Consider the following 138,159-nt stretch of genomic DNA (forward strand, 5'->3'; position numbering starts at 1 on the left):
TACTGATCGTATTTTAGAAAGATTCCACCGCATACAGCTATATTTTACGTTTTAAGACTCACGCTGAATATTCCGAAAGTCTTGTTTTTGAGTTGGTGACGAGTCCTGACGTCACGTCACGGAAAGAACGCCCCTGACCGAGAAAGGACACACTGTAGCAGTCCTTTCATCACGTCAATGCATTTTGCGGTACTTTGTTTGGTCTGAAAACTTCATGTTGATCCGTGTTGATGGCGAATTTAGAAGGAAAACACATAAATAATGCGATGGTGAATCATTGTGTGTTGCACCGAACAACTATTTGACATTCGCTGACAAAAATTTGCCATTTCCACGGAGCTTTGTCGCCATCTTCTGCCTTTTTTGGTGCTACATTTCTCTCCAGATGCCTCAAAATGACACAGAATAAATTCTTTAATCGATTGCAAACAAACTATTTGAATCATATTCATAACTGGACGATTAACAAGAAAGAATCTTCTCCGAATCTGAAGCCACTGTTTTGATAATCGAGCAAGGCAAGGCGTCTTGGCGTGACACCACGCAGGACCTTCTGAAACTGACAAATTGAAACACTTCCTGTTTCAATTTGAAGTAGTTTTTAGACACTTTAAGTCATTTTTATTGGTGTTTTGCATTTGACTAAAAATACCAGCCTGCGCGTTTTGGGGATTTTAGATGGTATAAAATGTTTTACTGATGTCAGTTAGGAAACAAAAAAAGTGGTGTCGGTTGTCCTTTAAGGGTAATCAACAGGGAAATATGATGCAGAAATGTGTCAGGGCAATCGTTTCAAAAACCTGACCGTTATCTGACATTTTGAGTTGGATCTTATTCAAAGGTGACATGTTCTTCCTGATACGGTTGAAAAAACTTGGTGACACATTCAGTGGGGTTGTTTTAATGTCGCAATTTAGCAATCTAAGATTGGATCAGAGTATCCTTCAGCTATTTTTTCCCGTGCAAAAATCACTTGGGTACCTGATTTGGCATTGTGAGATTTGCTTTGATGTAGCTGGTTAAAACTAGCACATTGAGTGAAAGATACCAGACAGAAATCAAGAGCATTTTTAAAAATGTTTTTAAAAGATAATGTTTAAAGAACAGGATCAAAATGTCAGTCATCTTCATTTTCATATACCGGTATTTTAAATGATTTGGGTTCTTGCTCTGATTGAAAAAACAAATGTACAAATTGGACGGTTGATAGAAAGGAAGTGTTTTTTTTTTTTTTTTGTCTTTTGTGTTGTCTGTGTTTTTCTGATTTTTTTTAAAGTTTTGAATCCTTTCCAGAGTTTTTATATACAAAAAAAAGATGAATTGGGAGAGGGGAGTGTTGGTTTTGTAATGTTTCTCATGACGTGTGTAAAAAAAACCTATATTAAAAGACTTTTTTATTAAAATTATAATTCTGAAGAAAGATTGCAGGGTCCATTAGCTCTTTGCACTCACCTGTCAGGTGTTGGGTAACACGGTGACGGTTTCCTATCAGTGCGAAAGACACCCTAAAAAAATAAACAAATATATGGTTGTTCAATGTGCATCAGAAATGATAGGTTACTGGCCCTTATGACTGACTGAATTTTGCACCCCTTTACAGAAACATGATGGGTTTTCAATATTTTTGTTGAAAGTGCTAGATTATCAATGTTGAAACGCTATCCTGGAGTTCGAAATGAAGGTTTGGAAATGACTGGGAGTGTCATGACCCCAAATCTATAATGGTGACAAATCGCAAAAGGAATATTTGAGGGCACTCCAAAACTAGCTGAAGAAATTATATCAAATAGGGAGGGTGTCACCACAGGGAACAAGCCAAACTCACAGTACAACAAAACAGCAGCCCTAAGGAACAACAACCGACAGGCAAATAAAAAAACACATATGACGACTAAAAACTAGTTGATTTGTCACAAGGCCGCACGAAAACGTGACACAGCAGCTTTGTAAAAAAAAAAAATGAATCATAAAAGTTTCCATCCTAATGAGTCACTCAAACACAACACACATGTCGAATGATACCTCGCCAGGAAGTGATGCAACACATAGTTGACCATAGAGAGGATCAATTAAAGTCTAAATCATGAAAAAAAATGACAAATGGACTGCATCGAGGATGAAAATAAGGATTTTGAAAGCATTACAGAGGAATAAAAAGTCAAAAATAAAGAAGAAAGTAAACACTGTATTAAGGAGGGACAAGTAGATGCTGCACATTTGGAGTTGAGCTGCGAGCAGAAAGGGAAAATCAGCATGTGGGGGTGGATTTAAAAAAATAGCTTTGCAATCAAGTCGCTTTTAATTTACTTCAGCACTCTCATGTGGTAAATAAAATAACTTTTTCCAAGCCGGGCCACCATTTTCATCTATATCGGGAAACAATGACGAGGATGATGCTCCATGGGGTGACACTCCCTCCCCCTTCTCCAACCCACCCTTTTGGTATCATCCTCTGCACGCCTCTGGATGGTTCACTGGGGTCACGTTCAGCTCCATCGCTCAGGTGGGCAAAACTTGAAAATCACTTCAAGTTTAGTAGTCCATGGCCCAAAACCTACTGGGATCAGCTCCAACCATGCGGAACCTTGGATAACGTTAAAAAAAAATGAATCGATGGAAGCTTTTCAATTTTGAGCTCATTTTTCTTTTCAATCTCTTACAAGTATGAGTATGCATTTTTAAATGTCGCCTTCCAAAATGAGTTAAGGGGCTCTGGATCACAACCTAAAAACCAGTGGTGGACCGTCAAGGCCTGCAAAGCTTTTACTGCTAGCCTAAAAATATATCAGAATCACGGACTGATGTTAATTATATTTTGTCCATACATTCTTATTAAAATAATTCCACATTGTTTTTCAGCTTCTTTTCATTACTTTTCCCTTGTCGTGCTGCTTCCAGATGTGTGTTTTCATATTTAAGCCTTTAACCAATCACATTTCTGCCATCATTTGTTACAAAGGTCAGAAGTCTACCTGGACGCCTTCACAATCGGGCCCTGCAGCTTCACATGTGTCGATCAAACGGTTGCTCTAACCAATTAGATTTCGAGTTGGCAACCCAAAAGGGGGACCAACACCTGATTTGAAAGTGCTGGTCAACGTCAGAATTTTCAAAAACTTTGCTTGGCTAGTGACTAACCAATCATAGTTTTCAAAAACTGCTCTGATCACAAGCAGCGAATGATAAGAGCATACTGGCCAGAGCTAGCACACTGTATCTCTAGCTAGCTGCATAAGCAAATACATTTTTTTACATTTTTGTGTTGATTTAATAGCAGTAGAGTTGGTTGAAGACATCCATTTCAAGAAAAATAGACATCATTAATAAAGGTCGCTCAGTGATTTCCTGGCTAATGCTTGTCTTGTGGACTCATAGTATATCACACCACACTTTTTCCCAGTCTCGATAGATTCAGATGTAGCACTACTGAATGCTGAAGCGATGAAATCCACACCACTGCAAAAAAACAGACATTTGCTCAAAAGATATTCATATTTAAAACTTGAAAATGAGCAGAGAATCATTGACCAGTGCTTCCATGTACGTATTCAGCCATTAACACAACATAGTGCGTGTAACTTCCACCTCCTGTCGTTCTCCAGATCAGTTCAAGGGATCAGTCACCGCGGAAAAAGAGCCATTGTGGAGCCTTTTCTCCCACTGCGGACCTCACTGTATTTTCTGAGGGAGCTCTTGCTCACCAGTGGGGACAAATTAGCCACATCGGAGCACTGAGGCATCATGGGAAATTAATGATCTCCAGGAAGTGAGCTAATGAGTCCATGGGCGCACACGAAGATAGATAAAGCAACAGGAGGAGAATGAGTAGGAGGGGGTGGCTCATAAAATGTTATCCATCGATGGGCGATAGAGGTGCTGAAACACACACACACACACACACACACACACACACACACACACACAACAAAGTGGGAGAATTCAATAATTAGGGAAGACCACCAGTGGCCTTCACGTCCCGAGGTGCAGTGATTACTGTCCTTACACCATCCCCTGGGGGGGTGTGACAAGCAAGGAATCAACACTTATCTTACAAAAACACACACAACAAATGAGGTGAATACAGATAACAGGGGATGGGGAGGGGTATTTGGTGGGGGGAATCATCGGTGTGGGTCAATTGTGTTTGACCAGCTTGTGTGGTGGGTACCTGAGTGCAGCGTTTGCTAATCGAGGTGTATTTAGTTCGAGGAAGCAAGGGTGGGGAGAATTTTCCTATTAATGGCCACTTCACTTTTTGTGAAGTTCTCAAGAGAGCCAAGCGGAATTTATTCATTGGATTTTCTTTTTTTTTTAATGACTTTGACCTCTGAGGTTTTATTTGTTTGTAGGACTGCATATGGTGGGCCGGCTCAACTGCTGGAATGGGCAAAGTTGGGTAAAGTTCCACACCCCTAAGTGAAGGAGCAGGTGTTTTGGTACGTGTTTATTTATTTATTTATTTAAGACTAACTCATCCAGCACTGCCACAAACCATGTGTTACCATTACCAAGGAAGGCAAATTACAATTTTTTTTACAGACATTAGTGGTATGGATAACTGCAATCTATCCAATATTTATATACAATACAATACATGTTGATTTATAGAGCGCTTTAACAACAGCAGAAGCTGGAACAAAGCGCTTAACATGGACAACTATCTTAAAAGGAAAGTAAACAAGTCACACAAGATAGTAGGAACCACCAAGGAGTAAAACCACCATCAAGTCGGAATCACGCTCAGTCCAATGCCAAAGAGTACAAGTGTGCACCTTGAAGCAGTAATTCATGCTTTGTCACATCTCGGCTCAATTACTGTAATCCGCTTTACTTTAGAGTCAGCCAATCCTCCAAGAAGCGTCTCCAGCCGGTCCAGAATGCTGGTGCCCGCCTCTTGACTGATACTCGTAACAGGGAGCCCATAATTTCTACTCTGGCATCCCTTCACTGGGTCCCTTTACATTTTGGACTTCTTTTCAAGATATTATTTGTATTCAAATCTTTAAATGGCCTCGCTCCTCTTTGTCTCTCCGAGCTCATCCACCCCTACACACCTTCTCGGCGCCTCAGGACTGATGACCAGACATTATTAAATGTGCCAAAAACTAAACGGAGGCTCGCAGTGGATCGAGCCTTTTCCGTTGCTGCTCCCACTCTCTGGAATGGCCTCCCACCTCCAGATATGATAAACGCATTTTTTACAATGGGACAAATAAAAAGTATCAAACAAGAGGAATCCCTCATTCTGCAGACATGGGTCATTCAACCAAATTGGTGCTATTCGTATCCCAAGGCAATTATATGAAAATGCATGTTAATGATGCATCCTGTATACTGAGATGTCATATTACGTACAAGTTAGCATTCAATTATCATTAGCGTCATGGCTATAGTGCCTGTATTTTCTCATTTTAGGCTAAAAATCCACTAAGAGTTTTGGTACAAAAAGAGACATAGTAGACTATCAGATGTGTTACTATTTAAAAAAATAAAAAAGGAAAAATACATAGAAATATACAGATTTGTCCAGTATCGTCCATGTTGATAGGAATACTTTTTAATACAACAAGACATTTGGGCGAATTTAGAAAGCTGATTACATTGTTATTATCTTCTAATTATGTTTGTCCTTTTGATTATGCAATGATTAAAACTCAGAAACATTATTTGTTCCACTTGCTACTATGTGAATATGCCCGGGACAGAAACCATATTTCACAGTAATTAAAATTTAACATAGAGATGTACTATCTTTCCACTCCCATATAAATAACTTAACCCGATCTGCGTACTTCCACCTACGCAATATCAATTGTCTTCGCCCATCTCTCACCCCTGTCACCACTGCTATCCTTATTCATAGTCTTGTCACCTCCCGAATTGACTATTGCAATTCACTTCTCCTTGGTGTCCCTCAGAAACTTCTCCACCAACTTCAACTCATCCAGAATTCTTCAGCCCGGATCATTACCAGAACCTCATCCTTTCACCACATCACCCCCGTCCTCCAAGAGCTCCACTGGCTCCCCGGTCAAATATAGAATTAAAAAAAAAGAACTTTAAAATTCTTCTTTATACATTTAAAGCTATCCATAACCTCGCCCCCTATACCTATCTGACCTTCTAATTTCTATTCCCCCTCGTTCCCTCAGATCCTCTTCCTCCCTCCACCTCTGTGTGCCCCTCCTGCCCGTCTCAGCACGATGGGGGACAGAGCTTTCAGCTGCTCTGCCCCTAACTCTGGAACCGACATCCCCCGTACATTTGTAACATCGATTCTCTTCCCACCTTCAAATCCCATCTCAAAACCCACCTATTTAAAAATGCATTTTCTGTGTAGCTCTCTCTTGTTTCGATGTCTAATTTCTATTTTATTTATTGTATTCTATTTGTGATTGTGTTTTATTTATTATAGTACCTATGCTTGTCTGTGACTCTAAAGTGTCCTTGAGAGCTTTGAAAGGCGCTTAAAATAAAATTATTACTATTATTATTATGAGATTCATTCAAATGTTTTAGAGCAGGGGTGTCAAACTCATGTTTGTCACAGGCTACTTTATATATGGATTCCCTTGTAGGGCCGTGATGAATGAAACTACATAAAATCAAGAGCAATGTTTTATTTAAGTCACTCTTATGAGAGGTTTGGGAACAAAAAATGCTTACAACATATCCTCGATTTATTTCATCTCAAAATTTGATATTGTGGAACCGATTTGTGCAAGCACTGTGGAAGTTATCATCTTTGATTTGCTATCGAGGGCCACTTAAAACAATGTGGCGGGCCTAGAGTTTGACTCCTGTGCTGTCGAGCAAGCTTATTGTGTTAAGGGCTAGGCATCCAGCAAATGGCCAATGGCACTCAAAAAAATATGAACTTATGATAATGATGACTGAAATATTATTTTTACAACTATTGTTCACCTTCATGTTGTCTGCCAATGTGAAAGGCCTCATCCAGGAAACTCTGCCTCTGGCAAGGATGTATTCGTGATTTCTCTCTCCCTCTCTCCATTTCTGCATCCAATTGTTTTCTGACAGGTCATTTCCTATAAATTTGAATATGTTTGTTTTGAATAAAATTTCAGCAGAGCATACAGGGCCAAAACAGAATTCAAGCAAACATCGCATGGCAGTGAAATCGACCGATAGCGGCATCGTGGTTGGTATCAGTATTATTGACATTTGGACGAATCTGCCAGGTGTGGCCACTTTTATCAAATGTATGTGAACATTGTCATGGTTTGCAAGGTGGTAATGGTGGCTGTGGATCCCAAAAAGCAGGCAGGAGGGAGCAGAAGGTTGTCTTTAACAAATTATATTAAAATAAAGCCAGCAGGAACAAAATCTAAAACATCAAAATCATCTGAAAAGAAAAATACAAAGTATCAAAAGAAAACCAAGATTAAAAGTCCACCAAGGTGAAACAAACACAAGCACAGCATACGATGCATACAAAGCATACAATGACCCGACCACGAATGGTCGCGCCGGGAGTCCTTTTGACTGTCACTGATTGTAATGACCAGCACCTGCGAGGCTGCAGGTAGGGCTGACAGCGTTACCCGTTGGTCGCCAATCCGAACGTGGCAGGCTGCCACTGATCGGGACGACCAGCACCTGTGCAGGTGCAGGCGGGGCCGACAGCGCCACCGGTTGGTCGCTAACCAGATCATGACAGTACCCCCCCCTTCAAGGGACCGCTTCCAGAAGTCCCAACAGTCTCCCAAAAGGTCAAACTCGCCAGAAAACGATGGTGGAGACGGCAACCGTTGCCTCTCCAGAATATGATGGGCGGCGGCCTGATGGGAACGGGACTCAGCCTGACATGGACGAAGACGCGGCACGGCTCGTCGTGGACGTGTGTGCGACCCTCCTCGCACGATCATGTGACGACACATGGCGCGACATGGACGTTGCACAGCCAGGCGCAGAGTGGAAATGAGACCGGTCTATTGTACATGCGGGATCCGATGGTTGGTCGGGTCATTCTGTCACAGTTTGCAAGGTGGTGATGGTGGCTGTGGATCCCAAAAAGCAGGCAGCAGGGAGCAGGAGGTTGTGTTTGACAAATTGTATTAAAATAAAGTCAGCAGGAACAAAATCTAAAACATCAAAATAATCTGAACAGAAAAAATAGAAAGTATCAAAAGAAAACCAAGAGTAAAAGTCCGCCAAGCTGAAACAAACACATGCACAGCATACAATGCATACCCAATGCACAATGCATACAATTGCAAACTATGACTGAAAAAGCATACAATGCCTGAAAAATGACACTAAGAAAAATATGAACTTATGCTAATGATGACTGAAATATTATTTTCACAACTATTATTCACCTTCATGTTGTCTGCCAATGTGAAAGGCCTCTTCCAGGAAACGCTGCCTCTGGCAAGGATGTCTTCGTGATTTCTCTCTTCCTCTCTCCATTTCTGCAGCACATTGTTTTCCGACAGGTCATTTCCTACATATTTGAATATGTTTGTTTTGAATAAAATTTCAGCAGAGCATACAGGGGCAAAACAGAATTCAAGCAAACATCGCATGACAGTGAAATCGATCAATAGCGAGATCGTGGTTGGTATCAGTATTATTGATATTTGGATGAATCTGCCAGGTGTGGCCACAAATGTATGTGAACAAAATGTCAACATTGTCACGGTTTGCAAGGTGGTAATGGCGGTTGTGGATCCCAAAGAGCAGGCAGGAGGGAGCAGGAGGTTGTGTTTAACAAATTGTATTAAAATAAAGTCAGCAGGAACAAAATCTAAAACATCAAAATCATCTGAACAGAAAAAATACAAAGTATAAAAAGAAAACCAAGATTAAAAGTCCGCCAAGGTGAAACAAACACAAGCACAGCATACGATGCATACACAATGCATACAATTGCATACAATGACCCGGCCACGAATGGTCGCGCCGGGAGTCCTTTTGACTGCCACTGATTGTAACGACAGCACCTGCGAGACTACAGGGAGGGCTGACAGCGCTACCCGTTGGTCACCAATCCGAACTTGGCAGGCTGCCACTGATCGGTACGACCAGCACCTGTGCAGGTGGGGCCGACAGCGCCACCCGTTGGTCGCCAACCAGATCATGACAAACATGTCCCAAATGCTTGAGCAAACGTTACATGTTTGACTGGTTCCTGGTCAGTTGCAGAGCACACACATGGATAGTCAAACATTAAAAATACAATGCAATACATATTGAATAATTTTATACTGCATCGCAAAGAAAAGTTATGCGGAGAGGCTTAACAAACAGTTCTCCGCTAACGACTCTGCATCGGTGTGGAATGGCCTGAAAGCAATAACAAATTATCGTTTACCTTCCCCCCAAGCAGTGTACAACAATGGTATGGCTGATGAGTTAAATCCATACTTTTGCCGATTTCAAAAGGACACCACCATTTCCCCGGTCTGCCCACCATTACCAGAAACTACCGTATCTCCGTCCTCTGCCCTACAGATCCACGAACTGGACGTTAGACGGCTCTTCAAGCAGCAGAAGATCAAGAAAGCTGCAGGACCTGACAGAGTGTCCCCCTCCTGCCTGAGAGTCTGCGCTGACCAGCTGGCTCCGGTCTTCACACAAATCTTTAACAGATCCCTGGAGCAGTGTGAAGTCCCATCCTGCTTCAAACAGTCTACTATCGTCCCAGTTCCAAAGAATCCAGCACCCTTGGGATTGAACGACTATAGACCTGTCGCTCTGACGTCTGTGGTCATGAAGTCCTTTGAACGCCTCGTACTGAACCACCTAAAGAACATCACCGGACCTCTGCTAGATCCTCTTCAGTTTGCCTACCGGGCAAACAGGTCTGTGGAGGATGCAGTCAACATCGGACTGCACCACATCCTCGACCACCTTGACAACACAGGAACCTACGCAAGGATCCTGTTTGTGGACTACAGCTCTGCGTTCAATACCATCATCCCAGAACTCCTCATCCCCAAACTTCTCCAGCTTGGTGTGTCCCCCACGATCTGCCAGTGGACCCTCAGCTTCCTGACAGGACGGACACAACAGGTCAGACTGGGAAATATATCATCCACAACACGAACCACGAGCACTGGAGCCCCGCAGGGATGCGTCCTCTCTCCATTGCTCTTCTCTCTCTACACAAACGACTGCACCTCAACGCACCCAGCTGTCAAATTCATAAAGTTCGCAGACGACACCACGGTCATCGGTCTCATCAAAGACGGCGACGAGTCTGCGTACCGACAACAAGTGGAGCAGCTGGAGCTCTGGTGCAGCCGTCACAACCTGGAGCTGAACACGCTCAAGACAGTTGAGATGATCGTGGACTACAGGAAACATCCATCACCACAGCTACCCCTCACACTATCCAACTTCCTTGTGTCAACCGTTGAGACCTTCAAGTTTCTGGGAATCACAGTCTCCCAGGACATGAAGTGGGAGGTCAACACCAACTCTATTCTGAAAAAGGCCCAACAGAGAATGTACTTCCTGAGGCTGCTAAAGAAGCATGGCCTGCCACAGGAGGTGCTGCAACATTTCTACACGGCTGTCATCGAATCCATCCTGTGTTCTTCCATCACCGTTTGGTTCGGGGCCGCCACAAAAATGGACAAAATCCGACTTCAACGGACAGTTGGGACGGCGGAAAAAAATCATTGACACCGCCCTACCCACTCTCGAGGACTTGCACACTGCAAGAATCCGAACAAGGGCGCGGAAAATCCTACTGGACCCTCCGCACCCTGCCCACCACCTTTTCCAGCTACGCCCCTCAGGCAGGCGCTACCGATCCATGCGCACCAAATCCAGCAGACATTTAAACAGCTTCTTCCCCCAAGCCATTAACTCTTTGAACTCTTCAACAGTAGCCAAAATGGAACTGTATAGTGCCACTTAGCAGTTTTTTTGACGACGATACTAGTGCAGCGTGTTCTACCGGAAAGAAATTCCTTGTGTGTCCTACATACTTGGCAATAAAGATGATTCTGATTCTGCTTCTGATTTTATTTATATAAGACTTTCCCAGCATCTGCAGTTGTAACAAAGCGCTTGACAAAACAGAGAACATAAAATAACAAAATGTCAGTCAATGGTAGATGACATAAAGCACAGCCACACATTCCCTGGGTAGTAACTGATCCCATGCTACCCGAAATCAAGTCAGAAAATGTAGCATCCCGTATCGGTGACTTACATATTCCCAACTACCCGCACCCAGATATTTCTTAATATTTTCATTTTAGGGGGAAAGCAGAAAGGAGAAGTTTTTAGCATTTCTGTAAATTAACGTATGACAAGATTAAGGCCATTACCAACAATTTCACAATCAGTAATACGTACTGTACTTTTCATGATAAAATGATTTATTCTAGTTGAAGTAATTTAGAGATCACTGTACACTTTTAGAATACAGTTAAATAAAAAAGTAAAATAATTGTTGTCTATGTTAAGTGCTTCAGCTGTTGTTAAAGCGCCACATAATCATCATCATCATACATTTCATTTATAAGCGCCTTTCAAAACTCTCAATATAAATCAATATGTATTGTAATCTATGTAGTGTGTTATATTTTACAATGATTTACAAATAAAAACAAACAATTCAATGAGATAAATGAATACAAAGACATTTTCAATTCATCCTTTTTACATCAACCACTTCCAAATTAATTCAATGAATGCTACGGGACTTTTCTAGGTGCGCACACCTGGAACTGATAAACACCAAGGAAGAAGAACATGTTTAATCCTACTTCTTTGGCATTTTAAGGGTTACGTGTGATTTTGAGCTGGTAAAGTGGTAAGTTTAGATCTTAAACCGTGTGATTTATTTACCTGACAGTAACTTTAGCCACTGATAAGGAGAAGAGCAGAATGGCGTCCAACGTCTGCTGTCTGTCTACACCAGACGGCGCACGTCACGCACAATTGTGGCATTTCCCTGACCACACCCTTGTGTTCTGATTGGCCCAAAGTTTTCTCAACCCTGCCCCCGTCCAACCTTGCCGGCTCCACCCTCCACCCCCTCCCTCTCAATCACTTCTGAGCCAAAACCTCCTTCTGTTACATCCTCAAAATCTTCACCTTTTTATTTGTATTTTTTTTTTCTATTTAAAGAAGCAAGCTGGTGCGAAAATGACCATTTTGGATAAACTAGCAACAACTCCTCATTTTAGAGGCACGAAACTTCCGAGCATTCAGTGACTCCCTCAAGTCACCTTTCACAGAATGACGCACGTTCGCTATTAATTGGTCAAGTTGTTCGGTTTCGTCACCTGTTTTGTTTGTGATTTTTTTAAACACCTCTCAAGTGCAGCGTGGGTGACCCCAGCGAGACGTGTGCGTGATGGGCTCCCTCATTTGGACCCCGGCCAGCCTCCCTGTTTGGAAAAGCACTTTTTTACTTTTACACATCATCTCAGCCGTCGTGAGCAAAAGGCACGCAGTGTACTGGAACTCCACTAACACCAGGTAACTCCAAAGTCTGCTTCTTTTTATGTACAAGCTTTTTTTTATTCATATTGCAGTGATTTTTGCCCGTAAGCTGCAAATATCTGTCATCAGCCTCACAAATTTGGCTGGTCTGAGCTTGCCATGTTGCTCAACAACCTCCAGTAGAAGGAATCTCTGCCATGCAGCACACCTCTTACTCACCTCCTACCTGTGCAATGTTGTTCATTTTTAACCCGTCGACAAGAATTGAGTCATCCAGTATTATTTATTTATTCTGGTAGACGATTTTTCAGCCTTTGATGTTGTGCAGAAAATGGAGGTTAGTGACCCCTTGCATGTGTGTGGGGTCGTTGACTATTAGCAATACCAAACTTGGCTCACCTGTTGATCCAGGTGCATCTCACAATTGAAGAGTGCACACGGGGGAGGGGATGGCCCAGTGGACAACAGATGAGCATGCCGGTCTTACAGTGCAGAAGTGCAGAGTTTATATTCCGGCTCTTGCCTTCCTGTGTGGAGTTTATATGCTTTCCCGTGCCCACATGCGTTTTCTTCGGGTACTTGGGTTTCTTCCCACAGTCCAAAAACATGCATGATAGGCTTATTAAACACTCTAAATTGTCCTTAGGCATGAGTGTGAGTGCGGATGGTTTGTTGTTCTTCCTTTCGTGTCCTCCGATTGGCTCGCAACCAGTCCTGGGTGTACTCCGCCTACTGCCCGAAGACACCTGGGACAGGCTCCAGCACGCCCGCGACCATCGAAAGGATAAGCGGATGAGAAAAAAAGATGGCTGGATGGATGCAAGTGGGGGACCTGCATGTGGATGTATTGCTGTTGTCATGAAATTAACACTCAACCTTCATTGCATATGTAGAGCAGGTCAATTTGGCAGTCGCGGTTCAGATTAATGGTCCAAGTGGAGGCACATTTGCAAGGGAAAGTCTAATTTGTTTAGGTTTGTCATTAAAAATTCATGGGAAAAGAAATTGAACTGATGCCAATAGAAGTGCATTGACTCACTCTCCAGTTCATCATCAATATTATAATTTTATTAGTGTACACAATATACCCCCACAACTCGACCTAAAAAAATGCTAATCACCAGTCAATCAGTTGATAAATAAAAAAATCTAAACACCCTGTCACAATGATGTTGAACTGTAAAAATGAGAACAAGAAACACATTTTCAAACACATTTTCCGACATGTGCAAGAGATCAGAATCAGAAAGCCTTTAATAGTCTCATAATATGAACATTTGCAATGTACAGCAGCAAAATTGAAAGTGGGGTGGTCAAAAGATATAAAAAAAATATTCTATGCACAAAGAAAAAGTCAGGAAACTGAAATGTACAACTGCACAAGAACTGGACATAGTGTAAAGTATAAAATGCAGTATAAAAAGCATATTTGATATACTATAACTGTATTGACTCAACATAAGGCGGCTGTGCAGATATTGTTTTAGTGAGTTTTAATTTGTGGTCATTATTTTGGAGTGAACTCCTGGTCACAAAAAGAATAGAATACCTAAAGTGAAGCTTAATGGTTGCATGGTTTTTATTTTTATTTTATTTTTTAATTCTTGTCAATGTTAAGGGGGGAATTTTATGAATGGTGTCAAATAAAATAGGGTTGTCAGATATCAGCCAGAATGTAAACTAAAGTCAGGAAAATCCTACTAGAACATCTGAAAGGTATTGGAGGGCATTTAAATGATGGCAGGTGTGTGCTGACTTCACTTTAGTATGAAATTTGAATGATTGTATCATTATATCATGATGGGTGTACACACTTGTGCAACATGAGCTGCTTATTTTGACTTCTCTGAGAAATTATTAACATTTAATTTTCAATCATGTTTAAAAGGTTATGGGTCTATATAGTGATGGGTAAAAGGGATATCTTTACATTTTTTTTCTAATTGCAAAAATATAAGTCAGTGTTGCTTTTGTAAATTTGCTTCTGGTTTATACGAGCCATCTCTGGCAATCCAAATAAATTCTGAAAACAGAGGTCTGCTATGTTTTGATTGAAGGTGTACAAACATTTCGAGCATGTGAATTGCTTTTGGAGTTCAGTCTAATTGGCAGCAATGTGGCACTGCGAGACTGGAGGACCTCTTTTGTACCCATGTGATTCAGACATGAATGGTCAGAGGTTGTTTTTTTTTGGCACGCACAAAATCACAGTGCCATCATGTAAAAGGCCAACAACCGTCCCGTAGTTTTGGTGGCTCATTCCCAGTGACCCTGCTCTTTCTTCGCTCCCAGGGTTAAAAGCAGGGGTTCACCAGCTCTTTTTTTTCTTCCCTCTTCATTATCGTCCTATTTAACCCCACAACCCTCTCTCCAACACCAACCCTCTTCACTCAACTCCTATACGCCATTTTCATCCTTCACAGCTCACTCCTGGCCACTGATGGATGGATGAGCTGTGATTAGTTGAGCTTCAATCACCCCCCCCCCCCCACTTCCAATTTTCAATAACTTCCAACCAAGATGAGGAAGAGTCCGGGTCCACTTCATCATAAATCTCAGTGAACCATAGAGGGAACATGAGGACGCGAACCAACCCTGCTTTTTTTCAAACATCTCTATATTGACTGCTATTGAATGTAAACTCATAAAAATTCAAGCAGCATCTTAAAAAGAAGTCCAATGTGCCTCGACCATTTCATAAGTTGACAAATAATGACGTCCTCAATCGCAATGAAAATCAATAAACAAATAAATAAATACATAACTAGATAAATAGATACATGTGTAAAGGTGTAAATAAAAAATCAATAAATAGATATATGTGTCTTCTTCTTTCCTTTCGGCTTTTCCCTTTGAGGGGTCGCCACAGCGAATCAGTGTCCTCCATCTTCAGAGGTTCGATTCACATGTTTGTTTTTGGCCAGGCTTTTACGTCGGATGCCCTTCCTGGCGCAACCCTCTGTATTTATCCGGGCATGGGACCGGCACAAGAAGACACTGGCTTGTGTCCCATTATGGCTACAGAACAAGCAACTCTATGAACTTAATAAAGATGAAGATACTCAGTAAAAGGCTCCCAAACACAAAATGGTCATCGGCACAGCAACATTCAAAAAGCAAAACTACATGAATAAATAAATAAATAAATAAATAAATAAATAAATAGATGAATGAATGCATGAATAAATAAATGGATGAATGACAGAATGAATGAATCACAAAAATAAATATATAGATGAATGACGAAGTATTAAAAAGATAAATAAATAAACAATACATTAATGAATGAATGCATGAATGAATAAATAAAGAAACAAACACATACATAGATGAATGAATAAATACATGAATGAATAGATAAATAAGTGAATTTTATAAATGAATGAATAAATAAAAATATAGATGAATTAACAAATACATACATGAATTCATAAAGGAATAACTAGCTAAATGTAAATGTGTAAATAAATAAATGAATACATAAATATATAAATGAATACATGGATTAATAAACAAAAACAGATTAATAAATTCTTTCAACAACAAACTAGTGGAAAATTGACCAAGTGCGCCTTTGGTGATTACTGCCAAGTACTAATTCCGCATCATCAACAAAATTCATAATGATTAACGAAGCAAATTTCCCAATGCCCTTTTATCATACACAACATGATTTTTAAAAGCCATTGCCTGTAATTTAGTCAGCTATGACCTTGCTATGCTTGAGCTCATTTTGTGTGTGTGTTTAATTAATTATTTGGAAACATTAATAAAATGTTATTTCAGTTGTAAAATTGCATTGCGGAGTTGATGCAAAGTAATTAGTTCACCGCAGAGTGCATTTTAGTGAGGGAATATGCATTCTATAAAGTAGAATAGCGATGCCCTCAGGCAACAATTTAAAAAGAAGATGCTTTACACACTTAATGTTGAAGGCGGTGTTGTAGCACAGGAGCCACTGCAGTCTCTTTAAATACATGATGGAAAACTTTGGCCGTCACTGTCTGGATTTATAGTTTTAATGAAGCACAGGCAGCCAAGCTGGGAGATGCTTTAAAGTGATGCATGTTTGAGGCGTCCCACGCTCACCCATCCCCTCCTGATTGAAATATTGAATCTGGGAAACAGTGAGACTCAGCGTCGGCCTCTCCTTTTTTTTTTTTTACGATTTAATGAACGAGGTTTACGAGCGTGGTCGATTTTATCGCCGCTTTTTCTCTCGCGTTGATTGTTCCTTTATTAGAAGAGAGATTATTTTCCAACTTCCTGGAGCAGTTAAAGGTTAGTTTAATATTATAAGCCCAGTGTTATGGAAGTGGTCTGTAGCGGTTTGTATTTTTGGTTCAAGCGAGGTGAAGCAATTCGGCTCCCCCCTACGACTAACCTTCGTGTCACCTGAACTCCGTACTTGTCTTCAAATCCCCTCCTGCCCAAGTCCTGCTCGTAAAGCTTCGGATCAGCAGCTTCCTAATTGGAGACAAAAGCGCTTTTCCAATGGGGGATAGTACCAAAGCCTTGCACCTCAATTTCTTCCTCCCTCGTCTCCCGTCTTAATAGCAAACTTCGGCCCGTTGTCGGAGGAGGCTGCTCCCGGTTCTTTATTGAAAGCTCACCTCATTAGCCTTCCGGTGTCTAATTAAATGTGTAAACGCATGCATCATTTCCCTTTCTGTGTGAGTGAGGGGCTTTAAATACCTAAGTAGATCACATCCGGTACGCACGGGCAAAAGACGGTCGTGCCGCCGTCGCATATTATCAGGGGAGATGGTTGACCTTTCGTCGAGATTTATAGACTTGAAGTACACCTGCTCGGTCTAATGTGATCCGATGATGATTGATGGAGACTGTCGAATGGATTCATTTTACAATAGGATCACGTGGAAAGCAGGTTGCATCGGTCTCTGTTGCATTTAAAGGACAACCGACGCATCTGAACAAGTTGTGTCCATAATTTGTAAAATCGCTTCAAATGACTTCTACTGAGCGTGTGTATATATATATATATATAAAACCACTGAACATGTCGAGTTGGTGTCAAGTTTTTGTATCCACTTTACATTTTTCTTTACTCCAGGGTCTACCTGTGAGCTCATCCTTCAGATGTGTGTGTGTGTGTCTGCGTGCGTGTGCATGCAAATGAGTCTTTTTCGACGATTGCATCACAGGCTTTGAGTGTGAGTGTAAATGTCTTTATTCCCCTGCTGGTAAATGATTAACACGGAACCTGGATGAACTATAATCGAGATTCCTACAGTGAGGTAATTACTATACTCCCAGTCTTCCGCGACACGGCCCCTCCACACATGCGCAGTCCCAGTTCTTCTTTCTCTCTCGCTCTCTCATACAGAGTTGCATCCACGCTTTATTATGCACGATCCCTGAAATACATTTCAGCCAGTGTGATGGCGCAGCTTTTCTGTCTTTGGTAAATGTGCTTGGTGTGTTAGCGGTTGGCGCACTCAATGTGTTATCTGTGCTGGCACACTGTGGGTGGTTTAGCTTTGGGGGAAAACAAAGAGCAGATCTGATTGTCGTGGTTTGTGTTGCATTGTGTTGTTCTGCAAATTGAGGCCACCTCTGCATGTGGCCCGCCGGACGAGAGATGGGAGTGTGATTATGGCTTGAAAAGATGGAAAGGCTATTGTTATTGTTGTTTGGCTTACCTCTGACAATGAAGCTTGTCGTATTATGTTGTAATTACATTTGAGCCCATATATTGTGGTCCGTACAATTATTATTATAATACATTTCATTTAAAAAAGCGGCTTTCAAAACTCTTAAGGTCATTTTTTAGTCACGGGATGAGTTTTTCTATGGGTGAGCAGCGGCAGCCACACGCGCCAGTGTTCACTCAACACAGAAGTAACTCAAATACAGTGATACCTCAGCTTACGAACTTAATTGGTTCCCAGAAAGTGTGTGTGAGGTGAAAAGTGTGTCTTTCAAACATTAATTTCCCATAGGAAACCATTAAAATTAGTTAGTAAAATCTGTTTCCGGGTCCCCATAAAACATAATTTTCTAAATAAGCCTTAAAACTACACAAAATGCACTTTATTTTATGTATAATTAATGTGATATTGTTTTGTAATTAAAGAAATAAAGTGTACTATATTATAAAGTCATTTTATTTACCTTTGTGAGGGTCGTTGATGTAGTTGCCTCTTGATGATATCCAAGTGAAGTTGTGCTTTTCCTGCGATAATACCCACACACTGTCCAGTGCTAGGTGCTTTTCGTTAATCCAAATCAATAGGAGTTTTTGAACCTCTTCGATTGCCTGAGACCGTTGCTTAGACAACACAGAAACACTCTTAGCCCCACGTAGCAATGGTCGACTTAGCATACTGATACTGGGACGCTAAATTACACAAATGCACACCTTGTTCGTGTTTCTCGATTATCTCCTCGACCCTAATTTTTTTTTGTGTCCTCTTCGGCTGAACACGAGCCGGTGGTGGGGTCTTTTTTAGGTCCCATAATAGCAAATGTATCCTTGATAACAAACCACATACGCCACATAGGCACTTGGAGAAAGAGGGTGTGGAAAACTAGTCCGCCACGGTGGCGCTGTTCGTCCGTGTGGTCTGGTGTTCTTCCGCCGAAAACTAGTCCGCCAGCCATTGTGGCGCTCCGTGTGTTTCCCGAAAACTCGTTCGCATGCCAAGATTATATTCTCGTGGATTTAATGTTCGTAAGGCGAAATGTTCCTAAACTAAAGCGTTTGTAAGCCGACGTATCACTATAGATAGAAATCTCGGTAGCTAATAGTCAATCGATAGACAGCTAGGTAGCTAGCTCGATAGCCATATCACTAATAGATAGCCAGCTCGCCAGTCAGATAGCTAATAGATAGCAAAGCTAGATAGCCAGCTAGTCATAGAGGTGACCCAGCTAGTGGCTGCCATCAGAACGTCCAATCTGGACTTGGAAGTCCTTGATTTAAGAATACATGCTGAGTTTATTAAATCCCTCGTCCTGGAAAAAAAAGAGGATGTCTGGTCACCCCACAGTCGAGGTTGGTCTTGATCTTTGGCCTTGGAAGAGGTTAAGCTCTCGACCAAGGAGTCTTCAGGCTTGTTGTCACAGGGTGTGATTGTGATACTGGAGTGTGTGAAAATAAACAAACCTTTGTTTTGTGCCATTGTTGCATGGCTTGAATCGACATCAACAAACGGCTGTGCCAGCATCACACCTATTTGGGTCATTGTCTTGTTTCAGCTCGTTAAGGTGTGACTAAAGAATTAAGAGAAGGGAGAGTCTTGGCAAGGTTTTGATGCTTTTGGATTGCAGGTTGCGTAATGACATCTTCCCCTGCCAATTTTTTACGCTCCCACTCCATCTTCCGTTTTCCCATTCTCCTCAAGCAAATTATTACATTTGGCCGTAAAGCAGCATTGAGATTTGTATTTCATTGAATACATAATTACTGCAATTGAAGCAGAAAAACACGACTTGTATAATAGGGAAGATTGGGTGCCCGTCAAAATAGATCATAGTCACTGTCAAGCTTGCCGAAAGCAAAATCAAAAACACATTCCAAGTTATATCGGGCATTCATGAGACATGTAAAATTACTAGTTATTCTGATTCTTTTTTTCCACATAGATCAAACTGGAGTTCCGGAAAAGCATCTCTTAATTCAAGGCTAATGAAGCACTCTTGTCCGATTGTGTTTTGTTCTTTCTGTTGGTGTCAATGACGCTAACTCGGAAAGCTGACACAAATAATCTCACAGATAAATGTTGATCCAGCCAATTTAACATTTACAGTGATACCTTGGTTTACGAACCCCTTATGAATTTTTCGGTTTACGAATGTTAAATTTATGAAAATTTAACCTTGGCATTCGGATTATTTTTCGGGAAACACACGCAGCGCCACAATGAGTGATGTGTCGTTCGTGAACGAGCCCGTTCTCCAAACAAGAAAATGGCAGCCGACTTGTCTTTGTCCTCTATTCCCCGCCCCCAGTCTTCAGTTAAAGCCACGTGATTGGTCAAGAACGCAGCAGTGAGGGGGGGTTTAAACATTAAATAGATAGGCAGACGACAGAGAGAGAGAGAAAATTGGTGAAAAACAGTGAAATTCAGACTCGTTTCAACTTTGATAGTTCAAAGACAGTGTAGACTGCAAGGTTAAAATATCCCATCAATCAGGCTCCACAAATAACCCGCACAAGCCATCTGTACACTTGATGCAAAAAGCTATCAACCCAGCTAAGAAGGCTATGTTCCTCATCAAGTGTTTAATGCTGATGAAACCGGGCACTCCATTCCATCAAGCCATCAACGACCCTCACAAAGGTAAATAAAACGACTTTATTATAAAGTACAGTTTATTTCTTTAATTACAGTCCTTATTGAATGTGACTCTCCTTCCAAACAGCAATTCCCCACCTCCGACCTCCTCCAACCCCATTCCATCAAGCCATCAACGACTATCACAAATGTAAATACAATGAATGTATTATACAGTACAGTGTATTTCTTTCATTACAATACAATAGTACATTTATTATACATAAAATAAGGTATATTTTGTGTAGTTTTACGGCTTATTTAGTAGAAAATCATGTTTTATGGGGATCTGGTAACGGATTATTCTCAGTTTAATGGTTTCCGGGAAATTAATTTTTGGGATACACACTTTTCGCCCTACACACTCTGTCTGGGAACCAATTAAGTTTGTAAGCCAAGGTGTCACTGTATTTGCTCATCCAATTGGAGTGAAGCTGAAGAAGTGACGACGGCCCGGCGGCAGCACAACAGGTCAAAGGCAATGAAAGGAAGCTGAAAGACAATATTGGAATTATTTAATAACAATTAATGGGAAAAAAATATAATTCACATTAGTCTGTGATTCAGATATTTTTAGGCCAGCAGAGAAGGCCTCACAGTCCTTGACGGCCCACCACTGGTATCCAGTGACACCTACTCACAATGAATGGAATCGATTGATCAAGTGTCTCGACGCAAGTCAATCACAAAACTATATTTTATTGACTTGGAGCAACACTCTAATGGTATTTTGAAAACTTTGGTTACTGGAATATTCTGTTTTAATATAGTTTTAACTTTGTAGGCCACTCTTCCTGGGTGAGCATAACGTAATCTTATTTCCAGTTCAGGCTCTACTTAATAATTGACGAGCTTTCTTCTCTCCAAAGTTCGAATCCTTACATTTGTATTGTTCATTTTCCCCTTTAACACTGTTCAAGCCAAATATCTGCAAAAAGTGGACGCAATTACTGAAGCACTTTTAATTCTGGAGTTAAATATGGTCACCATGTCATCAGAACTGTAGCTTATTCACCACCACCAAAATGCTGCTGACTGACTTCGAAGTGAGTCCGCAACATGTTCAGGCAGCAGCGGTAGCCATCTGCAATTCCTTGCTAGCTAGCTGGCGGAGCGTAGGTCATGCTAACCTGGATCGCAAACCACCGGCTGCCAACGGTGCGTGACATGTGCGATGCTGCCCAGCGGAGCTTTTTGGCAGTTGATTCTCAGTGTTTGCTTACTAATTTAATCATTCACTATGGTCCAAAATGCCTATTTTTGCTTGACAAAGTGTAATGTGAATATTTGGAGCCTTGAAATGTAATGCACAATTGGCAACAAGCGGTAAAATTACTGTTGAGGGGCTCTACACTTGTTTACTATTTTTAGAGGTGCAGCATGACGTCAGCAAGTGGATATTAATTTACATTCATGCTATGATAAATTATTTTGAGACATGCTCTGTAAATCCAGTCCCAGTTTGCACCTTGAGTGGCTATTTGGTCTAAAATGGCCACCCCACTGTTTGTGTGCGACAGGGCGGTCGTTAGGGGGGGTTGTGATTGAGTTCTGTTTGTGAACATTCATTCATTGCGCACACAATGAGCTGCCATTGTTAGATGGGTGACACCAGACGCATATTCCTTTCCGGCTAACGTGAGCGCAATTAGGATTTGGCGCGCGAATACGGAAACCCAATCAAGTGCAGCTCAGATGTAACATGGCACTGTTTTGAGCCCTTGTGTGTGTGTGTGGATGTGTGTGTGTTCTTTTTCACCCCTTTTTTTCTCTCTGTCATACTTGCGCCTCGTTGGCTAAGCTCAGAGGGCCTGTGGAAAAGCGACCCAGGACTTTCCCGAGACAAAAATTAAATTAGTATCGACCCAGGTGCGGCACAAAAGCATATCGTTGAACAGAAAGTTTTTTATCACACGGAGACTTGTTTGTCATCATGCTTGTGTCAGTGCTCTGTTGGAGAAAAATAAATACATAAATACATACATACATAAATAAACCGCTAGCTAGCTAGCTAGATAGCTAGCTTGCATAAACCATATTGTTGTTTTTGCAGTTACACTTAAGACTAAACATCACATTACACAATCAAATGTGGCTTTCTCCTATTTGGAAGTAAAATCTCAAGTACAAAATACAACAATTAGTTTACTCGTGAAATTATATTTTCCTGTGACTGCTTCTGTTACCTGAAATAGTCATAACATTCTGAGTTTGTGGATATTTGCATTTTTTGCATACACCGATCATTTTTTTCAGATGAATTTGCACACTACAATACAATGATAGTTAATGGACCCCCCCCCCCCAAAATGACAAAAAAAAAAAAAACACTTTTATGGTGTCAAATCTTGCATATTTAGATATGAGCATATCTTGTTAATTACTTTTATTTTTTGTTCTTTTTACTTCAAGATGGCTCCACGAGAGTGACTGCCTTTCCAGCAGCTCCTGTATTTTGTTTTTCTACTTCTTTCTTTCATTTCCCTTTCTACTTCTTTCTTTCCTTGCTTCTTCCCTTCATAACTTTGCTGCTGTGAAATGTAAATTTCTCCACTACGAGACTAATAAAGGTAAAGCCAATCCAATATTTGTTTCGTTTTGCTGATGGTGTTTGTGTACTTATTTATTTATGTATTTATTTATTTATTCATCCATCCATCCCTCCATTTATTTATTTATTTATTTATTTAAAGTACACGTCTTCGAAATATATGCAAGTGTTGCATGTTTGACACACAGCAAACACTCCCAGGTGCACTCAATAATGTGTGTTCCATTTATAAGTCATGAACACTATTATCTCCAGATCAATCACACAATCAATATTATCTAATACAAACATGGGTCATGTGATCTTACCAGGAAACAATTTGCAAATGTTCTTATCTACTCGGAGCAGTGACACTCTGCTCTACATTCCATTCCAATGCAAACCCACACCCGGCCCGCACGTACGGGTACTCACAGGTGGGGGAGACCTCTACGAGCGAGTAAAAACATCCACGTGGCGGAGAAGGATGGCAAATGCGATAAGGAGAGGACGATAGGGAAGAAGTCAACAAATTTCATGTGCCCAAATGAGCTCGAGAGGGGCTCTTGGGGGCGGCGATGAGGTGAGAGCCAAAGAGGCAAGAAAGGATGTCAGCCGCCATTATTTTCACTGTCAGCAACGGGTGTAGGGAGGAGACCCCTCCTACCTCCCCTCCTGCAAAACACACACACGCACACATGCGCATACACACACTACTAATAATAAAAATACATTTTATTCCTAAGCGCCTTTCAAAACTCTCAAGGACACTTTACAGTCACGGGATAAGATTTCTTTTTTTTTTTTTTCTGCGGGTGAGCAGGGGCGGCCATACGCGCCAGCGTTCACTCAACACTCAAGTAACACAAACTCACGGCATTAATGTGAATGTGGATATAGATTTTTAGAAAATGTACAATACAATACAATCCATCTTAATTTACATTTACATTACATTACATTGAAATTGAGGGCTTACACAACAGCTGCAGCTGTGACAAAGTGTTTCACCCTCCCCACCCCATTTCAAATTGCTGCTGTAGACTGCAAATTTCCCCATTGTGGGACGAATAAAGGTATTCTGATTCTGAAGTCAACACAAAGTGAAATAAACACGACATGAACATAAAAACATGAACAGTTATGCTATCTTAATGACTTTCCCCATGTACCCTGTTTGAGTACAAGACAAACACTTTATTATATGTAGCAGCTCTAGATGAAGGTGGAGAGGATGAAAGCCTCCTATTCACCAGTTGATCAGAGACGTCATTTTGGAATGTGCACGTCTGCTACAAGCTAGGTTTTAAGCTAAGTTACTAAAATGCGCTTAGCCAATGGCGCCATTGTCCTGGCTAGACATACTTAATCTGACAATGGAGGGAAGTCGGGGTGCATGTGACACCACATGGTGCTTGTGTACCGATATTTTTCGATGAGAGTATAATTGATTTTTGAAAGGGCTTCTAGACGAGCAAAGCGTTGAATCAGATATGTTTGGAACTGGGCAACGGACATGATAAAACTGGATTGGAGCTCAGGCAACCCAATGATGTTTTTGGTTGCAGTCTTGTGGTGCGTTCTCTTTTGTCGTATTTTCCAAATGATTAGAACGATTAAAAAAATTAATGAATCAGGCAGTTAATTATTCTGCTTATCTAAACCAAGGGTCACCAATGTGTGGCATGCAGGCATCATGTAGCCCCGAATGATATGGCCCACAGCCTAACCGTATACGATTGCATAATCATGCCAATCTTCAAAGTATGAAGTCTAAACTTCATGCGGCATGACATTTTTAACTTGAACTGTGCTTCATTGTGATTAAAAAAAATGCATTTCCACTCATGTTGTATAATCACGGATGATATACAAAAAAAAATATTGCTCTGTGAATATCTCATCCTGAAATGTCCTGCAGTCTAAATGGCTATACGAAGAAACTTATCAGACATATACAGTAAGAATACTTACTCATATGGAATTCTGTCAAAAAGAAACTTGTTAATCTGGAAGAAAAATCATGTGTATTATTTTTTTACCACTAAATAAGAATAATAATAACAATGATAATAACAATAATCTTTTCCTTTCGGCTTTTCCCATCAGGGGTCGCCACAGCAAAGCCGTGTCCTCCAACTAATAATAATAATAATAATAATAATAATGATAATAATAATGATATTATTATTATTATTATTATTATTATTATTATTATTATTATTATTATTAATAATAATAGTAATAATAATAAAAACCTATTTGCCTTGCCTTTGAAATCGTGTATTGTTTAGTGTAGGGTAGCAGTTGTATTAGGTTGTTCTCGTCCATCACAAGTTCTGTAATCATGCCATCTAAACATAAGAGAGTCATTATGAGTGTAGAAGAAAGAGTGAAGTGAATTAAACTGAGCAAAGAAGACTATGAATTCAAGAAATGCTCGCAGTCCGTATTTGTGAATAATTTTTCCATGTATGTCTTTTTGTTTTTCACCTTTCGATAACGTTCCAACCAATGTGAGCATGCGCTTGTTGTCCGAGCAAAGTGCACCATTTATAATTGACAATGTTTTGAGCACCGGCTGTATTTTTAAAAAGGGAAAATAACCATGTGCCAACTCTGCGGCAAAAGAACTCATGAATCTCATTGATCCTCTATTCAATTGAAAATGGACTCCTTGTAAGCCGGGTGCTTCCGAAACTACAAAAGCATACTGTCTAGTGTGTGTGTGTTTTGTCCTTAAAATATATCCAGCAACAAGGAAAACAAGACTCCTCACAAGTCACCTCTTGTTACGGTTAAAGCAAGATTCCTGACCATGATTTTCTAGGTCCTTTTTTTTCTTCTTCTGAGTAGATTTCTATTAGCGAAAAAAATGCATACACACAGGCATAGTGAGCCTTCTGTGCTAATCTTAATTTTGGGTCATCATGGTTCATTACTTAAAGAAGCAGCCAGTCATCTTTAATCACATAATCCAGCCTTAGCGCTACGTGGGGCTGTGTCTGCATGGCTCCCCTTGACCCTCATCGCTTCTTTCCTCAATGCTTTGACGCCCCCACCCCTCTTCCCCCCCTCCAGTCCACTATTGTGTCGCAAACCTCCATCAGTGTTGGAAATGCATTGGCCTTTTATCGATGCTCAGGGGCCGCAGAGAATAACATATTGCTAGTGCAAGAAAATGTAGCATTTAACCTCAAAATATGAGCTCCAATACCATTTTGGCAGCAATGCCGGCTTGTAATGAGGTGAATGGCATATCTATTGTTGCCATGGTGATAGTGGATCATCTATTTTTCCAGGTCCCACCTGCCGGGACCCCTCATTTTGACCAGCTGAGACCATGTTTAGCTGTGAAAATGCAATGTTTTGCCATCATTTCAAAGCCGCTAAGGTCATGGTTAGCCATTTTTTTCCAGGAATGTTGTTGGTTTGATGGATATATGTACCTATTTTTATTCAACCAACATTCTCATTTAAGTTTGACATGAAGACAGTAGTATTTTTAAATGATTGTTTTTTTTTGTCGTTTGTGTTTTTTTTTTTTTACTTCTGTCTGTTTCCTTTTTGAAATTTTCAAGTCACTATGGTATGGAACATATTTTTTTGTGCGGTTGAACAGCGGCAACCATTTGCGCCAGCATTCACTCTACCCGGAAGTAACACAGGAGCAAAGTTATGAAAGGAAGAGGAAAGGAAAGAAAGAAGTAGAAAAACAATCATATGTAATCATATTTAACATGTGTATAGACACATGGCACAAGGTCATAAATAAGAAATTAATAAACAATATACAAAAAATAACAATAATAAACCAAAAAATACAGGGGTTTGCTCTATGTGTATTCACTCTGTTTTTATTATCATCATTATTATTATTATTTTTTTATATTGACAGCGGACGACAAAAAAAGTATTCTGAATTTCATGACCTAACCCTTTGTAATCATTTGCAAAAATTGGGAGATGTATGTCACAGAGGTTTTTGTTCATGGACTTATTTTGGTAGCTAATCAGGTGTTCCATCCATCCCATTTGGATAAGTGTTTTCAATGACAACACTGTATTTTTACTGAAAGCATATATACCGGTATTTTTTGTTTTCATGTAAATACATAGAGGGGGCATTTTAAAAATTAATTAATGAATGAATTTGTTGTAATCATTTTCCATTTCTTTGTGACTGCTTTATTTCTTGTATATGATCGTTGTCCATGTTGAGCGCTTTGTTACAGCTTCAGCTGTTGTTAATAATAATAATAATAATAATAATAATAATAATAATAATAATAATAATAATAATAATACATTTCATTTATAAGCGCCTTTCAAAACTCTCAAGGTCACTTCACTCCACCCGGAAATAACTCAAATAGATAGAAAGCGAGCTTGCTCGCTAATAGGTAGCCAATTGATAGCCAGCTAGCTAGCTGTATAGCTAATAGATAGCTAGTTAGAATGTCACCAACTCAAAAACAAGACTTCCGGAATATGCAGCGCGAGTCTTAAAACGTAAAATATAGCTATATGCGGTGGAATCTTTGTAAAATACGCTCAATAGAAGTCATTTGAAGACATTTCACAAATTATGTACACAACTTGTCCGGGGACGTCGGTTGTCCTTTAAAACATAATAACACAGTGAGTCAATCAATTTTTAAAATATGGTCATTACAGTGAAACCTCGGTTTATGACCCCTTTGGCTGATTAACTGTTCGGTTTACGAACGTTACATTTATGAACATTTTACCTTGGCATACGAACTTTTTTTCGGGATACACACGGAGCTGCCACAATGAGTGACGTGTCGTTCGCGAACGAGCCCGTTCTCCTAACAAGAAAATGGTGGCCACTGTTTTTGTCCTCTCTTCCCCGCCCCCAGTCTTCGGTTACGGTTACGTGATTGGTCAAGAACCCAGCAGTGGGGAGGGGCGGTTAGACATTAAAGAGACGGGCAGACAGAGAGAGAGAGTGAGAAAACACACACACACACACGAAAGGGAGATGGCAGAGCTTGAAACAAAAAAAAAAGTCTGAGTGTGAGAATAGTGAGAAAATGGATAGAAAACCCATCAATCAGGCCCCACAAATAACCCGCACAAGTCATCCGTGCACTTGATGCAAAAAGCTATCAACCCAGCTAGTGTAGTTTTAAGGCTTAGAAAATTAGAAAGTACAAAATTATGTTTTATCGGGATCTGGGAACGGATTATTCTCATTTTAATGGTTCCCTGTGGGAAATTAATTTTTGGGATACACACTTTTCACCTTACACACTCTGTCTGGGAGACAATTAAGTTCGTAAGCCAAGGTCCCACTGTACTCTAAATCATCTAACATATTGCCAAGAAAGCCTTTGGTTCCTATATAGCAGGGGTCGGGAACCTTTTTGACTAAGAGAGCCATAAAAGTAAAATATTTAGAAATGTTTTTCAGCGAGAGCCACACGCGCGCGCGCGCGCACATACAAACGCTCGCGTACGCGCGCGCACATACAAACGCACGCGCGGACACTTTTCAACAAAATATCAGAATGCATTATTTAAAATAACTTTGTGATAGTACCCACCGTTAACATGGATGGTTTTTCGTTCCTCGTGTTTGGTAAAATTCCAGGAAAACGATCGGAATGAAATTCAATTTGCCGGTCCAGAGGCGAAGTTACTGCTAGTTAGCCTGCACACTGCTCATAAGCTTCCACACTTGCTATCTGCAATCGACTTCTCACAGAAGTATGTCGATGCTAACGTTAACATGGGGCTTGTTAAAATGTCACTGACATTCGACTGTTTCATTGCAAATTAGAATCAGAACATTTTCTCTCCTCGCCGTCTTGCTGGAGCTCAAACACGTTGAAAATATTTCAAAAGGAACAGGCCGAGATTCCCCCGTGCACGACCGCATTCGGTGATCGAAAAGCCGGCTTGAAGACTTCCGCAGACGCCCGCCGCACACACACCGGTGCATTCACGCTGAAGTGCACTCATTGGGCTCATTTAAAGGGCCGTTTACCTGTTTCAACATGACGGCCACTATCATCCAATCAACATGGCGCTTTCGGCCATTCTAGGTCAGTGTCATCCAATCAAAATTGCGTTTTCTGCCAACTGCAGCGCCAACGGGAAATGAACGGCGAAAAAAAAATGACGAAATGAAAAAGTAAATACATATTTTAGTTTTATCGGCGAGCCATATGCAATCATCAAAAGAGCCATATATGGCTCGCGAGCCATAGGTTCCCGACCCTGCTGTATAGCATCAACTCGACTATCGGTGTGACACGGGGACGGGCTGGGCAGCTGTGCGTGACTAGAACAGGACGAAGCTGCGCCCCTCCAGGGGGCAATGCGAGCGACCTTCCGCACCCGGAATGTGCAGTCCGCTATGACGCCTAAGAGTTGTGACGAGAAAGACGGAGACGCCAAAAGAAGCGTGCAACGGCTGCGATGGATGGAGGGGGAATGGAGGGCGAAGGGCCGGCCGCTTTGGGCTCTTGGGATTCCAGCGCAGTGACCGTGAAAGTGCTTAGATAAACACGGAGACTGAGGAGGAGTTTGGGGGACTGGGGGGGAGGTGGTGGTAGTAAAGTGGAAGAGGCAATGGAGAGAAGCGAGAAGGTAAAGGGAACGTCGTTGAAAGGGACGGACCAAATTAACACCGCTGTAATGCAATGCAACATTAATAAATACATTTTGGTTATTTTATAGACATCACAATGCATAAAAAACATGATCGTAACTCTACAACTTAGTTTTTTTGCAAAAAACAAAATAACTTATTTTTCTTCCGATACAGATAAAAATGACCATTGAAGGATGGCACAAAAGTGCGTACCAAGAAACCAAAATTAACTCATTCACTGCCATTCCTGAATTTATTCGGGAATCGAAAATATGATGTGGGACGCAATTCTCAAATCTGTTCGGGTTTTGGTTTTTCTCGCGGTGGGGTGAAAAAAAGTGCTGGTCAGACCTCTGGCAATGTTTTTCCCTTCCACAACGGGGCAGCATTTACCTTTTGTACAGCCGCCCCCATTTCAAGCTCAGATAACTATGTCGTCCTAAAACTCAATATTCTGTCGGCCCTGGAATTTGAGTGAAAATGGCAAAAGCCCTGACACTGGAGTAGACACATTTTTGCACATCGTTTGGCAGTGAATGAGTTAAGAGCAAGAACGAACTAGTATTTTAAAAAAAAAGGTTGTTTAATTGGTTGGTTGGTTGGCCAGTTAGCTGGTTGGCCAGCTCAGTGGTTTAGTTAGTTGGTTGGCTAGCTGGTTAGTCAGTTTACCTACAGTATCTGGTTGGTTGATTTGGTAGGTTTGTTGGTTGGCTGGTTAGTTGGTTATTTTGGAGAATATCAGGTCAATTCACGTTGTAGTCCAGCACCCAGTGAACTTTGTGAACGTGTCCTCTTAATTATTTTTATTATACTGCACCAACATGTGCAGTAACAACATGTGGAGCAAAAAATAAATATACAGTATGTGGCAAAAACTGACAGATTTGACCGTCATGAAGTTCAGTTTCGTCCGAATGTAACTTTGTGATGCATTTTTTAATTCAGCAAAAAGAAAAGCTGCACCCCATTGAAGTTGTATCTGAACCAAACAACAAGGCTGACTTTTTATTCAGTACAGATGGGAAGCAGTGCTTATCAAGCTAAATATGAACAGCTTTTGTTGTCACATTTTGGGTTGTGACCAACCGGTGGCATTGTCGGGCCCAGCCTGCAGCTGTACAGTTGTTGGTCGTTTTAATCAATGGCAATTAAAAGGACTACCATTCAGTGTCATTGTTTGTTTCACCCTGTCAGGTTTGTTTCATCTTTTCATGTTTTACTCATGGTTTTGTTTGCTACTTTGGACTTTTCTTTTCAGATGATTTTGTTGTTTGAGATTTTGTTCCTGCTGACTTTAATACAATTTGTCAATTACACCCTGCTTCTCCCTCCTGCCTGCTTTTTTGGGTTTCACCGCCATTTTGCAAAATGTGACATTTGTATTCCTTATTTTCCCCACTTTTTTTGCAATACAATAAAATATTTGTTTGATTTGCAATAAAATATACCTTTCTATATCGAGCGAAAAGCTGTTGGTTGCTTCCCCAATTCAATTGAATGTCACATTTGGAAATTCCACACTTGTTTTGGTGCAAATAACTCAAACATAATGCAGAGGATAGAATATTATTGGATCGCATTTTGTGGACTATTTTGGATAGAAAGTCATCTGGTGAAAGTGGAAAGTGTCCAAGCTTTATTTTATTGACTAATGCTCTCTCTCTTTCTCTCTCTCTCTCTCTCTCTCTCTCTCTCTCTCTCTCTCTCTCTCTCTCTCTCTCTCTCTCTCTCTCTCTCTCTCTCTCTCTCTCTCTCTCTCTCTCTCTCTCTCTCTCTCTCTCTCTCTCTCTCTCTCTCTCTCTCTCTGTCTCACGTTCTCTCTATCTTCTTCTTGGCTGACTCTAAATAATTGAGAGTAGTTGCACCTCTATTAGGGTGCATTTCCATGACATGTCTGGACTGACCGCTGCTGATTCTAAATGAGAATCACTCCACCAAAGTCAAATCATGTATTTTTCACTTATCGTCTGATACTGATTCCGGTCAAGGCCTCAAAAAAGGTTGTTCCAGCGCAGTGTGACCGCGCCAATGACAACTTTTAGCCCTATACGCATCTGCTGCTCATCCAGGGTGTTTGCCGCTTTTGCATCTTGAATGCGGAATTCGAGGAATTTGAGTCAATGCTGCGTGGAAACGTGTTTGAGCAGAGAACTGCTGTTTGGTCTTGCACTCCTTGTCTAAGCCACACGTACTCTACATTGATTCCCCGATGTTGTGTTGATGTTTGTTGAGTTTCTACATTTAATTAAATGTGATCAATTCATTCCTTGTTTGCTTGGTTTTTTTTTTTGGTACTTTTGACATGAGCTGTATTTTTGCCTTTTTTTAAGCCAAAATAATACAGCCTCTCTCTGTCTCGACTTGTTAATTTTTTACCACAAAAAGGTGATGGGAGGGGAAGAATGTTTTGCTTTTAAGATTTCCTGCTTTAACCTTCAAACCCGCAGATAAAAACAAATAAAACTACAGTGCGAGAATGTTAGTGTCTGTTATCTGACATGTGACCTACTCAGGGCTATTTTCAAAGACGAGTGAGATTTATCGTCCTTTTGCCATTTTTCCATTGGCTAAAGTCTTTCCACTCAAGTGTGTATGTTTAGTATTGTACTAAGCAATCGAAAATACAAAAGGTTAAAAATGCAATATTGTCTGGTTCTCGCCGTGTGACAGTTTTGACATAACATATTTTCCTTTTTTAAGTCCAAAAATGAACTCAAATCCTGGCCCACAGTGAGAACTCTTTAAATACAGTTAGTGATATTTAAATGCAAAGTAAAGAAATAAAAAGAGATGGCTAAAATGTGTTCAGTTCAAGAACAACATTTTCCAAAACATATCGTATTTTACATAGTATAAGGTGCACCCAAAAGCCTTGATTTTCTTCAAAAGATTACCTTGTGCCTTATATGCCGGTGCGCCTTATGTGTGAAGTAATAAAAATAGATCGTCTACATTTGTCATGAGTTTGTATTATTTTTAATAGCCATATTATTTTTTGTAGTTGTTTGTATTATCGAGCCCCTCTGATTAAAAAATAAAAATAAATAACAGAATCTCCAAAGCATACACCATATTTTACAGTGTATAAGGAGCACCCAAAAGCCTTGATTTTCATAAACAGATGACCCGCACCTGCCGCAGATGGGCCTTATATATGAAGTAATATTAAGCCATGACAGGTCTCGCAACTACTGTCGGCAGCCACAACTCTATTTCCCCCTTTAGAAGTAGTGAGTAATCTCAGGCTCTACTTTAGCGCCTTAAAATGTCGTGTGCGATCGAGTTCTGTTCCGACCAAACGGTCGTAAGTCAAAATGGTCGTAAATCGAAATACAGTAAAGTCTCGTTATATCGATATCGGTTATATCGATAGTACCGCTTATTCCGATACTATTTCTATGAACGCAAGGTGAAAATTACATGCGCGCAGGGTCGGATATATCGATAGTCCGGTTATATCGATATTTTTTTGGACTCCCGAGAATATCGATATAACGAGACTTTACTGTACATTCAAAATATGTAGAGACTCGTAGGCTAAATGACTGGCAACCCCCCCCCCCCCCCCCCAGCCCACTGCCATCACACGATCGATTGCTGTGAGATAGTGAGATTCTGGCTGGCTGTCCAAAATTGTAGGTGGTCGTAAGTCGAGCCAGTCGTAAGTCATATGTTACCTGCATTTATATATTATATTTGGAAAACTTTTTTCATTCATTGAAGGTGCACCTTATACTCCGGTGCACCTTATACACCGGAAAATATGGTATGTTACTTGTCATTGATTTAAGAGAATTAAGGCTGGTGTTTCTACTAAGTCCATTTTGTCTGGACTTGTCTGCGACAGCATCATGTGCAAGCATCAAACATTTGTGGCGAAGCTACTTATTGCTTATCGACTTATTAGTTTGAGCTTTGGCCATTCTCTTGGTGGGTTGTGGGAAGGCGAAGGAAAAAGATGGAGAATGAGTAAGGCTTGGTTGTTGTCATGGTAACACCAAATCTGACCTTATTTAACCTCCACTCCTGACAAACTCTTGCCTCTACGCCTCTCCAATATTTTCCCGCTTTCTGTCAAACTTTGTTTGTTTGTTGCTTGGATTGGAAGCGAAATAAAGCAGCAGTTATTGCTGGCGGGGGTTACCCGGGCAGCACGTCTCACAATGCCATGGTCAAACTGTGGAAATGGAAACCATTGAAAGACTGCCGGCCTTGTCTTGAGACCATTTACATCACAGAGTGGGTCAAATCGTCTTTGGGGAAGGGGGAAAAATGCCTGAAAAACTGAGATTGAACACACACACACACACACACACACACACACACACACACACACACACACACACTCTCACACACAGATTCAGGGAAAAGTGGTTCTTGTGGTTAGTGGACACCTGCGGACGTATCAAAATGCTCCTGGTGGGCTGGTTTTGATACTGATGGCAAGCCGGAAGATGATATTTTTCCCACCATTGATATGCTGCTGAGTCGCCGAAAATGGACAACGGGCAGAAAATGAGATCTTCTTTTGGATTTGAAATGGCAGCAGCGAGCGCGTGGCAACCACATTTGACAAATGGCCTTGTGGTTTAGATTTGGGGTAGAAAGTCGCTTGTGAGACATGATTCTCAAGATGGTTTCTGTCCCAAAGTTAGGCCTCAGCAATTTCATTCTTTTTTTATATATAATTATAATTTGTTCTTTATTTGAGGCTAAGGACGAGTAAGAGTCTCTACCGGAATATTTGGGTGAAACACTGCATCCTTGACTGGTCATCAGCCAGTCGCAGGGGGCGTGTGAACATCACAACTGACAGCCACGGTGGTGTGTTGCTTTTGTAAACCAAAACACTCCACAATAAATAAATGAATGAACGAATAAATGAATGAACTAATGAATAAATGAATAGATAAATACATACATAAATGAATACGTAAATAAATGAATAAATACATAAATAAATAAATACATAAATAAATAAATATGTGAATAAATAAGGACATAGATAAATAATTGAATAAATTAATCCATAACGAATGAATAAATGAACACATGAACAAACAAACAAGCAAATGAATAGATAGATGATAGTTAAATACATACATAAATATGTAAATAAATAAATAGATACATGTAAATAAATATGTAAATAAGTGAATAAATAATTTAATAAATGATTACATAAATAATTGAATACATAATTACAAAAATAGATAAATACATAAATAAATAAATAAATAGATAACTAAGTAAATATGTGAATAAATAAATACAAACATAAATAGATACATAGATAAATAAATAATTGAATAAATAAACAAAGAAAGAGATAAATATGTAAATAAGTGGGTAAATAAATAAATGAATAAATAAATAGATAAATTTATTAATTCCAGGCATGGCAAATTGCACTTTCGAGGTCCGTCTCTTTTGTCTATAAAGGGGAGAACCCCTTGTCAAAAAGTTGGAAAATATGATCACATCTGAAATGTCACAAGGGTCCAATTTTTAAATTCTGCTACATAATCGATCAATACAGGTAAATATCAAAGTGGTTTATCACGGGTTGGGGAGGGGCACAAAATCTGACAGATGAGCTAGGTAAAGAATTACTTTGTATCGTCAATATAAAATAAGAAATGAGTCCATAAAATGTTTATTATTATAATTTTATGTATGTTGATCTTTTGCAATGTTTAAATGTTCTCGTGATTGCCACATATTATGAAATAAATGACCTAAATAAAATCCATTTAATTCATCAATTAAAAAATAACTCATTCACAGTTATAAAAAGTTATGTGTCTGAAATTATGTGATCTTGAAATGATCACGGCTGTCCAAAATACAATGCAATGCATCTATATTGGTTTATATAGCGCTTTAACAACAGCTGAAGCTGGAACAAAGTGCTAACATACGTGTCCTTGAGAGTTTTGAAAGGCGCTTAGAAATGAAATGTATTATTATTATTATTAACATGAAAAAATGTTGCCCCCTCGTGGAAGGGAAAAGGCTTTATCGGCACCCCAAGCAAGAAAAACCAAAACCCGAATAAATTTGTGAATGGCAGTGAATGAATTAAATGTTAAGTTGATTTGATGGAAGAACAAACGAGGCCAAAAGTAGCCATTTTTTATGTCATTTTTTGTAATTATTTTCTTGGGTGCTGTTTGTTGTCGCTTTACCAACTGTGGCCTTCAACTTGGAGTTTCGCACTCGTTGCACTTTCCCAGTCGGATGACTGGCATTTCCGACGTTTTGGTTTCCAGGAATGCTGTATCAATACATTTCCTGTCAAACATGGTGGAAGCGTGTCGGGATTTAAAAAGAAAAACCAGGAAACGGTTTGTTCTTTCCTGCACGCCGTGAATGTGTCATTGCCTCACTGAGTGAAGCTAAGAATCTTATGAAGGCATATGTGTACGTTTGGGGGGGAGTGCGATGTGCAGCAAGAGATTTTCCGTAGGCGGTTGGACGGCAGGGGGTCCCCAGATGGTCCGAGGTTGGTGGGACTGGGGGGGTTGAGTTCCTTGTTTGTGCGCGTGGAAAGGCGTAAGCACCAGGTTAGACACAACACTGGTGTTTTGGCTCGGCGAAGGCTCAGTGTGTGTGCAGGGGTCGGCGGGGGGAGGGGGGGTGGAATGGGGCGGGGTTGACCTGATTCTACTCCATTTACATGTCGATTGTACAGTCAAGGAAAAATGAGCAGCAGACTTATCGGCCTCCGCAACAGTTATTCGGATGAAGGAAATCCTGTTGAGCGTAATGTTGGGTCATTGAGTCTGCATTGGATACAGGATGGGAATGTTTTTTGCCCCCCTCACCCCGATCTGAAAACAACAGAGTACTACACTAAAATTAGTTTGAAAACTGACATTTTTGGGGTTGCTTGAACAACCCAACCCAAATCGATTTGACATGACGTCCAAAGACCAGCATTTTTTTGTGGCTATAGCATTTCTGCCCAGTTTAGGGGAAGTGTGCATTGTTTTTGATGTGTGTCATTGCGTTTAAAAAAAATCTGGTTTGATGCTGAGTTGCTCTTGAAAGCACAATCGGATCGCGCAATGTGAAATAGTAGCCTGGTTGCAAGCGTTACCACCTGCTTAATCCCTTCTCCTTTATTTGTTTTGATCCTCCTGCCGATGAACGGGGACGGCTCGCTTCAGTGTCAGGGTTGCGAAAATGATCTGATTGTTAGTTTTGATGTGTGACCTTCTCTGGAGAGAATTCCTGAGTTAATTAACTCTTAATTTGATTGTCCCCCCCAAAAAAATGCTGTTGCTGCTCATGTTGTAATTTGAATACAATGAATAAGATTACATTTCAGTTGAAATTGTCTGGTTTTTTTTCCGAAGTTCCCAAGGTCATTTCACATCTCACTAATGAAGGTTTTAGATGTGGAAGAATTGAAAACAGGAGGGAGCCATTCATATCCGACCGCGTTGTTACCAATCAGTCTTAATTCATTTGTTGCCAGACGATGTGCAAAAATGTGTCCAACTCCAGTGCCAGGGTTTTTGTCATTGTCACTTGAATTTCAGGACCCACAGAATATTGAGTTTTAGGACTACATAAACATTCAATACAACATTACAAACCTTGGATTGTCGTCTTTCATCAGCAAAAAAAGAGTTATATGGATCGGGAGTTATCTGAGCTTGAAAAGGGGCGGCTGTACAAAATGCAATACAATTCATCCATATTGATTTCTATCATGCTTTAATAAGAGCTGAAGCTGGAACAAAGCGCTAACATGGACAAAAGATAAATGTTGCCCCCTTGTGGAAGGGAAAAAACATTGCCAGAGGTCTGACCAGCGCTTTAATTCCCAAATAAATTTGGGAATCGCAGCAAATGAGTTAAGGTGATTCGGGTAAGGGATGAGTGATAACTCGATTCTATTTGATCACTTAGGATTGTGTCCATTTTATTGTTGATGAAGCACTTTGTAGCACAATTTAGTCAAAATGATTGTGTGTCGGTTGTTTTCTGTCGAAAGAAGTAATCAGCCATGAACGACGGGGGGAGGCGGGGCAGTGGAGAGAGGGAGAGTTGTGGATGTTCTAAAAAATTAGTAATGAAGTCATTGCCCTGCTAAAAAGAAAAAACAACAATTGTGGGCCTTGAACTAAACAATGCTGTCAAAATGCTACTCGCGAGATGGGAAACGCAGGCTAAATAATGATGCATTCCACAATTGTACAATATCACGATTAGAATGTTGTTAAATTACAACCCAATCAAAATACAGTAATTATTTCCCATTTTGTGTTGCATGAAGTGGAAAAGTTGTGTAGTTATTTGATATGCAACTTTCACTTTGTTTTATGTTTAGTTTGACGCTGACTTTCAACTGGGAGTGGCACGAAACCTTAAAGCCTTTTTTCTCCATCTCCCCTATTTATTTGGTCAGTTGTTATTATCTGTAAAACTGCAGTTTCCCGTGAATCAGAATCAGAATCATCTTTGTGAAGTATGTAGAGCACACAAGGAATTTGTCTCCAGTAGAACATGCTGCACTAGTATCATCATAAAAAAAATAGCAACGCTGTTTAAATGTCTACTGGATCTAGTGTGCATGGATCGGTAGCACCTGCCTGAGGGGTGTCGCTGGAAAATGTGGTGGGCAGGGTGCGGAGGGTCGGATGTTCCGTGCCCTTGTTAGGATTCTCGCAGTATGCAAGTCCTCGAGAGTGGGTAGGGTGGTGATAATGATTTTTTTATGCCGTACTAACTATCCATTGAAATGCTCTAGTTCATCGAAATTTTTACTCTTTGTCGTTATCTCACATCCTAAGATAGTAACTGTCATCCACCGCAGCATACTCCAGTTAAGTGATGCCTCAGCCGAGGCGCAGTGACCACAGCGGGTGAGTTAACAGTAGAGTTCGTCGGCCTCTCCCCCTTCGGCTTTGCTTGACCACGACGCAACTGTCGGCGCCACTGAGTCTTCCTCGCCTCCCAACACCCGCGCACACACTTTAACTTTAGCACGTATGCATGAAAAGCGTTCTCTGGCTCTGTGGATTTTGCAAGTTTCTCAACGTGGAAATTTTTAGCCCATGTGATGATGGCGTTCGGCTGGTGTTCAGCATCAGGATGCATTTTGACTATCTGTTCTGTATTCCTGACTCCATGTTATGGGATTGTTGCTACTTTTAATTATTCTCTCATATTAAACGATCAAAGGTTTCCGCCACGGTGGAACCTCTGCACATCATTAGAACTGGTACATGCACAGTCCGTATTGCTACGCGCAGTAACATTGACACACATTTCAGGGCTTATCTATGATGCTCCTGTTGGTCTTTTGCTAAGAACCAAGCACAGGGAAGTTTGTTGCAGTGTGGGAGTGTGACCAAATCCTTAATGCTCACCCTGGTGGACAAGCAAAGAATCTTCAATCAAGGACTTGCACACTGCAAGAATCAAGACAAGAGCACGGAAAGTCCTTCTGGGCCCTCCGCATCCTGATCACCACCTTTTCCAGCTACTCCCCAATAAAGATGATTTTGATTGTGATGAATCTTAAATGCATGTTTTGGGATTTTTGGAGGGGAAACCCAAAGTTATGCATGGACACATATCAGTGAAGTCCATCCAGCAAGGCTGCAATCGCGGTAGGGACCAGAAAACTCAGAACGACAAGGCAAAACATTTACCTTACGAGGCCTATTCTGCCCCTAGTAATTGCATAAAAATGCAGCACAGTGCCCCTAATGGTGGAAATAGCACTCAAAAAGTTGTGGAGTAGCCATTTTAAAATATAACAGGGGAGAGTTGTGATCACATCCACGTCCATTCTCTTTCGTTTGACTTGTTCTGGCACAATCTGTAAGTACATTTACACCATTATACATTTTACTGTTTGTTGTGCAAGTTATTTATAATTTATTTTATAGTTATTTGATGTTGTGATATATTTAGAATATGTAATGTGTGCCTTGGTTTGTTATAGATAGTGAAATACTGCACTAGACCACCAAACCGCCAGAGAAAAATGTATTTAAGAGGAAACCGGGAAATTATGGGACTCTGGTCTGAGATAGTCAATCAACTTGTCCAAATCGTAGTTTGTCACTTTTGATTTACATTTGGACATGACAAAAATGGCGGGGGCTTGCTGAAGATGACGCTCCGTCACCAAACCGCACCACCCATAATGCGTTTGCGCTGTCATCACTCTGCCTCACGCTGGCTGCCTGGAAGGCAGGAGTCGGGTGTAATTGGGGTGATCGCGAACCAACCAGATCCTTGGCGGTGGTGGGAGGATTGGTAGGAGGAAGACGGCTGACAGGTTGACAACGGTAGAGCATCATGTCGCTGTAATTGCTGGCAAGCGTATGATGCAGGTTGCAATTTAGTGGTATGCAAAAGAATGGCTGCCTCAGCACAGTTCAGTTTTAGTTCACTTTTTAGCATCATATAATTGTGTTAAATTTTTAATAACCATTTATTCTGGTAATTGAGATATATTTTTTAGCCATATATATATATATATATATATATATATATATATATATATATATATATATATATATGAGACAAGCGTGAGGGATGAGCGTGCAGTTAGCAAAGCAGGGTAGCTCTTTTTGTCTTCTTTTGTACTCATGTCCTCGGTCCTCCTCATCCACATTCCTTCTTCCATTCCGCCAGTTCGTTCCCCCTGGCTGACTTTCCCCTCTCTCCTCCGCTCTGCCACCCCTCTAAAAGGGCTCCCACTGACAGCCTTGACCCTTTCGTAGGCCACATCCGAAACCTCTCTGTATTTTTGTTGTTTGTTTTGGTTTTTTTTCCCCCCCAGTCTCCCACCCTTGTTTTTTGTGCAAAGAGAAGTCTAATTAAAGTCTTCCACTTTGGATGTTCTGTCTGATAGTCTGCACTTGTTGACTATTTAGGCACTCTAATTAAAACGGTTATATTTCTTCTCTTTTTTTTTATCTGTTGGTTTTTTTTATCTGTTGGTTCGTTCTCACTTCCTAATTAGAGGTCATTGTTTTCATTTGGACTGTTAAGCATGTGCTAAGCATATGTATCTCAAAAGCCCAGCCTCTACATTGCCCAGAGGTGTGAATGTATTGTGGAATCGTCTTCTTTCTCTGTGAGCACTATGATTGACATGTGAATCAGTCCAACGTCAATCCAGATTTCATTGATCCTCAAACGGCCTTGAAAATGGATGGATAGGGGTTTTAAATGCTTGGCAATCAATTGATTGACTGGCATTGTTTTAGACCAGGGGTCGGGAACCTTTTTGACTAAGAGAGCCATAACAGTAAAATATTTAGAAATGTTTTTCTGTAAGAGCCACAACACGTGAGCGCACACACACATGTACACGCACAAACACACACACACACGCACGCACGGCCACTTTTCAACAAAATGTCAGAGTATATCATTTAAAATAACTTTGTAATAGTACTCACAGTTCACATGAATGGTTTTCCGTTCCTCATGATTGGTAAAAATCCAGCCAAACGATCGGAATGAAACGTCTGTGTAAGCTCTCAGTCGTACAGGAGTGGTTCATCGATGAAAAGGTTTCTTCAGCCGTCATCTGCACTTCTTTCAAAGAAGTACAGATGACGGCTGAAGAAACATTTTTAGCGATCTGAATGAAAGTCAACTTGCCGGGTCCATATGCAAAGTTACTGCTAGCTAGTCTGCACACTGCTCATTAGCTTCCACACTTGCTACTTACTTTATTTGGTCTGAAAACGTGTTGATGGCGAAATTAGAAGGAAAACACATAAATAGCGCGATGGTGAATCGTTGTGTGTTGCACCAAGACTACTTTTTGATACTAGTTGACACAAATTACCAGCAGATAAATCAGCCCATTTCCAATGGAGCTTGGGCGCCATCTTGTGAATTTTCTGGGACGCTACATTGGAGTCCAAACGGCTCGAATTGATACTTGATTCTTCAGAACTATTTGAATCATTTACATAACTGGACGTGTAACAAGAAACCATCTTCTCCGAATCTGAAGCCTTTGTTTTGATTCTACAGCATGGCAAGACGTCACGAACAAGGGGGCGGGACCTTCTGAAACTCGCCATATCCGCGGTCATTTTGCAGTAGTTTTGGGACACTTTAAGTCATTTTTATTGGTGTCTTGCATTTGACTAAAAATATCAGCCTGCGTGTTTTGGGTATTTTTGATGTTTTTCTGATGTCAGTTAGGAAACAAAAAATGGTGTCGGTTGTCCTTTAAACAATGTCCATATGGCTTTTATCCATGGGGTAAACAATATTTCAGGCTGGTGTATTAATCTCCCTGTTGTATTTTCGGCACATTTTTACCATTATGAGTACAGAAGTACAGTGTTGACATGAATGACTCTATCGATGCTGCATCATTTGCCACAATTGCTGTTTTTGAAATGTCAGTCACATTGCCTCATCCCTCTCAATGACTCTCACCATAACTTTTTTTTCCATTTATCTTTTCCTGTTTCTCCTTTTCACACTTCTCCTTTATTATTCCTCCATGAACTTCCTTCAGCCTTGCCTCAGTCATGGCTCATATTAGATTATACACTCTTTAATAGACTGTTGCTTATCGGAAGTCAGGAATCGGAACTGTACATTATCCACCTCCTCTGTTGTAATCATGCTGTTTGGTCCACGGGTTTTGTTCTTGTGCCGAAAGCCAGTCAACCTCAACAGGGGCTGTGCATGCCAATCATTTCTGCATGTACGCTCTCGTCTGTGCTTATTTGCACTTTACAGATAGAAGCCAGCAATCCAGACATTTTTTTACTTGAACTCCTCTCAATGGTCGTGCATTGATTTGTATTTTTGCATCACTTTCATGACATATTGGTAATTCTAAAATACAGTGGGACCTTGGCTTACGCACTTAATTGGTTCCCAGACAGAGTGTGCATATCGGTACTGATCTCCTTCTTCTCCTCGACTGTAATTTTGTTTTGTGTCATCTTTGGCCCAACACGAGCCTGTGGTAGGGTCTTTTTCGGTCCCATAACAGCAAAAGTATCTGAAAAATACGTGAAGACGATCGACATGCGCACTCAGAGAAAGGGGGTGTGGAAAGGTAGGCCCGCTGGGGCGCTGTTCGGTCGTGTGCTTTGGTGTTCTTCCGCCGAAGATTACTCTGCCAGCTGTGGTGGGGCGCTCCATGTGTATCCCAAAAATTAGTGCGTATGCCAGGGTTTAATTTTCAGGAATTTAACGTTCGTAAACCGAAAAATTCATAAGGCAAGGTGTTCGTAAACCGAGGCCCCAATATACTGCCTTTCCAAGACACACACACACACACACACACAAATCCATTCCTGAGCTGGAGGTACCAACATTCCACGAAGCATTTAGGAATCCCTGAATACCCTTTATCTGCTTAATTGCTTTCTCTTTCCATTCAGTCTCCCATTACCCTGTATAAGTGTCTAAGCAAAGCTTCAGTCCATTGTGGAAATTCTTCACCAACCTTTTTCAGACTTGACAGATCATTCCCTATTGCCAAAGCACCCCACATCCACACACCCAAAAAAATCCCGATTGATTTTGATGATATGCGTCACAAAAACGAGGAGAGAGCCCCGACTGCGATTCAATTTGCTACACGTTGCTTTCCAGCGCTTGGCCGCTCACAATTTCTAACTCGTCTCCCAAAAGACTTATAGGGGTAATAAGTCTTTGCCAAAGCAAGAGCTCTATTGATTTTAAATTGCATCAAGCCCGATCTGTAAGATTTGGAGGATAACGTTCAGTGGGGTCGACGTTCTGCCAGACACACATGATCTTGAAAAGTAAGGCATTAACTGTATTGTCAATCAAGAAGCCTGCTGATTTTAAATGGCACATGATAATAGATTGAATCATAGGAATACACCAGTGGGGTTTTGGTATTTGGAAACAGGCCTCAACGCCTTAAAATGAAAATCTAAATATATATTTAACTCAGGTAACATTACTGAGGCAAAAAACCTCTTTAGGTCCTCAAGCATGAGAAAAATGAAGAATGTAATTTTAATTGCTAAGCTACATTATATTTTCCCAGGCCCAAAAACATTTTAGGTCCTGTGAGACTTATTCCACAATTTTTTTTTTTTTTTTCACACAAAAATGCTTCAATTGGTGAATTTAATATTTTGGCTATACGTACTGAATTGTGTGACTCACTGTGCTAACAGAGGCAAGGAAGGGAAGGGAAAACAAGCATTTAAACCCAGAAATGTAATAAACTGAAATTTATGCGAGCAAAGTCGTGTTTTGAGGGGATATGAATCCTTGTTTGAGGTAAAACAACTTAACGTTTTGAAATTAGCATAGCGTTTGCTCAATGATGGTCGATTTGAACTGCTGGACGGCGAAATTCCTTCATTGACTTTGAGAGGGAGGCAGGTATTGGTTTCTCTCAGAATTTGTTTTGAAGGGGTAGACAAATGTCGTTTAGATTTGTTTTATTATAATAATAATAATAATAATAATAATAATACATTTCATTTCTAAGCACCTTTCAAAACTTTCAAGGACACTTTACAGTCACAAGATATTTTTTCGGCGGGTGAGCAGCGGCAGCCCCACCCGCCAGCATTCGTACAGTTTAGTACAACTGTTTACGGTGTAGTTGATCTCACATTAACCTAATCTACAGAACATACTAGTTGCGACCAAATCAACATGGCAGTTAGCTAGCGCGTTGGCTAGCGAGTTAGCTAGCAAGCTAGGTAGCTGTTATGACCAACTCTCTCAGAGCAAATTGCACTTCTGGCCATCATGTTTCAGTTGTGCTTGAACGTGAGTTAAATGGATCCACAAACTTGAAATAATTGTGGCCATTTGACTTACCATATTTTGCGGTGTGTAATGCGAACCGGTGTATAAGGCGCACCCCCAATGAATGGTGTATTTTCAAACTTTTTCCACATGAGGGGTTACACACTACTTCTTATCCAGGGGAAAATGGAGTCAGTGGTTGTTGACAGAAGTTGCGAGACCTGTTGTGGCTCAATATGACTTCACACATAAGGCGCATCTGCATATAAGGCGCAGGGTCATCTTTTGATGAAAATCAAGGCTTTTGTGTGCGCCTTATACAACGTAAACTATGGGATGTTCTGGAAAATCTTATTCTTGAACTGAACACATTTTAGTCATCTATTTTTATTTCTTTTTTATTATAAGAGCTCTCACTGTGGGCCAGGATTTGAGGTCATTTATGGAATTTACACCCCTGAAAGAAGAAGAACGCTATCTCCCACATATATTATATATACATTATATATACAACGGAAAATACGGTCGTTGTACATAATATTGTTTGCTGTTACTTTTTCTTCCAGGTTAACAGCAGGCGAGCTGTCCATCCAGGTGAACTTGAACGACTATCTGGACTTCTATTGCCCTTACTACCCAAGCAAGCAGATGCTGGGCCCCAAGCAGGCAGAGACTCTGGCTCTCTACTTGACGGAAGAGGCCGCCTTCCAAGGCTGCGTGGAGACGACAGCAGCCATCAAGCGGTGGGAATGCAACACCCCCTTTGCTCCGTTCGGCTCAGTGCGCTTCTCAGAGAAGATCCAAAGATTCACCCCTTTCTCGCTGGGATTTGAGTTTCTGCCAGGGCGGCACTACTATTATAGCTGTGAGTATGACTGTGTGTGGGCACTGATCCAAAGAATATGAAGGCTTGCCATTGTTTCGAATCACTTTGAGTGTTGATGATCTATTCCAGAAAATATGCACTGCTTGGATAACCGGGAGTGTTTTTTTTACAGTCAATTAATTTATTTGGTTATTTTTACATATTTTAGGATTAAATGTATATCACATGGCTATTGCGTAAGCTAATAAAATCAATAATAGACAACCCAACATAGATTTTTGCATTCCAAATACTAATCGTCGCTTTGCTTTTTTTTTGTTTGTTTGTTTTTGTATCTTGTTCCAAGCAATAATTTGATTTGTGTGCTTTCTTCAATCTGGTTATTGCCATTTCCAATTTAAATTGACTGTGAAGTTAATAATAAACCAGAGGATTACCAGTGTTTGAAATAGCGTCTGCCCGGTGGCCCGGGGCGTACAACTTTCAAAACATCTTGGCCCGGGTGGCCGACAACTTCAAGAAAATTAAAAAAGCAATTTTTTTTTCAAATCAAACGTTTGTTTTATTCAATAAAGCAAATGATACATCAAAACTGTCAAGTACACTTTTCAGTCATGGTGTCGTCCGAAACACAGGCTTCAGATTGGCTGCCGCTGCCGAGTATGCAAATTGCCAAATGAACGTTCGTTTGGCAATTTGCATACTCGGCCGCCTAGAAAGAGGAGTCCACGTGGCTTTAAGCAGACAACACAACGCAAACATTGCATTGTGCACCATGACCACAAACGACAATTGGAGCAAAATCTTCAGCAAGGGATATTTACCATAAATTAAGCAAGGGAGCATTTGTGGTAGTTAATTCCTTAAAGGACAACCGACGCCTCCGGAAAAGTTGTGTCCATAATTTGTAAAATCGCTTCAAATGACTTCTACTGAGCGTATTTTACAAAAAGTCCACGGCATATAGCTATATTTTACGTTTTAAGACTTGCGCTGAATATTCCGGGACGCTACATTGGAAATCCTGATGGCTCGAATTGATCCAGAAGGACTTCTTTAATCGATTGCAAACATTTATTCTTTCTTCTTCAGAACTATTTGAATCATATTGATAACTGGATGAGGAACAAGAAAGAATCTTCTCCGAATCTGAAGCCATTGTTTTGATTCTTGAGCAAGGCAAGACGTCCTGGCGTGACACCACAAACAAGTGGGCGGGACCTTCTGAAACTGGCCACTTCAATTGGAAGTAGTTTTGAGACACTTTAACTCATTTTTATTTGTGTTTTGCATTTGACTAAAAATATCAGCCTGCGTGTTTTGGGTATTTTATATGCTATAAAACGTTTTTCTAATGTCAGGAAACAAAAAAATGGTGTTGGTTGTCCTTTAATTGTCAAATGACAAACATTCTCAATCTTTAACGCTACACTGAGACAGATTCGAGCTCATTTGTGGTGTATATTCTTCTCACTGTATTCTATCGACCTGTACTTCTCCCACATGCCTCAACAGAAAATGGCAGATAGAGTACATCTTGTCGGCAGTAAAGCTCTTTTTTTTTTTTTTTCCTTTCCCTTTTTAAGATGACTTGTCAGTTTGAGCAAGAGAAGGTGGGTGGACATGAGACAAGTCGGAGAATCAAAAAAGTGGAGAGAATACATGGTGTGCATCAGTGACAAGATGAAACTAACACACAGTGATAGACTCAGAGGCCACAAAGTGAGGAACAATTTGAAGATCAATACAGGCAGACTTAAGGAGAGAGTGGGCGCTGTACAACTTGGAAATTCCCCGAACGTTGAAGTTGGATCAACATTGTGTTGTGATGTTAGCGCCTTACAATGCTTTTTTTAACCCATTCATGGGTTAAAAATGATGTGCAAAAATGTGTCCACTCCAGTGCCAGGGTTTTTGTCATTTTACTCAAATTCCAGGAACCATAGAATATTGAGTTTCAGGACTACATAAACAATAAATTCAGTGGAAGAAACCTTAAACAATCGTCTTTCATCAGAAAAAAGAGTTGATTCCGATGTTATATGGGTCTGGTTATCTGAGCTTGAAATGGTGGCGGCTGTACAAAAGGCAAATGCTGCCCCCTCTTGGGAGGGAAAAACATTCCCATCCCAGAGGTCTGACCAACGCTTTATCGGTACCCGATAAATTCGGGAATGGCAGTGAATGAGTTAATGCTTCTGTTTGAGGAGGCTTCTATTTCATGTTTTTGTGTCCATTTACCAGCGCTGTGTGTTAAATGATTTTCATTTGGATGCCCCACTAACGTTTTGATGAATTATTTACACTGGAATCGTACCCTAAACCAGTGTCTGAAACTCATGACCAAAAGTTCGCAGACACCAGGGCAGACAACTCTGAAAAGTTGCCTGCCCGGCCATAAAGGTGCCTGCCCCATTTTTCACAACTTGAAACAATAAGACGACTAATCGGGAAAAAAAACATTGTTGCGAAGTATAAAGGATTGTTTTACATTAAAGACAACCGACGTCTCCGGACAAGTTGTGTCCATAATTTGTAACATGGCTTCAAATGACTTCTACTGAGCGTATTTTACAAAGATTCCACCGCATATAGCTATATTTTACATTTCAAGACTCGCGCTGAATATTCCGGAAGTCTTGTTTTCGAGTTGGTGATGACTCCGTACGTGACGTCACTGAAGGAACGCCCCTGACCGAAAAAAAAGAACACATTGTAGCAGTCCTTCCATCACGTCAATGCTTGTTTGGTGTGAAAACCTCGTGTTGCACCAAAAAGAGCCAGAAGAGGGCGACCAAGCTCCACATTGGAATTTATCAGCCTCTGGAAACAGGCTGATTAATTCCTCACAGGACCTCGGTCGCCATTTTCTGCCTCTTTTTTGGTGATACATTTTCCCCCAATGTTGCCTCAAAATGGCACGGAATAAATTCTTTAATCGATTGCAAACATGTCTGCTTTCCTCTTCAGAACTATTTGAATCATATTCATAACTGGATGTGTAACAAGAAAGCATATTCTCCGAATTTGAAGCCATTGTTTTGATTCTCCAGCAATGCAAGACGTCTTGGCGTGACGTCACGAACTGGGGGCGGGACTTTCTGAAAATGCCCAATTCGCACCTCAATGTTTTGGGTATTTTAGATGCTATAAAATGTTTTTCTGATGTCAGTTAGGAAACAAAAAAGTGACGTCGGTTGTCCTTTAAGGAAGTACTTATCACAACTGCTCCCTTGCTCCCTATGGTGAATATCCCTTGGTGAAGATTTTGCTCCAGTTGTCATCTCTGTCACGTTGTCTGCTAAAAGCCACGTGGACTCCTGTTTCTAGGCACGTTTCAAAGCTCTCAAGTACACTTTACAGTCATGGTATAGTCCGAGTATGCAAATTGCCAAACGAACGTTCTTTGGCAATTTGCATACTCGGCAGCCAATCCGAAGCCTGTTTCGTGCTTCTGACTATACCGTGACTGTAAAGTGTACTTGAGAGTTTGAAAGGCGCTTAAAAAGAGGAGTCCACATGACTTGTAGCGGTTACAAGTCTTCCAAATATAAGGCGCACCACATTATAAGGCGCTACAGGCTGGGGGGATGAAAGGCTGGGGTTACTCCGCCTACAGGGGGAATTGGAGTTGGTGGCTATGAGACTGACTGAATATTACTTCACATATAAGACGCAAATGCGTATAAGGCTCAAGGTCATCTTTTGAAGAGAATTAAGGCTTTTGGGTGTGCCTCATACACCGGAAAATGCAGTAGTTTGGATTAGATTTAGATTGTTTAAATTTTGCTTTTATAATTGTAGTGAATGCATACTTCGTTCAGACGTGTCAGAAAGCTAATTTCTACTTTTCAAAGACTTTTTTTTATTAGATAGTGACTCAGTGATGCATAGATACATCATTTAACTCATTCACTGCCTTTCACGAATTTATTCGAGAATTCAAAATATGACTTAGAGCACCATTCCCGCATCATTTCGGGTTTTGTTCTTTCATGCTTGGGTGCTGATAAAGCGGTGGCCATGACCTCTGGCAATATTTTGTTCTTTTCCACAAGGGGACAGCATTTCACTTTTTTCCATGTTAGTGCTTTGTTCCACCTTCAGCTGTTGTTAAAGCGCTATATAAACCAATATGCATGTATTGCGTTGTATTTTGGGCAGCCGCCCTCATTTCAAGCTCACATAACTCCAGATCCATATAATTTAGGAATTAACTCTTTTTTTCTGCAGAAAGAAGAGAGTGTAAGGTTTTTTTAATCCGGTATTGAATATTTATATAGTCGTAAAACTCAAAATTCTGTGGTTCCTGGAATTCAAGTGACAATGACAAAAACCCTGCCACAGGAGTGAACATATTTTTGCACATCGTCTGGCAGTGAATGAGTTAATCTGCTATTCGTATTATTAAATATAATGTACACAAGTAATTGATGAATAACTATCCATCATGTTAAGAGAACATTCTTGCAACATTATTGTTGATTAAAGATGACAATTTGAAATTTTGGTCAAGATGTTATGAAGTATCATGAAAGTTGTCGTGTATAATTTGCTTTTACTAGTTAGTTACTAGTTACAAGTTAGTTACTAGTTAGAGTTTTTGCCATGTTAGTTTTAGCCTTTTGGCTAATGAAGGATACTCCTTTGCTAACACATAACGACAACAAAAATATGCTGATAAACATTTTTTTCAAGCAAATAACAGGAAAAAATGCTAGCAGTTGAATGATGAGTTTCAAATTGGTGGGGCTTTACTATATCGAGTAACGAGGTAGACAGCTCCGTTGTGATCAAAAAGTAGCGTTATGTTTCCACATTTTTGTTGATTTCGTAGCGCATGATGTGACAGTTAATGTAAAACAAAAACTGTACCATAGTGGGAGTGCAAACAAAAGCAAACACCTTTGCATAAATTACTCGTGTAGTAGGCCTGACAATGGAGCTTTGTTGGACGATGAAAGCACAGCTCCGTATTCATGTGTATTATGTAAACACACACACAATCCTTGGGCCATTGTGCTTGTTGGGCCACTTCAGAGAAAAGCACCAATGGAAAATAGCCCCCTCCTAGTAAAACCCACCACCTCTCCGCCGGGTTGGACCACTTTGGGCTCGGAGTGTTTGTGTTTGGCCAACATGAGTGATAAAGTTGGTCCAAATATGCATCTCTTGTGTTTAGTGTGCACCACTGGATAGACTATAAAGGCATTAGACAACAATAGTGTGACATACACTAATTTCATTAGTGGCTTCAGTCTGAAACCGGCTCAGCTCATCTGCTCCCAGACACAGTCCACCAACTCTGGCTCATCACTCGGGGCGTCTTCTGATGGTATAACCGTGTGATCGTAAAATAAAAATGAGTGAGGAGTTCATCTAAAAAAAATGCATGATTGGAATTGGGGAAAAAAAGCATCTTGAGTGACTGGTAACCTTCTTTCACCTGACGACGCAAGCCTGGGTCTGTTTCCATGATTAATCCATCCCGCAAAGTCTGTCTAAAGCAGATTGTATGAAATCCAAAGTGATATTTTCCATAGGAAATCATGTAAATCCAATTAATCAGTTTCACCCACAAGCTATGAACAAACAATACATGACTGTGCATTCAGAGTAACTACAGCTTCACAAAACGGTGTAAAACAATCCATCCCGCAAAGTCCGACTAAAGCAGATTGTATGAAATCCAAAATGATACTTTCCATAGGAAATCATGTAAATCCAATAAATCCGTTCCAGACACCTACAAACGCTGAATAAAAAAATACATTACTGTACAAAACGGTGTGAAATAAATATCTCTGACTCATGAAGTGGGTAAATCAACATTTCCCATCACCTTTACTGTTAGGGGAAACTGAATGAAAAAAATACTTCTTTGCACTGGTAGTTGGCAAGGAAGCGGCTCATTAATTCTCACTTTCTCACACATTTTAACACTTGAATTACCGTATTTTCCCGTGTATAACGTGCACCCAAGAGCCTTGATTTTCTTCAAAAAATGACCCTGCGCCTTATACGCAGGTGCCTCTTACATGTGAAGAAATATTGAGCCACAACAGGTCTCGCAACTACTGTCCGGGGCCACCGACTCCATTTTCCCCTGTAGAAGAAGTCGTGTGTCACCCTAGCCTCTACTCTAGCGCCTTATAATGTGGTGTGCTTTACACAGTATTTGGAAAAAATATCTATACATATATAAAAAAAACATCTATACATATCTATACACATATATATATATATATATATATATATATATATATATATATATATATATATATATATATATATATATATATATATATGAACGCCTCGTGCTGAACCACCTAAAGAACATCACTGGACCTCTGCTAGATCCTCTTCAGTTTGCCTACCGGGCAAACAGGTCTGTGGAGGATGCAGTCAACATTGGACTGCATCACATCCTCGACCACCTTGACTGCAAGAATCCAAACGAGGGCGCGGAAAATCCTACTGGACCCTCCGCACCCTGCCCACCACCTTTTCCAGCCACTCCCCTCAGGCAGGCGCTACCGATCCATGCGCACCAAATCCAGCAGACATTTAAACAGCTTCTTCCCCCAAGCCATTAACTCTTTGAACTCTTTCAACAGTAGCCAAAATGGAACTGTATAGTGCCACTTAGCAGTTTTTTTTGACAACGATACTGTGTTCTACCGGAAACAAATTCCTTGTGTGTTCTACATACTTGGCAATAAAGATGATTCTGATTCTGATTCTGATTTTATATATATATATATTATTTGGAAAATCTGTTTCATTCATTGAAGGTGCGCTTTATACTTCGGTGTGCCTTATATATGGAAAAGGTTTGAAAATTCACCATTCATTGAGGTTGCGGTTTATACTGTGAGGCACCTTATACACCAGAAAATACAGTAAACTTAACACAATGCAATAGAATGTATCATGATTTATATATATATATGAATTTTATTATATATGGATTTTTTATTCTCGCCTTATATATGGAAAAGGTTTGAAAAATTTCCCCATTGTGGGACGAATAAAGGTATTCTGATTCTGAAAATACACCACTCATTGGGGTTGCGCCTTATAATCCAGTGCACTTTATACACCGAAATATATGGTATAACGATCTGATCGATGTCGTTAATCTCATTCAGTTCGATAAGGTGAAGTTATTAACTCATTCATTGCCATTCACGAATTTATTCAGGAATTGAAAATATGACATAGAGCGACATGCCCGAATTTGTTCGGGTTTTGTTTTTTCATGCTTGGGTGCCAATAAAGAGCTGTGCATGGCCTCTAGCAATGTTTTTTTCTTTTCCACAAAGGGGCAGTCTTTCCTTTTTTGCATTTTAGCGCTTTGTTCGAGATTCAGCTGTTGTTAAAGCGCGATACAAACCAATATGTATGTATTGCATTGTATTTAGGATCGCTGCCCCCATTTCAAGCTCAGATAACTCCAGACCCATATAGGAATGAACTCTTTTGACACCCACAAACTATGAAAGAAGAGAGTCTCAGGTTTCTAACGCTGTATTGAATGTTTATGTCGTCCTATAACTCAATATTCTGTGGGTCCTGGAATTCAAGTGACAATGACAAAATCCCTGGCACTAGAGTGGACACATTTTTCCACATTGTCTGGAAGTGAATGAGTTAATAAATTAGTACTCAATTATTAGCCACATGCACCGTTTATTGTATCTTTAATGTAAATCAGTTGAAGGATACCACAAACAATTTTATTCTGGCGTGAACATTATTATCTTTGTTTAGATAGAAAATTGGATAAATCTTTCGGCACCACCAACCATTATCATGATCTGGTTGGCGACCAACGGGTGGCGCTGTCGGCCCCGCCTGCACCTGCACAGGTGCTGGTCGTCCCGATCAGTGGCGGACTGCCACGTTCGGATTGGCGACCAACGGGTAGCGACATCAGCCCTGCCTGCAGCCTCGCAGGTGTTGGTCATTTTAATCAGCGACACTTAAAAGGACTCCCGGCACGACCATCCGGTGTCGGTTCATTGTTTGTCGCATGCTTTGTCTGCAATCGCATGCATTGTATGCTGTGCATGTGTTTGTTTAACCTTGGCGGACTTTCACACTTGGTTTTCTTTTGATACTTTTTTCTGTTCAGATCATTTTGATGTTTTACATTTTGTTCCTGCTGACCTTTATTTTAATACAATTTGTCAAACACAACCTCCTGCTCCCTCCTGCCTGCTTTTTGGGATCTGCACCCGCCATCACCGACGGCAAAACGTGACAACCATAGTGTTTGGCATTTATAAAAGAGAATGCGCTCGCTCTATGATTATATGCCTTACCCTGTCATTTAATGATAGCGAAACAGAAATAGACTGTTGCTCACACAGACCTCCTGTGTTTCTCTTGTGTTTGTGAATTATTCAGTTTGCACGCATGTTTGTGTCATACGATGGAATGTTTTTTCTCCTTCTTTTATGTTTCACTTGTAAAAATGAATGCTTGGGAAAAAAATCATCCATTTGATGGATTTGATTAGTTTTGTATGTAGCTCTAAAATTGACATTACGAACAAAATAATGTGTGTTTTAGTGGCATCAATAAAGTTTGACTAACTGGTTGTCTCAATGCAAAAATGATCGTCCTCATGATGCGTTCAATCCCGCCGCATAATTTTCATTAGCGCCTTGCACTGAACTCCTTGTCTGTCCTTCCTTGTTGTGGCTCAGCTCTGCGCGCAGATGAAGGCCCGCCACTACCGTGTATGAAGCTGCGCGTCACCGTGTGCTGCGAGACCGGTGAGTGTGCGCCTCTTTTCATCAGCTCCCTGTCTTCCATCGTCATTTCGCTCCCTCTAAAGCACCTCTCCCTCTTCCCCCTTCCTTTCCCGCCACCATCGCCTTTCATATTTCTACTACCGGGGCTGTTTTTCATGCAACTGTTGCCCTTATTTCCCCATTACCACTCCAACTGTTTCATTTCCTCATGCCCTTTTTCATTATTTAAATTCAGCGAATCGCTCGATTTACAAGTGATCCAGCTTGAGAGTTTTCAGCTGATTGCCTTTGACCTATATGCAAAAAATGTCAGGGTGCCTATTTCCATTCGGAATTAAAGTTTAAACATCACAAAGATTATTATGTTGTGTATTTAACCAAGTTGCTTCACACTAACAAAAATAATTTCATAGGTTTGTTTGCCATAAGAAAGTCCAGTTATCTTAAAGCTAACAAACAACACAAAACACCATGAATAGACCAACATAAATTGTAAACTAGCTTCAACCTTAAAAACCAGTTAACTCATTCACTGCCAGGCGTTGTGCAAAAAAAAATTATCCACTCCAGTGCCAGGGTTTTTGTCATTTTCACTCAAATTGCAGAACCCATAGAATATTGCGTTTTAAGACTACATAAACATTTAATGCAGCATAAGAAACGTTAGACGTTCTTCTTTAATCAGAAAAGAGTTAATACCCTAATTATATGGGTCTGGAGTTATCTGAGCTTGAAATGGGGGCGGCTGTAGAAAATAAAAGACATACATATTGATTTATATAGCGGTTTAACAACAGCTGAAGCTGTAACAACGCGCTAACAAGGTCAAAAGGCAAATGCTGCCCCCTCGTGGAAGGGAAAAACATGGCCAGAGCTGACCAGCGCTTTATCAGAACCACCCGCAAGAAAAACCAAAAGTCTCGACACGCTCATACATACCGATACAGTGGTGCCTCGGTTTACGAACACCTTGCCTTACGAATTTTTCAGTTTACGAACGTTAAATTTATGAAAATTAAACCTTGGCATACGCACTACTTTTCGGGATACACATGGAGAGAAGTCTGAACCCTATTCCATCAAGCCATCAACGACCATCACAAAGGTAAATAAAATGACTTTATGATATAGTGCAGTGTATTTCTTTCATTACAATACAAAAACACATTTATTATACATAGAATAAGGTATATTCTTTGTAGTTTTAATGCTTATTTAGTTGAAAATTATAATTTATGGAGACCAGGGAACGGATTATTATCATTTAATGGTTTCCTATGGGAAATTATTTTTTGGGATACACACCTTTCGCCTTACACACTCTGTCTGGGAACCAATTAAGTGCGTAAGCCAAGGTCCCACTGTACACCATTTTTATTATTTTTCTTTCTTTTTTTGCTTTTTTTTTGTTTTTACGACAAACAACCAGGAGACAATTCCAGGGCTCCTCTTTATCCTCCCTCCCCTTTTAATGGCGAGTATTACAGTTTCGGTGAACTTTGAACCTCAGTGCCCCTGGCCCAGCCCGGGATGAGGAGCCCCCCTGCAGATCGCCCTGGGATGGGAACTGGGACAGACGTCTCGGATACACACACGCACACGCATACATACACACACACACGCACGCACAAATTAGATCACCAAACGACACGCAATGGGGTCCATGTAAGAATAACACACACACACACACACACACGCACGCACACGCACACACACACACACACACACACACACACACACACACACACACACACACACACACACACAGGAACAAGTGGCACAAGGATTCCCACATCAAGACCCAAGCGAAGGGGCAGCTCAGTGGACTGGAAGACTAACATTACTCCAGGCGGGCTCTGGATTAGATCACGTCTGGGAATTTCACGCTGTGTGACGGAGAACAGGGGGAATGACAGTGACAGCCGATGGAGGAGGCACATTAATTTAAAAAATTAGATATACGTATTTATACTGCATATAGTATGGCTATATCATGGGTTTTTAGCTGTTGTGAGTGCATATGCAATGTGTTGCAAATATTTTTCTGGGTCGGGGGGGAATAACTCTGTACAGTATTGTGTAAATTACCGTATTTTCCATTGTATAATGAGCACCCAAAAGCCTTGATTTTCTTCAAAAGATGACCCAGCGACTTATACGCCGGTGCACCTTATATATGAAGTAATGTTAAGCCACAACAGGTCTTGCAACGACTGTCCGCAACCACAGACTCCATTTCACGCCCTGTAGAAATAGTGCGTAACCTCAGCCTCTACTGCCTTATAGTGTGCCTTTATATTTGGAAAACTTTTATACATTTAAATATGATATTTGGTTACTTTTTTTCATTCATTGAAGGTGCGCCTTCTATATGGAAAAAGTTTGAAAATACATCATGCATTGGGGATGTGCGCTTTATACACTGGAAAATATGATACTTGTTATTCTCAAGTATAGCCCAGTCATAATAAAACCCCCAAAATGTTCAATGTAAATTTCTGACATTCATTTTGCTAATTGTTTAATTTCAAGAAGAAAAAATATATATATATATATATATATATATATATATATATATATATATATATATATATATATATATATATATATTAAAAAAAACTATGGCTTTATCTATTAATTCATTCGCTGCCATTCACAAATTTCACGGGTTTAGTTTTTTCGTGCTTGGGTGCCGGTAACGCGCTGGCAATAGCCTCTGTTTTTTTTCTTTTCCACAAGGGGGCAGCATTTCCCTTTTTCCATGTTAATGCTTTGTTTCAACTTCAGCTGTTGTTAAAGCGCTATATAAACAGTAGACAGTTGACATTTTTATTCTACTATGCTTAGAATATCTTGTTTTCTATCCTTTCACCCCCCGTCACCTTTCAAATTGCTGCTGTGGACTGCAAAGTTCCCCATTGTGGGACGAATAAAGGTTTTCTTATTCTGATTCTGAAAAAAAACAATATGTATGTACAGTAAAGTCTCGTTATATCGATATTCAAGGGAGTCTGAAAAAATATCGATATAACCGGGACTATCGATATATCCGACCCTGTTTGCATGTAATTTTCTCCGTGCGTGCATAGAAATAGTATCGATATAACCGGGACTATCGATATATCCGATATCGATATAACGAGACTTTACTGTATTACATTGTATTTTGGACAGCCACCCATTTCAAGCCCTTATAACTCCATATATAGCTCATATAAATCCATATAATTTAGGAATTAACTATTTCTTTCAGATGAAAGAAGAAAGTTTTTATGCAGAATTGAACGTTTATGTAGTCCTAAAACCCAATATTCTGTGAGCCCTGGAATTCAAGTTACAATGACCATAACCCTGGCACCGGAGTGGTCACATTTTTGCACGTCTGGCAGTGAATGAGTTAATATTTTACCAGGATTCTGATCCTGAATTGGAATTTTCTTAGGTGTGCTTTACATCGAGAAACATCCATTTACTTTGTGTCGGATCACAAACTTGAAGTGATTCTCCCACTTTTGTCTCTCGCCCCTCCCCACTCGCATCTTTCTCTCATCCCGTCCCTTAACCAAAACTAATCCTGACTAAATTTGCCGCTTCCCATCTCCTTTTCTTTCTCTCTCCTCCGCTCGTCTGTGGTGACTCAAGTGGCACTAATCTTCCCCCTTCCCTCTGTCTCCCGCGCAGTCTTCCTCTTCTCCTCCATCACGCCTCGTTTTATGATCTCTTGCTAGCCAAGCAAAACTAATCTGGGCGCCGCCTGTCCACGCCGGAGTTCCTAGTGACTCCGCCCTCCTTGAGCCACTTCCCTCCCTGTCGAGATGCCACGCATGGCCTGTGCCGTGTTGGATGGCGATGGAGAGAATATTCGATAGTATAACACGAGAGTGAGGGAGGCAGAAGGGCTCTCTGTATGTTCATTAGGTGATGTAGTAATTTTTCCCAGCTCACAATCCCCTTCCTGGCTATTGTATTTTATTTATTATAGTACCGATGGTTGTCTGTGACTGTAAAGTGTCCTTTGAAATGTGCTTAAAATGAAATGTATTATTATTATTATTATTATTATTATTATTATAAAAATGTGTCCACTCCATTGCCAGGGTTTTTGTCATTTTCACTCAAATTGCAGGACCCACAGAATACTGAGTTTTAGGACTTCATAAACATTCAATGCAGCGTAAGGAACCGTATACTCTCTTCTTTTATCAGAAAAATAGAGTTAATTCCTAAGTTATATGGGTCTGTAGTTATATGAGCTTAAAATGGGGGCAGCTGTACACAATACAATACATACATAATGGTTTTATAGCACTATAATAACAGCTGAAGCTGTAACAAAGGGCTAACATAGACAAAAGGCAAATGCTGCCCCCTCGTGGAAGGGGAAAACATTGCCAGAGGTTGGACAAGCGCTTTATCGGCAAAAAAAAAAATCAGGAATGGCAGTGAATGAGTTAAAAAAAGGAAGAAACATGAAAAATCTAATTTGTTAAAAATGGTGAATGGAGTGTGTCATATTGTGTCTAAGGCGCCTTACATAACCTTGTTCATTCACTTATTTGATGACATATTTATCCGAGTTACATCCGGGTTGAGTGACCGCTGGCGCATGTGGCTGCCACTGCTCACCCACAGAAAAACGTATCCTGTGACTGTAAAGTGATCTTGAGAGTTTTGAAAGGTGCTTAGAAATGAAATGTATTATTATTATTATTATTATTATTAGTAGTAGTAGTAGTAGTAGTAGTATTATTTTATTATTGTGTGTGTGTGTGTGTGTGTGTGTGTGTGTGTGTGTGTGTGTGTGTGTGTGTGTGTGTGTGTGTGTGTGTGTGCGTGCGTGCGTGCGTGCGTGTGCGTCTGTTTGTCTTACTTATCAACAGAGGCCCTTGTCCTCCAACTCCCCTGAAACTTTTTTCTCCTTTTTTTTCTTACCCCGTGATTAACAGACATTTCCATGCAGGGATGCTCTGTTGTGGGCAATCATGTCTCGCTATTTTTCATGCGCACACATACACACACTTGCTGGTTTAAAGGGCAGCCATGGTGACATTGCTCCAAGGTCACTCAGCAGTCTCTATTCTCTCCGGTGCGCACGCCTGTGTGTTAATGGACTGAATTTAACCCCAAAATATACAACACAGTGGGCACGATTGATGCAGGAGGCTTTTAATGTGTGTGTGTGTGTGTGTGTGTGTGTGTGTGTGTGTGTGTGTGTGTGTGTGTGTGTGTGTGTGTGTGTGTGTGTGTGTGTGTGTGTGTGTGTGTGTGTGTGTGTGTGTGTGTGTGTGTGTGCGTGCGCGCCCGCGTGTTAATTGCCTCCTTCCTCTATTACTGAATACTGGTGATATGTATTTAAGAGTAGGTCAAAATCCTTTCCAGTTAAAGTTTGGACAGAGGTATCGATTCAAAAGAATGATTCAAAAGTATAGCAAAACGTTATTTTTTTTTTTTCAATTAGTATTTGGATTGTATTGGATTGACCTTTCTTAGCCTCGCAGTGGAGAAATTTACATGTCACAGCAGCAAGGTTATGAAAGGAAAGAAAGAAGTAGAAAAACAAATCTTGAAGTAAAAAGAAGGAAAAAAAAACTAAATAACAAATAATTTCATACCATAAAAATCTAAATTCTCCATATTTAGTGTATCCATTATTAAATATGACAAATTAACATCATGCATGGTTTTTAAGGTTGGGCTATTTCATAATATGACTTCAACAATAAATAAATAATGTTGGGCTGTGATTTGGTCAGAGTAAATAACAATCATATCTGACAACAAATTAGACAACAATGAGACTGAAAGGACCTTTTTATTTTATTTTTTTAATATATTTTTTTTAAATAATATTTCCACGAGTGCCCTATAAACTGTGCAGCAGTTACAGAGAACCTAATACAGCAAAATCCACTTCACGGTTCAATATAAATTCAACAACTATTTTTTTAAATACAAACTTTCATATATATATATATATATATATATATATATATATATATATATACAGTAAAGTCTCGTTATATCGATATTCAAGGGAGTCCGAAAAAATATCGATATAACCGGGACTATCGATATATCCGACCCTGTTTGCATGTAATTTTCTCCGTGCGTGCATAGAAATAGTATCGATATAACCGGGACTATCGATATATCCGATATCGATATAACGAGACTTTACTGTGTATATATATATATATATATATATATATATAAGTAGTGATGCGGTGAGGGGAAGGAAAATAAATAAGACAAAATCCTTCAGAAACTGTACTGTGTTTACACCACAAGTAACAATTACAACACGTTGTGGTAAAACGCGCCATAGTTGATGCTTATGATTAGATTCTGCTAATGCTAATTGGTATTCAAACTAATGAGCCTTCATGTCTCATTTGAAAGGCTTTTTCAGTTGTATTTTTTTGTTGTTTTTTTCTCGAAAGGGAAGTCAACGCAAATGTTTTCTCGACAATGATACAGTATAGTATTTTGATTCATATTGCATTTGTGGAATATGAATTAAGCAGTCAAAAGCACTTTTTATTTATTTATATTTATTTATTTGGGCTTATTTTTATATATATATATAAAATTATATACTTTTTTTTATAGTGAACAGGACATTGCACATGCAGAAGTGCAAGAATTGTAAAACGTTTTATCGAGATGTATGTTCTATTTTGATGTCCAGAACAGGTGATGGTCCATGTACTTGGATTGGATTGGATTGGATTGGATTGGATTGGATATGCCTTTATTAGTCTCACAGTGGAGAAATTTACATTTCACAGCAGCAAAGTGATGAAAGGAATGAAAGTAGAAAAACGAAATACATGAGCTGCTGGAAAGGCAGCCACTCTCGCGGCGCCGTCTTGAAGTCAAAAGAACAAAAAAAAACTAAATAACAAATAATATGACAGCATAGAGACAATATGACAAAACAAAGACACAGAGAGACATTCATTCTTCAGGACTTGCTGTACCCTCTTTGTGATGACATGAAACAGTTCCAGATGAAAGAGGAGAGGATCAAAGCGTCTTTCCACCAGTGGATCAGGGACATCATGGTGGAATGTGCATGTCAACTACAAGCTAAATGTTGAAAGCAAACACACAGCTGTAGCATCCATTGACGAAAAGCGATTGTCTCACATCTCCTGTTCCACATAAATCTGCTTCAATTCCAAGCCGCAACAGTTCCACATACGCATCGGCGCTCTGCGCTGACGCTCCTTTCTTCTTATCGCGGGCTCCTCAAGCCATGCATCCATCCAGCCGCAGACTGTCCAACGGCACTGACCTTTCCGCTAAACAAAGCGGGGCTGTGAAGATGCTGCCCATTACAGGCGCAAAAAAGCACAATGGCCCCTTTGGTGTCCAGCGATGGCAGTCGAATGGCTCCGACATTCCTCCCATTCAAAAACAGTACTGGCATATTCATGCTGCCGAAAAGGCGCAAACGCTCAGCACAGTCTCCTCCTTGATGAATGTCGTGGTCAAAAATGCTGAAAAACAATCTGTATCAGTTCCACACGATGCACAACAACACAAAGTGACAAAAGAAAACACAAAACAAGACAAAAACAACCAAAAAAAAGCAAGGCTCATGAGAGCACTTGCTGAGGCTGCCTACTCGGGCGCCATCTTGGACTTCATCAACTTAAACACTTAAACTTACTTAAACATGTGACCATGTCTTTCCTTTTCTAACTGTTGATAAAAAAAAAATCACTAAAACGTTTCGATTGGATTGGATTTACCTTTATTAGTCGCACAGTGGAGAAATTTACATTTAACAGCAGCAAAGTGATGAAAGGAAGATGAAGGTAAGAAAAGAAGTCGAAAAACAAAATACAGGAGCTGCTGGAAAGGCAGCCACTCTCGCGGCGCCATCTTGGAGTCAAAAAAGTTTTAATAACAAAAACAAATCTATTCACTGAAATACGACTTCAGGGTTTATTTTTAACAAGTTTTTCATTTTGTCTCAATTTACTTTTGATTTCATTTTTTTTCTTTTCACATATACGGAGAATTTGTCAACGCCAAGTAAAAGAGAAAACCAAAAGGAAAAACAAGAAAAAAGTCACTAAAGTCATGTCATTTAAAAATGTATCAACTATTAAATTTCAAAAAATTAGATTTCAAAATGAACCCTGAAGACTCATGATGTTAAGTGACTATGATGAAAACAGAGGATCATTTCACCATCTTTCTATTGACTTGTATGTATTTATTTTATTTATTTATTTTTTATTTGCCGTTTTTTTTTAATCTGAGCCATGATAGGTCTTTACCTGAGCATTTTCAGTCGACCGCATGTGGCAAAATGGCCGCCCCCTTAAACAGCCCAAATAAATAAATAAAAATAAATAAGAAGTGCTTTTGACTGCTTAATTCATATTCCACAAATGCAATATGAATCAAAATACTATAGAATGTATCATTGTCGAGAAAACATTTGCGTTGACTTCCCTTTCGAGAAAAAAAAAACAACAAAAAAATACAACTGAAAAAGCCTTTCAAATGAGACATGAAGGCTCATTAGTTTGAATACCAATTAGCATTAGAAGAATCTAATCATAAGCATCCACTATGGCGCGTTTTACCACAACGTGTCGTAATTGTTACTTGTGGTGTAAACACAGTACAGTTTCTGAAGGATTTTGTCTTATTTATTTTCCTTCCCCTCGCCGCATCACCACTTATTCACAAATGAAGTCAAAGAACGCGCTTAAGCTAGCGTTGCAACCGCCAACGAGACACTTTTTCCTCTCCACTCACCTTCTTTGTCCGTCAACTTCTCCCCTAAAAACCGCTCCCCGTTTTGTTTTGCCGCCTTCCTGCTGTGAGAAGCCATTAAGGAGCGACTTTCCTTTTACTCTAATTGATTCTTTTTCTCTTTCGCAATCTCCTCCCTTCTTTTCTTGTCATTTTCCCACCGGGTGCCCCGTCTTTTTCACTTTGCACATTTTTTTTTTTTTTTTGTGGAGAGTGAGGAGACGGGGGCGGGAATGTCTTACATTGCTGCCTTCCTTTCACCCCACCAAATAAAACCGCCCTCCTCTTATCATGGCCGAATACCTTTGAACCCTCTGAACTGGAAACGCACAAACACACACACACGCACACACACACGCACACACGCGCATACAAAGGCACTAACGCACGCTTTGCCGAATTTCCAAGACCGAACACTGAAACTGAAGCAGCTCCCCCGAAAATTTTTGCCATTCTTACGTTTGTTTGTTTTTTCAATACGCGCTAAGCTTGATCTGTTAGCATTAGCTGCTACATTTGTAAAATGGCGGCGTACTCTCAGCTGTAAATGGGGGAAACAGTGCAGCATTGTGCTTTTACACACACACACACACACACACACACACACACACACACACACACTTGCGCACACACATTTAGCCACGGTTGTGCTGCACCTTCCAGACTGCAGTGCGGGGAAAAAAAAAGAGCAGGGATGCCATCGCCGTCGTCGCCATTTTGTGGTGAAGCTCGACGCCTCCGCTATTGTGAGCGAGCATTTTTTTCCCCTTTTTTACACAATTAAAGTCACGTCAAAACAAGGCTGTCACGCACGTGCGAGTGAACGCAAGATATTTTTACCAATTGGTTTGTAACGCACGCCTTTGTCGTGTCGCACGGGTGTAAAATTGCTTTTAAAATGGCGGATTTTTCTTTTTGACAAATTGTTTTTTGGGAGAAGCTAAATTTAAATGTAACCGTGAAGTGGATTTTGTAGCTGTATTAGGTTACTCTTTATGGGGCAATCGTGGAAATACTATTTGTTAATTTATATATATATATATATAAAATCATATTAGAATTACAAATTTGCAAATGTCCACTGTGGGACTATTAAAGGCTTTGTAGAGTATTTTTTTGTTGTTGTTCCATAAATAAAGTTTTTATTCAACATTCACTTATTTATCCATGTATTTTTAATCCTAATGTTATGAATGGTTTTTATTTCGTTTTCCAGAAATTTACCGTCTTAACATTTAGATTTTTTTTTTATAAAATAATGTGTTATTGTTGTGTAATGGCTGCCGCTGCTCACCTGCAGAAAAAACAAATATATTATCCCATGACTGTATAGTGTCCTTGAAAGTTTTGAAAGGCGCTTAAAAATAAAAGGTATTATTATTAATATTAATCCCCGGACTTTTTGTTGAATACTTTTTGCCATATAGTTGGCCAAAATAAATCACGTTTCGACTGTATTATAACGAGCTACGTTGCATCCGTCTTGACTTTTACGTATGTTTTTCTTAGAGTTCATCTTTTTATATCTAGATTTGTGATGATTTTCTATTCATAACATTACCTTTTTTCATTTTCATTGACAGATTATTTGTCTCCCTATGAACGTGTTTATATAGATAGAAACAAAAGACCTATTAATTCAGCCTTTTCAGATAACTAGTGGTTATTTTCACACGCAATAAATATAATCAAAGGCGTACAAGAATTGCCGGTTTCAATAAGATACTTCAGTCGTGTTTTTTTTTTTTTCGTTTTTTTTGGGAGGGAAAATATGATTTATCTCAGACACACACAGCCCCGCACACACACTGCGCATCAGGCCAAGTCCCAGCATGCCATTTAATGCCTCGTTAACCCCAAGGTGGCCGTTAGTTGTAGACAATCAGCGGAGTAATTTTGAGCGACAGACGATGCTTGCAGGTGTCTTACAAACACACACACACACACACACACACTTAATAGAGACATTGTACGTTTAATGAAGAAACACAATGTGTTACTTGGCTTCATCAGCTCAGTCACTGGGGGCCATGGACATTGGAACTATTTTGTGGTTAAAAACACACGGGAAGGACACACTGTGTGTGTGTGTGTGTGTGTGTGTGTGTGTGTGTGTGTGTGTGTGTGTGTGTGTGTGTGTGTGTGTGTGTGTGTGTGTGTGTGTGTGTGTGTGTGTGTGTGTGTGTGTGTGTGCCAAGGTGTCTTTAATGCGTCTTTTTTGTGTTGTGTGCATATGTGTATTTTCTTTTGTGTTTGCAGTTTTTGTTTGTTTTTCCATATGTGTGTTACCACCACTGACTTTACAAATTCAAACGTGTACATCCTTCCATGTTCATGTGACATCACTGTTAACATTGCTCTTTCAGAATGTACATGGGAATGTTCTTGTCTTTCTACATTTGGATGGAACCTTAAAATATCTTTCATTTCTATTGAAATACATAATACAAACACAAAGTGCTTTCTATTTCAAAACAAAGATTTTTTTAAATAACACGGACCCATATTGCGTTAAAATGGGTTGTTATGAGTACATCCACACATGTATACAAAAACAAGTGAACACAAATACTGTAGTTTATATGGTGTGTGTGTGTGTGTGTGTGTGTGTGTGTGTGTGTGTGTGTGTGTGTGTGTGTGTGTGTGTGTGTGTGTGTGTGTGTGTGTGTGTGTGTGTGTGTGTGTGTGCATGCGTGCGTGCGTGTGTCTGTGTGTGTTTGCGTGTGTGATATTTTTTGGGGGGTATGTGAGGGGTGTAACCACCCTTGACATGTTTTACCAACTTTTGATGAATGTGTGTATGTTGTTGTCAGTGTGTGTGTGTGTGTGTGTGTGTGTGTGTGTGTGTGTGTGTGTGTGTGTGTGTGTGTGTGTGTGTGTGTGTGCGCGCGCGTGTGTTTGTATTTGTATCTTTCTGTAGAACTACTTTTTCCATTTCTAAATTTTGTGGCCACTTGTTTTTTTTGTCAGAACACACTGGCTCATCCATATGAGAAAGTATTTGTTTGTAATGTTGCATGGCACAACCATTCGGATGTCCAATTTTAATATGTTTCTGGGGACATTTAGCTTGCATGCATTTTCAGTGTCTGTGTGTCCTCTCAGGCCGACCCAAAACTGTTTAAAATACCACCTCCTTCCAACTCAACAGCATGCTTCCGTAATTTCATTTTAGCGGCCCCGTCTTACCTACCCCGCTGGCAAAATGTCGGCTAGACTATTCACGTCGGATCTCCCACTCGCCTTCCCAGGTTCCATCTCCTTTTCTCTCCGTCTGACCTTCCCAAACTTCTTTCATCCACCCTCGGTGGCACTTTCAAGCTCTGTCCACGTCTTGGACTCGCTCTGTCATTTTGAATTTTCGCCTTGTTTTTTTTTTTTTTTTTCTTTTCCCTCCCTTTTCATTTCCTGTATCCTCTCTGTCTGGATATAATCCCCATCACTGTAACGGTCTGTAATTTCCATAACACTTCTTTTCCTGTTGTTTCTCCTTTCTTTCTTCATGACCTTTCAAAGAATTTGCTGAGAATGGCTAAAGGTTTTAACAAAAGATAAATGAATCCCTCTGCTCATTTATTTGCCTCTTGCTGTTTGTACTTTTAGCAGCGACAAAAATGTTTTTTGTGGGGGTGGTAGCATTAAGCATGAAAACATGATGAATCAGCAACTTCTTTCTAAAATGTTTCTCTTTCCGTTTCCACTCACAGCATCCAAAGGCTCCAAACAAACGCAAGGTGAGGTTCTTCACCAGTTTTAAGCACTTCTATAATTTTGTGTGTGTGTGTGGGGGGGGGGTGCATAAAATTGAACTAAGTCGGAACAAATCATGAAAAGTTTTGAGAACTGTGAAAACATGGAGAAGAAAAATGCATTCATTCCATAGGAGTGAACCAATAATTTTAGAAGGAAAAATATATACGAGCATGAGAATACCTATAATTGCAGAAAATAAAACAGGAAGTGAGAAAATAGAAGTTCATACATTTTAGAAGTAATGTAGGACAGAGGTCCCCAACCTCCGGGGCGCGGACCGGTGCCGTTCCGTGGGTCATTTGGTACCGGGCCGTGCAGAAAGAATAAATAATTTACATAATTTCCGCTTTATTTATTATCTGAGTCCGATCTATTGGTCCCACTGATTCAGTGTGACCAATAGTAGTGAGTTGTATTTTTCGCTTTGTACTTGTTCTTGTGGTGTATCTTATTTTGAAGGCACGTTTAAACATTACCATGGTGACCATAGAGCGTTAAAGGACAACCGACGTCTCCGGACAAGTTGTGTCCATAATTTGTAAAATGGCTTCAAATGACTTCTACTGAGCGTATTTTACAAAGATTCCACCGCATATAGCTATATTTTACATTTTAAGACTCGCGCTGAATATTCTGGAAGTTTTGTTTTTGAGTTGGTGACGAGTCCTCATGTCACGTCACTGAAGGAACGCCCCCGACCGAAAAAAAGGACACATTGTAGCAGTCCTTCCATCACGTCAATGCGTGTTTGGTCTGAAAACCTTGTGTTGCGCCAGAAGAGGGTGTCCAAGCTCCATATAAGGAATTTATCAGCCTGTGGAAATGCAATACACTGTCATGTCTACAAGAGGTCGCCATTTTCTTCTGTCAATAAAAATGACTTAAAGTGTCCAAAATCTGCAAAAAATTGAGCTGAGAATTGGGCATTTTCAGAAAGTCCCGCCCCCAGTTGGTGACGTCACGCCAAGACGTCTTGCATTGCGAGTGAATCAAAACAATGGCTTCAGATTCAGAGAATATGCTTTCTTGTTACACATCCAGTTATGAATATGACTCAAATAGTTCTGAAGAGGAAAGCATACATGTTTGCAATCGATTAAATAATTATATGTGCCATTTTGAGGCAACATTGAGGGGAGATGTCTCACCCAAAAAAAAGAGGCACAAAATGGCGACCTCCAGTGGCCACTTCCGCTTCCACAGGCTGATAAATGATGAATTCCTTATATGGAGCTTGGACGCTCTCTTCTGGCGGCTTTTGGGTGCAACACGTTCTCAGACCAAACATGTACAGCAAAATACATTCACGTGATGGAAAGACTGCTACAATGTGTCTCTTTTTCGGTCAGGGGGCGGTCCTTTCGTGAAGTCACGTACGGACTCGTCACCAACTCAAAAACAAGACTTCCTGAATATTCAGAGCGAGTCTTAAAACGTAAAATATAGCTATACGCGGTGGAATCTTATTAAAATACGCTCAGTAGAAGTCATTTGAAGCCATTTTACAAATTATGGACACAACTTGTCCGGAGACGTCGGTTGTCCTTTAATTAACATTCTATATTTTTCTAACTTAAATTTTTGGAATCCACAAGTTTTCTCATAACCTTAAAATAATTCTCTTTGTTTTTTGTTATTTAAAAAGGCATTGTTTTCCTTTCAGTTATCCTGTCTCCTAATATGGCAACTTGATTGTACCGAGGCGACACTTTGCTCATGGTTTTCCAACTTTTTGCGAGTCACATTATATTTACTCACAAAAATAAGACTTTTTGTCATATTTATATATACAGACAATACACACATTTTTTTCTTTATATATATATATATATATATATATATATAGTTCCATTTCTACAAATGGGTGTTTAATTTTTTTGCCTAAAATGTGGTCTTAGTCTACAATTTTTTTTAAAGATTTATGTAAAACAACATTTTCAATTGAATTAAAAAGTTTGTAGTTTGTAATGATCTAGCTTCTCATGCTCTACTCTGAACACCGCACCGCAAAATTAACCTCCTTGAAATCTTGCTAAACTAAAACGAACACCTCTTCATGTCCCGAGCAAGACTGTTCCAACTCGAGTGACATTTTGTTATTTTTGTGTCCCCCTTCCCAGCAACGTCCCCTCTGAGTCGAGGTTGTGCGTCCAGGGCGCCTTGGCTTCAACTCCTCTTCATCCACCTCATTCTCCTGGCCGTCCGGCTAACCACCTGACCTCCTGGCATCTGTTCTCAGTGAAAGGGGAGCCACTTGGGCACAGTCGGTGAACACTCCCCTGCATCCCTCCCCCGTCCCTCGCCCTCACCCGTCCATGCAAGGAGACTGCGGAAGACATGTTTGTCATTACACACACACCACACACACTACACCACATTTACACTCAGGGACTTAGTACTCCATTCCCTAATGCTACTAATAAATCTTAATTTCCTGCAGCGTACAGTACGCTTACTGTCATGATATGACATTGGCAAAGATAGATCAACATAATATGCATTTTCTCATGAAATCAATTTCAGACCAATTCAGTGACATTTTATTTGTTCCTGAGCTGTTATGATATGACATCTGGATGAAGAAAATTTAATTAATTCATTCATTCATTCCTTAATTTTTCAAAACCAATTGAGGAAAATTAGATGAAATAGACACATTGACAAAGATATTGGTTTATTAATCATTTGTGTGTGTGTGTGTGTGTGTGTGTGTGTGTGTGTGTGTGTGTGTGTGTGTGTGTGTGTGTGTGTGTGTGTGTGTGTGTGTGTGTGTGTGTGTGTGTGTGTGTGTGTGTGTGTGCAATTATATTTTGTATCAAAAAAAGATGACAAGCATGAGATGCATTTCATGAGTAGTACTTACTAAAAGTAATTGTTTGTCAAAATGACACATTTTTCATTTTGCCATTTAAATTAATTGATTTTTTTCCTATGAATTTGTCAATTTGATCAATGAAACAAACAAAAAAAAGAAGATTTACTATTTGGGAAAAACATGAGGCAAGGCTCATGCGCCCCCTACTGGGATCCAACTGGTTGTACTGGAATTGGACTGGGTGACAATGTTGACGTTTCATAATAATCATAATAATCATGATGATAATAGAAAGAGGTGGACTGCTTTGTCACGTTTGATCGGGCAAGCCGTTATGCTGCCTATTTGGATCACAGGGCAAACGCTGGCCAAAGGGAATTGTGGGTAAACACAACATTGGGGCTGGTCGTGCTCCACTGAAGCGAACCGTTGCAGATGATGTGCACATATGCGCTTTTTTCCCCGCTGTTTTAGAAACCAGATACTTTTTTAAAGAAAAAAAATACTCCTGATCCATTTTGGCTGATATGGTTAAAAAAAAAAGCCTGCCAAAATACTCCATGTGTATTGTTTTTTTTTTTTTTGTGAAAAATGTCACTTTTGTCGTTTGTGTTTAAAAAAAAAAATGTTACGCACTATCAGTGTTTTATATATTAGATAAGTGATAAATATTTTGTTTGTTTGTTTTCATTTTTCTTATTTTGCTGTACAAATGTGTTGTGCCGCAATGTAGTTTTGCAAGCCAAATGAATTGGATGTTTTCATTTGTAATTAATTGAGTCCTTTTTAATTTGGGGTGTTTTTTTTAACATTTTTTTTTCGTTTTGCAAGGTAAAGTGCCATTTGTTCAAATTATAAGTGTAAAATAATAATGATAATAATGCTACATGTACAATTATCAAATTTAATGGACTCCTCTGTCCCTCTTTTTTTAATGTGTACATTTATATGTTTTATTGCCTTGGGCTTTAATTCTTTTTAAACCCTTTCAATTTAGATTTTTTGTTTTTATCAACTACATTGTTGGCACTTATCAATGTTGTCGTTTCGAAACACTGTAAATTCCCATTAATGCAATTAGTCTTTTTGTAATCACATTTTTGATATAGAACATAATAGACACCTTAAAGGACAACCGACGCCTCTGGACAAGTTGCGTCCATCATTTGTAAAATCACTTCAAATGACCTTTACTGAGCGCATTTTACAAAGATTCTACCGCATATAGCTATATTTTACGTTTTAAGACTCGCGCTGAATATTCAGGAAGTCTTGTTTCCGAGTTGATGACGATGCCCACGTGACGTCACATTTGGAACGCCCCTGACCGAGAAAGCAACACACAATGCATTTTGGGTACTTTGTTTGGTCTGAAAACTTCGTGTTGATCCGTGTTGATGGCGAAATTAGAAGAAAAACACATAAATAACGCGATGGTGAATCGTTGTGTGTTGCATCAAGACTACTATTTGATACTAGTTGACACAAATAACCAGCAGACAAATCAGCCCATTTCCAACGGAGCTTGGGCGCCATCTTGTGCATTTTCTGGGACGCTATATTGGAGTCCTGACGGCTCGAATTGATCTGGAAGAAATTCTTTAATCGATTGCAAACATTTATGCTTTCCTCTTCAGAACTATTTGAATCATATTAATAACTGGATGAGTAACAAGAATGCATCTTCTCCGAATCTGAACTCTCTGAAACCGTTGTTTCGATTCTGGAACAAGGCAGTTTGTGAAGGAGTATACTGGTGTGACGTTATGAAAAAGGGGGTGGGACTTTCAGAATGTGTCCAGTTCCGAGCTCATTTTGTGGCAGTTTGGGACACTAAGTAAACTTAATTGGTGTTTTGCATTTGACTAAAAATATCAGCCTGTGTGTTTTTGGTATTTTAGATGCTATAAAACGTTTTTCTGATGTCAATTTGGAAACAAAAAAATGGTTTCGGTTGTCCTTTAAGTATCTGTTTGTTTTTGTGTTTGCATCCATGTGTGTTTCTAATTTCCCTCTGCGTTCACATTTTCGTGAAAAACGTAGCTTCTTCTGTGAAGAGACAACTGCAATCTGAGCCTATTTTGTTTTTCTTGTACTATTTTCATTCGCATGTAGCAACAAATAAAAATTTGGAGACGTTGGTGTAAATAATGTGTGGTTAATCTCATCTGGCACATATACCTTCTGAGTAGGACACACAAGATCCTGAAAATGACGATTGTTTGAGGCCCCGAGGTGACCTTGCGTTGTAAAAGGTACTTGTAATGCAAGTAAGCTGCTAAGGTATTGAGCCGAGGGTCTTTTATCCTCGGGCTAGCCCTGGCCTGATAAACCTCGGCTTGCCAATAGACTCCCTTTATTAATGGACCCTCTGGCTTTATTGCCAATAAACAAGCGACTGTATTTATCACGGGACTCCACTCAGGGAGATGTTGTTGTAAATATAAAAGTGAGCCTCCAAATAAGCTGTAAATGCATTTCCATTTATATGGGCTGCAATTTAGACACTCCCGGCCGAAAAGGCAGAGAGGCAATTTCCAAGCTAATGGGGCTAATGCTGCTATTTCATGCCTGATGATGGCCTGTGATGACACATTTGTCACTGCCGTGTCGTCAGCCGCTTCGGATTCTTGACCTTGATGTTCGAAGCACATGTTTTTATTTCATTTGACATGAGTCTTGGTGTATTGGAAACAGAAGGCGGGGAAATGTGGAACTTAATTCAAATGTCTCCAAGTAGACCTTTAAAGTGATGAGCGACAACAGACCACACAACATTCACTGTTCTTTTTCTCCACTTTTAGGGGAACCTTCTCACCTTTTCCGGTGTCATGTGAATACATTCATAACTGACAATGAGGGACTTGAAAGCGGCCATTCCTGTAGACAAATGATTTTCAACCACTGTGCCGTGAGAGATCGTCAGGTGTGCCGTTAGAAACTATCCATTGCCCCTTTTTCCAATTTAAAAATGTACTAACATTTATTATGTTATCATGTTGTTCAATCCATTTGCTATCTATATGCTATCTATTAGCTAGCTGTCTATCTATTACCTATCTGTTAGCTAGCTAGCTATGTGGCTGGCTATTTATTAGCTATATGGCTATCTAGCTAGTTAGCTAGCTGTATAGCTGGCTATCTATTAGCTATATGTTAGCTAGCTAGCTTCCAATCTATTATAGTTACTCACGGGTTAAGTGAACGATCCCGTGACTTTAAAGTGACCTTGATAGTTTTGAAAGGCGCTTAGAAATTAAATTGATTATTATTATTAGTAGTAGTAGTAGTATTATTATTATTATTATTATTATGTCCGTGCTGAAAAGACTGGGAGGGTAATTTAATATTCGTCTGTGTGGCAACACGTCACTGATTGCCTTTTTCCTGCAAGATGGTTCGTGGTGTGCCGCAAAAAAAAAATCCAATGTAAAACGTGCCCTGGTTCCAAAAAAGGTTGAAAAACACTGCTTTAGACTGTCCAAAGGGACAATGCATTTCATCTGGCTAGCTAGCCCACACCTATCAACATATACGTTTTCCACATATTTTATACATTTTTTTATCATTTCAAATAATGTATGGCGTACTACAACTTTTATATGAGATTTCTTTTTTTTCAAATTGTGAACCGATCTTACAAAGATCATTTTGGCTCAAATCCAGTTCATCTCAACTGCTGGTACCCAATGACAATCCTACCGCCAATCGCTACTATTGTCGTGGCAAACCAGCAAAAGTGAGTAATCCTCAATCGTATATTTATTTTTTTTATCGCTGCCCACGGTCGGATTGATTAAAGCGTAACGTGCGCATGCGCGGTAAACTGAATCTGAATTTGTGCTTGTGTTAGTGTTTTTTTATCATTTCAAATAATGTACGGTGTACTACTACTTTTATACGAGAATTGTAATCATTTATAAGGGTAGCTACTATAGCTCAGCTAGATAGCTAGGCTTGTTAGCTCAGCTAGCTAGCTCGGCTTCCTAGCTCGGGTATTTAGCTCGGCTGGGTCGCTCGGCTAGCTAACCCGGGTAGCTAGCTCGGCGAGCTACATGCATATGGCATACAGCTTGATGTGAACAAAGCTGCTCCACCAATTAAACCTCATCTAATTTATGTGTTTGGTCATTTGACGTTAGCAAGGTCAGCAAAATGAGAACACACACACGAGGAGCTGCTGTAAGACGAATCATTCACTATCGTTGTGGTGTGCTTTCTAAACGTATTCAGTTTGGGATCAAGAGTTTCTGCAATGGGTTGATTGAGATTTGCGAGATTTGGCACAAGCCAATCGTAAGAGCCGCAATTCTGGTGGAGTTGGAGCGGATCAAATAATACACTCAGTAAACCACTACTTTTACAACTTCTCTAATGTGTGTTTTTATGGATGAATTTTACGACTGACTTTTGTCTATTCCCGTAATAAACCAGAAAAAATGGAGAATGTTAATTTCATTGTGAGTGAGCCAACTTACAAATTCAGCAGGGGAGCGACCAATTATTTCTCACACTGCATGTTATCCCACACAATTCTTTATTTTGCTTTTTATGTAGTTGTTCTTCTATATGTAAAGCTTCAAAATGAAAAAAAAATGCCACACAACAACACAATCAAAAAGTAGTTAAGAAGTTTGTGCCCAAGTTTCACATTAAATGGCAGATAGTCGTGAGCTGCCTTCTTGCTAATTATACCGCATTAAATGTCCACACAGCGGGTCCTCTCGCTTTGCTTTTAATTGGGCCTCCGTTGAATATTCGAGCATACATTTCTGCTGTTAATCACAACTAGAGACTATTAAAGGGAAGAAAAAAAATGTCATTGCCATCAAGTCAATTTCTTCCTCTGGATTGAACTTTGTAATTATTGAACTAAACTTTAGAGTTAGAAAATAGTTGTTTGTATGCCTTGAAAATGGAGGGGGAAAGTGGAGCGTGTCATGAGCGCAGTGTCGACTTAACGTAGTAGTTGACTCTCGTGTTGGTAGCTGTTTCAAAAAAGGTGAACACGAGTGAGGTGCCGCAGGAAGTGACCTTCTATGAATAAAAGGATTACACACTCTTTCAGAAAATCTTTTAACAGGATTTCTGCTCTTTTGTTCACCGGTTATCCCAGCAGCCTGCATTCATGTATCTCCTCCGCGCAGGGAAAGCTTTTATGTGATTAGTACGACAACCAAGGTGGAGGGTATCGATGTACCCTACTATCCCCTTCATTTTTCTTTGCTGTTTTTGTCAACTCGCAATAGTTTTTAACAATTTAACAGCCAGAACGTGTGTGTGTGTGTGTGTGTGTGTGTGTGTGTGTGTGTGTGTGTGTGCGCGCGTGTGCGTGTGCGTGTGCGTGTGCGTGTGTGTGTGTGTGTGTGTGTGTGTGTGTGTGTGTGTGTGTGCGCGTGCGTACTAGCACTAGTTATGTGAAGCATATTTCCTCTATTTGTGTATGAAAATAAGTCTGCCTCAGCAATATACTGTAACTAATAATATGCTAGCACTAGCTCATTGGTTAGTTTTACTAGTGAGTTCGCTATTTAGTTGTGTATGTGTACCATCTATTTGTGTGTGGTTATTAACTTGGGAGTCGCTCTTTGTTACTGGCAAAATGGCTGTTTATCTACGTGTGTGTGTTTGTATGTGTGTGTATTAGTGTTTGCGCGTGTGTGGGGATGTATAAGTAATTGTGGACCGAAGTTAGTTTTGATTACAAGCTAGCTGATTTGCTTGTTTGAGGTTATTAGCTAATTAGTTTTGATAATTATGGGTTTGTATTAGCTAATTTATTTGGTTATTTTTGTATGGTTGTCAGTAACTTCCAAATTGTTGTTACCAACTCGTTACTCGCTTGCTGTTTTTTTCAGTGGTGTTTTCTTGCTTGTAAATATTAATAAGTCTGCCTTTGCGATGATAGAATTTTAACAATGTGCTATAACTAGCGTATTGGTTAGTTTTTACTAGTGAGTTGGCTATTTATCAGAAAGAATCACAAAGCCTTTAATAGTTCCATTACTAACAAGATGGCTGTTTAGCTGTGTGTGCACGTGTGTATGCATGTGTGCTCGTAAGTACCACATTTTGGGCCCTATTTAGTTTTGCTTACAAGCTAGCTGACATGTTTTTAGGGTTCTATAGCTAATTAATTAGTTTTAATAATTGTGGGTTTGTTTATTAGCTAATTTTTTCATTTATTTTTGTATGGTTTTCAGGAAGTTCCAGATTGTGGTTACCAACTGGTTACTCGCTGGCTGTCTTTAGTTAGATTTGCTTGCATGCTAGCTGATATGTTTGTTTGGTGTTCTATAGCTAATGAGTTAGTTTTGATAATTGTGTGTTTGTTTATTAGCTAACTTATTCATTTATTTTTGCGTGGTTGTTAGTAACTTCCAGATTGTGGTTACTAACTAGTTACTCGCTGGCTGTCTATAGTTAGTTTTGCTTACATGCTAGCTGACATGTTTGAGGTTCTATAGCCAATTACTTTTGATAATTGTGAGATTGTTTATTAGTTATTCGTTTATATTTGTGTGGTTGTCAGTAACTTCCAGATTATGGTTACCAACTAGTTACTCGCTGGCTGTCTAAGTAGTTATGCTTACATGCTAGCTGACATGTTTGTTAGGGGGTTCTTTAGCTAATTAGTTAGTTTTGATAATTGTGGGTTTGTTTGTTAATTAATTTATTCATTTATTTTTGTATGGTTGTCATGAAGTTCCAGATTGTGGTTACCGACTGGTTCCTCGTTGGCTGTCTGTATATTTAACTGGCGTTTCCTAGATTGTTATGTTAAAACTTGTTCCTAGTTACTTGGTTGTTTGTTATTGTGTGGTTGCTAGCTAGTAAATTACTAGTGATTTCAAAGTAGTTTCCCAAAGTTCCCAAAAGGCAAATAGTAGAGCCCTGACCACCAAATTTCCAGAAATTTTATTTATGGTAGTAACATTGTGATTTTTGAACCAGGAATTATCCTAGCTCACATAAAGGCAAACACAAATGGTATCACAATTATTCAAGGTATTTATTTTGGATGTTTAAGTCACGTTGCAACACTGCCAAATTCAAGTTACATGGTAAATTCATTGTCCATTATATACTGTACTATTTATATTGTTGAAGAAAAAAACGTTTTTCCTTGATTTAAGGTTGTATTGCCTTTTTTTTCCTAGTATATCTTGTTGATGCCGAAAATGTCCATGAAACACAACATGGCCGGATGTGCACACACAGCAGTGGCATACAGTGTTGTCAGGTGTTTTCTAATAGGAGTCATGGCAATACACAGTAAGAGGTCTAAGTTTTTCTCCGCTTGACATTTCTTGCATTATATTGCGCTTGGGGTTTCAGTACTCCACACAGCGAGATGCAGACTTAATATGTGACCCTTTGGGCATTGAAGAGTAAAAGACTAAAGCTGTGTGGGTGTTTTAAACTATACAGACACCATCCAAACGCTTTTCGATTGTTCAAAATTCAAATTAACTTCTATTCCAAGCTGTTTCACTGCTCTCGGATTTTAAAAGACAAACTTCTTTCACATAGCAGCAGATTAACATAAAGCACTTCAATTTGCACTTGGACCATAATTTTACAATAGATATTGATTTATATAGCGCTTTAAAAACAGCTGAAGCTGCAACAAAGCGCTTAACATGGACAGGTATCATATACAGGAAAAAAGCAGTCACAGTTAGTAGTAAGCACCAGAAAATTGTTTCTATCTATCACAAATATACAATATTATTAAAATACACTTTAAAAGTACATTGCTTTTCTGTGGAATTACAAACTGTGTAGCTGTACGCACCCACTAAATCGTGTTTTTATTTTTATGTTTTTTTATGTTTGGTATTTATATTAATGTTAATCCAGATGGCAGCCACCAGGCTGAGCCACCTGTTTATCTTATTTTCTGCCTGTCTGTATTCTACATTTAATAGGAAATAAGGATTCACTAGCAAACTGTATGAAAATAAAAATAATTGGAAGCCATGATATGCGCATTAATATAGATCTCGCCCGACCAGCAGCTTGACTTATTTACCTTATCTATTCTATCTACCGTAAATCCACATTCATGTATTCATGCGATTTTATTTTATATTTAATACAGAGTGCTCGTGTGCATGCTGTTTAATTGCATTTTCTGTTTCGCTCTCTCTCTCTTGTTTTTATTTATAATTGTATTTTATTCATTGCATTCTATTTGTGATTATAGTACCTATGCTTGTCTGTGACTGTAAAGTGTCCTTGAGAGCTTTGGAAGGTGCTTAAAATGTCATGTATTATTATTATTATTATTATTATTATTATTATTATTATTATTATTATTATTATCTGTCAGCTACTAATTTATTTATTTATTAATTAGGGTTTTGAGAGGGAGTGTGGGGAAAATTTGTCTTCAATATAGAGTAGAAGTGCAAGGTCAGGTGGCCAACATTATGTCTAACTACTTGCTGTTTTGACTCACCAGGCCGGCCCGGCAATGTCACGCTGAGGAATGTGGAGCATTGAGACAAAGCAGGAAACTACACTCTGGTGAGCTCGTCAATGCACCGGTTACCCGGGCAACAGTCATTGGATGATGACCTGATGTCACACTGGCATTTATTACCTCCACCAAAGGGGATATTTTTTCATCCCTGTTGGTGGCGCAGGCTTAAATACAACTTCGATTTGGGCGCATGGGGGAAAGGAGGAATCTATTAGATCTTAGAATAAGGGCTAAAGGAATGACCTTGGGTAATGAACCGCTGCTGCTTCACAAAATCTAACAGGAAAGACATTCGTGTCTGATCATATGTTAGAAACCTTTTTTTCTATTCCCAGCTTCTTCTCGTTTTTTGGTTTTATTCTTTGGTGAGAGAACTAAAGTGGTGGATATCAAATTAATCCATTAACTCATTCACTGCCTGACATGCAAAAATGTGTCCACTCCAGTGCCAGAGTTTTTGTCATTGTCACTCGAATTTCAGGACCCACAGAATATTGAGTTTTAGGTCTAGGTTAATTCCTAAGTTATATGAGTCTGAAGTTATCTGAGCTTGAAATGGGGGGGGGGCTGGACAAATTACAATACACACATATGGATTTATATAATGCTTTAACAACAGCATAAGCTGTAACAAAGCGCTAACATGGACAAAAGGCAAATGCTGCCCCCTCGTGGAAAGGAATAACGTTGCCAGAGGTCTGACCAGCGCTTTATCGGCACCCCCACCCACAATAAAAACAAAAACCCGAACAACTTCGTGAATGGCGCTCCACGTCACACTTTTCAATTCCCAAATAAATTCGGTTGTGTTAATTATTTTGCTTTTGTTGACTTATGTGAAGCGCTTAGTTATCGCTGCAGCTGTTGTAAAAGCATTATAGAAAATTAGGATGTATTGTATTGTATTGTATTGTAAATTCGGGAATGGCAGTGAATGAGTTAATCTTCATTCATTGAAAATGGGAACTAAAAGGTATTCGATAAAAGTAGTTTTTAGTTCCCGCTGCAGCTGTTGTAAAAGCATTATAGAAAATTTGGATGTATTGTATTGTATTGTATTGTATTGTAAATTAGGGAATGGCAGTGAATGAGTTAATCTTCACTTTCAAGAAGAAAATAATTTTTATATCAATCAAAAAATAAATTTAATATCAACGGTCATGTTCTCAAAAAAATCCCGAAAAAGTTTTTCCTAGTTTTCCTTGTTCACCAACTTCTCTATTTTTTTTTAATCCTCCGCATTTTCACCTTTCATTCTTTGACAGCAAGGACAAATGTTACGTATTTTACCTCACGTACAATTATACATACTTTTTTTGGCGACAATATGAGATCAAATATCTTGACATTTTAAAAGGCTTTGGAACATATCCACGAACACAAGACCACCATTTTAAGACCATTTCTGATAGATTGTACAGAGGAGGTCTCGGTCTTGAGCAGGACCCGTCACACTCCTACTTTCCCCTCCTGTTTTTCCTTTTCATTCCTCCATTTTCCGCAAGTGACATTTTGATCGCAAGCATCGCCATTGTCCATGTTCTGCTCTCCTGATTCTACATGCCGCCCGGCTGGAAATTTGCATTGCCTCAAAGACCCCCTTACCGCCCTCGTCAAGGACCCGTCGCCCGAATCACTGTGTCATGCACCTTCAAGTGTCATTTTACACAACAGGAGCTACGGAACAATTGGATTGGGGGACGTTGATGCTTTTTAAGAGAAAAGCACATTTCACCTTCTGGTATGCTCAGTCGGCTTCATTCTTAAGGCTCGCCACATGCTTCTAGTTCGCACACAAACACACCTGCCTCACTGCCAACTAAAGACCTGCTGAGTCATGCTGAGTTCCTATCACACAGTTGTTCACGTTGTGTTTGTATCAGATTTGAAAGGAACTGCGTGATATGGAAGAGCAGTGAGGATTTATGCGTCGTTTGTATCCTCATATCCTGGATCCACCGTACTGCATTTGCAGAAATAAGAACACAACTGGTTAGCACAACATTGGCCTCATGATTCTGAAGGTCTGCTTTTCGGCTGTCAGGCATAATCCTCGTACCTCCAAAATGATTAATTTTCAGGGAAAAAAAATCAATTTGTTACATTTGGAATTGTTTCTTGTGCTGGTATGCTGGTGTGCTGTTTTTTTTTTCTTTTGACTTCAAGACGGCGCCGCGAGAGTGGCTGCCTTTCCAGCAGCTCCTGTGTTTTGGTTTTCTACTTTCATTTCTTTCATAACTTTGCTGCTGTGAAATGTAAATTTCTCCACTGTGAGACTAATAAAGGCAAATCTAATCCAATCACATAGTTTGTGGACTGACTTTGATCCATACTGCCTCCAAATTTGTTCAATTGCTTGTCTTCACACACAAAAAAACACACATTCAGGAAAACAAAACGAAACAAATATAGATCAACTTACAACAAAGAATAATGATATACATTGTTTTTTTGTGTTTCTTCAACCTTGCTCCACAAAAAAACACCCCCTCCCCCAAAATAAATACATTAATACCTACCTACATACATACATACATACACACACACACACACACACACACACACACACACACACACACACACACACACACACACACACACACACACACACACATACGTACATACACACATACATACATACATACATACATACATACATACATACAGTATTATTATTATTATTATTATTATTATTGTACACACACACACACACACACACACGCGCACACACACACACACATACATACATATATAAGTACAGAAATAAACATGTAAATAAATACATAAACACACAAATAAATAAACAAATAAATACATGCATAAATAAATTGTGTAATATTTACTACATCCATACATTCATTTATTTCAATTATTTCACTATTTATTTCACTTGCATTTCTATTATCATAATGCTAGCCAGTGGATATCATTCGACAAACACTTTCTGGCACACCTTTCAAGTCAGTATGGCATTGTAAAATTGTACTTTGTCCCAGTTCTATTTTACACTAGTTAATTTGCCTTTCCTGTCATTTCAAAAGAATATCGTCGGTGTGGGTAATAACGGTTTTATGACAGCGACATACTCAAGCCAGGAACAAATTATTGACTTTGAATTATTTCCCATGGGAAAACTTTGAATCGATCGCGCACCTTTTGCCAAATCTTGCACAGAAACGGCAATAAAACAAAAATATTGCTCATCCTCCTGCTTGGCTGAGGTAATAACTGACTGTCAGGCAGGTTTTACTTTGTGCATATTATTGTGGCGGAGAGCTGCACTGCATCATAGTGAGAAGGCTGTCCCCGTCAATTGAAGGGGAGTAAAACAGTAAAATAGGATTGATGCATTTGAGTTGGAAGGTTTTGCTAAAAATGGAGTGCAGAAGGACCTGGTCAGCCGTGAAGATCAATGTGTTCAGATGCACTTTTATTCTATTATGCCAATCGTTCTCAAATGGTGGGACGGGCTCTCCATTGTGTGATGTCAGTGGTGGGTGCGGGAGTGTGAGACGAGGGAACATGCTTATATTTTTTTCTTATTTGATGTAAATGTATGTATGTACTTTATGTATGGACTGTATGTACTGTTTTTATATGTCTATTTATTTATTCATCTATTTATCCATTTATTTTCATTTATAGGTGTGTTTCGAGCAGTGAAACGGACCGAAGAGCGCAAGTACGAGCATGTATGACATTCTTACAAGCCCGGCAATAACAACCACGATTGGTGATCTGGAGGCGAAATTAAAGTGAATGACTAGGGAAAAGCAGTGGTGACAAGAAGGGTGCGTTGACTCTAAGGAGAAAGGAAGGGCGAGGCTGATGGGGCTGAAACGCATCAGGCCTAATGAGGCCGAGCATCCCACGAGGTGAGACGGCAGGACAAACATGGCGTTGATTTAGTTGACAACGTGGAAGGAATGACTTGTGATTACAATGAAAAGTAAGTCAATGGCAAAAGACAACCTAGTCGACTTAGCTCGACTCATGCGTGCTGAGAAAAACAAAGGAAAAAAACGGGGTGAATTTTGGGGACGTTGGTATTTTTCTGATGCGCAACTACTACTACTTGAACTACATTTCAAAAGTCTCAGATCGTGAGGAACAATATTCGAGATTAGCGTAGCATTTTACAATCATGATGTTTTATTTTAATAAAATATTTAAAAAATCTATAGATGTACAGTAAAGTCTCGTTATATCGATATCGGATATATCGATAGTCCCGGTTATATCGATACTATTTCTATGCACGCACGGAGAAAATTACATGCAAACAGGGTCGGATATATCGATAGTCCCGGTTATATCGATATTTTTTCGGACTCCCTTGAATATCGATATAACGAGACTTTACTGTATATATATATATATATATATATATATATATATATATATATATATATATATATATATATATATATATATATATATATATGTGTGTGTGTGTGTGTGTGTGTGTGTGTGTGTGTGTGTGTGTGTGTGTGTGTGTGTGTGTGTGTGTGTGTGTGTGTGCGCGTATGTACGTGTGTACGTGTATGTATATGTATGTATATATGCATATGTATACATGTGTGTGCGCACGCGCGCAGGGCGGCGGTGTCTCCCACTAACCCTCCTTCTTTCTGAACCCGAACAGCTATCGATCCCAGCATGCCATGCGACAGAGTGTGGATCGATCCTCCTGGATTCAATCGTGTCTCGAGTGAGTCAAGCCAATTTATTGTCTGACAACGTCATCTGCGGTGCTAAATGGAAAACGTGAGGACAACGCGCCCGTGAGGGCCGCCACGTGAATTACAAGTACGAGGAGGTCAGCATCGTGTGTGCGCGTGTAAGTGTGCGTGTCCGCGTGTGTGTGCGTGTGCGACACAATGGCAGAATAAGTGTTTCCAAATGGATCTGTGCTCATATTCCAAAATTACATGTCAACTTTTTAAATTACTTCCTTGTTAAAAATGTAAAATTCGTGTGCGACACAATGGCAGAATAAGTGTTTTCCAAATGGATCTGTCCTCATATTCCAAAATTACATGTCAACTTTTAAAATTACTTCATTGTTAAAAATGTAAAATTTAAAACACAAAAACAAATACAGTACATACAAATATTAAAAATTATTTTGAAAAACAGATGGGTCATAAGATGACATAAAAACGCTGGTTTCCAAAAGTGAGTTTAATGACGCAAAGATGTTTAATGGTCTCAAACCAATTACCCTGTCGCAACGAAATTTTGATCATCACTGTTTGCAACTATTTTGTTTAAAAAATGTCTGGCTAACGTCTTTGCGACTGTTTGCAAAATAATTGAACAAAACCTGACAATAAATAAATAAATAAGTAAGAGCTAACTCTTCACTGCTCAGTGAGTGATGTAAATGTTGTCATGAATTTCAGGTAGCACAGCTCCTGGGACTGGATGTCGCAAGATGGTTAATGTCCTACTTTTAGATTTAAACCCAAACTTTCAACTGAAACAAAATACCCTTGCCCAAGGATGCGAGGATGCTTTCAGCGAAACAAACATCAAAACAAAAAAAAGTGATTATAATTGAGGTGAGACATGTCATCTATTTCATTCAGTGAGAGCTTTACCAGTCGTTTCCTTCTGCCTTCGAAATCAGTAGGAGAGAAAGTGATTCCATTTGCCCAAAATATGCATGATAGGTTCATTGAAGAATTAACAAATTTTATTAATGGATGAATAGCAATAGTTTTCTGTTGTCGCTGTGATTTATGAACTCATTCACTGCCAGACGTAGCTGCTCTGCGATTGGCTAATGCCAAGCATCTTCATGGCATCCCATTGGCTTAGAGGGACCTCTATCGTATATGACGATATGTTTAGACAAATAATTAGGTGTCGTTGTATCTTCCTTGTTCGTTAAGTTTTACGTTAACGTGCAGTTGGGCTTAACTCATTCACTGCCAGAGGATGTGCAAAAATGTGTCTACTCCAGTGCCAGGGTTTTTGTCATTTTCACTGAAATTCCCAGACCCACTGAAGAGTGAGTTTTAGGATGACATAAACATTAATTTCAGCGTAAGAAACCTTTCTTTCATCAGAAAAAAATAGTTAATTCCTTAGTACAATGCAATACATACATATTGGTTTATATAGTGGTTTAACAACAGCTGAAGCTGTAACAAAATGCTAACATGGACAAAAGGCAAATGCTGCCCCATCATGGAAGGGAAAAATATTGCCAGAGGCCATGGCCAGCGCTGTATCGGCACCCCCCGCAAGAAAAAACAAAACCCGAACAAATTCCACGTCATATTTTTAATTCCCGAATAAATTCGGTAATGGCAGTGAGAGTAAAGATGCTAATTTAATGAATACTGTCACACCTTCCCCCTCCCCCATACATACACACACACGTGCACTCTCCCAAGTATACAGACGACTAAAAGAAGACGTATCATGAGAAATGTTTTACTAGGATACAAATTGTTCACTTGGATATAAAGTGACGGACCACCCTTAAAGAGTCAAATTAAACAACATGATTCTTAAATAAATCATTTATTTACAAGTTTTGGAAAATGTGTCCATGAGCAAGCTGTGTCGAATTGTGTAATGTAACAATGTAACAAGGACTAATTTACATAATAAGTGTGACCCAGATTTGTTAAATTAGCCAGTGGCAGCTTCACACACGTACCAATCATTTGCAGCCTGGACGGAGAGTGGTGAACATCTGTTGTGGGTGGAACTAACAGGATCTCCGGATGTCGCCCATCACGCCACAATGAGCTGTTAAATTTGTTGATAGTCTCTTTTAATAACAAGTTGCTCGATGAGTCCCAAGTTTCTATATAGAGTGATACCTCGGTTTATGAACCTCTTGGCTTACAAACCTTTCGGTTTACGAACGTTAAATTTATGAAAATTGTACCTTGGCATACGAACTTTTTTCAGGATACACACGGAGCTGCCACAATGAGTGATGTGTCGTTCGCAAACGAGCTCGTTCTCCTAAAAGAAAATGGCAGCCGGCTTGTTTTGGTCCTATATTCCCTGCCCCCAGGCTTCGGTTAAAGCCAATGATTGGTAAGAACGCAGCAGTGAGGGGGGAGGTGGTTTAAACATTAAAGAGACAGGCAGACGACAGAGAGAGAGTGACAAAACGGATAGAAAACAGTGAAATTTGGACTAGTGTCAACTTTGATAGTTCAAAGGCAGAGTGTAGACTGCAAGGTTAAAATTCCCATCAATCAGGCTCCACAAATAACCCGCACTAGCCATCAGTTCAATTTGAAATGAAAAGACAAGCAAGGTAACCAGCTATTGATGATGTTTCTAGTGTGGCTGCTTGCATCTGTTGCAGTTGCAATATCACAACTTCCAAGATGTACAACCCAGAGCGCCTTGAGACACGTTATGCAAAAAGCTATCCATTCCATCATGGCATCAATGACCATCACAAAGGTAATTAAAATGACTTTATTATACTGTACAGTTTATTCCTTTAATTATAATAGCATAGCACATTTATCATACATAAAATAAGGTATATTTTGTGTAGTTCTAAGGCTTAGAAAATTAGAAAGTAGAAAATTATGTTTTATGGGGACCCGGTAATGGATTATTCTCATTTTAATGGTTTCCTATGGGAAATGAATTTTTGGGATACACACTTTTTGGCTTACACAGTCTGTCTGGGAATCAATTAAGTTCTTAAGCCAAGGTATCACTGTATAGCATAACAATCGTTACCGTATTTTTCAGTGTATAAGGCGCAGTGTAGTATAAGGCGCACCCCCAGTGAATGGTGTATTTTAATAATACACCAATAAGGCACACCTTCAATGAATGAAAAATGCTTTTCAAATACAATATAATAGTGTATATACATAGATAATACATATGGACATATATATTTATGTATATAGCGCTTTAACATTAGCTGAAGCGAGAACAAAGCACTAACATGGACAAAAGGCAAATGCTGCCCCTTTGTTCAAGTGAAAAAACATTGCCAGAGGTCTAACCAGCGCTTTATCGGCACCCCCCGCAAGAAAAACCAAAACCCGAACAAAACGGGAATGGCAGCGAATGAGTTAAGTATATGTTGACATAGTCACGTAACCATTGATGACATGATTGATGCTTTATTCAGCAGCGAAAAAAAAGATGGACGGTTAGGGGGGCGGACATCCATGATCGTGTACAGCAGTGGTCCCCAACCTTTTTTGCGCCACAGACCGGTTTAATGTCAGACAATATTTTCACGGACCGGCGGATAAATACAACAAAATAAAATGTAACATAGTTTCTGCCCTTAATGGTCTATGGTCACCATGGTAATGTTTAAAAGACAACCGACATCTCCGGACAAGTTGTGTCCATAATTTGTAAAATGGCTTCAAATGACTTCTACTGAGCGTATTTTAATAAGATTGCACCACATATAGCTATATTTTACGTTTTAAGACTCTCTCTGAATATTCAGGAAGTCTTGTTTTTGAGTTGATGACGAGTCCGTACGTGACGTCACGAAAGGACTGCCCCCTGACAGAAAAAAGACACATTGTAGCAGTCCTTCCATCACGTCAATGTATTTTGCTGTACATGTTTGGTCTGAGAACCGTGTTGCACCCAAAAGCCGCCAGAAGAGGGCACCCAAGCTCCATATAGGGAATTTATCAGCCTGTGGACGCTGAGGTGGCCACTGGGGGTCGCCATTTTGTGCCTCTTTTTTTGGGTGAGAGATTTTCCCCCAATGTTGCCTCAAAATGGCACATATAATTCTTTAATCGATTGCAAACATGTATGCTTTCCTCTTCACAACTATTTGAATCATTCATAACTGGATGTGTAACAAGAAAGCATATTCTCCTAATCTGAAGCCATTGTTTTGATTCACAAGCAATGCAAAACGTCTTGGCGTGACGTCACGAACTGGGGGCGGGACTTTCTGAAAATGCCCAATTCGCATTTTTTTGCAGATTTTGCATTTGACTAAAAATATCATACTGCATGTTTTGGCTATTTTAGATGCTATAAAATGTTTTTCTGATGTCAGTTAAAAAACAAAAAAGTGACGTCGGTTGTCCCTTAAACGTGCCTTCAAAATAAGATACACCACCAAAACAAGTACAATGCGCATGAAAAATACAACTCACTACAACTGAATCAGTTATGTATTCTTTCTGCGCGGCCCGTCACCAAATGAGCCACGGACCGGTACCGGTCCGCGGCTCGGGGGTTGGGGACGTCTGGTGTACAGGCAAGAAAGTGTCAATCACGAGAGTTCCGCTCCTCTTCTTCATTTTCGAGAAGGTAGGCTGGCTGGTAGCGCTTTACCCCTCTGCCATCGACAACCTGCAGCGCCGCGTTTCGACATGTGTTGTCCATGCTGCCCAGTGATGTGTACCTATGGCGTCGTCGTGAGGGTGTTTGGGGGAAAGCGGGGGGGGGGGGGGGCATGCAGTTAAAGATGTGAATGTAAATGGAGGAGACAGTTGATACATGAAATAACAGAGTGAGTGTGTTCTTACCCTTTATCATAAAGAATGCAGTAGGGAACATATAATGTCCTCAAAAAGGACCAAATGTCATGATAAGTCCAGTCCTGCGTTGAAAGAAGTCAAATTGAAATGGAATTAGAACTGATGTGCATAAGAACATTTGATTTCTGTATTTTATTTTAATTACACACTGAACATTTTAACTTTGAGGACTGTTCACATGAAATACAGTCAACAGGATGTTTACCAAGTAGCATTTGTGATGCTAATTGGCATCACATACATTTTTATTTATTTATTCGTGTGACATCTGGGAGAAAAGTCACGAGTTTGATCATAAAGATAGGAAAGTAAAAACATTGTATATTGCCAGCCGATAGAAGTTTCTTGAAAGAGAGAATGTATCAAAAACAATATTGCCAACATAGCGAATCTCTGGAAATGTGACTGTTAGAAACAGCTCGTCATTGTCACGTTAAACCTACAACAAAGTGTCAGAAAAGAGAGAAAACATAACGCAGTGTATTTAAATTTAGAAGATAGAAATGTTGATGTAAGGTAAAAACAACCACATGGACACACATGACTAAATACGACTACTACTACTAGAATATAGCGTGGAAACGGGTGGTAAAGTTTGTGAAATGTTAAATTATTATACTGGTGCTACTTGTAATTGCAATATTTTGACATTAAAACGTATATCTTCATTGTTGGGTTTGCATTTTAACTCATTCACTGCCATTCACAAATTTATCCAGGAATTGGAAATATGACAATATGGAGTGCCATTCCCGAATTTGTTCGGGTTTTGTTTTTCTTGTTTGCTGGACATGGCCTTTGGCACAGTTTTTTTTCCTTTTCAACAAGGGGGCAGCATTTCCCTTTTTTCCATATTAACGCTTAGTTCCAACTTGAGCTGATGTTAAAGCACAACATAAACCAATATGTATGTATGTATTGCATTGTATTTTGGACAGCCACCCTCATTTCAAGCTAATATAAATCCAGAATGTAAGAATTAACTCTTTTTTTTCTGATGAAAAAAGAGAGTCTAATGTTTCTTACACTGCATTGAATGTTTATGTAGTCCTGAAACTCAATATTCTGTGGGTCCTGGAATTGGGAGTGAAAATGACAAAAACCCAGGCACTGGAGTGGACACATTTTTGCACGTCTGGCAGTGAATGAGTGAGAGGAAAATAACAATTCAGTTCCAAGCATCACTGATGCAAAAATCTATAGCATCAAAGTCACTGTTGTGCATAAAACATACCAAAAAATGAACAAATGAACACAAATATGTAAATTTGGAGCTCTTAGCTTTTCATTGGACAATGCAATAGATGTTTGTAATTGTTTATTGTTTGTAAATGTATTTATGTTGGGTGTGTCACTGACCAGTAAAGGGTTAACTCTCATGTACGGCGGCCAGTCAGGGTCAGTGAGACACATGGGGGTTAGCGTGTGAGAGTAAGGGTCGGTTCTCCTGGTTCCCATCAAGATGGCTTTGAGCTCGGGTCTCCTTTCCTGCACATCGCTTAGCGCCTGCCGAATACTGCCCTCCACAGAAAACAGATCCAGGTCATATCTGAGGAAGGAGAATTGCCAGATAGTTGGACTGATAATTTCTTTGCATAAGATACCAAAAAAAACAGTGTTGCGTTTGTTGTTCGACAGTCGTGCTTGTTCATATTTGTGTCAAGAGCGAGCCAGACCTTATCTCAGCTGACTTTGGACTAGTGGCAGGGTACCGTATTTTCCGGTATATAAGGTGCACCAGAGTATAAGACGCACACCCAGTGAATGGTGTATTTGCAAACGTTTTCCATATATAAGGCGCACCGGATTATAAGGCGCACCTTCAATGAATGAAAGGTTTTCCAAATATAATACATTAATATATAGAATATTAGCAAATATAAAGCACACCACATTATAAGGCACTACAGGAAAGGCTGGGGTGACGCACTACTTCTACGGGGGAAATGGAGTCGGTGTTTGCTGACAGTAGTTGCGAGATCTGTTGTGGCTCTATATGACATCACATATAAGGCACACCTGCGTATACGGCACAGGGTCATCTTTTGAAGAAAATCAAGGCGTTTGGGTACGCCTTATACACCGGAAAATACGGTCCACCCTGGGCTGGTGGTAAGCCAAGCAACCAGTCACATGCACATTTTCACCTATGAGCAATCTCGCTTTCAAAAGACTCTAAACTGTTTTTTTGTGATGTCTGCGGACGCCAGAATATGTGATGTCCAGTTTCAAACTCGCAACCTTTTGATCAGTAGTACGCGAAACTATAAAAAAAACCAGCCAGTTGGTTTTGTTCAATTTCCTTTTAACACATTCACTGCCAAACGATGTGCAAAAATGTGTCCCATTCCAGTGCCAGGGGTTTCACTCATTTTCACTCAAATTGCAGGACCCACAGAATATTGAGTTTTAGGACTACATAAAGATCCATTGCAGCGTAAGAAACCTGAGACTTTCTTCTTTCATCAGGAAAAAAAGACATCATTCCTAAATTACAGTAAAGTCTCATTATATCGATATTCTCGGGAGTCGGAAAAAATATCGATATAACCGGACTATCGATATATCCGATCCTGCGGCATGTAAATTTTCTCCTTGCGTTCATAGAAATAGTATCGTAATAAGCAGTACTATCGATATAACCGATATCGATATAACGAGACTTTACTGTATATGGGTCTGGAGTTATCTGAGCTTGAAATGGGGGCGCTGTATAAAAGGCAAATGCTGCCCCCTCGTGGGAGGGAAAAACATTGGCAGAAGTCTGACTGCAGCTTGATTCGCACCCCCCACCCACAAGAAAAACCAAAACCCAAACAAATTCAGGAATAGCGCTCCACGTCATGCTTTTCAATTCACGAATAAATTCAGGAATGGCAGTAAATGAGTTAAAGTTGCCCAATTTTTCGTGAAAAAGGAATTTTGATTTGAATCTTTTGCGACGCTTGTTATCTGCTGCTGTACGTTCGAGACTGTGTTTATGCTGTTTGACAAAAAGGGGAACTGAGCAAAACCGTAGACTGCTACATTAAATTGTATTGTATTGTATTAGCTTTTTGGGCTAGCCTCTCTGCCGTCATCATTGTTGTCTGCATTACGGACAATATTCTATCAGAAAAAATGCTGCTTGTAAGCTTTTCTAAAAGCGCTCATTGTCCCATCCACTTGTGTTATCTGCACTCTTTCCACCAGCATTAAGGTCTTCATGATGATGAAACACTGTTTTAATTTAGTTTCCTGTTCAAAAAGTGCAGATGAAAGCTATGGCGTACTTGCCGCTCCATTCATAAGCAATAACACAATGCGTTCAGTCATAAGGTGACCTGATGATTAGCTACGGAAATTATTTTCACATTCAAAATGTAACATTTTCCAAATGGATTCATGTTGATTCCACTTAACAGAAATTTTAGTCACCATCAGATTTAAATGAGTCAACTGTTTCTTTCATTGTTGCGCACACTTGAGCCGGTTAAGCATGGTGGGTGTGTAAGATGTCATTATGGGACAATTGCCGTAATTTGAAGGGTGTGCACGACTGGCGTGTTACAAAAACAAACAACTCTTGTTACTGCTGTTACTGTTACTGCTACACTTTCACTTATATGACAGTAAATACTGCATTTTCTAGTGTATAATGCACACACAAAAGCCTTGATTTTCTTCAAAAGATGACCCTGCATCTTATACGCGGGTGCGCCTTATATGTGAAGTAATATTGAGCCACATCAGGTCTCGCAAGTACTGTCAGCAGCCACCGACTCCATTTTCCTCTAGAGAAGAAGTGGTGCGTAAACCCAGGCTCGACGGTGGCGCCTTACACGTAATATGGTGTTCCTTATATTTGAAAAACTTTTGTATATTTATATATTTGGAAAACATTTTTCATTCATTGATGGTGCGCCTTATAATCCAGTGCGCCTTATATATGGACCAAGTTTGAAAATACAGTGATACCTTGGTTTATAAACCCCTTGGCTTACGAACTTTTCGGTTTACGAATGTTAAATTTATAAAAAAATTACCTTGTCATACAAAAATTTTTCGGGATACACACGGAGCTGCCTCAATGAGTGATGTGTCGTTCGCGAACGAGCCCGTTCTTCTAACAACAAAATGGCAGCCGGCTTGTTTTGGTCCTCTATTCCCCGCGCTCAGTCTTCGGTTAAAGCCACGTGATTGGTCAAGAACGCAGCAGTGAGGGGAGGTGGTTTAAACATTAAAGAGACAGGTAGACGAGGGAGAGAGAGTTTCAACTTTGATAATTCAAAGGCAGAGTGTAGACTGCAAGGTTAAAATATCCCATCAACCAGGTTCCACAAACAACCTGCACAAGTACACCTGATGCAAAAAGCTATCAACCCAGCTAAACAGTACACAATTGATGAGGAACTACATACAATTATCCCAGAGAAAGCACCTACAACGGATCATTCCTCATGACGGTGAAAGAAGGTTACGTTCCTCATCAAGTGTTTAATGCTCAGGAAACCGGCCACTCCATTCCATCAAGCCAACAACGACCATCACAAAGGTAAATAAAATGACTTTATTATACAGTACAGCTCATTTCTTTAATTATAATACCATAACACATTTATTATACATACAATAAGGTATATTTTGTGTAGTTTTAAGGCTAAGAAAATTAGAAAGTAGAAAATTATGTTTTGTGGGGACCTGGGAACAGATTATTCTCATTTTCATGGTTTCCTATGGGAAATTAATTTTCGCCTTACACACTGTCTGGGAACCAATTAAGTTCGTAAGCCACGGTATCACTGTATACCATTCGTTGGGGGTGTGCCTTATACTCCAGTGCGCCTTATACACTGGAAAAAACGGTCATGTTAAATTGTTACATTATTGTACTTTTATTAGCATGAAGGGGATATAATCTGAAAATGGAACCACGCAAAATTTATCACTATTCTAAGTTTTGCTATAAAGATTTGTAGGAAACACTCGTCTGCAATAATTACTGTATTTTCTGGTGTATTAGGCGCACTGGAGTATAAGGCGCACCGGAGTACAAGGCGCAATCCCAGTGAATGTCATATTTTTCCATATACGTACTATAAAGGCGCACCGGATTATAATAAAAAATAAAATAATATAAATATAGAATCAACTTTAAAATTCTTTATACATTTAAAGCTATCCATAACCTTGCCCCACCCCGTGCTTATCTGACCTTCTGCAAATTTATTTTCCCTATTGTTCCCTCAGATCCTGTTACTCCCTCCATCTCTGTGTGCCTCCCGCCCTGCCCGTGTCAGCTCGATGGATGACAGAGCTTTCAGCTGCTCTGCCCCCAAACTCTGGAACTGACTTCCTCCCAACATTCGTAACATTGATTGTCTTCCCACCTTCAAGTCCCATCACCTATTTCAAATTACATTTTCTGTGTAGCTCTATCTCGTGTTTGTATTTATAATTGTATTTTATTTATTATATTGTATCTATAATTGTATTTTATTTATTATTGTATCTATGCTTGTCTGTGACTGTAATATATCCTTGAGAGCTTTGAAAGGTGCTTAAAATGTAATGTATTCTTCTTCATTATTATTATTATTATACTATTATTATTATTATATTATTATTATTATTATTATAAGGCACACCATCAATGAATGAAAAATGTTTTCCAAATATAATACAGTAAAGTCTCGTTTATCGATATCGGTTATATCGATATTACTGCTTATTACGATACTATTTCTATGAACGCAAGGAGAAAATTTACATGCCGCAGGATCTGATATATCGATAGTCCGACTCCCGAGAATATCGATATAACGAGACTTTACTGTATATAAATATCTAAAAATGTCCAAATATAAGGCACAACACATTACAAGGTGCTACGGTACAGGCTGGGGTTATGCACTACTTCTTCTACAGGTGGGAAATGAAGTCGGTAGTTGCTAACAGGAGTTGCCAGACCTGTGGGTTAATATGACTTCACATAAAAGGCGCACCTGCATAAATCACGCCTTTTGTGTGCGCCTTGCACACCGGAAAATAAAGTACCCTTATTGTACTCCGGTATTAGAATCAGAATCAGAATCATCTTTATTGCCAAGTATGTAGGACACACAAGGAATTTGTTTCCGGTAGAACACGCTGCACGAGTATCGTTGTCAAAAAAACTGCTAAGTGGCACTATACAGTTCCATTTTGGCTACTGTTAATGTTACATGTTGTTACTGTTGGCTGTTGTTAGTTAGTTCTAGCTGTCCATCATAGGTGATGATGACGCTTGCTCCAAGGGAGGGGATGTTGGGGCAGGGGGGGGGGGGGTATCGACAGTGTCGCTGGGCCACTTCTCATGGGCATAGAGCCCAATTCTTGAGCCGCAGACATGGAACATGAGAGGCCGGATGGCAGGGGGGTACCAGCCACCCGCTGGTGCCGTTCAATGCGTCTCTCTAATTGTCTTGGTGGATTTGATGTATTTCAGAGACTATCCTGGCACAAGTGTTCTGCCAGGTTTGTCGGTTGGAGGCCAAAGTTTCGAGCTGCGTGGTGTTGATGTTGGCTCGTTTGAGGAGGTCCCTGGTGTAGTCCTTGAGGCGTCGCTTTTGCCCCCCTGCAGAGCGCTTTACGTCTTTCAGCTGTCCAGAGGACTTGGCGGGGCAGGGGGTGATCGGGCATGCGGATGGTGTGTCCAATCCGCCGAAGGTGTTTCTTTGCAACTGCCGCTTCCATGCAGATGGAATTTGTGCGCTGAAAGATGTCTGAGTGGGGAACTCTATCATCCCAGGACAGGCCATGGATCTTCTGCAGGCTGCGGATGTGGAAGGCCTCAAGGTAGTAATGTGCCGGCGGTATGTGGTCCATGTTTCTGCCCCATTAGAGGAGAGTTGACAGACATACTGCGTTGTATACGGCAATATTGGTTCCAATTCTCAGGTTTCGGTTCATAAAGACTCTGCTGCGTAAACGATGACGAGGCTTTATTTATACGTTTGTGTACTTCAATGTCAAGGGAGCAATTGGAGGACAAAGTGGAGCCAAGGTAGGTAAAATGATCCACTATATTTAGTGAAATGCCATTGATGTGAAGGCTGGGTGATGTGGGAGATGGAGACACAGGTTGGAACATGAGCTCTGTTTTTTTGATGTTGATCTGGAGACCAAAAGACTGGTACAAGCTAGAAATGGTGTTGAGAGCATGCTGCATAGATTCTGAGCCGTGAGCTAGTATACCACAGTCATCAGCAAACTGAGAGCAGGGACCTATCATAGTAGTGTCCGGCACCGCCATGTCTGGACATTAGGGATATATATTTAGGGCCGATACTACCAGTAAGACTTTAGTTCGCTGAAGAAGCATCTTGGATAAGAAGCGAAACATCCGACACCTACAAAAAGTACAGATGACGGCTGAAGAAACCTTTTCATCGATGGACCACTCCTGTACGACTGAGAGCTTACACAGACGTATCAGCATACTGAAGTTCGCAGATGTGGCAGATATTTGTCTTTGTGTGGGCCTGGAGCCGTCTGATGTTGAAGAGGCTTCCATCGCGTCCGATGCCTTTGTGAAATAGGCACGTGACGGCAGAAAGGAGGATATGAAAGAGCACTGGATCCCAGACACAGCCCTGCTTCACCCCAGCGTTCACCCCGAAGAGCTCTGACTGGAGCTCTCCGAAGAGTACTTGCATCCCGTTATGCAGCTGCTGGAGGATGCAAAGAAACTTGGGTGGTACCCCAAGTTTGGAGAGGTGTTTCCATAGCAACTCACGATTGACGGTGTCAAATGCTTTGTTGAGATCTATGAAGGCAATATAGAGGTCCAGGCGATGTTCTCTGCTTTTCTCCATAAGCTGCCTTAATACAAAAATCATGTCTGTGGTGGATCTTGTCTTCCGGAAACCACACTGCGTTTCTGGAAGCACAGACTCTGAGAGATGCTACATGCATCCCTGTGCCCACCGCCATTCCACATCGCCACAGGATTTTAGGTATTCATGGGAGGGGGGCGGGGGGAATTGGGGCAAGAAGCTTGCGCAAAGGTAGAGATTAAGGTGAGGGTGTCGGTGCACAGTCCATACTTCCACCATCTTCACTCTTACCAGGTGAGTTGCTGGTGACATGAGGATAGAAACTCGTTCACTACCCTTTCCGTAACCTCTCCACGTCATATTTCTGTGCCATCCTAAACTGAAGGCACATCGTAATCAAGATTTTTCATCTGTAACTAATCTTTGCAAATATATGTGACCTCAAGGGGGAAATGTTTTGAGTAAAATCACACAATGGATTGCGGTCGACCTCACCACTGTACTCAGTTTGAATGCAATGTGTGGAAACGCTTGAGAGGAAATTGATGACTTCACCTTTTTATCGTATCCTGAAGGAAGCGTTCCATTTCGGAGAATGGAGAGACAATGCGAATGTAAAGAGCTTTCACCTTGTCTTTACTGTCTGGGTAGCGCCTGAGAGCAGAAACGGGACATCAAATCAAAGAAATAAAGGCAATAACAAGGACACGGATTTCTCGTCACTATTTCCCGGAATATGTCCGATGTCATGTTTTCCCTTTCACAATTCTCATTTCATCTCAATGTCTCAGATCATTTGTCTTGTCTATAGCTCAAGAGTTTCAGCGCTCCTTTTTTTGTTTTACCTCTTCAGCGCCGCGTAGTAGAGATGCAACAACGCTGTGCAGTCCTTGCCGCCGTTAAAGCCGACGCAGACTTCCTCCATGGAATACTGATCCAACGCCGCCTCGACTGTTTTCAGCGCGGATGCAACTTTCTCACCCAGCGGTGTGCCTGCAAGGAAGGATACCCGACGTGGGAGATTATTCAAAAATGATGGTGCGTTTTGTAATACCGTTGTTCTCGCAATCGCCCTTCCATCTGAACAGAGGTTTTCATCATTTAAAAAGTTCAAATGGTTCGTCATTGGGGGAGTTTTCAGTCCATGGGACGTCGGTGGAGTCAGACCAGACAAATCCCCACCCAATGGCCAGTTATATTCATACATTTACAATTTTTTAAACAATTTTATAAGTCAGTATGTCAAGCAAAAAGGTGTAAAATAAAAATGCAAAAACATTCCGGATAATTTTAAAATTACGGATGTAATTTGATCATTTTAACCAGACAATGTGCAAAAAAAAACGTGTCCACTCCAGTGCCAGGGGTTTTGTCATTTTCACTCAAATTGCAGGACCCACAGGATATTGAGTTTTAGAACTACATAAAAATTCAATGCAGGATAAGAAACCTTCGACACTCTTCTTTCATCAGAAATAAGAGTTAATTCCTAAGTTATATGGGTCTGGAGTTATCTGAGCTTGAAATGGGGGCACCTGTACAAAAGGAAAATCTTGCCAGAGGTCTGACTAGAGCTGTATCGGCACCAAAACACAAACAAATTCGGGAATGGCGCTTCAGGTCACATTTTCAATTTCCGAATAAATTCAGGAATGGCAGTGAATGAGTTAAGAATGGATCACTCTGTCTGTGTTTTTTTTAATCAAATGACTCAATAACATGATTCATGAATGATTCAATAACAGAACATTATTTCCAAATGATAGTGCAAATAAATAAATTTTAAAAAATCATTAATCAATCAGTGAGTGATTTGGTCCCAAATGTGCTTGTTTTTGATATGCACATAAAATTTGAAACAACTACTCCCATTACTTTGAAATGTTGACAAGCGGGTTCAAAGTAGCAGTAAACTGCAGTTTAATATGACCCATGGAAAGTAAGGCAGTTATGATAATTATTACGATTAAAATAACTTGTTAAAATCATTGTAAGTTACAAAGCATATCTTGGTTAAGAATCAAAAGGAAATTGGGCGTTGTGATTGACGATCAAAAAAAAAAAAAAAAAAAAAAAAAAACTAGGTGAAAATACAACAACTACGGATGCAGATGGGTGTAGCTATAATCACAGGAACGTTGGAAGTAATGACCAGTTGCATTTTTTATCATTTGTTTTGATGCCCTCCTTCAAATATTACTTCCCGTGAATCCGGTCCCTGAGGGGGGAGAAAAAAGTTGTTGCCCGCTGCTTTGATTTCTCTTACCGCTGTTGGCCAACATGTACACTTCAGCAGTGGCGATGGACACCGGGTCCTTCACTAAAGGCACCACGCTTCCCTGAGGCAGCTCCTCGATCAACTGTGCCCGAGCTTTGTCCACCTCCTCCTGGCTGTCCGAGTCCAGGACCAGCCTGACTCGGTGGTAGTTGCTCAGCCAGTCAGGGTAAGAGCCGAGGGCCACCTTGTGACCCCAGGAGGCCTGCAGTTTGGTGAGCAACGGGGCAATCCCGGCCTCATCCTCAGCCACAAACACCTTAAAAAAATCAGTATTTATACAACAAATATTTTTATTTGGAAACAGATATGATCATTAGGCGTACCTCACGAGTGTGAAAAGTGGTTCCTGAGCTTGCAAAGAGGTGCTCCAACCCATTAAAGGCTCTTTCCATTAGAGATGGGATTCCTGGGAAGATGTATACATTACGGACACTCACCTGTAAAAAAATAAAGAAAGAAATAGAAATAAGTAAATAAGATTAAAAGAGCCTTAATAGACAAATGCATGAATGGATAGATTGACAGACAGATAGATAGATAGATAGATAGATAGATAGATAGATAGATAGATAGATAGATAGATAGATAGATAGATAGATAGATAGATAGATAGATAGATAGATAGATAGATAGATAGATAGATAGATAGATAGATAGATAGATAGATAGATAGATAGATAGATAGATAGATAGATCATGAGGTGTGATTTAAAAAAAATAATTTGATACTTGTGGTTTCCACCATCAAGCACAAGATTGTTGAAAATAATTGCTGGGTGTGATGATGGGCTGGAATACAAACAAATATGACGCTATCACTTTAAGAAGCATCAACGTGCATTTCTGGGAACAAGCATGTAAAGCTGTGGTTTACTCATTCACTGCCCAACGATGTGCAAAAATGTGTCCACTCCAGTGCCAGGGTTTTTGTCATTGTCCTTCTAATTCTTAGACCAACAGAATAGTAAGTTTTAGGACTACATAAAAAAATTAATTCAGTGTAAGAAACCTTGGACTCTCTTCTTTCATCAGAAAAAAAGAGTTAATTCCTAAATTATTCGGGTCTGGAGTTATATAAGCTTGAAATGAGGATGGTTCTCCAAAATACAATGCAATACATACATATTGGTTTATATAGCGCTTTAACAACAGCTGAAGTTGGAACAAAGAGCTAACATTAAAAAGGGGAAATGCTACCCCCTTGTGGAACGGAAAAAAACATTGCCAGAGGCCATGACCAGCACTTTATCGGCACCCAAGCATGAAAAAACAAAACCCGAACAAATTCGGGAATGGCGCTCAATGTCATATTTTCAATTCCTGAATAAATTTGTGAATGACAGCGAATGAGTTAATATGATCTTATTCTCATTGTGCAAGGATAGGTGCAAACTCAATGATTTAAAAAACGTTTTGGAAACAAAGAAATAAGTGTTTTCTGTTCACGGATTTCACGTGCTGGTCGCGTTGCTTGTGATCTTTCTAGGCGGCATCGCATCGCAATTGGCATAAGCATACACTTAGTAGAGAACGATCTATATATTATCCATCCATCCATTTTCCGTACCGCTTCTTCCTGATTAGGGTCGCGGGGTGCTGGAGCCTCTCTCAGCTGTCTTCGGGCACAAGGTGGGGGACACCCTAAATTAGTTGCCAGCCAATCGCAGGGCACACAAAAATGTACAAGTCACTCTCACACTCACACTTAGGGACAATCTGGAGTGGTCAATCTGCCTGCCATGCATGTTTTTGGAGTATTTATTTATTTATTTATTTTTACGTTTGATGCTCTGAAGATTTTCTCCATGGGAAATATGGAGGAGCGCAGGAAATGTACCATGAAGTTGAAAGTGATAGAAATAAAAGCAGAAGAGCCAATATTTTTTATGATCACTTTTGATTCACACACAAGTTGCATAATACCATACTGGACCGTGCGTAGTTTGGTATTAAGCGATTGTGAAAAAAATCAAATTGTGATCTTCTGTTGTTGTTTTTTTAAACACATCCGTGCAGAGGCTAGTATGCAAAAATACACACCAATTGATCACCCACCAATGGATAGCGCATAGGTTTTCCTGTCTGTGCATCTGTTCCAAAGTTGAGTTTGGCTGATCTGGGCACCATGGCTAACTTCATGGCCGGGCTGCCTTTGTCCACCGCCCCGAAAAATTCCTTTACCAGTCGTGACAGCTCAGGGTGAGGATAGACCTCCTCCTGGAAGGCCATAGCAACACTCTCAAATGTGATGTCATCATGGGTGGGCCCGATGCCTCCGGAAGTGATGAGGTGGGTATGCTGGGAAGAAAGGAGAGCCACTTCTTTGGCGATGACCTCCTGGACGTCCGGGATGACAGTTATGCGCTGGACGGACACGCCGAGCTTGCGCAACGCTCGTGTAAGAAAGGCGCTGTTGGTGTCCACAGTGTGGCCCTGAGATCAAAGATGGCTGTCTGAGATCATGACTTAAAGGACAACCGACGTCTCCGGACAAGTTGTGTCCATAATTTGTAAAATGGCTTCAAATAACTTCTACTGAGCGTATTTTACAAAGATTCCACCGCATATAGCTATGTTTTACGTTTTAAGACTTGCGCTGAATATTCAGCAAGTTTTGTTTTTGAGTTGGTGACGAGTCCGTACGTGACGTCACTAAAGGACCGCCCCATGACCGTAAAAATGACACATTGTAGCCGTCCTTCCATCACGTCAATGTCTTTTGCTGTACTTGTTTGGTCTGGGGACCTCGTGTTGCACCCAAAAGCCGCCAGAAGGCCAGAAGAGGGCGACCAAGCGCCATATAAGGAATTTATCAGCCTGTGGAAATGGAGGTCGCCATTTTGTGCCTCTTTTTTCGTGTGAGAGATTTCTCCCCAATGTTGCCTCAAAATGGCACAAATAAATTCTTTAATCGATTGCAAACATGTATGCTTTCCTCTTCAGAACTATTTGAATCATATTCATAACTGGATGAGTAACGAGAAAGCATATTCTCCGAATCTGAAGCCATTATTTTGATTCACTAGCAATGCAAGACGTCTTGGCGTGACGTCACGAACTGGGGGCGGGATTTTCTGAAAATGCCCAATTCGCAGCTCAATTTTTTTGCAGATTTTGGACACTTTAAGTCATTTTTATTGGTGTTTTGCATTTGACTAAAAATATCATACTGCGTGTTTTGGGTATTTTAGATGCTATAAAACGTTTTTCCGATGTCAGTTAAAAAACAAAAAAGTGATGTCGGTTGTCCTTTAAATGATTACTTCACGGTCTCGTTGGATCAAATTCTAATATTCGGAAAGGGGAGGAGTATGACATTATGACATTGGACTTTCAAAGACTTGTCACAATGTCTTATAATAGGATGTATGGGGAAATGTTTAGAATCCAAGAATAGCTGTCAGATTTATAGTAAGATTCATAGCGTAATACCCATCCCTTCTTTTTCATGAAGGCCAACAATGAGATGCGTAATTTCCTGGCTAGCTGGGTGTATCATGAACCATATAGCATCTATCTAAATCGTCATATATGTTGTCACCTCTGGAAAATATAGATTTCAAGTTTTAGGAACTTTACAGGAAGCAAATTACAGTAAGCAAATTCTAAAAGATCCAACTTTTCCCCCCTGTGGTGCTTCACCTTGAGTATCTCATCCCCAATAATGAGGATGGCAGCAGTAGGAGCCTCTCCATTGGCAGCGGTAGTGGACATTGCTACTTTGCCCACCTGAGCTGCCAGCCTCCTCAAACGCACCACTGGCCGACTCAGCTTCAAAAGACCTGAGCTACGAGACACAACAGGAACATGTGAGTGCATAAACAGTATTAGTCAAGTATTCTAGACAGTTCACACCCATTATTTAACAATACGTCTGTGTACCTATCATAGCTGTGTCCGGCGCCACCATGTCTGGACATTAGGGATATATAAATGGGGCCGATACGACCAGTCAGACTTTAGTTCGCTGACGAAGCCTCTTGGATAGGAGGCGAAACGTCCGAAACCTTCACTTTTGTACAGATGACGGCTGAAGAAACCTTCTCATCCATTATTTAACAAGTTTCAATACAAAAGATTTGCTTGTACACAAATGTGCCCGTTTGTCGTACATTATGGCAGAGGTGGCTCGATGGTCAAGTGGTTGGTGTTTCAAACCTCATTGACCAAAGGTTGTGGGTTCAAACCAGGCCTTACCATATGGTGTTCTCTTTGTGAGTCTTCTCCTAGATTTTTTTTTCTATAACATTGATGGTTTATATAACTCCAACGTGATGGTGGTGGTATTCAAAGTCATTTCTATCCGCTCTGAGGCCCAGTTACTAAATGTAGGGCCCACTCTTTTTTTAATTTTGGTCACCTAATTTAACTCCAAAAACATCGCACAGATTCACCAGAACTTGTTCTGGGACACATGAAAGTGCCAAATTGTTAGAAAGGCTTCTCATTACGATGCACTCTCACCAATAAGCGCGATTCAACACCAAATAGTTGTGTACACTCCTCTTGTACCAGATCTCGTTTGATTAGTGCTGCGAGGTACCTAATGCGGATGCCAGTGAGTGTATGTATGACATGGAATTTGAATCTTACATCAACATGAAGAGTCCATCGGGAGTGTCTGTAATATTTACGCAGCTCAGCCCTCCTTGTATTTCTTAACGGCTGCTACAAGGAAGCACCTTGGAAGAGAGACATCGAGGGGAATGTAAGTTGAGCCAGACATATGATCTGAAACGAGTTTTTCTCCTTCTCTCCTACAGTTGGAATTTTAGGCACTTTAGGATGACTTTCTAGACGAACATCAACTGCAATGTGACTTCAATTGCTTCTCGTGTAATCCGTCTCCATGCTTCGAGTTGCAAGAGCCGATGGTAGCATATTAGCATTGTGGGCGTCAACCGACATAACGCCATTTTTATTCGTTGGAAACGCTTTACTGCCGTACTCTGCTCACGGGTAATAAAATGAACTACATTGTGTATTCAGAGTTCCTAAATTCATACTGTTGTATGAATACTAAACTTACTGAGGTCGCGTGTGTTCCTTTCCGAGACATCTGCGTGACGCCATTCAACCGACATAACAGTCCCTGTCCAATCATCAAGAAGGAGAATGGGCCTTTTTTTGCAAGAAAGCCAATCAATTTGCTGGAGGCGGGTCTTAGTGAGGAAATGCGGAAGTAAACAACAACCAAAAAAGGGTCAGTCTCCCATATATCTGAAGATTGTGGGAGCAAATACTTGTAAATTATTATATTTAGATAAGACGAGCCATAACTATTCGCAGCAGTTTGAGTTGTGACCGATTAACATTTCATTTGACCAATGTTAGTTATGACAGATTGGGTCGAATAATGACTAGGTACTGCACGAGTGCTTAATTTACTCGCTTAACCTTGGGTGCCTCTTTTGGTCAGAGACGCTACTACACGATTTCGACATTCTGAATAATCATTGTCTGTTTGGAGTAATTTGGGAGGCCTGCGGGTGGCGCAATACATGCAATGTTAGACTGGATGAAAATGTTGTTTTCCATACTGAATACTGTACTGTACCACCGTGCCTTACCATATACCATGGTGAAATTAGTTGCAAATAACATACTGTATTTATGAAACATTGTAAATAACACTGTTTCGGTCAGTTGCCCAAGACAGTGACACCGTTGACTGTTACTACGTCACTTTCAATGAAATAGTGCATTACAAAACACGTAGGAAAAGTTGTGCTTGCTAAAAAAATCCATTGTCATGTTAAAAATTTGGAATTACAATGTAATGTAATATAATGTTTATGTTATAATTGTTCAATTAATTCTATTCACATTTCTTACTTACATTGAATAATTATTTTGAAACAATTATGTCTAACGAAGGGAAAATGATAAAAACAATGCAATTCGGAACGTGGTTAAAATGTCACCATTCATAGCAAATTTCAAAAACCAATATGAATAATAACGATAAGCAGATCTGCGCAGGCAGTGACCTGAAAGGAAATTGACACTTTCAAATTCTTTTTTTCCGCGTTGTGCAAGTCTTGTTCGCATTTTCGGGTAATTTCAATTATGTGCGCGATGGGATTTCTGCTCTTACGCAACCTGCCTGTTCGGCCAGGTGTACGCTGCGCACGCGCACAACAACACATTCGCGCGCTGATGACGTCAAGTTCTTATTCGCGGAAGTCGTGACCGTGTTGGGAGGAGGAAGGGATGGGGGAGGGGAGTGGGAGGGGAGAGGAGAGGAGGGGCGGGGGCAGAAAAGCGAGAGGAAAGAAGAAATACAAGTCATATCTCTTATGAAAAGTTGAGAAAAAGTTGGTGGACGTTCCGACCTTCCACCTGCTGTCCCGTTCCATGATATTGATATTATAGACGTGAGTGTGTACAACAGCGGCGGAAGTTCTGCGGGCAGGGAGAGGCATAAGGAGGAAGAGAGCTGGTGAGTTCAAAATTGACCACTTCTCTCTCTCACTCTCTCTCTCTCTTTCACGCTCTTTCTTACTCTCTCTCTCTCTCTCTCTCCCCCTCTCTCTTTCGAGAAACTGTTTCTGGACTCGGAATGTGCAGCGGTTGTTGTGCATGTCCACACACTTGAGTTAGTTCCGCTCTGTGGGTACCAGTAATGGCCACCTGGTCGCTGTGAAAGTGACTCACAAGATATAAAAACGTTGACGTTTTCAGCTGTCATTTGCATTGAAGGTTGAAGTCACAATATTTTAACCACTCGTCAACTCTGGACGAGTGAGGTTTTTACTCGTCGGTGGCAAGTCAATCGAGTGGCCTGAGTTTTCCATCATTGCGATCAAGCCAGTAAGAGCAGAGTTGAAAAAGACTTTTTCATATCAGATCCATTCAAAACAAAGACAGGCGAATCGATTCGATGTGATCTTGTGTTTACCATGGCAGAATTTGTGAAATGTTGTCTTTTTTTTGCTATGGAATGGTCATCGGGTGAAGTCGTGTTTGAATAAGAGTTACTAATGTCACAGGGGATGCCTAATTTTGTAAATCTGTAAAATATTAGTGATAAAAATGCACTGATACCATGTCAATGGTATCACAGCCTGACCCATAGACATCATTGGAGAGTATGAACCAACCGTTTTGGGGCTGAATAATTCATCCCATTGAAATCAACATTGCATTGTTCAAATTGCAAGGGATTGTTTTGTCACATATTAAAAGTTGAAATGCTAAAGCCGCAGTTTTGTTTGTATTATTACATATTATAATCAGTTTTACGACTTCCTGGTTTATGTTTACATCACTCTCAAAAATGTGTCCAATCCAGAGCCAGTTTTGTCATTTTTACTCAAATTGCATGACCCACAGAATATTGAGTTTTAGGACTACATAAACATTCAATGCAGCGTAGGAAACATTAGATTCTCTTCTTTCATCAGAAAAAAGAGTTAATTCCTAAATTATATGGGTCTAGAGTTGTATGGTCTTGAAATGAGGGTGGCTGTCCAAAACACAATGCAATACATATTGATTTATATTGCGCTTTAACAATAGCTGTAGCTGTAACCTAGACAAAAGGCAAATGCTGCCGCTTGTGGAATGAAAAAAAAAAAACATTGCCAGAGGTCTGGCCAGCGCTTTATCGGCACCAAAGATAGAAAAAACAAAACCCGAACAAATTCGGGAATGGTGGTCTATGTCATATTTTCAATTCCCGAATAAATTCGGGAATGGGAGTGAATGAGTGTATTTCTGATTTATCTGCCAGCATTTTAGTGTAATCCTAGACTGTAGCCCCCCCAAAAAAAGTATACTGGATATATGTATTATATAAATTATATCATAGATTTTTTTGTTTGTGCTTATTTTAAAAACTGCAATCTCATTCGCCATTTTTTAGGGAGAGAAAATGACTATTGGATATTTTTTCCCCACTTTACTGCACACCGAACTTCTTCTTCTTCTTTTCCTTTCGGCTTTTCCCTTCAGGGGTCGCCACAGCGAATCAATGTCCTCCATCTATCCCGGTTTTGTGCATCCTCTTCTCTCACACCAGCTACCTTCATGTCCTCTTTGACCACATCCATAAACCTCCTCTTCGGTCTCCCTCTCAGTCTTCTGCCTGGCAGTTCAAGGAACTACGTGAAAGAAATGTAACTGCAAAAAAAGTAGTTGAACTTTTATAATTCAGATAAAGGCTTTAAAAATATCTCAAGGTGGAAATTTGGTAGTTTCACTGAAACTCGCTGGCAGGAACCACAGATTTAATTGCTAGGAATATTTTCGTACATATTCGGATTTTATCATAAAAATCTGCAAGCTACTTTATATGAATTATATACATTCTTTGTATCAAAAAGGATTCTGCTTGAACAATTTAAGGACTTTGAAAAAACAGTTCAACATATATGCATAGTGTCCAGTTTAAGACGACAATAAAAGTGGCATTGGCTGGTTTGAGTTCACTTAAAAAAGAGGAACTGAAGATTCACCACTTTCTTGCCTCAGAATTCAATGTCTAAATTCATCCTGTCAGTTAGATTAACATTTACTTTTGATTGATGCTGTCAGGCCAGCACTGACCAAAAGCATTAAAGGCACCATGAAAGTGTGAGAATGTATTTTCATGCCTTTCCAAAGGGGCAAACGTGTTGTTATTGATTTGTATGACATCACTACCAACAGGGAACTCTTATATTGATCCGCCCAAAATAGTAAAAAATAAATAAATAGATGTTTCCCAAAGGAGACGCAGTTGTATGAATAAATGTAATAATAATCCATGTTGACAATATGACAGACACTCTTGTAACTTTCATCACATGCTGATGAGGTGATAACAGGGCGAATGGGGCAATCAGGGCCAATCAGGGCCAGTCACAGTGCATCATCCGTCAGGACAAAAGAAGTAATCAGTGTAGCCTCAGGGAATAGTCCTGTGCTCCCCCCAAACTTAGAGCAGGGACCTATCAAAGCAGAGGTCTGGCACCGCCACCTCTGTACATTAAGACCAGAGCTACCAGCAAATTTTAGCTGGCTGACTACGCTTCTCGGATGAGAAGCGAAACGTCCGACAACTTCAATGAAGTACAGATGACGACTGAAGAAACCTTTTCATCAATGTCATCAGCTGTTGTAGGGTTTGTGTTTTTTCTTTGTGATGTGAGAGCGAGATAGCGATAAATAATTTCACAACTTTCCCACCATTAAAGTACAACTTCCCCCAAAAAAACAGATGTTTTTAAGAGTTGAAGTAAAATAAACAAATGAGATATTGTGGTTGCACAAGTCAACAGTGCTCACTCTCTTGGGTGGGGATGTGGCTGCGTTCAGAATCGAGCATATTATATAATTGCGGCAAGACATTGAGACTTTCCGGCTGAAAAAAATTAAGTATTGTACAAGTTTCCGCCGTCTGTATGTTTCAAGCTACTAGGATACCATCTGATGGAAATTTTAATAAATGATAACCGTTGGTTGTATCACAGGTATTTTCAACGGTTCCATGTTGGTATTTTTCAATGGTATTTCAACCACGGAACGCTTCCTGTTCAGTTCAACAATTCAGATGGTCTTTTTATTTTAACACGTTGAACCTGATAATACAAAAGAGTTGGAGAAAAAGATGACGGATAAGCCTCGCAAATCTTGAGTACACACCGATTTCCATGCACTGTGAAACTGAGAATGAGATTCAATATAAATATTGGATTTTATGCACTGAAATTTCCATAACTTTAGATATGAAACTTATGATGACATTTACTTTAACGTTATGTCATTTCAGCAGACAGCGGGTAAAGAGGAGTCTGCTGGTTATTTGCCACTGTGTTTGTTCAGAGGACTGAATTTAGCTCACCCTTTCGCCCCAAACACGCATTGACATCACGTGAACATGGATGCGTAGACCTTTTATACTTGCTTTAATAATACGTCTGTGTAAGCTCTCAGTCGTACAGGAGTGGTCCATCGATGAAAAGGTTTCTTCAGCCATCATCTGTACTTCTTTGAAGGTGTCGGACGTTTAGTTTAGTCTTTTTAGTTTGCTGACGAAACGACATTTCTTGGATAAGAAGCGTAACGTCCGACACCTTCAAAGAAGTACAGATGACGGCTGAAGAAACCTTTTCATCGTTGCTTTAATAATAAGAAGAATAATACATGACATTTTAAGTGCCTTTCAAAGCTCTCAAGGACACTTTACAGTCACAGACAAGCATATGTAGTATAATAAATAAAATACAATCACAAATAGAATGCAATAAATAAAATACAATTAGAAATAGAAACAAGGCAAGCTAGCACCTGAAGCTCATGCTAGGCAGTTGACTTAACTGTCAGCACCCATTTTTTAAAGCTGGTCTATCTTTCGGGATGAGAGACTCAAAAAGCCAAATGAAACAAACAAACAAACAATGTTGACAGCTACTCTTTTGATCTGTGTTGAAGCTCTGCTGAGTTAAGCGAGCATGCTAATATTCAACTTTTGAGCATATATTTCTTTTTAAACGCGTCTCGGTTTCTGAATTTTAAAACACTTTGGAGTGTTTTGATTTGAGGAAGCAGCTGCATGATTGTTTTAACATTAGATTATAATTACCGGTATTTAAATTTATTTGGTTCGCCAAGGGGATGGATTTGAGTTAAAATTTCTGCTCAGGCTGGTTTACGTATGTTGCATGTTCTCCCCATGCTTGTGACGCTTTTCTTCATGTACCTTATTTTCCGGTGTATAAAGCGCACCCAAAAGCATTCGTTTTCTCCAAAAGATGACCCTGCGCTTTATACGCTGGTGCATGCTGGTGTGCCTTATATGTGAAGTAATATTGAGCCACAACAGGTCTCACAACGGCTATCAGCCGACTCAATTTCTTCCTGTAGAGGAAGTAGTGTGTAACCCCTGCCTCTACTGTAGCCCCTTATAATGTGTTGTGCCTTATTTTTGGAAAACCTTTATATATTTTTATATTTGGAAAGCTGTTTTCATTCATTGAATGTGTGCCTTATAGTCCGGTGCTCCTTATACATGTTAAAAAAGTTTGAAAATACACCATTCATTGGGGGTGCGCCTTATATATGGTGACCCCAAAAAAAACGCGCCCCAACTCTAATTAGGCCCCGTTTCTTAGTGTTTTGTCTGAATGAAATGAACCTTTGGTCATAACTAGTTCACTATATTCAAAACAGCACATTAAAACACTCGGGTCTTTGGCCTTTTTTTCTCTGTTGTACAGCATATGTTCTCGATTGCCTCCATTTAGCATCATGCATTTCTTGAGGAGCAGCACAAAGTTGTCCATGACTGAATTGGTCCTTCTACCCGTGGCTCATGAGCAAGTTCTGGTTCCAGCAATACGGAGCAAGTTCTCACACCTCAAACCTGTACCGAGATTGGCTGAAAGAGAACTTCGGAGTGATCAGTCTCAAGACTTTTTTGAGGGGGCACCCCATAGCCTGGACCTAAGCCTTTGACACCGGAAAATACGATACTCCATGTTTCCTACAATACGCCAAAAACATGCACGTTAGATTAACCGAAGACAACACAAGACGACACTAAGCTTGTGGTTATGGTTCCCGCTGCGTGTATCCATGGAGAGAAAAGCACAGCTAAGTTCACCACAAAGAGGTGACCGATAGATTATTATGGAAAAGGACTCAAGGGTACACAGGATGATTGAGGCCACTCCAGGCAGCTAGCCGGGGTTCTCTTATCAGGTTCAGCCACGCCACTCGCTGACGTGATATTATATACGTTCAAACTATCGACACTGTTGAAATGAAGAAGGTGACAACTGATCCTTCCCAAAAAAATGGGAGATTCGGATATGTCAACAGTCAAACAAACGCGTCTAGGCCCGACGAAACGGAGACAGACGGTAATCTCAGGACACCCGAACGCTGAAGGGGACTCAATCCAAAAATCCACTTGATTAAAATTGGACCTGTCCAATTGAACATCCGTCAATCAGTGAAAGTTTCCCTTCTGACTTCTGACTGACGGCACTGTGTGACATTTGAAATCTCTTCTGCTACCTTTTCGGCAAGAGTGTGATGCCATGAATGGCAAACGGCGAGGACTTGCTTGCCATAAACTTGAGGACACGTCAACAGGATGTAATACAATTTGATGTATTTATCTGTCAGTGTGGGTGTATTATGGCGACAGAACGCAAGTTTGTTTTCAAGGTCGGAGCCCGCAGACGCCCTGTCCCGAGCTCAAACAATGGGTCGCAGCTGCATTTCCCGCAGCGCCACCCCGAGTGTCTATTTAATTATTTTTAATTGGATGCACAGTGGAGCCTTCGAGATCCAACACAGACATTTAAAAAAATGTTATTATATTGTCACAGGCAATAGTTTTAAAATAAAAGGTAAAAATCAAATTGTCATTATGGCTGGGTGATAAATGATAAATTAATTTCAATTTACTAGTCTTGATGATTTATTTTTTTAACAGCTTCCAGAGATTACATCATATTAAATCGCCACTGACATGCACTGCAACCAAAAACAAAATGGCTGCAAACAGGGAGGAACAAGTCTCCAACAAAGCCACATGAATTTAGTGTCTGTCCTTTTGCCACATGCATGTTTGGATGAAAGGGCCTTTTGCCAAGTGGAAGCAGTTTTTTTCATTGTCTGCAAATACATCTAGAAGTTGGTGCTACTCAAGAATGAACCGGGGAAAACCTCAAAGCATAGACAGTTTCGGATGAGCTAGCGGTAAACAAAAGGTTGGATTTACTTCTAAATTGAGACTTTGATGGAATGTGACTTCTTTGTAATTACAACTTGCACATTCTGATCTTTGTAGTTCATGATGATATAAAAATGATATAGACGTGATGATATAAAAAAAACTGTTTCATAAAAAAACTGTTCATAGTGCAAGTATCAAGAAAGGTATATTGATATACAGTGATACCTTGGTTTACAAACTGAATTGGTTCCCAGACAGAGTGTGTAAGGCGAAAAGTGTGTATCCCAAAAATTAATTTCCCATAGGAAACCATTGAAATGAGAATAATCCGGTCCCAGGTCCCCATAAAACATAATTTTCTACTTTCTAATTTCCTAAGCCTTAAAACTACACAAAATATACCTTATTTACGTGTAATAAATGTGCTATGGTATTATAACTATCGAAATAAACTGTACTGTATAATAAAGTGGTTTTATTGACCTTTGTGATGATCGTTGATGGCTTGATGGAATGGAGTGGCCGGTTTCATCAGGATTAAACACTTGATGAGGAACGTAGCCTTCTTCTTTCACCATCTTGAGGAATGATCCCTTGTAGGTGCTTTCTCTGTGATAATTTTATCTAGTTCCTCATCAATTGTGTTCTGTTTAGCTGGGTTGATAGCTTTTTGCATCAAGTGTGCAGATGGCTTGTGCGGGTTGTTTGTGGAGCCTTATTGATGGGATATTTTAACCTTGCAGTATACACTCTGCCTTTGAACTATCAAAGTTGAAACTCTCACTGTGGTCTGCCTGTCTCTTTCATGTTTAAACCACCCCCCCCTCACTGCTGCGTTCTTGACCAATCACATGGCTTTAACCGAAGCCTGGGGGCGGGGATTAGAGGACAAGCACAGTCGGCTGCCATTTTGTTGTTATAAAGATGGGCTTGTTCACGAACGACACATCACTCATTGAGGGAGCTCATTGTAAGAAAAAGGTTGTATGCCAAGGTAAAATTTTCATAAATGTAACGTTCGTAAGCCAAGGGGTTCGTAAACCGAGGTATCACTGTATGTAGCTGTATTGCATCAACCCATATTTACAGTACAATAGTCCAGGTTTGTGATTGTGATTATTGAGAATTGAAAAGCCTGACAGCAGTCGGTAGGAACGAGCGGCGATACCTCTCCTTCTTGCAGCACGGGTGTAATAGTCTCTGGGTGAAATAATCGATGATGATATAAACACCTAATATGGCAAAGCAGTTCAAAATTATCAAAAGGATCTCTAAGGGACTACAATCTTGACCACACCATTCATTATTTGGGTCAATAATGACTTGCTTATCCGATGACGCTCCGAGACATTCAGGGCTTCATAGACGGTTGGATATTTTACAGGATAACTAACACCACTTCACGTAATGCAACTCTGCACTACAACTATAATTAACTAATTTACTGCCAGACGTGCAGAAATGTGTCCACTCCAGTGCCAGGGTTTTTGTCATTGCCACTCGAATTCCGGGACCCACAGAATATTGAGGACTTAACTCATTCACTGCCATTCACGAATTTATTCAGGAATTGAAAATATGACGTAGAGTGCCATTAGCAAATTTGTTTTTCTTCTTGTTTGGGAGTCGATAAAGCGCTGCCCAGACCTCTGGCGATGTTTTTCCCCTTCCACAAGTCGGCAGAATTTCCTTTTTTTCCATGTTAGCTTTTGTTAAAGCACTATATAAACCATTATGTATGTATTGCATTGTATTTTGGACATCCGCTCTCATTTCAAGTTCATATAACTACAGACCCATATAATTTAGGAAATAACTCTTTTTGTCCAATGAAAGAGGAGAGTCTAAGGGTTCTTACACTGCACTCAATGTTTATGTAGTCCTAAAACTCAATATTCTGTGGGCCCTGGAATTCGAGTGACAATGACAAAAACCCTGCAGTAGACACATTTTCTCATGTCTGGCAATGAATGAGTTAATTTCCTGCAGTTCCGACTGTCTATGATGGGATGTGAAGGTGTTTTAGTGGAATTTGTGATTGAATAGTGTTCTGTCCGTGAAAAATGCTAATTATTAGCTAACATGAACTCTGCCAGTTAGCCATAGCAGGTCATGAATGTCTTTTCAGATGTTATGTGTAGCACTGCATTTATTATAGGGTACTTGAGGGTCGACGGACACATTTCTTATGTAACTATGCTGCAGGACACATTTTTTGGCAAATATTTACATGTGCTTGAGGCTCCGCCGCTTACTAAGCGCACAGATATAACACCATTCTCACCCATTGTTTACAGCAAGGTGTCGATATTCATACAAAAATGTCATTGGTGGTTAGTTGTAAAGTCGAGTTGTTCGAACCCATATTGATTGTATTCATTAAGTCATTCGCTGCCATTCCCAAATTTATTGGGGAATTGAAAAGTGTGACGTGAAGCGCCATTCCCGAATTTGTAAGGGTTTTGTTTTTTTCTTGCGAGGGTGCTGATAAAGTGCTGGTCAGACCTTTGGCAATAATTTGTCCTTCCACGACAGGGCAGCATTTGCCTTTTGTCCATGTAAGGGCTTTGTTACAGCTTCAGCTGTTAAAACGATACATACGTAAATCAATGTGTTTGTATTGTATTGTTTGTTTGTTTATTACGTACTGGTAGGATATGATCCATGATCCATCTACCTAGACATTTTCCGAACGGAAAATGTCTCGGTAGATGGATGTTATTATTCCGAACGGAAAATGTACAAAATGTAAAATGTATATGGCTCATCCAGTCCAATTTTTGGATTTGGCTGTGTATTAATTAAAAGTAATGAGCACAATATTTATTCTTTGAAAATTAAGCTTGCAAACATAGCTGTTAATCAGTGACCTGCGATGAGGTTCATGGCTGGTGAGGCACCGACGTCATCACAGTCAGATTTACAAACATATGAACTCTACACAGTAGCTTATTCACCATTTGATTGGCAACAGTTAACGTGTTTTGTTTAAAATGTCATGTCAGCATTCTTTTTACGGTAAAGTCTCGTTATATCGATATAACCGGACTATCGATATATCCGATCCTGCGGCATGTAAATTTTCTCCTTGCGTTCATAGAAATAGTATCGGAATAAGCAGTACTATTGATATAACCGATATCGATATAACGAGACTTTACTGTATATACAAACTGTAGCATAGAAAAAAGAATTAAAAAAAATGTTATTATCGTGTTACCATTACTGATAAATGTTGGTCTTCCTTTAATTATTATCTCCTGCTTCGATTGAAAGTCCAGTTTAGAAAATTCTTTAAATTTAGATATGTAATCCTCCATTCTGAAAATAAGGCCAAGCAACATGAAAAAAATGACTGGATGGTTGCACTTAACTTGCTCACTGTTTACTGTAGCTTGCTGTCACTAATTTCATTATTCTGCAGCCGAGGAGTCTCAACAAGAATCTCTGAAATCACCAGCGCCCCCTGTCATGAGGCAGGAGAACTGTGGTCCTCACCTATGCACTATAAACTGTAGAAATTTAGTTCATATACTAAAAGTGTTTGAACACTTTAATAGCGATATGCAGAGGAACAGCAATGCGGTCTCACTGCAGAGCAAGCCAGCACAGTTAGCATAGTCATTGCGCAATCCATTGTGAGGCTCAGCCGGCTGCTGCCTCACTACTTGTCTCTACTTAGTATTTGAACGGTAAATGTGAAAATTCAGCGATTTTGAAAAAAAAATTAAAAAATGGTGAAGTTAAATGGAAAAGAACTTTAAAGTACAAATCAATAAATATAACTTTTTTTCATTTGATATTTCCATTATGACAGGTGAGGCACGGCCTCACCTGCCTCCCCTGACTGCACGTCACTGCTGATAATGAAAGGTTTTTGTGACACGTTATAAAATGGCCAGAAATTATAGATATTCAGTGTGTCATATTCAGATTTAATCCCTTATGTTTCTAATTGAGGCGGCCCGGTAGTCGAGTGGTTAGCACACCGGCTTCACAGTGCAGGGGTCGCCGGTGACTGTTGTACGTCTTTGTGTGCCCTGCGATTGGCTGGCAACCAATTCAGGGTGTCCCCCGCCTCGTGCCCAAAGACAGCTGAGATAGGCTCCAGCAACCCCCGCGACCTGTGACCTAATGAGGAATAAGCGGGATGGAAAATGAATGGATGGATGGATGTTTGTAATTGAGAAAATTCGCTGTTGAGGTATATATTTAAATGTCTATATTTGGATGTGTAAGTGAGATACATAGTTTCGTTGTTGTTTTTTTAGGGTTTGAATTGTATTTTTCATTGGTAATTTTGTGACTCAGAGTTGATCCAGCATTTCCGGTGTATGGAGAAGCATGAGGCGCTTGAAGTGAGGGGGGTCGATGTAAGAGGAGAGAGGCAGGAAGGGGAATGATGGAAGCAGATAGAGATGTGGGAGGGGGGAGGGGTTGTGGGGGGGCGAGGGCAAACCCAAAATAGCCAGCTCACATGTTTGCAGTGTGTGCCGTGAGACGGGCAGACGACCTCTCTTGCGGAATAACTGGCTGCCTAAAGAATTTTCGAACCCTAAAGAAAACTCAAAGTTATAATAAAATGTATGAATAGTTACATTTTGAGAAAAATAAAACCTATAATTTGAAATTTTAAAGATCTGGTCTTCCCGACTTGCACCAAATTCCAAAACAGCTCTGTGTTGGTGTTTGAGTTCCCAAGTCTTGTGTAGATTTTGGGTTATGGAAAGCCAATGTAACCAATGGGAAGTTGATCCTCAAACATATGTCATTTGGTTTGAGCCACAAATTGCAGCTGCAGAGCGCCTCTTTGTCGGCCGTGAGTAGAAAGTGGAAAATATGATTTTATGAATCATGTTCTTTTTAGTGAAGCAGGAATCAAAAATAAGAGCAAAAATATTCTTTAATCTTTTGGAGGGCACATAATGGAGCTGGCTTGCATCAACTGGCGCAGGCCAACTATCGCAGATGGTTTTGGCGCCAGAAGAGAGAGCGGCCTTGCTGTTTGGGAAAGCTTTTATTAAGACTGGGAGGATGTGATGTCCTTGACCGGATGTATAATAAAAACCAAGGTTCGAGAAAATAAAACGGTGTAAGAAAATAAAACGATGTTTACAATGTCTTCGTATATAGCGAATTGCCTTAACATTTCCTTTTTTTTGAACAACACAGTTGTATTGGCATACGCAAGAAAACCCTAATTTACTCATCATTAGGGAAAAAAAAGAGTCATAAATTGGACTCTCGGCACAGCAGCGACAACGCGGATCCTATTGTTAAAATTGGTCAGGGAATTAGGAATGTACTCGCTCTCTAATGCGGGGCTGTTCACAACTGTTTGATCCCATGCTGACAAGCCTTCAGCTGCTCATCTGCTGCACGCATCGAGACAGCGAGTTGTCGGGCGTGCCAAAACAGAAGCATCCTACACACGCGCTCCTCTCAGTTAATTCCCATCATTCCAAAGCCCATGTTCTGACACGCTTTTCTGAAGGATTGCTGCACGCTTTTTGGCTTCATCTGAATCTCCTAGTCTCACCTACTCTGTTATTGCGCTTTCGCCACTTAATATTACATCTCTGGGCATGACGGGCTTCCCGTGGCGCCACGTTTCGCACTTCCAAAGGAGAACAATACATTCTGGGAGGCGAGAAGCTACACATGGTGGCAGCAATGGCGGTTGTCAGGCTTGCGCTCATGTGCACTTTGGTGTTTTTAGGGTGAAGGACCGACAGGCAGACACCATCGCAGAAGCACCAAGGCACATTGTCGAAGAAAGAGTTGGCTAAACATGCCTTTGACAAATATTTCACAGTAACTTCACATGGACAAGAAGGATCTGGTAGCACACTGAATACTACCATGAGACAAAGTTGCATAAAGTCCATTAACTCATTCACTGCCATTCCCGAATTTATTCCGGAATTGAAAATATGACGAAGAATGCCATTCCCGAATTTGTCCAGGTTTTGTTTCTTTCCTTACGGCACGTGTTCACTCGTCTGGCAGTGAATAAGTTATGTCATAATATCGTGCAATTTAGCAAAATCTGAATTGTACAAAATAAATCTTGCAATCTTAGTTGGAGTAGGTTAAAATTATGAAAACCTCTTAGTAGGTTCAAATTCTGAAACCCTTAAGGACAACCGACATCACTTTTTTGTTTCCTAACTGACATCAGAAAAACATTTTATAGCATCTACAATACCCAAAACACGCAGTATGATATTTTTAGTCGAATGCAAAACACCAATAAAAATGACTTAAAGTGTATAAAAACTACTTCAATTTGAAACCGGAAGTGGTCAGTTTCAGAATGTCCGGCCCCTTTGTTCGTGGTGTCTCGCCAAGACGTCTTGCCTTGCTCGAGAATCAAATCAATGGCTTCAGATTCGGAGAATATGCTTTCTTGTTACTCATCCAATATGATTCAAATAGTTCTGAAGAGGAAAGCATACATGTTTGCAATCCATTAAAGAATTTATTCCGTGTCATTTTGAGGTATCTGGGGGGGGGGGGTGCAGCACCCAAAAGAGGTTGAAGATGATGACAAAGTCCATGGAAACGGGCTGATTATTTCCTTAAAATTTTTGTCAGTGAATATCAAATAGATGTTCGGTGCAACACACAAGGATTCACCATCGTGTGATTTATGTGTTTTCCTTCTAATTTCGCCATCAACACGGATCAACTCGAAGTTTTCAGACCAAACAGAGTACCGCAAAATGCATTGGCGTGATGAAAGGACTGCTACAATGTGTCCTTTCTCGGTCAGTGGCGTTCCTTCAGTGAGGTGACGTGAGGACTCATCACCAACTCAAAAACAAGACTTCTGGAATATTCAGCGCCAGTCTTAAAACGTAAAATATAGCTACATGCGGCGGAATCTTTGTAAAATACGCTCAGTAGAAGTCATTTGAAGCGATTTTACAAATTATGGACACAACTTGTCCGGAGGCGTCGGTTATCCTTTAAAATATGAATGTGAGTAAATGTCACCCCGCAAGACTCTTTTTGCATTAATATTATCTTTATGAGAATAGTTGCTCATCAAGGGAAAAAAATAATTTTACCAGGAGAAAAAAAATCAACATGAGTTAAATATTAGGAGGAACTCAAAATTATTAGAGTGCATTGTAATATTGTGAGGAAAAAATATTAACATTTTATGATCAAAAGAGTGGAGGCCCCCTGTACCCTGATAACATGATATTCACTGCTGTCCCTGAAAACATCGTAGAGGCACCTTGACTTTGCCAAAAACTAATACACGTCACTATGATAAACGTGAGATAGTTTTGGAAATTTGTCCTGGTTTGAAATTCAAGCAGCTTTGACTTTTTGAAAGCGCAAAATGTCAATAGCTGGATAAAACCAAAGCTACAAGATCTATTTGTCGGCGTGCCGGTTGATCTACACGCTCACAGCAAGGGGGAGATCTCACAGTTTATGTTTGAAATCCTGTTTTTTGTCCCACCAATCCCGCAACCTTTCCGACACACTTCTCATAGTATATCCCAGTGGATAAGACGCCACACTAGTGGTGTCGCGGTACTGCATTGCCTGTAGTGTCATTTAAGGACTCCTGCGGACCACTTTGGGTGACTTCCTCTGCTTTCCGCAACACTGCTTTCTCACGCCTGAACAGCAATCTCAGCTGCTGGAGCTCTTGAGTGAATAGCACTAACACAAACACATTGTCGCTACCTTACGTAGAGGACGGTGAACTGTCTCCATCCTGTCTCTTTGTCTTTTCTTTCATTCTCTGCTTCTCGAGTTACCAAACGTGAATCGCACTGGACAGTCGACCCACCCATTCCAGCGTGTTTCCTCACTTATTCCACATTTCTATCTCCCCGCGGAGAGCTTATGTGCTGCGCGAGCATCCTGCTGTGCATACACATGTACACAGCTAAACTGAGGTAGCGGGGGGGGGAGCGGCATATGTGTGTAACAGCGATAGAGAGAGATGCTGAGAGGCAGTGAGGGCAAGAATAGGAGGCGAGACATGGAGGGAGGGAGGGAGGGAGGGGAAGGGCAGACAGAGTGGAAGTGGAGGATGTGGGATGGGGTGGGGGTAGGGGGACCACAATGAAGTAGTGCCATTGTCCACCCTGGCAGCGTTGCCATTCCACCATCTGCCCCAAGTGAGTGAGAGTGTGAATGAGGGAGCGGAGGAGGGAGAAGAAGAAGAAGAACAGAGGAGAGGACAGTCCGACACACAGGAAGGAAGATGGAAAGATGGAGACGCGCAGCCGATGGTGACTTTGTGAATTAGCCGAGCGAAAAGCGTTTTGATTGCATTAATTTTTTTCAGGAGAAAGACGGAGCGGACGGATGAGCGGCGAACATTACTGTCATGTGAATATGGACCGCAATTTGTTTTTTAAACTCTTTGTACAGAAAATAACTTATTCCGCCTTGTCGGTCGGACTTTTTTATGTTGGTCTTATGATGTTCTAGTCAACCAATGTGTTGTTGTTTACGGTCTTTATCATTGAATATTCAGGTTGTTTTTTATTCAAGTTTTCTGAATCTTATTGTTGTACAGCCTTGTTGTTTGGGTCCTTTTATTCTTACTCGCTAAACATTGCCCTAGTTGGAGCCGGTCGCATGCCGCCAACACGGCATGTAAACATTGATTGGCTTTTATGGTCGGCGCGCCGCCGCTCCAACTTTGATCATTTCCTGAAAGCTATTGATCTTTCAAGGGAGAGGGTGGGGGAGTTTGGTCCTCTTGTTCAGTGAGATGGAGAAATAATGATATGGAGTCATCAACGTTCTGATTAGGTGCAGTCGTGTGATTTAACTGCGCTTTTTTATCTGCCAACTCTTTTTCTGCTGTTGTCAGGTCTTACTCGGCAAACCTTCTCTACAGGCATCTCTTTTAATCGTCTGTTCCCATGGCAATGGGCTGCAGCTGCAGACGGAGCGAAATGTAAAGTTTTTTATGTGTTTTTTTGTTTTATTGTCTGTATGACTTACTTTAAACTGGTGCTCTTCTATTCTGTAATTGAATCCATTCAGTGGATTGCAGTATTTGGATTTGTGACTATGTACAGTTTTTAGAAAATTCTATAAAAACACTGACTGCCTTTTGTTTTCATGCTCTAGACGGTCCCCGTCTGTGCTGAGCTCACCAGTCTCGGAGAATCAGGGTTGCTTCAGGTCACCCGTCTCCCCCCCTCCTCACTCGCTATTTTGCGTTCAACCTATGGCGAGTCTCAGTCTCTTTCTTTTGTCCTGATCTCACCTTCGTCAACTGCAGCGAACCTAAATCCCCATCACTCAAACTGATGTGCCGTTCAGGAAACAGGGGAGAACGCTGGGAGAAATTAAATTAACAAAGTCAGTCCACATGGATGTTTTGCCGTGCATGGCTACCTGGTCTTGACACGGCTAATTAATGATTAGTAAAATATTTGTGGTGGGTTCACCTAATGCCAATCTGCAGATGACTTGCGATCCTCCCCTGGTGTATTGCAGGTCTTTCTTTCTGAAGTCACCTCGCTTAACCTGCCTTCCGCAGTACGCTTGAGCATCCCTTTGGCAGTGCTCCTCTCTTTCAGTTCGGTTCTGTACGTCCAGACACAAAGGGGACGACTTTAAATAATTGCTTATTGTTATGTGTGTGGCAGTTTGTTCCACTGTCCACGTATAGATGACTCAGGATTCCTACTCACGTTCCGTGAGTCATCTCCGCTGAAGTCACCTGACCTACTCTGTTTCCTGTGTGCGCTCAAGCATCCTCTTGGCAGCACAACTCTTGGAACACTTCAGTTGTGCTTGTTTAAACGAGTCAGTACGGGTTGAATCTTTTGTAATTTTTCTTTTAATAATCCGTTTGTATGTGGGGCTTGTCAAACTGTTCGATTTGACCTCGGCGACCCCTCGGTGGTTGACCCCTGGCGGCCCTGAAAGCAGGGTGACTTTTCCAGCCATACTTCTTAAACCAATTTTATTTCACTCTGCTCGACTCTGAGCGGATCCTCCACGGTGCTTCTAATCCATGACCAGATGGATGACTAGCGAGCTTTGCTAGACAACTCCTCTGTGGTGCTAGACTCCTTGTGGGCGACTCTCTGTTGTGCGCAAGCTCGTGCGTGGGACTTCAGATGTGGTCTGAAGTGATGTCTTATTTTATCTTCACACAAATATTGGTGCCAACCTTGGAGGTGCAGGTCTTATCTCGGTAAGGTGTGTACCGATCTCCCTGGAAGGAGTAAAGGTCAAGCGATTGCGACTATGACTAGTGCCTGAGCCACGCTGAGGTGGCGGGTGTTGCCTGTTTGACTGTTTTCCTCATAGAACTCTGGCTTATGGGAAACTGTTAATGTCAACGGACTGTTGTTTTCCTTTAAGGTTGGACTATGCAGAATACAAGGTGGTACACTACATCTGGACAGTAGTCCACAGCTTCAAGAAAAGCTTTATCTCTAGATGAATAAGGCCTACATCACTGCTCTTCTCTCAGGAAACTGACTACTATCTGGGCATCTTGCTTGACATAACAAGGTTAGGGCAGCGATGCATTGAAGGGTCAGCAGAGAGAGAGAGTTTAACAAATCAGGTCTCATTACTATCACAATAAACCCGTTGGCCTTCATTTGCCAGTGATCTGCATCCTATAGAGTTACATCACCGCTGTGCTACTGCAGTGGATGTCTGACGCCTATTTCCAATGGTGCTCTGGGGTTTGACCAATTTCAAACCACAACGGCCTCACTTGTTTTAGCCATATCAGGAACTTCAGTCAGGAACGGGCCGTTTCGAGCTGACTCTTTTTGTTTTCTTATTTCACTGGTGTCTAAAATAGGTGAGGCGGTCCAGCTTCGAGCCGGCCCTTCTCAAGAGAAACCGCGGTTAACACTTTCAAAACAAAAAGCACTCTTAAAACGGCAGCCTGGAGAACGGGCAGGCAGCCGCGGGAGGGGGTGAGGGGGAGATTATCTGGAAGAGGCGAGAGGAAGTGGTGGCACGGGAGAGGGCGGAGGCGCTAGAGAGACAGAGGCTGGCTGAGTACATTGTGTGGAGGAAGAGAGAGGACTTCCAGGAGAGGCGAGGAGAGAGGGAGAAGAGAGACAGGAGTACAGAGAAAGGGAAGGAGGCAGCGCCCGAAGTAATCTGGAAGAAGAGGGAGGAAGACAATACCGTTAGGGAGCCAGCTAGAACCAGTTATGGCGGACCCCAAATTATTTGGAGGAAGAAGGAGAGGGAGTAGAAGACTTTAGCAGGCTATAATAACAAGGGTGCTTCTACCAGGAATGGGACACTTGTCATAAATGTGTAAGCTTGATTTCTCTCCTTTAGCCAATTGAGGTTGCAGGTGTGTGTTGTAGGCTTAGGATCAATTGAAGCCGTGTATGTCGCCGCCTTGTTAGGGGTGCACAGCCCTCTCGCAATTCCCCTGAGTGGCTGCTCTTAGGGTTTTTATCGGTCTGTGTCAAGCTGGACAGACTCGCTAAGGGAGCACACACACCTATGCTCCTTCTTCACCGCAATATCACACACGGAGATACACACAAATGCAAGCGGCACTGAGAGACAATCATTTGATTTGATTTATTTTTTTTTATGCCACTGACAGCTGTGCTGAGAGACCATTTAGTTGAGGCAAAAAAAATCTTCACTGGTTGATTGAAAAGTTGGCCTGTTCATCGGCGCAAGATGTGTTTTTCTTTTTTTGTCATCAGCTTATCACACAATGAACTCTGCTTTGAGAAGTGAACTGATATCAACATGTCGCGTCCTGAGACACTCCAAAGCAGCCGTCTGCATCTGTACTCAGCCATCGTCTGGAAGATTGCTTTTTTCCTAAAGGACATTTCAAACACTGATTATATTGTGGATGAAGCCATTCTTAAAGAAGTCCACTTTGGACTGTTTTCAACTGAATGGAAGACTAACAACTGGACAGATGGATGCCGCTTTCACACTGAGGAAGACCGGCTGTGTGTCTTTAAGAGAGAAACTTTGAATTCAGAAACAAATCATCCTTGATAGACGTCACGACAGCCTTTGCGGACATTCAAACTGACAAAGCAAAACCACTATGGAGCTGATCCCTAAAACCAAGTACAGCTACTTTCGAAGCGAATCGCTCAGCTCAACGGATGAGACAAACTCCAATCCATCGTCCTTCCCACCTTCAACTCCCGTCACCCCTCTCACTCCCTCTCCTGGCTTACCTTCTTCGATCTCCTCCTCTTCCCTCACCCCTATCTTGCCCCCTTCTTCGCCCCGGCCGCCTGAGAACAGCCCCACCACCCTCTGCTCCTTCTTCCCAAGGATGGGCTCTTTGCGCTTGGGCGTCTCTGCCACTCTACTACCAGGACTCAAGGCCTCCAGCAGGCCACTGCCAACCCGGGCACCTGTCGAGTCCCCTGGGGACAACAGGGGCAGCATTGGCTCCTCCCCTCCACTCCATCACCCGCTGCCCCCTTTAACCGCTCCTTCTCCCCCTCCCCGACCAACCCTACAGGACATGAACCGGCTGGGAGGGGCGTCCAGGAGGGCACGAGTAGAAGGTGCTCAACTCGGAGGAGATGAGTGGACGCGGCATGGCTCCTTCGTCAACAAGCCCACCCGTGGGTGGCTGCATTCTGACAACGTGGTCAGCACGACCGGTGTCTCCTACTCCGTACGGGTATGTGAATGACATCATAATCTTGTCACCGTTAGCCTGCTTATAGCTTTTTCAACTTGTACTATGTCTCTTCACGAGCAGTTAAAGGTTTGGACCCACCTCTTATTCAAGTGGATTAGCAAGTGTATCCAAACTTTTGACTGCTAATGTACTGCATTTTCTGCATTATAAGGCGCACCTAAGAGCCTTCTTTTTTTCAAAAGCTGACCATGCACTTTATAATCAAGTGCGCGTTATATTTGGAAAGGTTTTAAAATATGCCATTCATGCTCTCCATTAGCTACTCAAGCAGCATTTCCTACCCTTCGGTAAACCAAAGCACATATTTTACATTACAAAAAAATGACACCAAAATCTCAGTTTATTTACAAATTTACTCAGTGTGATGTCTGGATCGGTTTTGATTAAGGCAAATCTATTCTTCTGTTGTAGGGCTGCAAACTGTTGGCTCTACAGGTTCTTTGTACATTCTGCCATTTAGTAGAAGTGCAATTAATTGTTCTACCGGTCACTATATGTTGTGAGCATAGATTTGTGATCATGGTTACATGATCAAAAAACAATAATTTAAAGTGGAATTGCATCGTGGGCCCTGACACAACATTTGGGAATGACCGAAATAGATAATTAACATTCAGAACGACCATATAAAAATGTATAGAAATACAAGTAGCCTGACCATTGTAATATGTGGCATGTTGCTTGGTAGCTAGCATCTAGCTATCCACAATAATTAGCTGTAGATCAGGGATGTCAAAAGTATTTTTTTGTTTCGTCCACATTGTAGTTACGGTTTCCTTTTGAGGGCCGTCATGAATTTGGGCAAACCATTGGAATGTTTCAACTCCTCCACTTATTACATACAGAACGCACAACAAAATAATGAATAACGAGTTTCCAAATCGGAAATCAACAATAATGACCGTTATTGTGGTTTGTATACGACAATTCTAAATTTTGGTTCGGACTTTAGCACGCATCATGAAATTTCACAAGTTTGACTTACTTTTGCGGGCCGAATAAAATGATGCGGCGGGACAGATTTGGCCCCCAGGCCTTGACTTTGACGCTTGTGGTTTACAGTGTATAATATCTTGTTTGAAAGTTATTTTGGTGCATTTTCTATTGCTGCAGAAAATTAACCATTTGTTAGTTTTCCATGTGTCCAAAAAAAAATGTGTCCAAAGGGAGGCAACATCCAAAATTTAGGGCAACAGGAAAAGCTTGCTCATGTTATGGCGTTTGCTTCCTATTTCCTGTGCAGTACATGGGATGCGTGGAGGTGCTCCAATCCATGCGAGCGCTGGATTTTAACACCAGAACTCAGGTCACCAGGTGAGGCCATCGAATTCCCCACATGCCTTGCCAAGCGGTTGTAAATGTAGCAAGACACATTTGTGTTTGCCTGCTTGTCTGTCTTTTTTTCTCTGCTGCAGCGTCTGACTTGCTGTGTTGTCTGCCTGTCTGCTGCTTTCTTGACCCTTACTTAAATTAGAATGTTGTGGCATTCCAGTGGTTTCCTTCTGGTTTCCGTCGCAATGTTTGTGTCTGTGGCGCGAGGCGAGCAAACCCCGCCGGCGACAATACGTTCAGTCATTTGATTCGCGCAGCTCGAGAAGTGAGTGCAGGAAGGTGTCAGCGTTTGAGATATGTTTCGCTCCTCATCCAAAGAGCTTCGTCACTAAACTAAAGTTGTGCTGAAACGAATCTGATTACTTTTCACTCGTTACTCCCTGAAACTAATCTGGGGGGAGTAGTCTACTGCTCCCCCAAACTTAGAGCCAGGTACCTATCAGAGCAGAGGTCTGGCACCGCCACCTCTGTCCATTAGGGATATATATATATATATATATATATATATATATATATATATATATATATATATATATATATATATATATATATATATATATATATATAGGGCCAGAGTTTACCAGCACAACTTGGTGGTCTTAACAAAGCTCTTCGGATGAGGAGCGAAACATGCGACACCTTCAAAGAAGTACAGATGACGGCTGAAGAAACCTTTTCCTCAATGGACCACTACTGTACGACTGAGAGCCCATACGGACTTTTAATATATGCTACACCGTGTTTTCAGGGAGGCCATCTCGGTGGTGTGCGAGGCAGTGCCCGGAGCCAAAGGAGCCCAGCGACGAAGAAAGGTACACAACATGTACACTGTCTCCATGTGCACACACCCATGCGGGACATTATTTATTTATACTGCTTAAGTGGGCAGCAGTGGTAAAGGGTTTTCGGGACGAGAGCTAGATTTAGCTTGATTGTCGACTCTGTGGTCAGTTGGCTATGCAATCACACGCTCTGGCGAATAATACATGCATCTGGATTTGGGTTGATTGTGCAGTCCTGCGGATAGTGGTGTACTCGCAGGTAATTACCGATCATGCACGCTTGCCATAAGAGTGACTCGAGAGGGGAATCACAGGTGGAATCGGCAAAGTCAAACATAATGCGACTTCCAAGTTAGTCCTCAGAGCATTAAATAACGAGGAATGATTCATTCCAAGTAATAAACAAAATGCCGCCATCCTGAACCATGTGTTAACATGAAAAACAGCACTGTGTAATAAAAAAAGCTAGCATTCGCCCTTGGAGATCATCATGAAACCTTGATTCGTATAACCAGTACAAATAAAGGCATAATAGAACAAACGTAAACTAAGAAATAAGTCATCCTTGTCCATGTGGTGGAGGAATGGCAAGTTATTGGCCTTTTATACAAACTGTATCAATACAATAATTCCGCTGACCCTTTTTGTCCGTATAGCAGGGGTGTTCAAACTTTTTGCAAAGGGGGCCAGAATTGGTGTGTTAAAAATGTAGGAGGGGCCAATCTATGCATGTTTTTTGGTTCATTCATATTCCTATCAAAATTTAATTGAGATTGGCAGTCAACTTTCCTCCTTTTGTTGATCGTCGCCATTTTAGAAAATTTGGGGGGCTTATTCAGTCAATGACTCATATACTAATTTTCTGTTCCTACATAAGCCTCTAGATGGCAGCACTCAGCACACGCATTTAACAGCGCTACTGCCCAATGTCATTAATTCTACATGCGGGCCAGACGTTATTGATTTTATAACTGAAGCTGCAGGCTGGATCAAAATTGACCACAAGCTGCATTTGGCCCCCGGGCCGCACTTTGGACTAGTCTATGTATATTATTGATGCTATTTTCTGTTTTTATTGATTCCCTGTTACATTCCAAAGAGGACAAAAGAAAAACAAAACATACTTGTGGAGTTCATGTATTAATGGTAAAGCTCAGTGTGTACCTAACTCAAACATATCGTATTTTCCAGTGTATAAGGCGCGCCCAAAAGCCTTGATTTTCTTCAAAAGATGACCCTGCGCCTGATACACAGATGCGTTTTATATGTTAAGTAATATTGAGCCACAATAGGTCTGGCAACTACTGTCAGCAGCCATCGACTCAATTTCCCCCCGTAGAAGAAGTCGTACGTAACCCCAGGCTCCACTGTAGCGCCTTATAATGTGGTATTCCTTATATTTGGAAAATTTTTATATATTTATATCTTATATTTGGAAACCTTTATTCATTAATTGAGGGTGTGCCTTATAATCCACCTCATTTATGGAAAAAGTTTGTAAATACACCATTGATTGGGGATGTGCTTTATAATCCGGTGCGCCTCATACACCGGAAACAATTGAATTTTTTTGTTGTGTAACTCCACAACGTACACATGATTTTTTGATTACTGATACATCACAGACACTTTGACGGTTGGAGACTCATGGACGAAGTAGAAATTGAATCTCACTCACCCGTAAAATGCCATTCTGCCAGACTCAGTATGCCGTGGGTCTCATCAAATTTTCTGTTTGAATTTTCAGCTATCTATCTGGGAATCGTACAAATTTAGGAGCAGTCGAAGTGTTAAGCTCCAATAGCCGGTCTGTGCTTTGTATTCTTGTAAAACTAAAACCAGACAGGTGGCTATATTCACTGGCCTCAATACTGGAGTGCTGTTTGACCAAAGAATACCTTGCCTCTAGCAGAGCATAACAGACACAATTGTTAGATTTAGCCACTCTAAAAGGTCTCTGTAATCTTGGGTTATTCCAGTTTGGCATGTGAGTCCTATCCTAAGATTATTTTCAGGAACTGTCTGGCACAATAGTCCTGGTGTTCAATGTGAACATGCACATGTGTGTGTGTGTCATGTTCTTGTTCAGGCCTTTGTGGATCATCCCGTCTGCTCCGCACGGGCCGCAGTTGGCCTTGCCGAGCAGACAGGATCAATTTCACAATTGCAGCTGTTCTCTCACGCCTCCACCCCAGTCACGAGCACTTCAAGACATGCAGGTTTCATACACAGACAACATGAACCTCTAAGCCAGGGGTGGGCAAACTTTTTGACTCGCGGGCCGCAATGGGTTCTAAAATTTGACAGAGGGGCCGGGCCAGGAGCATTTGGAGGGAGTGTTTGGGCCGGCAATACTAAACCTAAAGCATTAAAGGACAACCGACGCCTCCGGATGTCGTTATGTCCATAATTTGTAAAATCACTTCAAACGACTTTGACTGAGCGTATTTTACAAAGATTCCACAGCATAAGGCTATAGTTTACGTTTTAAGACTCGCGCGCTGAATATTCATGAAGTCTTGTTTTCGAGTTGATGACGATCCCCATGTGACGTCACGTTTAGACCGCCCCTGACCGAGAAAGCGACACACAATGCATTTTGCGGTACTTTGTTTGGTCTGAAAACTTCGTGTTGATCCGTGTTGATGGCAAAATCAGAAGGAAAACACATAAATAACGCGATGGTGAATCGTTGTGTGTTGCACCAAGACGACTATTTGATTCTCGCTGACACAAATTCCCAGCTGACGAATCATCCCATTTCCAACGGAGCTTGGGCGCCATCTTCTGCATTTTCTGGGTGCTACATTGCGGTCATTGACGGCTCGAATTGATGTGGGAGGACTCCTTTAATCAATTGCAAACATTGATGCTTTCCTCTTCAGAACTATTTGAATCATATTCATAACTGGATGAGTAACAAGAAAGCATCTTCTCCGAATCTGAAGCCATTGTTTTTATTCACTAGCAAGGCAAGACGTCTTGGCGTAATGTCACGAACTGGGGGCGGGACTTTCTCAAAATGCCCAATTCACAGCTCAATTTTTTGCAGATTTTGGACAGTTTGTCATTTTTATTGGTGTTTTGCATTTGACTAAAAATATCATACTGCGTGTTTTGGGTATTTTAGATGCTATAAAACGTTTTTCTGATGTCAGTTAAAAAACAAAAAAGTGACGTCGGTTGTCCTTTAACATTATTTTGGTGATTTTCTATCGCTGGAGAAAATTAACCAATTGTTAATTTTCCAATATGTGCAAATGGGGGGGAACAGAGCAGGTTTGGCCCCCGGGCCTTGACTTTGACACCTCTGCTCTAAGCCAACAGTCACCAAATGGTTGCCGTAGACAACAGATGGCCCTCAAGAACCACATGAGTCACTTGCAGGGATGTTCGTGATAACAGCAGTGATGGGACATTGTGGTTTTATAATATTGTTGAAGATTTTTTTTTTCTAAATGTAAACAATATATAGAAATCAAGGGTTATAGATTGGTGTTTATGTTTTGTACCTTTCATTTCAAAAGTGTGACTGAAACGGTAGCCCTTTGTTTGATTCAATCAGCTCTTCAAAAAGGCCCGTGCTCTTAGTACACGTTTGTCTATTTCTGTTTTCGCTCCGTTGCAGCCCTCATCACGCTGCCTCACGTCTATTCTCGGCAAGAGCAACCTGCAGTTTGCTGGCATGACAATCAGCCTAACCATCTCTACCAGCAGCCTCAACCTGCTGGAATCAGACTGCAAACAGGTGCGACAAAATCTCTTATTTGGCAATGTCCACAATTTCATACACTGCAGTAATGTCATGGTTTGTTAAAGACAAAAAAATATGTCACAGCCGAGTAATAATACTACAGTTGACACATATACCTCCAACCTCCATCCCGTGGGCGTTGCAAACACAAAGGGATGAACAAGGTTTGCCTGACCTGAGAGGTAATATGCAAATTATAGCACATTGGCAATATTTAACATCTTCAGGTCAAATTCCAGCGGGAAACGCCAACGTTGGGCAGATAACGTTGGTGTGCTTCCTCTTTCAAGGGTGTAAATTCCAAAAATAAATTCAAATCCTGGCCCACAGTGAAAGCTGTTAAATACAGTTAACTCATCCGTTGCTATTCCCGAATTGATTCGGTTTTTGGGGTTCGGGTTTTGGTTTTTCTTGATTGTGCCGATAAAGCGCTGGTCAATGATTTTCCCTTCCACAAGGGTCAGCATTTGCCCTAGCACTTTATTACAGCTTCAGCTGTTGTTAAAGCGCTCCATCAATATGATTGGATTGGATTGGATTTGCCTTTATTAGTCTCACAGTGGAGAAATTTACATTTCACAGCAGCAAAGTGATGAAAGGAATGAAAGTAGAAAAAAAGAAAGTGATAGAGTGTTTATGCACGTTTTAACCGAACAGAAAGTCTAAGGTTCCTTACACTGAATTGAACGTTTATGTAGTCCTAAAGCTGACTATTCTGGGGGTCCTGGAATTTAAGTGAAACTGACAAAAACCCTGGCACTGGAATGGACACATTTTTGCATCATCTGGCAGTGAATGAGTTAAAAAAAGTTTTTGTCACTGCAAAAAAAAAAATCATTTAAAATGTGTGAAATGTCAATTTCTCCACTGTGAGACTAATAAAGGCTAATCCAATCCGATTCGCGGGTCATCTTCAATTAGCCATTTTCTTTCATCCGTTCTATTTATGTTAGCCTAAATTGGATTTTCTTCACTTTTCATTGCTCCTCGCTAAAAGATTTCTTCCAATTTCCACGAAATGTAAAACAAGTCTGTTTTTACAATTGCTCACCGCACGCAGAGCATGTCTCCTAAAATGCTGTGCTGGAAGAGATGCACAGTCCCCCGAAAAAGCTTCGTAAATGTCCATGTTGGAACGGCAATTATGCTGTAAGATCATTTTCCCATGCTCACAATTACTGTTAATGACCATTTCCACAGACAACTATTTTTGTACCCCCTGTTCTATCCTGTATTCTTGCTTTCCAATGGAGAAATGTTCGAAAGTAGTGCAGCGTTTACTTTTTAACACAAACAAGCCGCCCATTTGCAAAATTTGCCTTGAAAACAGAGTTGTTAAGTATTAATGCTGTTATTTGTTGTAAACATTTGAAGCGTTGCCCTGAACATCTTTAGTCAATCTGGAGTTCATGGCACTCGCGTGATGGAAAAACCAAGCACGTGTTCCAGCAACAACTCCACATTTGTCTCGTCATCCACATGCTCTCATCTGCTGTCCTTCATGTCATCTCTCTCTCTCTCTCTCTCTCTCTCTCGCTCTCACTCTCTCTCTCTCTCTCTCTCTCTCTCTCTCTCTCTCTCTCTCTCTCTCTCTCTCTCTCTCACTCACTCTCCCTCTTTCTGTGTCTGCCTCCTCGTCCTCTCCTCTATTTGCTCCACAGATAATCGCCAATCATCACATGCAGTCCATCTCCTTCGCCTCCGGAGGAGACCCAGTGAGTCACCCGAACCCCCTTCTTCTTGAGCTCTTGAGCTCTCACTGACCTTTTTCTGTTTTCCACCAACCGCGTGCTGCATATCCATCCTTCCTGCTTCTTTCTGTCATCTTCTATTCCAATGATTACCACTCAACCCACCGCCGCCTCGCTGGTCTCCTACTTGATCTTATTATTACTCCCGCTTATCTCTCTTTCAGCTCTGTGTTGTGTTTTTCCTAACTCCTGCTACAACTCAAAAAGGCTGCGGCTTGGTCTTTCTTCTTGAAGCCTTTCTTCTTTTTCCTATATTGATCTCCCAATCCCACAGCCCAATTGGCTCCTAATCGTCTATCCCTTTCTCTCTCAGGACACTGCGGAGTACGTAGCATATGTGGCCAAAGACCCAGTCAACCAAAGGGGTGAGCAAAAGCAGCAACATTGTCATTCTGTCACTATAAATCTTTTCTGATACACAACAACGACACAAATGTTGAGTCGCCGATGTGTCAAAGCGTTTCAGTATAGCACAAGCTGCTGTTTAGGAGGACTCACTTAATGCACCCTCCTTTAATATCAGTTGCTTGTATCGTCGACCTTCACAAGTACCTTGCAATAAGAAAGGTACGGTATCGGTAACGTATCAGTAAGATATCAGTACGGCATTGGTACGTTATCAATGAAGTATCGGTACGGTATCAGTAAGGTATTGGTAGGGTATCTGTAAAATATCAGTAGGGTATTGGTAAGGTATTGGTACGGTATCAATAAAGTATCGGTACGGTATCAGTAAGGTATTGGTAGGGTATCGGTAAGATATCTGTAAAGTATCAGTAGGGTATTGGAATGGTATCGGTAGGGTATCGGTACCGTATTGGTACGGTATCGGTGTGGTATCTGTAAGGTATCAGTAAGGTATTGGTAGGGTATCGGTAAGATATCTGGAAAGTATCAGTAGGGTATTGGTAAGATATTGGTGCGGTATCAATAGAGTATCAGTAAGGTATTGGTAGGGTATTGGTAAGGTATCAGTACGGTATCAGTGAGGTATCTGTACTCTCTTGTATTTAAAACCCAATGACTAAAAGAAAGCCAAAGTATAAACACTAAAATGGCATGGACTCAAATAACTTAGTGTCTAGACAGCAGTTTCACGAAAATGAAAGCACACAACACCGTGAAGTGGCCACGCTGACAAAGAAAGAATGCATTGATGTGAGGACATGTACACTATACACAGGTATACTATACTATACTATACTATACTATACTATACTATACTATACTATACTATACTATACTATATAAGTATTATATATATAATGTTTCAAATCATTAGTTTCAAATCGACAACCTACCCAATGGATAATTGAGTCACAACGTTCATTAGACTGGAAGACAGTTTGAGAAACTACGGCACAGTAAACCAAGTTCTCGAAATAGGTTTCCATGACTGTTACCCTACTAACGGTGTTTATTGAACCATCTATAATATTTGAGTAAATGCTGACCCTTCTCTACCTGCCTTGCAGCATGTCACATTCTTGAATGCGCTGAGGGTTTAGCCCAAGAAGTCATCAGCACCATCGGCCAGGCCTTTGAACTGCGCTTCAAACAGTACTTAAAAAACCCACCCAAACTTGTCACGCCTCATGACAGGTACTCATGCACGCACGATCCATCGGATGGCCTTCAGTTTGGACGCAAACTCATCATATATCTGTTTTGTCCGCAACTCTCTGTATCAGAATGGCTCCTTTTGATGGCTCCGCATGGGAGGAAGAGGACGATGAGTCCGCCCTCCTGCCTGATGTCCCATACTATAATAACTTCCCCGGTAAACAGCCTCCACCTGGTGGTCTGGTTGACATGAGACCACGTCCGGGAGCCACGCTGGTGAGTTATGTATCCATGCATTGCTTTCACATGCAACACTGATCTTGGTGGTTCTGCGTTTAAGAGATAAGAGTATAATTGATTGTGAAGCAAGCGTAACAGGCTCTGTTGAATATCAGCACATCACAATTGACAGTTTTATCCTTTTAACTGGCCAAATTCATACAATTGTAAATGTTTATACTGTAAATCTTTTTTATTTTGGGAGTTTCATAAATAGATTTCTTTCATGTTTGAAATTGCGTTCCCCCGGGGCAAATCCCTCGCACACATCATCCCCACCATGTAGTAAAAACGTGCATGTGTGTTTTCATGTGCGTGTTTGCAGCCTTATGGACAACCTGGTCAGAATGACATTCACAAGCAGCCTCTGCCGCCTTTGCCAGGTGAGCTCCTTTTGCCCTTGAGACAGCAGATAGTGTGTGCCAAGGTTATCACTCAGGTGCAGAATGAAGAGCAAAAGATGAAATATGCAAAGCTTAACCTAAATTTAGCATCTGCTTTTAGTAGGTGCCAAGGAAGGAGGGCGAGAGATGTTTGATGACCCCTCTTACGTCAATGTGGATAAGCCCCGCCCCCCAGCCGCCGCCAATGGGAACGCTCACAGAGATGTTTTTGACATGAGTGAGTTCCTCTTAACTCAAACCATTGCACTTACGATAAGTCACTCACCTTAGCTCAGGGGTCGGGAACCTTTTTGACTAACAGAGCCATAAAAATAAAGTCTTTAGAAATGTTTTTCAGTGAGAGCGACACACACGCGAGCGCGCACGCGCACACAAACACGCACGCGCGGCCACTTTTCAACAAAATGTCTGAGTGTATTATTTAAAATAACTGTGATAGTACTCACTGTTAACATGAATGGTTTTCCGTTCCTCATGATTGGTAAAAATCCAGCCAAACGATAATGAAAGTCAACTTGCCAGGTCCATAGGCGAAGTTACTGCTCGCGAGCCTGCACACTGCTCATTAGCTTCCACACTTGCTATCTGCAATATACTTCTCGCATAAGTATATTGATGCTAACGTTAACATGGGGCTTGTTAAAATGTCACTGACATTCGACTGTTTCATAGATGGTATTGTTTCATTGCAAATTAGAATCAGAACCTTTTCTCTCCACAAAGGCGAATCCTCCGGTGCATTCAAGCTCAAGTGTACTGGTCATTTGTTTTTTACTCGTCGGGCTCATTTAAAGGGCCGTTTACCTGTTTCAACATGACAGCCAGTATCATCCAATCAAAATTGCGCTTTCTGCCAACTGCAGCCCCAACAGGAAATGAACGGCGAAAAAGCGAGAATATCTATTTCGTTTGATCGGCGAGCCATATGCAATCATCAAAAGAGCCATATATGGCTCGCGAGCCATAGATTCCCGACCCCTGCCTTGGCTCATTCACTGCCATTCACGAATTTATTCGGGAATTGAAAATATGACGTAGAACCCCGTTCCCGAATTTGTTCAGGTTTTGTTTTTTTCTTGTTTGGATGCTGATAAAGTGCTGGTCATGGCCTCTGGCAATGTTTTTTTCCCTTCCACAAGGGGGCAGCGTTTTCCCTTTTTTGATGTCAGCGCTGTCTTCTAGCTGCAGCTGTTGTAAAAGCACAATATAAAACAATTTGTATGTATTGGATTCTACTTTGTACATCCACCCTCACTTCAACCTCAGATAACTCGAGACCCATACAATTTAGGAAATAACTTTTTTTCTGATAAAAAAAGAGACTCCAAGGTTTTTCCGCTGCATTGAATGTTTACGTCCTGTTTTACGTCCTAAAACTCGTTTCTGAGGGTCCTGCATTTTGAGTGAAAATGACAAAAACCCTGGCACTGGAGTAGAAACATTTTTGCACATCGTTTGGCAGTGAATGAGTTAAAGACTTTTTGTTAAATATTTCTCCTAGATTTCCAAATCTTGTGAATAGTGCATTGTAAATGGAATCAATACATCTTGTCTTCCTAATATAACCCTCTCCCACCCCCACCTGTCTATAAAGAGCCATTTGATGATGCCCTTGGGGGCTCGGTGACAGCAGCGCCCCCTCTGGTGGAGCAGCTCCAGTGCGAGACTTGGTTCCATGGCAGTTTAAGTCGCAGGGAGGCAGAGAGGCTACTGGGCCGCGACGGAGACTTTTTAGTGCGGGAATCGGGAACCACGCCGGGACAGTATGTGCTCACGGGTCAGCAGGGCGGTCAGCCCAAACACTTGCTCCTCGTTGACCCTGAGGGAGTGGTGAGTCCTTAAGGAAACACTGGAATCTTGCATGAAGTTTCATGTCTACATTTATTCTCAGTCGTCTCAATAGAAGGAGCCACTGGTTTAGAAAAGGTTATGATGATCAACACCCCGAGGCACTAATTGTATAATTTGTTGGAGCAGTGTGAAGGCAATCATACACATTTTCACTGTTTTGTCATTTGTCATATGCGGCCAGAACACAACACGTGAAAATCTCATCTCATCTCATTTTCCGTACCGCTTATTCCTCATTAGGGTCGCGGGGGTTGCTGAAGCCTATCTCATCTGTCTTCGAGCACGAGGCGGGGAACACCCTGAATTGGTTGCCAGCCAATCGCAGGGCACACAAAGACATACAACAGTCACTCTCACACTCACACCTAGGGACAATTTGGAGTGGTCAATCTGCCTGCCATGCATGTTTTTGGAGTGTGGGAGGAAACCGGAGGAGAACATGCAAACTCCACACAGGGAGGCCGGACCGGGACGCGAACCGGCGACCTCTGCACTGTGAAGCCGGTGTGCTAACCACTCGACTACCGGGCCGCCACACGTGAAAATGACTTATTAAATCAATTTATTCAGGAATTGAAAATACAGACGCTCCCCAACTTACAGACAATATACGTTCCGGACGGTCGTTCGTAAGGTGAATTTGTTCGTAAGTTGCTTCAGTGCTATATTTTGTATGGAATGTATGTTTAAGTATTTGCTATCTATTTGCTATCTAACTACCTAGTTAGCTATCCGTTTCCTATCTATTTGCTATCTAACTAGCTAGCTAGCTATATTTTAGTTATCTATTAGCTAGCTAGCTAACTTTCTATCTATTTGAGTATTCCGAGTTGATATAACGCTGGCGCGTGTGGCTGCCGCTGCTCACCTGCAGAAAAGCTGATACTGTGACTGTAAAGCGACCTTGAGAGTTTGGAACTCTGGCTACCTAGCTAGCTTGGTAGCTATTTATTTGCTCTCTGTTCGCTACCTAACTAGCTAGCTGGCTACCTAGGTAGCTATCTATTTGCTATATATTCGCTATCTAACTAGCTAGCTGGCTACCTCGCTAGCTAGCTATTTGCTATCCTACTAGCTATCTGGCTACCTAGCTAGCTATTCATTTACTATCTATTTGCTATCTAACTAGATATCTATCGATCTATTAGTAATCTATTAGCTAGCTAGCTAACTTTCTATCAGAATTATTCTGGGTTGAGTGAACGCTGGTGCATGTGGCAGGCGCATGTGGCTGCCGCTGCTCACCCACAGAAAAACTGATCCTGTGACTATAAAGTGACCTTGAGAGTTTTGAAAGGAGCTTAGGAATGAAATGTATTATTATTATTATTATTACTATTGCTTTATTTAAGTATATTTAAGGCTTTTATAAGTAACCTGTATTGGTTTGTATTGAAAAATAAACATTTAATAAAATATATGCTCTATAAAGATATGTACATGTACAACTGGAGAGAATTCTACATGTTACTACGTACTACATACAGTATGTTACAAAAATGTTCAAATGTACCGTTGTTTCTAACTCGAATGTTCGTAAGTGGAGGAGCATCTGTATGACGTGGATCGTGATTCCCGAATGTGTTCTTTTTTTTTACTGGGGGGTGCCAATAATCCGCTGGTTAGACCGCTGGCAATGTTTTTTCCCTTCCACGTGGGGGCAGCATTTGCCTTTTGTACACTTGCACCTCATTTTATTATATAATTTAGGAATTAACTCTTTTTTTCTGATTAAAGAAGAGAGTCTAAGGTTTTTTTGTGCTGCATTGAAAGTTTATGTAGTCCTAAAACTCAATAGTCTGTGGGTGCTGAAATTTTAGTGAAAATGACAAAAAAAACCTGGCACTGGAGTATACACATTTTTGCACACATCAGGCAGTGAATGATATGAACGATGTAGTTTCACCAACATATGTTTTGTCCTCACAGGTTCGTACAAAAGACCATCGGTTCGAAAGCGTGAGTCACCTGATCAGTTACCACATGGACAACAGACTCCCCATCGTTTCAGCGGGAAGTGAAGTGTGTCTGCAACAGCCGGTAGAGCGCAGGGCCTAAAAAAAGAGCCGGTAAAAAAAGTGACTCCACCAAACACAACAACACCAAAAAGAAAAAAATGGAAAACAAAGTTGTGCAAAATTCTCCAACATGCTGCTGTTATAAACCAAACTGTGAACTGCAGTCCCAAATCATCATAGAAAGCTACCCTGAAGCACTGCTGCGTCGTCTCCACAGTCTCCTGTGAAGAGGAAAAATCCACAGAAACTCAATGCCACTTCAATAGAAATCAACCATGGGAAAACAGGCCCTAATTTGTTATCATTCATCAAAAAAAAACAAAAAAAAAGACTGAAAAATAGCAGCATGAATAGAACATGAACCTGCATGCTTTTATTGTGATTTCCATCTTTGAACATGTTGCTGGGCAGAAAAAAGGTTTAAAAATACAGTAAAGTCTCGTTATATCGATATTCAAGGGAGTCCGAAAAAATATCGATATAACCGGGACTGTCGATATATCCGATATCGATATAACGAGACTTTACTGTATATATATACACGTGTGTACATATATACATATATATGTGTGTACACACGCACATATATATATATATATATATATATATATATATATATATATATATATATATATATATATATATATATATATATATATATATATATATACACAGTAAAGCCTCGTTTTATCGATATTCAAGGGAGTCCGAAAAAATACAGTAAAGTCTCGTTATATCGATATTCAAGGGAGTCCGAAAAAATATCGATATAACCGGGACTATCGATATATCCGACCCTGTTTGCATGTAATTTTCTCCGTGCGTGCATAGAAATAGTATCGATATAACCGGGACTATCGATATATCCGATATCGATATAACGAGACTTTACTGTATCGATATAACCGGGACTATCGATATATCCGATATCGATATAACGAGACCGGATATATCGATAGTCCCGGTTATATCGATACTATTTCTATGCACGCACAGAGAAAATTACATGCAAACAGGGTCGGATATATCGATAGTCCCGGTTATATCGATATTTTTTCGGACTCCCTTGAATATCGATATAACGAGACTGTACTGTATATATATATTTCAATTTCACCCAATTATGAGAATCGCTACCTTGCAACCTTAAAGGACAACCGACATCATTTTTTTTTGGTTTCCTAACTGACATCAGAAAAACGTTTTATAGCATCTAGAATAACCAAAACAAAATATTTTAGTTAAATGCAAAACACCAATAAAAATGAGTTAAAGTGTCCCAAAACTACTTGAAAATGATCTCAGAAAGTTTCAGTTTCAGAAGGTCCCGCCCCCTTGTTCGTGATTTCACGCCAGGACATCTTGCCTTGCTTGAGAATCAAACAATGGCTTCAGATTCAGAGAAGATGCTTTCTTGTTACTCATCCAGTTATGAA

The 138,159-nt window shown here is 40.5% G+C and overlaps 3 protein-coding genes across 9 annotated transcripts; 2 read left to right on the plus strand and 1 right to left on the minus strand.

Annotated features, from left to right (window-relative positions):
- Positions 1–12,048: 12,048 nt before the first annotated feature.
- On the plus strand, positions 12,049–71,708 carry efna4 (ephrin A4). Of its 2 annotated transcripts, XM_088999546.1 has the most exons (5): positions 12,049–12,465; positions 45,202–45,500; positions 54,176–54,244; positions 66,706–66,732; positions 68,872–71,708. In XM_088999546.1, the coding sequence occupies exons 1-5, from the start codon at positions 12,341–12,343 to the stop codon at positions 68,967–68,969; spliced, it is 618 nt and encodes a 205-aa protein (XP_088855672.1). In that variant the 5' UTR covers positions 12,049–12,340; the 3' UTR covers positions 68,970–71,708. The 2 variants fall into 2 exon arrangements, with proteins under 2 accessions (XP_088855672.1, XP_088855673.1); XM_088999547.1 differs by lacking the exon at positions 66,706–66,732.
- Positions 71,709–86,161: 14,453 nt separating this feature from the next.
- flad1 (flavin adenine dinucleotide synthetase 1) lies at positions 86,162–102,750 on the minus strand. 5 transcript variants are annotated; one of them, XM_088997984.1, is made up of 11 exons: positions 102,682–102,750; positions 102,246–102,334; positions 101,295–101,439; positions 99,708–100,085; positions 97,976–98,089; positions 97,641–97,908; positions 96,220–96,367; positions 95,930–96,028; positions 88,938–89,127; positions 87,567–87,640; positions 86,162–87,442 (listed from the first exon to the last, which is right to left on the minus strand). In XM_088997984.1, exons 2-11 carry the CDS (start codon positions 102,251–102,253, stop codon positions 87,307–87,309), a joined length of 1,560 nt encoding a protein of 519 aa, XP_088854110.1. In that variant the 5' UTR covers positions 102,254–102,334; positions 102,682–102,750; the 3' UTR covers positions 86,162–87,306. The 5 variants fall into 5 exon arrangements, with proteins under 5 accessions (XP_088854110.1, XP_088854109.1, XP_088854111.1 ...); XM_088997983.1 differs by having other exon boundaries at positions 99,693–100,085; XM_088997985.1 differs by having other exon boundaries at positions 99,693–100,085; positions 101,295–101,434; positions 102,682–102,746.
- A 15,692-nt stretch (positions 102,751–118,442) lies between these two features.
- shc1 (SHC (Src homology 2 domain containing) transforming protein 1) lies at positions 118,443–136,971 on the plus strand. 2 transcript variants are annotated; one of them, XM_088997980.1, is made up of 12 exons: positions 118,443–122,968; positions 124,233–124,303; positions 125,070–125,133; positions 128,732–128,851; positions 130,519–130,572; positions 130,922–130,973; positions 132,084–132,210; positions 132,300–132,447; positions 132,776–132,833; positions 132,958–133,071; positions 134,449–134,684; positions 136,635–136,971. In XM_088997980.1, exons 1-12 carry the CDS (start codon positions 122,375–122,377, stop codon positions 136,761–136,763), a joined length of 1,767 nt encoding a protein of 588 aa, XP_088854106.1. In that variant the 5' UTR covers positions 118,443–122,374; the 3' UTR covers positions 136,764–136,971. The 2 variants fall into 2 exon arrangements, with proteins under 2 accessions (XP_088854106.1, XP_088854105.1); XM_088997979.1 differs by having other exon boundaries at positions 118,445–122,968; positions 132,955–133,071.
- The last annotated feature ends 1,188 nt before the right edge of the window (positions 136,972–138,159 follow it).

Source organism: Hippocampus bargibanti, linkage group LG06, assembly GCF_051943395.1.
Source record: "Hippocampus bargibanti isolate YZ-2025 linkage group LG06, ASM5194339v1, whole genome shotgun sequence".
NCBI classification, from domain to species: domain Eukaryota; kingdom Metazoa; phylum Chordata; class Actinopteri; order Syngnathiformes; family Syngnathidae; genus Hippocampus; species Hippocampus bargibanti.

Coding starts and splice junctions, on each gene's coding strand:
- efna4 (XM_088999546.1), top strand. CDS start 12,341: ATGGGCTCCCTCATTTGGACCCCGGCCAGCCTCCCTGTTTGGAAAAGC. Junction 45,501..54,175: donor GCGGCACTACTATTATAGCT/GTGAGTATGACT, acceptor GTTGTGGCTCAG/CTCTGCGCGCAGATGAAGGC. Junction 54,245..66,705: donor CACCGTGTGCTGCGAGACCG/GTGAGTGTGCGC, acceptor TTCCACTCACAG/CATCCAAAGGCTCCAAACAA.
- flad1 (XM_088997981.1), bottom strand. CDS start 102,725: ATGGCGTCACGCAGATGTCTCGGAAAGGAACACACGCGACCTCA. Junction 98,090..99,692: donor CATTGGTGGGTGATCAATTG/GTGTGTATTTTT, acceptor ATTTTTTTACAG/GTGAGTGTCCGTAATGTATA. Junction 87,443..87,566: donor TGCATTCTTTATGATAAAGG/GTAAGAACACAC, acceptor ACGACGCCATAG/GTACACATCACTGGGCAGCA.
- shc1 (XM_088997979.1), top strand. CDS start 122,375: ATGGAGCTGATCCCTAAAACCAAGTACAGCTACTTTCGAAGCGAATCG. Junction 130,974..132,083: donor AGACCCAGTCAACCAAAGGG/GTGAGCAAAAGC, acceptor CCTGCCTTGCAG/CATGTCACATTCTTGAATGC. Junction 132,834..132,954: donor GCCTCTGCCGCCTTTGCCAG/GTGAGCTCCTTT, acceptor ATCTGCTTTTAG/TAGGTGCCAAGGAAGGAGGG.